The following is a 144,179-nucleotide window of genomic DNA, read 5'->3' as shown; positions in this document are numbered from 1 at the left end:
TAAAAATTGAGTACTTACGTGAACACTTAATCTTCAACACCGACCATCGACAACCTGCAAACATCAGCCTTCCAGATGACCAGGCTGCCGAATGCCATAGTGTTTAGCTCCTCTGTTTTGTCATAGCCTTTGTTGCGTCTTTGTGGGCGACAGAGACGTGCAAAAACTACTTGTGTGCAGTAACGTAACAATGATTTAATGGAATGTTACACACGTGTTGGCAATGACAACACGCATATATATGTGTATCAAATACTATTTGGTCAAAATAGTTGGTGAGTCAAAATAGGAACGGTTGAGCTTTACATTCGTCTTTGCTGCACTCTCTCTATCTGTCTTTAGTTTACACGTCTAGGTCTTTTATTAGGCCACTTGGCCATTGGGTAGTGTCTTTCTTAGTAAGTTTTTCAGCTTATGTTGGTCGTCGATATGGGCTATACCACTTACTTAGGCATTTAAATTCGAGGTTACATACTACTTTTGTATAAACTATTTCGTATTTTTTTCCAGGAGCGATGGGAGCGGGAGTGTGAACTGTCTGGTTCCCCGATCAACAAGTTCTATAGTACGTGGAGGAAACTGAGAGACCGGGAACTAATGCACCAGATTGCCGCCAGGGACCAGGTTACACTCTACCATCATATATTATCAATATATCGGCATAGGGGTTATTCGGAGTATATTTATATCTCTTTTGCGATTTCTTCCATTGAGTTGCATTCGTATTCCGCTGATGTAAGATCTTTGGAATTTCTCTATGATGATCGTAATAAAGTTTTATACGCAAGACGTCGCTACGGGGGTGTATAGATTCGCTACAAACATGATGACGATGGTGAATAACCATTCAATAAATCAGTCTTCAATTAAATATACGCAGATGTACTTTATGGTGTTTTTTTTATTAAACCTTATATCCTAATCTTAGAGATTAACCCTAGACAATACCGCAGCATCTCACCGTAGATTCGCCTTTTCCCACAGGTTGTTGACGTGGAACTTCCGGCCATCAAGCGCCGACAGAAGGCTTCCGGTGAGGAGCGGCAGGAGTTCGGTGCCTTGTTTGACACCGACAGCGAGGACAATGATGAAGACTTGACCGATAGGTGAGTAGTGTAAAACTATGGTGCGCCATTCAGGTCAAATGTATATTATGCGACGACACAGTGCCAGTTTGGTTCAACTGTCTACGTAAGTTGTAGAAACAATACGACCACCACAAACATGCCTTAATGAAGACCAATGTGTGTCAGTTTCGTCTTCCAAGGTTGCGGTAAGATCGGTGGCGCACCGTGCATGACACTAACACACATGGAGGAGAACGGTTCTGGTACGAGAAAAAGCAAACCATTGCTTACGCTTTAGGATGATATAATTATGATGTTGTTATATGCACGAAAGAAACGTATTATGTTATGTTTAACTCAATTGACTTTAATTATAATATATATATATATATATATATATATATATATATATATATATATATATATATATATATATATATATATATATGTATATATATATATATATATATATACACATGATTTGTGTACAGACAAAACAGATTAGCCTTTATAAATTGGGTTTTTATTTAATAGCTACGTGGCCACAACGTATCTAAACTATTTATACTTTTTTCAGATTTTTGCCTCCGGAGGAAAAGAAGAAATTACAGAAAGCGAAGAAAGAACAGGCAGGGAAACAGAAGAAAGCGTCTGCTGACGATGATGAGGATGATGACGACTACAGGTAAATATCTTCAGATAGAAAACACTCACATATTCTTTCATTGGGGTCTGGGTTGGTTGTAGATTTCTAGAGATGTTAGAGGACTATTTTAATCAAATAGATAAAGATTTAAATAATATTGAAAACGTCATCGCCTTGATGTTGTTTATTATTACGTTTACTATTTCAAAATGAAAAAAACAGGGGGCATTTGTTCAATTCTGTGACAAATTTTGTTTCTTTTCAAAATGGAAAAGCGCATACATTTTGGTAAAACTCTTGTTATTTTGTCTCTTGTGTTGATATACAAGATAGATAAACTTCAACAATGTAATTTGCGGTACGATACATGAATACTGAAATTATGAAACTTAGTCGGTAAGACATAAATCTAGCTCGTCTGCTTCGTCAGGATATTGTAATAGTCGCGTAGACGTCATCGTCTGCGGCGTCATGCAAAAACTTAAGCTTTGGCCGAAACCAAACAAATCGTTCAGGATATTCAAATGAAACTTGGTACTTATGTTGCCTATGTTGGCTTTAATAGTTATTGCATTATGTCTGTTGTTCGAGTGAGTAAAAAGAACAGACAAGCGTTGACGATCGCTTCACGGTGCACTTGTTTGAACTGATTATTGGTGCATAGGGTTTTTCCAAGATGGGAGTGAATTTATCATTCTATTTTTCAGATTGTCAGATAGTTTTAATTTGTACACTAAACGAATGACAGGCAATCAAAGGGTTGTTCTTATAAATTTTACTTCACAAAATGCACCATCATTCAATTATGTAGGTTTATTTTTAGCTCTTATCAATCTTTGATATACAACGATTTCATAATGAACTCTCTGACGCACTGTTACATTTGAGTCCACGTATTTCCATTTATCTAGGACGGAAATTTACAGCTTCTAAATTATGCTCCAGACACATGTGATATTCAGTCAACGAAATTCGCAAATTTAATGTAAAATAGAGTGTGTTTAAATAAAAAAAGGTGAATGTTTTTTTTCTACTAATTAATGACACTTATATAATTATATTGAAAGCTATTAATGCCTAAAACTTAATGATGTATATAAAATTACATTAATTTTATGCTCATTTTATCGGGCATAAAATGAAAAAGTACATTTAAGATGAGTTTTAAAATCATACGGTGATGACACAAAATTATTCATGTGTTTTATTGATAGGCCATCTTGTATTTGATGAAAGTCGTCATAAATTAAACCGCAACATTAACGGGGTATTTTTAGATATTTTGCTAGGACTATTATGAAACAAAATATAGTTTAATAGTATGCGTTGAACCAGTCCCATAGTTAAACTATGGCAAAAGTCACACCGAGAGGACAAAACCAAGTCAAGCATGATTAGAATTTAACCTTATAGTACTTTTACTGAAGTATTGCCTACGCAAAAGATCTATATAAAATAATTTTGAAATAAAATATTTTGACGATATTTCAAAACTGTGTTAAAATTTATAACGTCATTTAACTAGAACGTGAATATTTTAAGAACAAGCTCATATATTTACTTTATCAAGCTTTTTTCAGCTCAAACAGTTGTCTAAATCTTGTTAGAAATAATCTTGATCACAAGTGTATCCATATAACATCCGTGTTTGTAAAGATTTAAACGTTAACAACATTGACGTTAACAAAAATGACGTCAACAATGACGTCAACAACAATGACGTTAACAACAATGACTTTAACAACAATGACGTAAAAAACAATAACGTGAACAACAATGACGTTAACAATAATGACGTGACGTTAACAACAATGACGTTAACAACAATGACGTTAACAACAATGACGTCAACAACAATGACGTTAACAAAAATGACGTTAACAACTTTGTTAACCTTAACAAAGTTTCTTAACAATCGGACCATTGTTTAAAAAGTGTATTTGTATCGTTCACGAGACTGTTCCGTTCCTGATTTCAGTGACTTTGACAGCGATGAGCTTGAACAACTGGCAGGCTCAGGAGATGATGACGAGGACGAGGAGGAAGAGGAGGACATTGCTATGAAAAATGGTTCTAAGCGCAAGCAACAAACTGGTAATCGTGGCGACGTCGAAGAAGAAGATGATGATGATGATGACGATGATAACGACAACGACGATGATGATGATCTTGAAGATGATATTGTTAAAGACTTCACAATGTCTTCTGATGAAGACGATTAAGCCCTAATAAACCATTGTTTAAAAAACGCATTTAATGTTACCATGATAAATGACAATTTCATTTTTTTGCAGATCTTCCTATTCAGAATGTTTATTTCATAATTTCACCTTGAACGTTCGTTCAACTTGACAAGTCAGCGTTGTTGTGAGTTATAACAGATGCATGTATTTTAATTAAGATGGTTTCTTGAACTATTGTTTTATTAATGCAACTTAATAAATAAATGAATTTTACAAAACAACATTTGAATTTGTTTTCTTAGATTCATGTGCCAAATGAAAAGTAACAAAAGATATCGTAAAATCATTGCCCTACTTTTTCCAAAGAAATATGCCCTACTTTTTCCAAGAAAAGTTTCCCTACTTTTTTAAGTAAATACTTATGCCCAACTTTTTCAAACAAAATATACCCTAATTTTTCCTAACAATTATGCCCTACCTTTTCAAAAGAACACTGCGCTTCTTTTTTCAAGAATATAAGCCCTACCTTTTCCAAGGAAATACGCCCTAATTTTCTAAGGAAGTATGCCCAATGTTTTCCCAGGAAATATACCCTTCTTTCCCAAGGAAATATGACCAACTTCCCAAGAAAATATGCCCTACTTTTTTAAGCAAAATGCCCAACTTTTCCAAGAAAATATTACCTACTTTTTCCATGGAAATATGCCCCACTTTTTCGAAAGAAATATGTCCAACCTCTCTAAGGAATTATGCCCAACCTTTTCCAAGAATATATGCCCTACTTTTTCAAAAAAAAATACGATGTGTACAACCTTTCTAAGGAGAAATATCCAACTTTTTCCAAGGATATATGCCCAACTTTTCCAAGAAGATATGACCAGCTTTTTCTAAGAAAATATGCTCTCCTTTTACCAAGAAAAGCTTGATTGTTTTCGGAATTGAGGTTTTAGTGTTAGGGCACATTGTCCCTGGTTAAAGTTTAAAGGCAAGTCGGGATTTACACTAAATTAATTACTCCTATACCCTTCATTCAATTGATTGAATACTTCACACAGTTGTTTACGGACATCGCACAATTAAGTTACATCAATTTACATTTACTCTTGATACAAATGCTTGTTCCTTGATTGACTTTAAAAAAACATGCTTTTGACAGGCTTATTTTGATAGCTTTAATCAAAGTAAAACCTGGTTATTAGACAGATACACGGACAGGCCGGCATGATGCGTCAAATTCGCCTATGTTATAGAATAAATTTAACTAGGGTTGAACAATGGTGACCAAACTTGATAAAAAGGAAGAGTTTATGGAGAACAGTCATAGGATTGCGTTTCGCGCCCCAAGGTCAAGGTCACTGTTACTACAAATAGATAACTATGGGTACCTACCGGCGTATATGAAAATAACCAAAATACTACAAATAATGTTTATTGTGCAAGAAGTTACAAAATCAGCCTTAACTTGAAAATCACTTTTTACTCTGAGGTTTGAATGTTTTGTCTTCCAAGTACGTTAAGGGCTTTTTAACCTTGTGTACGTGAGTATTGTATTGTAATTGTAATTGTTGATCCAGGCATAGGTTTTACTCAATTAAAGAAATGCGCTTCATGTTTCATAGATGTAATAAAGACGTGATATAATTGTATTGCAAGCTAATAATGCCTAAAAAATAATGACAAATGTATTATTACGGTGAACTTTTATGCGCATTTTATCTTGCTTAAAAATTGAAACGTTTATTTAAAGGCCTAGTTTAAGGAATGTCTGGCATGATAATCCCCTGCTGTGCATCTCCTGCTAATCGCACTGGTGTCACAGTAGGGGGCAATTTCCCGTGTATTCGTTTATTGGCTCAGGGCCATTTAGGGTCCATTTTTACAATGAAACATCCAAAATGCACAGCAGGATACTCAGATTGGAGATCTGATAAGATAATAAGGCAATAAAATTAAGATCAATCAAACAGAGGTTGTGTGCAAATACACGGGTTTGGGGAGTCACTTAAAGAAGGCTTAAACTAGGCCTTTAAGATGAGTTATAAAATCATACCGTGTAGAATCAAAATTATTCATGTGTTTTATTGAAAGGCAATTTAGCCTGTGATGAAAGTGGTCATGACGCAACATAACATGACCTACATCAATTAACGGGGTATTTTTAGATATTTTGCTAAGACTATTCTGAGAAGAAATGTACGTGTTGATCCAGACATATGTTGTACTAAATTACAGAAATGCGCTGCATGTTTCATAGGTGTAATAAAAATTGCTTTCGTGGCAATTTTTAAAACAGAAAATGTCCCTTTTCTACTAATTAATGACATTGATATAATTATAGATATAATTATATTGCAAGCTATTAATGCTTAAACATTTATGACAAATATATCATTACGTTGAACTTATATGCGCATTTTATCGTGCATTGAACTGAAACGTTTATTTAAGATAAATTTTAGAATCATACCATGATGAATCAAAATTATTCATGTGTTTTATTGAATGGCAACCTTGTCTGTAATGTGGTCATGAATTAAGACGCAGCATAAATTAAGACGCAGCATAACCTACATGAATTACGGGGTATTTTTAGATATTTTGCTAGGACTATTCTGTGACGAAATATGGTGACAGTATATGCGTTGAACAAGTCCTATTTAAAGATAAACTATGGCAAAAGTCACACTGAATGACGAAACCAAGTCGGGCTGGAATTTAACCTCATAGTACTTTCACTAAAGTATTGCCAAATGTTTCAGTTTAAATGTTTATTTTGTATGATTTACAACCAAGCCCCAAAACATTGGACCGCTAGTTCAAAGCTGTGTTAAAGTTAACAAAGATATATAATTAGATTGTTGTTAACTTTTAAACGTGAACTATTTAATAGAAGCTCATATATCTAATTAAATCAGCTTAAGTGCAGCTTAAACAGATGTCTCAAATCTTGTTAGTAATAATCTTGATCACAAGTGTATCCATTTTAGTCCAAAAGCAGTTTTAGAATTTAGAAGATTTCAAAGATTTAAAGTTAACAACAATAAGATAAATGTTACTTCATAATCCGCGCATTGTGCAAAAACTGTATTTGTATCGTTCACGAGACTGTGCAGTGACTTTGACAGCGATGAGTTTGAACAACTGGTAGGCTCTGGAGATGATGATGACGATGACGAGGAGGAAGAATAGGACACTGATATGAAACATGGACCAAAATGCAAGCAACAGACTGGATTCATGGCGACATCGAAGAGGACGATGATGATAACGAATACGACGATGATGATAACGAATACGACGATGATGATCTTGGAGATGACTTTGTTATAGAATTCACAATGCCCTAATAAACCGTTGTTGAAAAACATAAATAAATAAATGATAACACAGCTAATGTTACCATGATAAGTTTACTTTACAATTGCATTTTTTGCACTTTTTCATATTCAGACTTTATTTTACAAACTCACCTTGAACGTTCGTTCAACTTGATAAATCAGTGCTATTAGCAGTTATAAAGGATGTATGCATTTCAATTTAGATGATTTATTGAACTTTCCTTTATTCGTGCAACACAAAAGAAATGCATTTTAGAAAACAACATTTGCATTTTTTGTAACATATTTTCATGTTCCCAATGAACAGAAAAGGGTAAAGAAAATCTCAAAAGCGTTGCCCTACTTTTTGACAGTGAAATATGTCCTACTATTTCCAAGGCAATATGACCTACTTTTATAAGAAAAAATCCCCTACTTTTCACAAGGAAATATGCCCTACTTTTTCCAAGGCAATATGACCTACTTTTATAAGAAAAAATGCCTTACTTTTCACAAGGAAATATGCCCTACTTTTTCCAAGGAAAGATGTTCTACTTAGAAATTTGGAAATATGCCCAGCACTCCCTTATTTGTGCTCGCCGTCTTTTCATGGCAAATTCAAGTTACAAATTAACATGTTTAAACCAATCAAACGGAACTAAATATACAAAGAGAATAATAGTTTTATTGCGTACATCAAGACGAGTGAATACGAATGTCCAGCTGTTGCAGTTTATGTATGTTTTGTTCATAATTTGTAGCATTTTTTAATTGATCATGTCGGGGGCCATCTTGGTAATGATCGTTTTTTACTGAATATCATTCATTCTTTGGAGTTAATGAACTATCCTTTTGAAGCACATACATGTTGCTATAAAAGAACTGTAAGACAAGGTATATATGAATAACTAGTAATAAGTTATAATGCTAATTTGTTGCCCGGTACCCTTTTGGTGCTAAAGAGTGCTCGGGGACACCCGAACAGTTTCGCGCAGATACTCTACGATACATATTGGTCTAACAATATTTCACTAAAATGCATTTGACGCCAAAATCGCAGTTGCGTCTGGCAATTTATGATCTGTATCCGTACGTTCTCCATTAAACCAGGCCCCTGACACTCGCTTTTTTGTCGTTGATAACATGACCCCGTCGTGACAAGAGGTTACCTCAAGTTGTATGCAAAGAACGAACTCAACTCATGACTTCAAAGTGACAATTTACAATTACATGTTTAGCTCGACGATTCGCAGAATAATGAGGCTACTCGCCCCGGCGTCGGCGTTGGCGTCAACGTCGGCGTCCGATTAACGGTTTAGGGCAGGTTGACATTTGAACTAATAACTCCAAAACCCTTCATTCAATTCACTTAATACTTCACACAGTGAATCAGGACCATCACATAATGAGGTTAAATAACTCCATATATTATCCTTAATTTAAATTATGTCCCCTGATTGACTTAGGAACTTAGGTTAAAATTTAGGGCACGTTGTGTCTTGTTAAAGTTTAAGGGCAAGTTGGGATTTTCACCAATTACTTCTGTACATTCAATTGACTGAGTACTTCACACAGTTGTTTACGGCCATCACCCAATTAAGTAACGTAACTCCATATTTACTCTTAATACACATTATGTTCCTTGATCAACTTTTTTAATAGTTCAGCGGCGCTGTTTTTTTCATTGCTTCTGACAGGCACATTTTTGTGTTTTTAACAAACGTGAAACCTGGTTATTAGATTGATGTACGGGTAGGCCGGCGTCAAAATCACCGATGGTATAGAATAATTTCAATTAGGTTTGACAAATCGTGACCAAACTTATAGAGTTTATGGAGACCTTTCATTGGATAGTGTTTTGGGCCACGAATGTTAAGGTCAAGGTCACTGTTACTAAAATAAGAAAATTATCGGCACCTACCGGCGTATATGAAAATTACCAATATAGTACGAATACATGTTAGTTTTGCAAAAAGAATCAGTCTTGATTTGAAAATGGCTGATTTCTTTAAGGTTAAAATGTTTTGTCTTTAAGCGTGTTAAGGGCATTCTAACTTTGTCTACGTGAGTATTGTATTGTAATTGTAGATCCAGACATATGTTGTCCTCAATTAAAGAATTGCGCTTCATGTTTCATAGGTGTTATAAATTTGCTTTCATGACAATTTTTATATTTTATTTGTTCTTTTTTACAAATAAATGAGATTAATATAATTGTTTTGCAAGCTTTTAATACCTAAAAATTAATGACAAATTGACACATGGCTTCAAAGTGCTTGGATGGTAAAGCATGAAACATATATTTGATATAACCCTGACGGTATATAGCAGTGCCAGTGGTAATTTCAAAATATTAATGACATTTTATACGCTGACCTACGGTGTAAAATCCGACTGCTGTTATCGGCACCTACCGGCGTATATGAAATTGACCAACATAAAAAGAATATAATTATGTTTGTTGTGCAAGAAGTTACAAAATCAGTCTTGATTTGAAAATCTCTGTTTACTGAAAGGTTTGAATAGTTTGTCTTTAAGTACGTTCGGGGCATTCTAACTGAGACCGCCTGTTATATTATTAATATATAAGTAATACTATTTTAGTGCTAAGCCAGGGTTATACAAATAATTATACTGTCACAAAAGCAATACATATTACATTTTCAGATTTTCTAGCTCCAGGGATGGTTAATGCACAGATTCTGATTACATTGATAATAAAATCCGCTGGACTGACATATTAATAACATTCTTGATAATAATTTTAATATGAAATATCAGTAGAAAAAGGTCGTGTTTGTCAACAAGTCGCAATTCTTTGGTCGCGATAAATATCTTTAAATTTTAAATTATCATTATAATAACTTAACTTCATGAACTGATTGTTCTCATTGAATTTAACGATGACGAATTGTCAACTCTTCTGAGGCTGATAATTGAACGGGATTTGAAATTAAGATAAATAATTTATTATAGATGATGTTTGTTGTACGAGTTAGAATGCTCCTTTTTCAACGGTAATTTTAAGTTTCGCCTTATACTTTGATATGTTAACCTTCTGTATCATCATCATCATCGTCGTCGTCGTCATCGTCATCATCATCATCACCACCAGCACCACCACTAGCAGCAGCACCACCACTAGCAGCAACAACAACAACGAAAGTGTGGAGTAATTTTTGTAATTTTCAAAGAAAAACTTCTCTCAGGTTAAACCCAGGGATACTCAAGTTCACTTACATTCCCGAAATCACAGCTGTAGATATTGTATTAAACGCGGATGTTTGCCTCAAAAAAGGAAATATCTTGAAATTATATGAATGACTTTGGAAACAATTCGAATGGGGTCTAAACCCCTTTACCCTGCTTTGGGCATGAATCCCCCATTCTAAAAGCCCCAGCATTTTTCTGGGTTGACAAAATTCAGCTGTAATCAGTAGTGTTATAAAAGTAGATATATAGTTATGTTTGTTTCTTTTGTAGTAAAAGTCGTAGTAGTTCAAGATAGTATAGCAGTAGTAACGGTTTCTGCTACAGTAGCAGAATAAACATTAACAACAGCAGTAGTAGTAGGCGTGGTTGTGGTGGTGGTGGGGTGGTGGTAGCCATGTAGCCAGCAGTAAGACTTGTATGTATGGACGAAGAAATGTTCTGAGTCGGACAGACAAAACACGGTGGTCAAACAGGCAGAAATATATATACGATAAAGGCTGTGAAAATGTTCCCTGATACGCTACTCCCTTATTTGACCATACTCATTTTTCACAAACATTTGTGAAAATCGTGATCACAGTTTTCAAAAATTAACAAAAATTGTGATTTTGTGAATTGACTGGTCCAACAGAGCAGCGCATCTTCCTGATCAATAACGTGAAGGCCGTGGGCTCGAGTCATAACCATTCTTGGTTGTAAGAAGTTATATCACTTAGTCAATTATTTGTTTGTATAACAGTTTTTAACAGCATCAAACAACCCTATAGGCTATAGTATGATTTTTATACAAACGATTGGTCAAGAATATGCCGGGAATGATAATGAAACATCGAAACCGGACGAAAAGCACCTAACTGTATGGTGTGTTGAACAATTAAAATCTAATTTCAGCAAAATGACCCATAAATAAACCAGTTTTCTGATAGCTCCATTAACCTTTATTCAAATGTGATGCCTGGGGACTCTTTATCATTTTGGTATCATTTGATTGCTGATAACTTATATGTAAAATATATTACCTAATGTGCATTGTACATACAATTAATACAGTTTGTATTTCATCTGAAAACGGGGGTAAAATGCACTGCCCGGCGGTCACGGCCCCTACCCCTCCTCCGTAAAATCGTCCAAGTTCACTTTTTATTTTAATGTAGGAGAACAAGGTATTAAAATACGCCCAAAATGCACCATTTCGTCATATAAATTGTTGACAAATTTTCTTGGGAGAATATCCCAAAAAAACCATGCCAACACTTTAACCCAAATAAATTTCGGTTCAGGGGGAGGAGCGCAAGTCAAATCATAACGCCCATTAGATACGCCCCTCTAACGTTAAACCCTTGTTTACGCCCCTGAAATACCTTTTTTCTTACATTTTCTTTTACCGCTCATCTTTCCCACTGGTACCCACACGTCACTTGGGTGTCGCTTACTTTGAACGTTTATTGTTAATATCATTAAACAATTATTTGCAAAAATATTTAAAATTTACATGTATATGTTTTTCAACAATAACTTTTTCCATGATAACAACAAAAACAATAAAGATATTTTGAGATTTTGTATTTTGTTTATGTAAGGAATAACCTGTAGCATGATATTGTTCTTACATTTAAATGTCATATCGACAGAAAATTTACAAAAGAAAATATATGTGCAATAATAAGTCAATTTACACTTACACCAGATCACTTTAAAACTAGCATTCAATGTATCTAATTATTGGCTTGTGTTATATCTACTACGCCTGCGGAACAATTAATAAAATAATGAAGAAAAAAAACTGGTTCCGCTGGGGCTCGAACCCAGGACCTCTCGCGTGTGAAGCGAGCGTGATAACCACTACACTACGGAACCCGCTGTATGATTAGTTGAAAAGATAATTTATAAACTTTTTTTGCGGTTATACACCATTACTAGTCTTAACATAATCATATTTTTTTCTTTAAACGAAGAAATAAAATTAAAGTGTACATACAATAATTTTATATTTTACACTTTCAAGTTTTCAATGATGATACATATATTAAGATCAATACTTATAATTGTATTAAATTGTCGTATTGATGATGCAACTTCATGATGTAAGGGAGGAAACCGCTTCAATATAAAATACCGAACATCACACAATTGTTAGTTCCCTTTACACTGTCGTCAATCCCTGACAATGAAAAATAATGTGAAAACTTTCTAAATATACAAATATCTTTTTATTTCAAATGATTAAAAAATTGCAGTACCATTGTACCATACTGATATAAAGTAATGTTATTTTCACCTTTCATTATTTAAACTGTTTTTAGATGTCTTATAACTGACCAGGCACATGTCTACATGTGTGTCTTCTCTTGTGTGTGCTTACATGTGTGTCTTCTCTTGTGTGTGCTAAAGATAGAACACTGAGTTTAACAGACAGGTACATAGCTGAGGGAATTTACAATAAGCCACTCCCCATTTACTGGCTGCCGAGGCAGCGATTGTTGCCCATTTAACTGGCCAGTGTGTGTGTGCATACCACGTGATAAATTGCTTATTATTTGGCTACTTTGTACATTTCATTTGATTGGGTAAGGTGGTAACTCAAGCATTACATTTTACTTATAACGATATTTCTATATCTTGTGACGTTGTTTGTCTCGCGAATATATGACGTTGTATGTACAGGCACTTGCACACGAGGGTAGCTCCCTGCACATCATTTTCAGAAAAAAGACGTGTCGATTCGTCGACAGCCGGAAGCTGAGTGTTGGCTAAAATTCAGGCTAATCCTTAAACAAGTAAATGGTGATCTATAATTGACTGTGTACTGTAGGTAAAATGGCGAACAGAAAATGCCCCGATCAGCGAGAAGAAAATGTCTTATTCTTATATGAAATCTTACTTGGTCAAATCGAATTCAATGTGTATGAATGGAAAATATGTTAAATGTGGTGGAACGCAGGATGATAATTGTACATATTTTCAGAAAAAAACTATTATTGTGTTAAACCTTTTATTTTAAGACAAAGTAAATGACCATGACCCTTACAGATTTTCTGTTTAAGTTTCTGTTTCTGTCACAAGTTTTATTAGTTTATTCAATAGCATTGTAACGGTCCGCTATAGGCGGCGGATGTGCGTTACGCTTCTATGCGCTTGCTAGAAAGCTCAACTGTTCTGTGAGGCATAGTAAGTTGGAACCTCAACAATATTAGAGAAAGCTCTGCTTTCCTGATGGTTAATATTCCGTATAAAACGTAAGTACGTTCATGCATTTGGCAGCTCCAATTCATGGAGAAAAGAAAGAAGAGAAAGAAAATAATGCCCTGCAAGCATGTTCATGCCTAAGCCGCCATATACTTCCTAGCGGACCACTCGTCGACCATGATGTCGCACGTGGTTTTTGCTTGTAGATTTTGTGATGACCTTTTTTTTAACTACTTCCGCTTGACATTCCAAGAATTCACAAATTGTCGCCTGACTGGTGTATGTGTCATATTAAGCTTTCTTCCGTGTTGGTAAGTTGGTAGAAATAAGTACAATACACAAGTCTATAGGAGGCCTAAACAGGGTAGTATGGGGAGTCATAAGCAAGAACAACACTTTCTTGCCATCTTTCAGCGTTATTGCTTCGTCTGAGGTCATATTTCCTGTTAGAGTTTCATGACTGCCGCTAGTGTCGTCTCTAGTGTTTTCGGCTATTTGTGTTGAAAAAGTAGCTGAGTGGCTCGTGATAGAGTTCAAACGGATGGAGGTTAAGCCGGTATTCACCTATACTTTGCGTAGAAGACACTACCTAGAGCCCACTAAACAGTACATAGCCCAATGGGTCTGTATCGAACATAATTATGTATATCTGATAAACTCAGTATATCAGACTAATATGCTTAGTGTATGTGTCTTATATGCTCAGTATGTAAGTCTCATATGCTTAGTGTATTTGTCTTATATGCTCAATATATCCGTCCAATATGCTCAGTATGTAAGTCTTATATGCTTAGTGTATGTGTCTTATATGCTCAGTATGTAAGTCTCATATTCTTAGTGTATTTGTCGTTTATGCTCAGTATATCAGTCCAATATGCTCAGTATATCAGTTTTTATGCTTAGTGTACGTGTCTTATATGCTCAGTATATAATTCTTATATGCTTAGTATTTTAGTCTTCTAAACTTAGTATTTCCATCTTAAATGTTTAGTTTATCAGTCTTATATGCTTAAGTATATTTGTCTTAAATGTCCAGTATATCAGAAGTATATGCTTTGTGTATCAGTGTTAAATGCTTAGTGTTTAAGTCGTTTATGCTGAGCATATCAGTCGTATAATTAGTCGTATGTATGCTTAGTGTATCTGTCTTATATGCTTAGTGTATGGGTTGTTTATGTCTAGTGTCTTTGTCCGATATATTTAATTCCTATAGGTCTTTAAGAATCAGATTTGTGAAATTAATTCACAAAAACAAACTGCCATTTTCCTGTTTTCTTTATTCAGTACTCATTTTTTACCAGATACCTAAATCACAAACAGATTAAGTATTACATTATTCCGTTACATAATGAGCAATATATTCACAGAACTGTAACAAAATGGGCAACATTCACTTCGTTAATGGTACATTTTGCTTTGGAGTAAACTGGCTAGGCTAAACTTGAACATTCTAATTAACATACACCATTTTTCTATTGATCAAGTGAAATACACTAATGGCAATAAATGAATGGGATTTAGTATAGAATTCAATACTACACCAATTCTCACATGTTAAAAATATGATAAAAATACAAAATTAAGGAAAGCAGATGTGTAAAACCAATGCACACAACAATTTACCCTAGTTCAGCTTACATATATATAGGAATATAGCGGTAAGTGAGGGCTTTCCCGACCCCAGCTCCTAGGTTTTTACACACAGAAATTATATATGACCCGAAATTGATTCATCATAAATTTTAGTATGTGTCAGTTTTGACCCGGAAAAAATTCAGTGCAAGAGTCGGTATCATCTGAAAAGAGCCCCAAGGCATGATCTGAATGTTTAACCATAAATTATTGACAATATAAACATGTAAAATACTTAAATTCCTTAAATAGCCTCTGATTTATAACTTTCGAAAAGTGTTTTCTTAGTCAAACAACATGATCCCACATTAAAGGTGTGCAATGTAAACTCACCAGATCTTACACAATCTGTTTTGTTTTTGTTTTCTTTCCTGTTCAGGAAATATGAAAAACAAATCATTTCAGAAAATGTGTAAGTATTATCCAGTAAATGTATGTAAACTTTTGAGATATTATCAAGTAAATTTAAGAAGTTTGACCAAATAAAGCCTCAGCCTAATGTGTGTACATGTATATACCTGTAACCTACATGTAGCTCTAACACAAAGTTAGATCTTTCATAATAATCATAAGACACTCATCAGCGATCTGATTCAACAACAAAGTAAGCCTGCTTAAACCAAAGTAAAACAATGCGAGTTCTGTAATATACATGATGTTGAACAGGATGATCACTACTTGCACCACAACTCAATTGAACAATAATTATGACAAAATATCCAACATGTAATAAAAATCAAAGTTAAAACTTCCTTTTATATACTTTTCTATAATTCTGTAACAACACAATAACCACTGATGTAACAAACATGTAATTATACGAATATTCTATGATAGTATTTACACCTTCATATAAGCACATTATACTGATTTACAATAAAAACAATACAACACTCAAAATATTTCGAATCCATATCTACTTCAATAAAGCAATCATTACCATTTATACAAACAGATTATACATTATACAGCACTTAAAAATATCTATATTTTAATTAAGTTTATGCTTTTGTAACAACAATAATAACATTATTAAACACACTATACCATTGTCATGTAAACCATTAACGTATTAAATTTTGTACTTGGCAATTATGGAACAAATTTATTGTTAGCACTCAGAAATACATGAATCTTATAGTTCTAGAATATTTATTTAATGCCTCAGGGTTATTTTATTCCTTGGTATTTTCCCATTTGATGACAGCTTTGCCCTTAATGGCGAATAGGTTAAAATAACTGTTTAGGGTAAGCCATCCATCATAAAGATGTCTGTTTAAGGTAAGCTATCCTTCATAAGGATGTAAAGAGCATTTTAGATGCTAATATGGAGATTATTTCTTGAAACTTCTTAAACTTAACAGACTTTAGTAGCTTATTTTGTTTAGCACAATTTAATGAGCTAAGCTTAATTTGGGTCGTAATAGACTTAAGTGGTTTTGAGAAGTTGGCCCATGGAGATTAATTCTATTTTTAATTTACATTGATTAACCATCATATTTTTATGCATGGATTACATTTTCAAAATAACACCATAATGATGCTACTATTGTGATATGATATATTAAACGGTGGTAATAAAACTCTTTTTTTTCAATAACATAATGTATACAGTGGTTGATATTGACACAAGCCTGCAAGCCCTGCACTGGTAAAATGTCATCTGGGCTTGCTCAAATTCTGCATTTTATATTGCAGGGCTCATTAAAAAAAGTTGTTGCCAAGCAAAAGTATATTAATTTGAGCTTGTTCATCCAAAGTTTGATTTCAATGACTGTGTATTATTCAAAAAACCTCTCTGTGACAACTTTAAATATAACCAAACTTAACATAATGTAACTTTAAAATGAAACTTAACCAGCAGTATTTTTTTTCATAAATGATGGATTGATTACCTTAAATAAATTTTAAGCATAAGTTTAAACCTGCTCTCTCACAGATTGATCATTTTGACAACTTTTCAATTTTTTGTCTTAGAATGAGCCAAATTTTGTGTAAATGGCTGAAAAACTGTGATATAAGACTGCTGATAAAAGATCAAATCCCATTTTTTTAAACATGATGTTTTATGGCTAAAAGAGTTACTAAAGCTTTAAGAACAAGAGCTGTCACAGAGACAGCGCGCTTGACTATTCCACCGCTTTTCAATGTAAGGATTGAAAAGTTTTGGCGAAACATGCATGGATCACTGTTAGATTAGATTTCAATGCAATACATGGTGTGCTGAGATATAAACATAAATGTAGTTTCATGCAAAATATTTGCACAGAGTTTCTAAGTCTAATAATAAAGGGCCATTATTTGCAAAATACAGTTATCTAACTTGGTTATTCAAGTAAGTTGGGTGGTTGAATACCATTGTATAAAGTCTCAATGCAATACATCAAATAGTTGCTGAGATATTATCCTATGTGTGCTAACATGCAAGACCTTAACCAGAATTTCTAAGTCGCATAATAAAGGGGCAAAAATTATATATTATAAAAGATATAGTTATCTTACTTGATTAAATAAGAAGGTTAAATAGATGGGAGCCTGTGTGTAAAGTTTCAATGCAATACATGATGTATTCGCTGAGGTATTGACTTTAAAGTGGTTACATGCAAAACCTTAACCAGAATTTCTATGTCGAATAAAAAAGGGGCCATTATTTTAATTTAATGCAAACTGGAGTTATCTTACTTGGTTATTTAAGTAGATGGTTGAGTACCATTGAATAAAGTCTCAATGCAATCCATCAAGTAATTGCTGAGATATTAACCTATGTGTGCTTACATGTAAAACCTTAACCCGAATTTCTAAGTCAAATAATAAAGGCCCATAATTTGCATTAAATTAAAAAAAGTGTTATCTGGGAATACATATCTAATGTTTCAATGCAATACATGATATATTTGCTGAGATATTGACTTAAATGTGGCTACATGCAAAACCTTAACCAGAATTTCTAAGTCGAATAATAAAGGGCAATTATTTTGCATTAAATGCAAACTAGAGTTATCTAACTTGGTTAATTTAGTAGGTTGGATGGTTGAGTAACATTGTATCAAGTATCAATGCAATACCTCAAGTAGTTGCTGAGACATTAACCTATGTGTGCTTACACGCAAAACCTTATCCAGAATTTCTAAGTCAAATAATAAAGGCCTATTATTTGCATTATATTCAAATAATTGTTATCTAACTTCATTAATTTAGTATGTAAGATAGTTGGGAATACATATTTAAAGTTTCAATGCAATAACTGATGTATTTACTGAGATAATGACTTAAAGGTGCTTACATGCAAAACCTTTACCAAGGTGTGACGCCACCTCCGACGCCGACGCCAGGGTGAGTAGTATAGCTCTCCTTATTCTTCGAATAGTCGAGCTAAAAATGAAAATTTCGGCAGTTTTCTGAACAATTGGGATCTGTTCTATTGTGGGTTATCCTATATGACTGATACTGATGCCAAAATTAGATGATTTTGAAACAAAAACTGAAAGAAAATGTCAAAACTGTCAATCTGTGAGAGTGCAGTTTTAACATTAAAGACTTTGGCAAATGCTACACGTGTATGCTAGGAAAAAGAAATTCTGGTCATCAGAACCATTTTTTCACTAATATACCAGTTTGTCGAACAAATTTTAAGCACAGCTTTCAAAATTTAAAAATATCATTACAATAATACATCAATGATTTAACTATATACAATTATCAAATACTGAATCATATCTGCATTAAACAAAATCATGCTTGTAATACAAACAAATTCTTTAAATAATCGAAGACATAATTGCACAAACTAATGAGTAGTGATCACATAAAATCAGATTAAACGAACAAGAAAGGAAGAGCAAACCACAAACCAAGTGCGCGACCAGGGAATGCCATCGCTCCTCTGTTTTTCAGTCAAAGAGGGGCATAAATGAACAAATACTGAAGCTAGAGTTATGGCTCTTGCTTACACCTGTGCGTAGTGTCTCTCGCAACATTATTACTAAGCTCTATTTGAATATAAATCAGGACTTCCATTAAAGAAGTTGAAAGTGAAAGTATGAACTTTCTTGTCATCAGTTTTGGAAGTTTTTCCGCCAAACATGGAAGTTCAAGACTAAGAAAGTCTCAATTTTTCGTACAGTAATTTTGACAAAATATGGAATTATTTACAACTAAAATATGCCTACTCCACAAAAGTGTATTGAAAATGGGATTTAATGTATAATGGACACCAGGTCATGATTCTTTGAACTTCTAAGATTCTCCTTTTGGAAGTCTTATCTGAAGTGCTAGAAGTTTCTGTACTTCCAAGGACTCAATTTAGGAAGATTAAGCCTACTTTTTTGGAGTACAGTAATATACTTCCAAACTTCCTTTAATGGAAGCCCTATTAAATGTTTTAACATTTGAGTTTTTGCCAAGGTTTACAATAGCCAACAATGACATCAAAGCTATCACAATAACTCAACTTTTCTTCTCCCAAAACATATATATCTAATAACACAGGTACAAAATCTTCAAAAAAATGTCACAAATGATTTTGAATCCCAGTTACAAAAATGCATCTGCTGCTCAATTGAAGAACAAAAGAAAAATAAGACCTTTCCAAAAATATGAATATTGCCCATGAGAGTAATGAGTTTTACCATTTCCTAATGCGATGAAATGATGATGCCAGTAATGAAATAAGTTTATGAAGTATAAATGCAACTGCAGTTAAATTGCAGATAAAATAAACAAAATGGCACATTCCTTGATAACAATAATACTAGAATAGAGATAGTGACTACAAAGCAATGTTCTCAGAATAAATTTATGTACAATTATTAAAATACAATTACTACTAATTGTGACGTACATATATCATATATGATCTTCATCTTTTTTCGATACCACACTAAATTCCAGTCTCTGTCGAGTTGTAATTTATTCATTAAGAATATGTAGCCTTTTTAAGGAGGAGAGGAGGATAGTTGTCATTATTAGTTTATTTTTTTAAAGTGGTCAGTTTGACCAATAATGATACAATTAAAACCATTAAGTACCGGGTAAGGCATTTATTTGGGCAATTGATGCTATTTTTTCTTGTTAATGACCACTTGAAAACAATTACATGCTTTCTTCCACTATGCATTTTATTTTCAATTGAAGACAATGCCAATAAAAGAGAGACCTTTAATATTCATACAAATTCAATTCTTCTAAACTTGATATTGTGAAACTGATTGTGATAAGAAAAATTAACCAAGATGGCCGAAAAGAACTACATATCAAAATTAGAGAGCAAAGCATTGGGATCATCTTTATCTTTTAATCCCTCCTGTGAACTGAACAAGAACCCGGGGTGGTCCGAGTGGTCAATCGTTCCTGCAAATCCGCTCACAATAGGTGACACGCTGCTCTTCGCTGCGGAACGTTGATTCGACGATTTCGCCATACTTGTACTGTATCCAGCTTGGGGTCCGTGTCTCCCAAGGTAAGACTGAGCGAAGTGGGAGAGGTCCCCTTTTCCCAACAAAGGGCCTTTTAACTGGGAGCCTGAAGGAAGGCCAGCAGTTTGTGACAGCAATTCTGAGTGGCTTAAACTTTGGGATGTGTCTGTTCTTAATGTCTGTGAGCTGGATTTTGAAGGAAAGAAGTTTGCACTTTGATTTGAGCTTGAATTGTTTCTTGATGAACCACTGCTGTCTCTTTCATTGAGAGGTTTCACGCCCCCCGATTTTGAGTCTCGAGGTAATAAAGAACCCAAGAAGTCCTGCATCTGAAATGTCCCTTGCCAAGCAGTGTTAGACTTTAAGCCTGGCTGTGCTTTTGAACCACTGACATCACTCTGTAATCCAGTTCTGAATACATGTGGCACATTACCAGTGCTTAATGAAACATTTGTAGGTATTGAGGTCGAATCCTGTCCACTTACTAAGTAATCAGAAAGTGAAATCGTTGATAAACTAGTCACAGGCTTCACTGATGATTTGGCTTTTAAAGCTGAAAAACTAGTACCAGTCATAGCTCCTTGTTTGACCCTAAATGCATCCTTTCTTTCATTCGTCTTCGGTATATTTCTTGATTCTTGAGATTTACCCTCAAAGAATGGACCCATTTTGCTAGAAGTGCTAAAAGGGTCGAGTTCTAAATTGTCATCTTCAGTAAGGGAGGAAAAATCCGGAGAGCTTGTAAATTCACTGGTGTCAAAAAAGCGATCACTAGTGATAATACTTGGAGAGAAATTGTTTGAGTTTTTGGAAGAGACAGCAGTTTTTAGTTGTTCCTGTTTTAAAAGTGTGGGGTTCGATCTCTCTGGGGAATTTTCATCATTTACATTAAACATTCCCGATATCACACTAGCTCTAATCCGATTACCAAAAGCCGTGTCTAACGATGGCTGGCTGTGTGGAGAGAGAGTTTCTGTCTTTATCTGAGTGGACATGAATCCTGTATTCACTGTTTTACTCATACCAGATTCTAACATCGCAGCTAAAGTCTTTTGACCAGTAGAAGTTTCAAGAACATTTGTGTCACTGGAATTATCCCCAAATCCAACTCTTACACTAGGCCTTTTATCCCTAAGGTTCCTTTTCTGACTGTTCTCCAAAACTGTTGACTGCTCCTTGTTGACACCACTTCCCACTATTGCCTCCTGTTGACCTCGCTCATGAACGCTTGAGTGCTGCTTGAGCCTTTTACGTACAGTAAATATTTCTGAACAGAGATCACACATGAAGGATCCCTTGTCATTGTCGTGTGATGGCAGGTGCAGGCTCAGCTGGTCTGGAATTAAGTTGAAAAATATTCATGTTGACAATCATTCGACACTAGAAGCATTTTTAACCTTAAACAGTACTATTCTTACAGAAAAAAATTAAATACCAAGAATTCTTGTCCCATGACACTCTTTTTCCAAATTCAAAATTCTGTTATAAAAAATAGACGAAACATAGAATCTTACATATGTTTCCATTCTACAGATATTATGAACAAAGTTAAGTAATATTAAAAAGCCAGTCTTTGCATTATAACTTATTCATGAGGAGTATCATAACGTTTTTATATTAAATAACAATGAATGTACATTTCTTTATCACAAGACAAATAACGCCAAATATATTTTATACAAATTTTTCTGTAAAAAGTTTGACGCTAAATTAGTATGGCGGAATGATGTCATGGTCAAGTTGTATTACACTTGTAAAATATGAAAAAAACATGATCTGTCACTGTAAGAAACAAATGCCCCCGAAGTGAGTCTCGCTCAAGACAACCATCTTCCTATGTAAAAATAAAAAAAACATGTGGAAAGTTATACTAAAATCTGTTAATACAAGAGAAAGTTACAGCCCGGACACAACCACCAAAACTCTGTGAAAGTTACAGCCCGGACACAACCACCAAAACTCTGTATGTGTGTGTAATCATGTGTAGCTTAAAATTATAGTTATCAAATACTTATAAATATGTTTGTATGTTGATCATTTTCTCTTTCCTTTTTCTTTTTTTTTGGCCATCTTTGTGAAATTTGATGTTAATTTTGGCCAAAAGCATGTATTTGCTGATTTTGCCAATAAACTTAAACTGAAACTCTTATGTCCTTATATGCAGCATTCCAAGCATAAACAAGCACTAGGTGTGACCGTGACCTTAAAGATAGGGACAGGGGAAGTGCATGTGAAACATTGTCTTGAAATGTCAAACACATATGGCAGGTTATTTAACAAATGTGTCCAACTCTCCTAACATGAACACCTATACCCTAAGTCTCTTTGTCCATATATCCAGCATTCCATATAGTAAACAAACACAATTACACTAGTTGTGACCTTAGAGGTAGGGACACGGGTCGTGCACACGACGTGTTGTCTTGTTATGTCAAACACATGTGGCATGTGGCTACAGGCTGGACACGAGTTTTGAGCCGGATGTGCAAAGAAAAGGTTTGGGCAAATTCAGCAAGTGCTATATAAGAATTTAGGTGGAGCAAAACACCAAAACACTAGAGTGTGACCATGACCTTAAACGTACAGTCATGAGTGTTGATAGGACCACAGTCTTGTCATGCTGAAAAATGTGCATTTTGAATTTCCCAAATGCTTAACTAAGTAACACTCTTGGCAACAAAAAAGACAAGGAATCTTGAGCCATTATGTGTGAACTTGACCTTGATTTGTATGTGTAGTCATGGTAGGTATTTGTAACAAGTTACTTACAAATACAAGATGTTTGTCCAAGGGCTGTCTTATGACAAATTTCGGGGCTGATAGGTCCCATTCATCAGGCAAAGGAATATACCCCCCCCATGCCTGACATACCCCAACCCAATTTAATAACCAAGGTTTTCCTTCGGCTTACATGCAACTTCCTGTGATAATAGCCTTTATCAATATATGATTTATTTTGTACATTGAGTGGACTAAAATGATAAAAGAATCATCTATCAATTCTGTTATTTTGAACAAAAAATGTTACATTATAATGTGGGCCCCTAATTAATTTCTGTATTTTTAGGCTGTATCACAAACAAGTGACTGACCTTGGTCGTTGAACTCAAGGTCACAGATCTCACAAAGGACCTGTACAGGCTTGTCATCCTCCCGGTTGGGTGGAGTCTTGTCAGAGTCACTACTCCCTCTGTCCACTCCGAGCGTACATAGGTGGGTCTCAAGGCTGTGTTTGTCCGAGAATATTAAGGTGCAAACGTTACATGCTATCACTCCAAGGTCATGGGTCTTAATGTGTTCAGCATACAGAGTCTCGTCGATAAATTCCTCATAGCACTCACTGCAGATGTAAATGTTCTTTGAGGGGTCAATACATTTGTGAATATCCAGCAATACTTTAGTGTCAAAACCAAGAGCACATTTGTCACACTTATATGGCCTTGACCGACTTAAATAATGCAGTTTCATATGCATTCCCAAACATTCCTCCTTTTTGAACACTTTCTTACAGTCAGAACATGACAACGTCTTGACCGCACAATGCGCTGCCCTGTGTCGTGACAGTTCTGAGCTTGTAATGCAGCGTTTTCCACAATTTTCACATCGATATGGGCGGTCGCCTGTATGAAGCCTCATATGCACAATGAGTTGTGATTTGTCTGACACTCTTTTATCACAAAACTCACAAGCATATGGCTTCTCGCCTGTGTGAGTTCTTACATGTTTCACAAGATCTGTCTTACGCTGAAATTTTTTATCACAGATTTCACATGGCCAAGGTCTTTCACCTGTGTGTATCATTACATGCCTCCTTAAGTCACATTTCTGACTAAATCCTAAGTTACAAAACTCACAAATATGTTTCTTCTCCTTCAGCTTTGATGGCTTTTTATTCTGCTTATCACTAGTGCCATTTTCATCGTCCCCATCATTAGAGACTGATTCCATGCCAACACTTTCAACACTTTTCACATTGTCAAGTTTGACTGGCTTTATGTCACTGTTGTCAGAATTTTCAGGAACAATATTACTTCCTTCAGAGTTTTCACCAAGGTCACTTTTATAATCTTCTCTTACACAGTCCTTTCTATCTCTGTCTTTCTTCTTTTTCTTCTTTTTGTGTTTATGTCTCTTTTCCTTAAAAGGCTTGATTTTTGATAATTTAATTTTCAACGGTTCCACAGTTTTTGCAATATCATATGTTGCTGATTCACCCTTATCATCATTGACATTTTGCACATCTTCACACTCATCTTTAGGAAGTTCTTCTGACACTTGCTGTTCATCAGTCTGATTTTGTGACAAAGGCGTTGAGACAAATGGCAGTTTCTTTGCACCAATTGGACTTTTCTGTATGTTTGAGACATATTTTGGTTTGAATCCAGATGGATCTTCATGGTCACTCATTTCTGTGTCTGTAAAGTCATACACATCAACGTCTTTCTTTAGCTCCTTCTTTGCAGTATCTGGTGTAACTACACCTTGATTGGCAGTTTTAATTCCACTTTTTGGGGTTTTAGCAATTCCTTTCCCTTGCCTGACTTTCTGAGCCTTTGGAGTACCTGCTTCTGAGACAAAACTCAGTGGCTGTTTATCTAATTCATCTTCAGAGTCATCCAGATTGTATCTAACCGTTTCATTAAGTCGCTTGCGCAGATTCACATATCTTTCCTGCTTCCCTGAATCACCTTCTTTTTTAGCTTTTTTAACCTCCTCCATGGCTTCATTGACCAATCTTTGAAATTCATTTTCAACACTATCTTTTTTCCTGTCAGACATAGTGGGGTCTTCAGATTCATTGTCTGTCTTTGCAATGACGGTGTTTAACTTTTCTTGATTATTTTCTTCATCATCTGACTTGTCTTTACTTTCAGTTTCCTTCACTACAGTTTCTTTACTTTCAGTTTCCTTAACTTCAGCTTCCTTAGCTACAGTGTCTTTACTTTTAGTTTCCTTAACTACAGTTTCCTTAACTATTTCAATTTTTCTCTTCTTAGGTGCACTACTCATATATTCTCTTATAGATTTATGAAAGTCTGGTCCAAGTTTAAATTTCATTGTTACTTTTTTATCTGAAGAAGAAGATATACTAACAACTGTTCCTGTATTCTCCGTTGGCCTGTAAGCAGCTTTTTCTACATGCACTTTTTCAAATATATTTTCTCTAACTTTCTCCTTCATATTAACATCATCTGCATTATCATTGTCTTCTTCAACTACTTCTTCTAATTCAGTTTGTTTGGCAGTAGTGTTACTTTCATCAGCAATTTCTTTATAATCCTCATCAGGTTTTCCATCTACAGTTTCAATATCAATATCTTTGTTTGTCTCAATATCTACACTTACTTCCTTTGGAGTCTCTTCTTTTCCTTGCTCTAGTATAGTGTTCTCTGTTCTTCCTTTTATTACCCTAGATTTATCCAGTTTTCCTTTACTTTTAGCTTCTGAGGTGTTAAGCTTTTCACCAAGATTAACTGAACATTTCTTTATTTCAGTTTTGTCTCCTTTCTGTTTGCCTTTACTTCTAGTTTCTTTTTCTGGAGCATCATCAGGATCAGTCTTCTTCACTTTATGCTTAATACCTGAATCAGGCGACACTTTGATATTTCTTTTTCGCAAATTCTTAGTTTCAACATTCTCTGTCTCAGTTTTTACATGTCTACTTCTTAATTTTGGCTTTCCATTATCAACTACTGTCTCATTTTCATTGTTTTTAGCAATATCAGCACTTTTGTCCTCAACTTTCACCAATTTCTTTTTCTCATCACTACTTTTATCTTTCATCTTTTCTTTCTCTTTATTTCTTGTCAGAATCTTACCAGACAGCTCATTTGCAGTGTCAATTTCTCCTTCCACAGTTTCATTAACTATTTCCATGACTTCAACAATATCCTTACTATCAATGTCTTTTTCATCTTTATCCACCTTTTCTGTTTTATCTTTTGATTTTTCTTCTGATTTTTTACCATCACTGTTTCTGGGATGAGTCCCAGCTAACGTTGCAAAGTCTGGCTTATTTCTTCGTTCTCTAAGATTAAAAGTTCTTCTCACTGGAGTCTGAGGCTTTGGCTTGGGTCTAAAAGGCTTTGGAGGAGATGCTTCAGCGGGCATGTTTTTAGGTTTGCCTTCTAAAAGAGATTGTTTATTAATGTATGGACCATACTCTATTTTCTTTCGTTTAGAAACCTGGACAATAATTGTCTGAAGCTGAGGTTTTTCCTCAACTGGTGGCTCTTTCTTTTCATGAACCTTCACCGCAACCTGTTTTACAGCAGTCTGTTCCTTTTGTTTTTGAATCTCAACATATTTTCTGATCTTCATTAACTTCCCAACTTTTGGAATGTCAAAGTCAACATGGTCTTCATCTTTCTTAGGTTCAGAATCTGGTGGTTTAGCATCAGATCCACTAGCAGCTGATACTGTTGAAACAACAGATGTGGGAGTAGTTGATGTAGCGGTCGTTGTTAATGTTGGAAAGGAAGAAGTTGTATCATCCACAGAGTCTGAAGTTGTTGAGGATGAAGGTCCTGAGCTACTTATAGCACTAAGTCTGGACTTCTCTACCTCTTTTGTCTCCATATCAATCTTTTCCATTTCTGCATCAAGCAGTTCAGCAATAGCACTTTGATTAAACTCTATGGCTTCTGGGGGCATAAAACTTTCTTCTGTTTTAGAAGGCTTGGCCTCAGCTTTAGCTTTAGAAGGTTCACCTATAACATCTTTCAGAAAATCATCAAGATGACCAGAGTTATTTTTCATATCCTCTTGCTTTTCATTAAACTCATTCAACAGCTCTTCAATTTCAAAATCCTTTGAGCTATCAATCTTGTCAGTTTTCGCATCTATTGTATCCAGGTCAAGTATCCTGTCTAAATCATCATCATCATTAGAGTCACTTATCTTGTCATACTCATTATTAATCAAAGCTCCATTCTCAAAATAGATTTTCCCCTTCTGCCCATGAGCCCCAGAGCCTCCACCCGAGGATCCTGGCTTACTAAAGTCATTATTGATAGAAAAGCTAGGATTAATCAGTTTCTGAGTGAGAGCATTGAAGTATCCTGTGCCCAGTGGATTTACAGCCATATCAATTGCTGGACCTGGGGCAGTGGAGGTTTGAGCACTCCCGTACGGCTTAGGTAGAGCAGCTTCCGATACATATGTGTAGGCCTTTGTAGGAAGAGCTGCAATGTCTGAATCTAGGAAGCCTGGAAATATAGAAATACCGTTGTAATACTTACAGTAGATTGTTTAAATTTCGCATATATTTTCTTAACCAATCAGGTAGCAATTTTAAAAACAAGTGAAATATTAAATTACTGATGTGAAAATATTTGTGTGGAATATTTGATGATGTGCGCACATATTTATATATACATTATAAACAAGAACAGCTGAAGCAGTTGTCTCAAATGTTGACATTCGAAACACAGAAGATCACAAGGGTTTTCATTAAATTTCCAGGCCCCAATTTCTCGAAACTTCTTAAGATTAACAGGCTTAAGTCACTTATTTCAATTAGCCAAAGTACATACTAAAAATAGATTTTGATAAATGAAAAATGGTTTATTCTGATAATCATACCGATTATTCCTACATAATTTCTAAAAATTCTTGAAAAAGTAAAAATAACACATTTTATAGAACAACAAAAATAGTGAGATTAGCTTAATCCTGTTATATATAAGGGACTTAAGAAGTTTTGAGAAATTGGGGCCAGAGCTTTTAACAATTTGAAATTTAACAACAATGACATTAACAACATTGTTAACTACAAACAAGTTCTGAACAATTGAAATTATGATTTTTTAAATAACTACGGTATTCGATTGTATACAGAACCAAAACGCAAATATTAATAGTATAGAAAGTACATTTTCCTTCTTAACACAACCATATAGTTAATGCATAAATAAGAAACAGGGATGTGCGTGCGTGCATGCGTGAATGTGTGTGTGTGTGGGGGGGGGGGGGGTTAACAATCACTCATTTTTAATTTATTTTATTTTTTATTTTTTTGTGTGCTAGCTTTTATTGTCCCCCATACATTTATGGTATGTGTGGTTCAGGGCACACCACAGGAACATACCTCACAAAACATTTCATAAATATAGGGAATTTTGTACATACAAGTGTATTAAATTTCACTCATTTCTAATATTGACATATTGAATTTTAATCCTCACAAAATTGTCCGAAACCTAAAATATCATGAGTTCAGCATCTCGCAAAATTAAAATAATCTACAGCAATTAACCCAGTAGTAATTATACACAGTCATTAAATCTAGACTCTTGAATGAATAAGCACATACATTATGTATGCTGACACTTGCCCATGGCATCAAAAATTAATTAAGCCCAGCTATATGATACCCAGAATTTAAGTAAGTCCAGAAGGCATTTACCAGTGCAAGGATCGTGGGCTTGTACTTATTTCTAGCACCAAACAGAGTGTGCTTCGGCTGTAATGTTTCAACGAAAGCCAACAGAAATTTTAGTGTGTACCAAAAATGATTTAAATCTGACAACCCGTCACAAGTAATTGTACGGATACTGTATTTATGCCCAACACAAAGTTGAAAAGGGGTTACAACTTCGGCAAATATTAGTAGTTTGTAATTTTTTCAAAACCAACCTGTATTAATGGTGCCAACTACAAAGTTTAAAACGGTATATAACTCAAAAATGTATAATATGTAACTTCAGTCAAACTCTAAGTTTATTTTATATTCATAGAGTTCTATACTGTCAAGATCTTGTTTGTTTAAAAACTAATGCTTTATTATTCATTCACAGTAACTATGTTTTACAACTGGGAATATCTAGTAAGTTTTTTTGGAAAAAGGACACTATTTCAGAGGAAACAGCCTTTAGAAGGCATTCTATTGTTTGACTTTTTCTTAAATTTGAACTTCTCATCTAACTTTTAAACTATTAAAATTATTTACATGTTGGGTAAAAGTCAATGTCATGAAACTTCCTGAAAAATGTCTGCAAAATGTCATCAAAGTTGATAAACCAGTCTCAGAGGAGATGTTGTTTAAATGTTTTACTTTATTTTAAACAACTGCCATAATGCATTAAATCATTCAAAGGTTTCTTAGGATGTCTGTTGGCTGTAAAGTGCTGTTTTTAGTTAAAATCAAACACACTGAGTAGTTGAGATACAGACTTTATGGTATCTGCACGCAAAAATTCAACTGAATTTCTTAGTCGAAAAAGGGTCAGTATTTTCATTTAGTCATGCGAGAGTTACCCAACTTGCTTATTTAGTAGGTCTGAGGATGTAAAGACTTGATTTAAGATAAAGTGGTTGTTGAGTTAAGGACTTAATGGTTCTGCATTCAAAACAAGAATTTCGAAGCCTTGTATAACCTCAATCTTATATAACAAGTGGTAACTGACATATGGTCTTGACAGTAACTTGCATGCAAAATTTTAACCAAGGTGTCGCGCTTTCGCCAGGGTAAGTAGAATATCTCTCCTTGTTCTTCAAATAGGCAAGCTTAAAACACAGAATCTTTTGCAGAAATAATTACTTTCATAAAAGTAATACCTGTAGGAAGAGCAGGTGAAATCTTTGGAGAGGATACACGAGAAGAGATAAAGTCTGTCCCAAGTCCACCTTGCGGCTTCGCCTCGGGACTCGTACCAGCCGTGTCCAGGCTTGAGCTGGTCTCTGGCTTGCGGCCCAGCTGTGTACTTTTGGGGGAAATGTGTAGGGGGTCCAGGATGCCGGGGAAAAACTGAGAATTTGACATGGAGCTGGAAGTTTCATTGTGAAGGGGAAGAGATCTCTGGGAAGACATTTCCATTTTTCTGTCCATGCTTGAATGAGAAGTTATTCCTTCGTGATTTAATCCCCCAAATAATCTGAGCTCGCTAGAGGAACTATGTGCCACAGATGTGAATAGGCTGTCATTGCTATCATGAAATATCTTCTGTGGAGTAGAGAGAGCATCAGATTCACTTGTTTTCACATTTGATTTCACAGGTGACATGAAACTACTGTCCCCACCAAAGGAATTCACTAATCCGTGACTTTCCCTGCTATTGTCCATAAATGGCTGGAAAAGTTTTTCCTTACTGCCCAGCATGTCTAATGGCACTTGGTCAGAAATTGAACCCGACCTATCCAAACTGTGACTAACAGTTTTTACAGGAGAGGTAAATATCAAAGCCTCGAGAGGATCTATATGTGAAGAAGGAGAAGAAAAACTGTCCTTGAATGATCCTGCTGAGGCCACAGAGGGCGACTGCTGTGTGATAATGGGAGCAATCGAATACTTTGGAGGAGTTGTCTCCAATTTCGGCAGATCCATTGCAAATGTGGAGAGGTATGTGCCAGCCATACTCGTGTCTTGAGACATTTGAGACATAGACGACATCTTGGCTCGTGTGCTCGTAGCGGACGTAACAGTGGCAGTGGAAGAGATTCCGGCCGAGGCTTTCCCAGCTTTGGAGCGAGATTTCTTCTCGGGCTTTGGCTTAAGAGGAGCAGGCTGCTGCAGGCTCACTATACCTCCAGTAGCCAGACCTGAAGAAAAAAAAAATCAGTAAAACCTATTTTCTTACACTAGAATTCTGCAATACCAATGTGCCATTTGTCCCAGTGTTCATAATGTTTCTTATTAGGTCATTTAATTTGACCTTTGACCCAAAAATATATAAGGGTCATTTACTGTCCATGGCTAATGCAGCAAGTTTGAAGACTCTATTCAAACTTGTTCAAAAGACCTTTGGTCTTTCAACTCTAAAATAAATAGGGGTTATCTACTGACCATGACCAAAGTGCAAACCAGTTTGAATATTGTACATCATAGCGATAAAAAATGAACTGCTTAGTAATGAAATTGTGAAGCCGTTTAAGGTTTATTAAGCATTTATGGGAAAAGGACACTACTCAAAATTGTGAAAAATTACATGGTTTTGCATAATTTTGGCATTTCCAAGCAATCATTTTCATAAAAAATCTATATAATTAGGTGAAATTTAGAAAAACAACAATTGAGTTCTGAGTACCGTATTTCCCCCGAGTATAAGATGGGGAAATTGGGTCCCGATTTTAACCAGAAAGTAAGGAGCCCATCATACTGTTAAAATACAAGCATTTAAAGCAAGAGCTGTCACAGAGACAATTCTGCCACTTATAAGTTTTAGGATTGCAAAGAAACAAGCAAAACCATAAGCAGAATTTCTAAGTTGAATAGTAAAGGCCCATATATGCATTTTATTCAAAACAGTGTTTTCTGACATAATTAATTTAGTAGGATGGATAGTTATCTCTAAACTAAAGCTTCATTGCAACACATTATGTAATTGCTGAGATAATGACTTAACAGTGAGTAGAATAGCTCTAATAGTACTTTTTCTTTGAATAGTCGAGCTAAAAATGATAGGGACTTTTTCTGCTGATTGGGATAAATTATTGACTAAATTGCTAAAGGAAATTGGGCCAATATCTGGCCCATTTTCCATTTGACATTGGAGCATATCTCATAAACTAGAACTCCGCGAGCCGGATGTGTCGCCTGACGAATTATTTACTGTCGACATTATAGCTGTTAGATTGGCATTTTATTCATTTATAGACAATGATGTTGCCATTTAACGTTCAAGTGTAGGTGGCATTTGAACCCTCAATCAGATATACCTACGGAATAAGTTTCAGGTTGAAACCTCCTCTAGTTTACGAGATATGCCACGGACAAAACCTAAGCAAGAAAATTAACAAAGGGCAATAACTCTAAAAATATGGCAGCAAGAGTAACGGTTCTTGTGCACTGCACTTGCCCTCAATAAGATCTATCTAGCTATGAAGTTTCAAGTTGATACCTCTTATATTCTTCAAGATATGCCCCGGACAAAACTTTAAGCATGAAAATTAACAAAGGGCAATAACTTTAAAACTAAGAAAGCAAGAGTTACTGTTCTTGTGCACTGCACTTGCCGTCAATGAGATCTATCTAGCTATGAAGTTTCAAGTTGATACCTCTTATATTCTTCAAGATATGCCCCGGACAAAACTTTAAGCATGAAAATTAACAAAGGGCAATAATTTTAAAACTAAGAAAGCAAGAGTTACTGTTATTGTGCACTGCACTTGCCCTCTATGAGATCTATCTACATATGAAGTTTCAAGTTGATAACTCTTATATTTTACAAGATATGCCCCGCACAAAACTTAAAGCATGAAAAATAACAAAGGGAAATAACTCTAAAAATATGGAAGCACGAGTAACAGTTCTTGTGCACTGCACTTGCCCTCAATTAGATCTATGTACATATGAAGTTTCAAGTTGATACCACTAATAGTTTAGGAGATATACCCCGGACAAGCGAAAATGGGACGCGGACGACGCCGCCGACGCCGCCACTGTCGACGCCGCCGACAAAAGTAACACCTATATGTCGTCCTTTCAGGCAACACAAAAAGTGATAGCTCTTGCAAATTGTCATAGATACCAACAATGAAGCTGAAAAGCTAACCAGATGGAGATTTCCCAGGTGATCACCTTGGCGAAGTTGGGAACAAAACAACATCCATACCCGCATAAAGGGGGGTTAACCCTGGCAGAAACAGGAGGCGAATCCCTGCCACACTTGCCATCCCCAGTATGCATACTTGTATAGCAAACTGCTGAAAACAAACCTGTATACGTACCTGTATTATGGAGATAGTGGGGAAGTGAGGTAGGGGCCACCCCTGGTAGAGACAAAAGTGGATTCCCCGCCACGCTTGCCATGCCGTGCTGGCTCACCATTAATTCCAGTATGTTACTTCCTGTTGGTATCACAATCCCTGAAATAGATGCATATGATTTAAGCCTTTATTATAAGCTTTCGTACACTTCCAGTGTTTTCCATCTTTTTATAAATGGGGCACGGGCCCTTACAATTGTGAAAATAGCAAAAAAACGCCTCAAGTGTGAATTTACCATAGTATATTTCAAACTAAGAAACAAAGCAATGTCGCCTTTAACATCATGGATAAGAAGAATTTTAAGAGAATAAGACCGCTTTAATCACATCTGAACTAGTTTTACCGGTACTTGTAAAGCGTTTGTTTACTATTGCGAATTTGGAAAGTATACTTTTTTGGATTGTGAATTGAGCAGATTTCGGCATAAGAATGACCACTGACTTCAATCCTTTTATTGGTAAAGAGGCAGTCTATGACAAATCATAGAATGTAATATTGGTTGTCAAAAATAGATATTTGATTCATCTCTGCGAATATACTTTTCATCGGTTTATAAAATAGAGTCTACACGTCATCAGACAATAACTGTAATTCATTATTTGTCCAGATAAACACCATCATTTATGCTTTTTTTAAAAACTGAATGGGTTCCTAAAATTTTAGATCACAATATTTATTCATTTCAGCATTTTAAAACAAGTGTTACGTCTCCTGAATCAAAATACATGTGCAATATAAGGGGAAAAACCATCTATATTCTCATCCCGTGAGTACCTGGGTCAGGTGGAGGCTGGGACCCCATGAGCTGGGCGTTGGCCAACATGTGGAGCTGCATGTGGTGTTGATGGGCGAGACTGTTGTTGAAGACCAGTCCACATAACGTACACACCTATGGAGAAAGAAGATGATTTTATAGGCTGGATTCATATGCCAATTATCTCGCTATACAAAATGTAAAACAAGCTATCTTGTGATGATTATAAGTAAACCTAAGTAACATCATGTGTGGTGCTTAGGGGAAAGACTATCATTAAACACTAGATCACATAGTGTACAAACCTGTGGAAAGAGAAGATGGATTTATTTGCAAGATGTTTCGCTATGAACTGCATTATAACTAGCTATACAATGTCAATTTAGATGAAATTATGTGTGGTGTTGTCAGCAGAGACTATGGTAAAACACCAGAACACAATGTCATAGCATACACACACGTGGAGAACTAGATAAATTTATTTGCAAGATGTCTCCCAATACATAACATTATATCAAGCTATCCATAGTCAATTCAATTGTCAAGATCCTCTCATGGAACAAAAGTGGAGATCTCGGCTCTGTTGACAAAACAAAATCAATTGAATGACACATGTATAAATTATGATAGATCATCAAATCTAAGTATTAACAGCAGACTGTAATCATTTTACTTACGAGATAATCATGCATTAGTACTTCAATGTCTCTCCCTTACCAAACAGTATTTTATCACCAAGTATGGTGTGCAAGTTGTCTACTGGTATGGGTGTTTATCTCTCACTCAAGAAGTTGTTGGTTCAATTGCCACCACGGTGACAGTGGTCTAGTGATAGCGATGTCTGCCTTTCACTTAAGACATTGTGGGTTCAATCCGCAGCAGGGTAAGATTGTTCAAGTGGTATATACATGTATGTAGGGTGATGGTCTATCAAAAACAACAAACTACTGGTTCTTGTCCAGGAAATGGATTTGAGAGTGGATAATACCAGCTTTCAGCTGTCAGCACAATCAAAATACAATTAACCAAAGTTTGGGTTACCTGTGGCATGTCATCAAGGAATGGCCCTCCTGTAAACAGTTGATTGTCCATGACGCAAGATTGTTTCTGAAGGAAGGTGTATTTATCCCCAGCAGTAAAATGGCTGAGTCACAGGTTTATCTGTCCATAACCCTTTCTTCAGTCTAGACATCTTCTGAACTTGTCATGACGCCAGATGGTCATAAAACCTTTCTTTCTGAAAGATAAACAAGAACTCTTAGAACACCATTAGTAACAAAACAGAACTTAAACATAATAAGTTATATTTAATTACCTTGGCTTCACTGTTTGATTAATATTTTTGACTATGACGGTGATGAGAGCAATAAATCTGATGACCCTGTTGCTGTAGCTGCTACTGATAATGTTATTATCACTAAGAATCATCTACATGTTCTGCTAAGACATAGAGCTTACCAATTATTGTTAGGACCACAGGCATGTATACGCATATGTGTCAATAATGGAAAAGAGCAGACAAGACCCATCACCAATAATCACTACACAATACATAACAGCAGACAATACGGCCTAGATTGAAATATGGTACAGCCAAGGCTGGTAGATATGGTCAAGACTTTTGGATCTAACGACGCAGATGTGGGGGTCCAATACCCTCAAAATCAGATCAGAACTGATGTGTAAAGAATGTACCCTATTAATTAGATGAGGCACCAAATCCGTGGTCTCGTGTTAAGGAACTTGAATGTCAATCCAGGGTTCACAGGTTTGATCCCCTGCCTCATCAATGACTAAAGCATCTGGGAGGGATGTTAAACATTGGTCGCGTGTGACAGCGCTTTACGCAGTGACTGGTGCATACACACTAGACTAAATAGACTAATACTCTCACCTAGTCTGACACTAATGGACAAATTTCCTGGTGGCGTCATAAAATAAACCTATATTTTACAGTCGGACAAGCCATTAATAAAATGATATACTTTGGCTGAATTCATCAGGGTTTTATTTGTTTACCAAATCGTAGTCTTATTAAAACTTAAAATCTGAAATGTATGTCCCTTCTGAGACAAATCTATCAAGTGTGAGTGACAGTCTAATATGATATGATAATAATTGCTAAGTGTGCTGTTATATCACCAAGCAAATCATGATTTTCACATCATTTTCTAAAAATTAAGGAGTGTCATACACTTCTGATTTGTAATTACAACACTATGTACCATTTTCGGTGAAACCGGTAAAATAATTTATGAATTTCTATTGAGCATCACCTGTTAAAATTCCCTGCTAAGCCAAAATATTTAGATCGGTCATAAATCAATGAGAAAACAATATTTTGTTAATGCGATCGTCGACAAGTGATTGTCGCGAAAATATATGACAAATTCTTTGTTGACAAATTGACAGGTTATGAAACCATTTTCCACCCCAATTTAATGTTTGTTGAAAGAAGTACAGTATTTAAACTACTCAACACTTACCATAAAGGCATTTTAACGTTGAATGGACGTTTTGTTGACTAACAAATGGAATTTTTCTAGGTTCTCGTTGAAAAGCCAGGCGAGACGAAGTTTTGCAGGCGAGACACTGACCTCGTTAAATTATGAAGTGAAAAAGTGATCTAGGGAGAAATAATGGCCGATTTTGGTTCTATTTGCGAGTGTTCGAATAAATATCAAGTTTGTCATATATTTTGGATGTAAGGTATGTGGCTAAGGCTTAGATTTTCAATGTTTATTGATCAAAATTTCAACAAAACAAAAATGGCGTCATTATTCAGGGGACGTAATTGGAACTGCCATGTTGAAGATTGCGTTACCCCTCTTAGACCATTAGTCCAGTGTCAAGGTCACAAACATCAATCTTTTCACTTACGGTCCACCAGGGGGGCGCATCCTGCTTGCACAACCCCCATTAAATCTTCCAAGTATTGTTTTATTTCAATGTTGGAAAAAATTAATCTAACGCCCAAAATGCATCATTTCGGACCAGAAATAGCCACCATTAAACCAAATAAGTTTCGGTTCTGAATGAGGAAGGCAATTAAAGTCAAAAGGATCACCCCTAATAAACGCCTATTCTATTAACGTCCAAATATGGACTCATCCCTGCTTTTGACAACGTTTTCTGTACACTTGTTGTTTTAAGGGGTAGGGGAGGTTGCGTTGGTGGACCGATCCCTCAATTTATCCAAGCGAACTTTTGTACATTTATGTCAATATGTTACCCTTACTTTGAAAACGTTAAATATACAGTACAGATTTTTTTCTTCGAAATATATATATTTTCAGTATATTTATATAACGTTTTCAAAGATAAGGAAAAGATATATTGACAATTATTTGCACTATGGACGAGGGATGTGGCTTGGCTGAAAACCGGGGGGGGGGCGATTTAAAGATTTACAGAAAAAGCTACACCACTGGTTGCTATTTGTTAATAACATACATGTACAAATTGTATGCAGCCTCATTGTAATCAATTAGTCCTAGGTTGGAGTTCCTAGCATGGATATAACCTAGCAAATGATTAAAAGACGGGTGTACCCTGTATTTCTTTGGTCCGAGGTCGGGGTTAAAGGCCGCGCTTCTTCAGTACAGTGGTTATTGTATTTCTTCAGTCGAAGGTTTGAGTTATAAGCCTTTAAACATACAGGCGTTAAAAACTAAGCAAATGGTACAATATGAAGACGATGATTATATTTCGTCGGTCTTAGGTTGGAGCTATGTTTTAAGGGTTTAAAACAAATGTTTACAATAAAGAGGTCATTTTTTTAGTCCTAGGTCAGCTGTTTATATAACATGGCACACATTTACAATAAAGACGTTCTTTGTATTATTCGGTCAAATATCGTAATGATATAAAAAAAAATATGTTAGCGTTATTGAAGGCATTTTTATATCTATTTTATCTAAATGCTGTCTAATGGCGCTGGGTGTCTCGTTGGGTGTATGTGTATGTTGTCTTATGGCGCTGGGTGTCTCGTTGGGTGTATGTGTATGTTGTCTAATGGCGCTGGGTGTCTCGTTGGGTGTATGTGTATGTAAAGTCTTATGGCGCTGGGTGTCTCGTTGGGTGTATGTGTATGTTGTCTTATGGCGCTGGGTGTCTCGTTGGGTGTATGTGTATGTTGTCTAATGGCGCTCGGTGTCTCGTTGGGTGTATGTGTATGTTGTCTTATGGCGCTGGGTGTCTCGTTGGGTGTATGTGTATGTTGTCTAATGGCGCTGGGTGTCTCGTTGGGTGTATGTGTATGTTGTCTAATGGCGCTGGGTGTCTCGTTGGGTGTATGTGTATGTTGTCTAATGGCGCTGGGTGTCTCGTTGGGTGTATGTGTATGTTGTCTAATGGCGCTCGGTGTCTCGTTGGGTGTATGTGTATGTTGTCTTATGGCGCTGGGTGTCTCGTTGGGTGTATGTGTATGTTGTCTAATGGCGCTAGGTGTCTCGTTGGGTGTATGTGTATGTTGTCTTATGGCGCTCGGTGTCTCGTTGGGTGTATGTGTATGTTGTCTTATGGCGCTGGGTGTCTCGTTGGGTGTATGTGTATGTAAAGTCTTATGGCGCTGGGTGTCTCGTTGGGTGTATGTGTATGTTGTCTTATGGCGCTGGGTGTCTCGTTGGGTGTATGTGTATGTTGTCTAATGGCGCTCGGTGTCTCGTTGGGTGTATGTGTATGTTGTCTAATGGCGCTGGGTGTCTCGTTGGGTGTATGTGTATGTAAAGTCTTATGGCGCTGGGTGTCTCGTTGGGTGTATGTTGTCTTATGGCGCTGGGTGTCTCGTGGGGTGTCTGTGTATGTTGTCTAATGGCGCTGGGTGTCTCGTTGGGTGTATGTGTATGTTGTCTTATGGCGCTGGGTGTCTCGTTGGGTGTATGTGTATGTAAAGTCTTATGGCGCTGGGTGTCTCGTGGGGTGTCTGTGTATGTTGTCTTATGGCGCTGGGTGTCTCTTTGAGTGTCTGTGTATGTTGTCTTATGGCGCTCGGTGTCTCTTTGAGTGTCTGTGTATCCTGTGTTATGGCGCTGTGTGTCTCTTTGAGTGTCTGTGTATGTTGTCTTATGGCGATGTGTGTCTCGTTGTCTGTGTATGTTGTCTTATGACGCTGTGTGTCTCGTTGAGTGTCTGTGTATGTTGTCTTATGGCGCTGTGTGTCTCGTTGAGTGTCTGTGTATGTTGTATGCCGTCTTATGGCGCTTAAAATTGTTACTTGGCAAACTAAGCCTACCACGGATAACCCAGCATGGAATGCGAGCCTAGGCGAGAGGACCAACAGCGCCCTTGGCCTTCTTTGGAGGAACCATGACATACTCCACATGGATACTAAAGCTAAGTGCTACATCAGCCCGGTGAATCCAAACACTGAGTACGCCTCCACCGACTGGGAAGCCGTCCAGCGTAGAGCTACCATGTTTGTCAACGGCGACTACAAGATCACCAGCAGCATCATTCGCCAGATGGTATCCAACGTCGGCAAAGGCAACAAACTGGTTGTGATGTATACGATCACCCACAGCATCATTGCCATCCCGAGTGCCATTTTTTCCCAACCAGCTACACCATACGTTGATGCACCGTGCGGTACATGTTCCCTTTCTGTATGACAGATGCATATCACCACCCCTTCCCCATTGGCAATTGTCTATAGAACCAACTACCACCCTGAGTCCGTCGCTACAGCCCCAGCCCTGGTCGTTTTCAAGGCTGATCTGGCGGACCCCTGGCCACACTAGCTTTATACAGGGAATTTTAACTGATTTTATCAACTTTTATCTCCGTGTTACACGCTTCACAACGCCACTGTAAAAGTGAATTTGACCAACTTTTGACAATCCGAATGCCATAACTGTCAGCGTTCAAATTATTGATCGAACCCAGTCGAAATATTATACCAACCAACATTGTAACCAAGTTTGGTACAGCTTGTCTAAGAAATATATAAGTTCTGGAGTGGACTAAGTGAAATAGGAAACATTCTGCCTAAATAAAGGCCAAAACTCAGGTATTAATTATGCAATCCCACGGTTGATCAAAAGCAATCGAGATATTACACCCATAAACCAAGCTTGGTAAAAATTAATACCATGAAGGCATTAGTATTGTTATAATTCATAGGATCATATTAGTTTTAATCAACATAACATTCTAGCACATGACTTGTGCATATGTCATTGTAGTCGTGAAAATCATGACAAAAATACATGTAGCTTACTTTTTTATACGCCAATGTGTCATGAGAAGTGTGATGTCAATTCTTTACATAAGGCTGTTACTAAACAAGATGGGGTGTGATTGAAATGCCACGGTTTGGTTAAACATATGTTTAATTTGCATTTCGAAAAAACAAAATTGTGAATACATTAAGTTAATATTTCGTGCTGTTCATTAGATTGTTCAGCATGCCCAGACCCTAATATTACAAACATAATCAAAATATCAATCTCAACTCATTTAACTTCATAACAGTAAAGCAAGATTTTAAGTCTCGCATGTTTTCCCAATAACTCAATTATTTTTTTTGATCAAATTTAGTTTACCTTAGAATATTGATGAAATATATTTATAAATATATGGTTACAGGGAATGCACTTTTAACAAAAATGCCAACTGTTCAAAATACACCTGTCATAATAAAAGGACATCAGGTTTGGTGATAAGTGGTTGTAAATAAAATCAAATTTATAGAGCAAACACTGTAAAGACTGGTTTTTTTTGCCATTTCAAGGGTCATGACTCAGGAGTGTACCAGGTGACATGGCTTGTTATCGAACCTGACCAAGAAATTTTGACCAAATTTGCTGATGATAGAAAAAGGCTTGGTAAGTAATTGATCGGACAAGACCTACATGTATTTTAGGTCATTTGAATAATTAAAGGGCGATTACGCTTAAGTGACGCAAGCGGTATATGGCTGGTTATCGAATTGTATCGAGATACTATGCCAGCACCTACTCTAATTTTTGGTGTTGATTGGACAAAGGCTTCTTAGGTTTTGAGCGAAGTCTGTGCTGTTGTGTTGTTAAATGAGTTGATATTGACTTGAGTGTATCAGTGAGAGGCCAGAATTTGAGCAGAAATGTGTTTAGTTTCAAAGGGTATAAGTTTAACCTCAACAAGACTCTATTGAGTGAAGGAGAGTATCAATGCTTGAACTAATGACATGAAAACTGTTTTGATTGATTGTTTATACAATTTATAACTTATACATTATAATGATGGTAATGGTAAATGAAAAACTGAACCAAAATTATGATGATGCAAGATCAAAATTGAATTTAAAAGAGTTGTCACTTTTCTTGAATGTAGAAACCCCTAATGTCTGAATGCTTTCCTTGTCCTTCTTTTCTTGTGGTTTATTACTATCTGGATCATTGTCATCACTGATAGTGAAATTGAATTTGAAGTTGGCATCAAGACCATTTGTTGCATCCACATCACCACTTCCTTCTTTTCCAACGCTTGATTGGTTTGAATTGTCACATGATTGCATTATGGAAGACTGGTTGTTACTCTCACAGGAATGTGTGCATTTAGACTGGTTACCAACACTGGCAGGACTTGATGTGTCTGGTTCATTTTGCAAATGATCACCAACATAAGAATTAGTTGATTTAGATGTTTTTGCTAAGCTTCTCTTGAAGAAAAGTGATTTTTGGCCCTTTCCTTCGCCCACTTCCCCACTAGACAGCTTTGCTCTCTTGGCAACTGAAATATTAACAAATAAGTTGGATGTTTATTTACATGTATACCGTATATTTATAATTGACAAAATATTTGTTTACTAGCAACATCACTCAAAAGTATTAATTTTCTATACACACAATATATTCGACAAAATTTTAATTTCTCCTTTCATTTGTCTAACATTACAGGATATCTAACTGCTGACAATTGTCAATCCAGAAACACAGATAGGTTCTGTTTGAGAAGGAGAGATTCATGTTCAAAGCAGGGTTAAAGGGCTAAAACCCTTTTGAAACTGTAAGGACATTAATGTAACATAATGCACAAATTGCTATGTGCATATGTTGGGTTTAAACTCACAACCTCTCTCTCTGTATGCAGACACTCTTCCGCATCACAGCAAAACTGCCAAAAGCTAGCTCAATAGTGTGACATATGTATATATATTGTATACATTTTTCGTCATTTTAAAGTACTTAAGTTTTGATGCAAATATCAAAGCAAAAAACAGTCTAACAGTTTAACTTTACATTTGGAATAAATGTAAATGTACTCAATCCGGATTTTCAGATTAATCGTTAGAACCCCAAGCAGATAACAGTGTACTGATACATGTTAAAAAGAAATGAAACTGATCGGAAAAAAATCTGTAACTTTGCCATTTTTTTAGAATGCACATACATGTATATGAAAAATAAATTTTTCAATTGGTATTAAAATACCACAACTCTAAACTACTTAAACTTCAGTTACCAGCTGTAGATTTCCTTTCCATTTCTTGCATCTTCTTTCTGTAATCACCAAAGGCATTTCTCATGGCCTGTCTCTTCTTGATCAGGGGAGCTTTAGCACTCAACAACACTTTCAGGTACCTGCTGGCATCCTCAGCTGCAATGGTCATTGAAATATAAAGATAGATAAGACAGTCTGATGAGGTTCATATAACTCTTTACTATATGACTAAAATGGGAAATTCATTCAAATCTACCTCTTGATAAGCAATTCACATATAATTTGATATTAAATACCAATGTTTATGGGTCTTCAATAGTGTTGAAAACATATCATGTATCAATCAGGTAAACAAAGTTCCACATACAAATAGAGGATAAATGTTTTCTTTGTTCTATAAATTTCTGCACTACTAAAGAAAGCATATAATAAATTGGATTTTTTTAAAATTAAACAAGAGCTGTGTGCCTGACTATTCCACCACTTTTAAGTTAAAGGTTTGCAAAGTTTTGGTGAAACATGTATGGACCACTGCAAAATTGAATTATTATTATTATTATTATTATTATTATTATTATTATACCACATTTATATAGCACTCTTTTTATATGGCACATACGTTCAAAAGTGCTTTACATTTCTATACATTTTATACATACAGGCATACAGCTTAAAATCAGCATCAAGTGTACTACACAAGTTGAGCATAAAATAATCATTTAAAGAAAATAAAAAATAGATATTCATATAAGACATAAAATCAAACATATTTAAAAAAAACAAGTAAAATATCCTTATATAAAAACAACAATGACAAGCTTTGGCATAGATATGTCAGATATATGAAATCATCAGTTACCATATATTTTTTAAAAGAAATGAGTTTTCAGAGATCTTTTAAAAGAGTCTAAAGTGGTTGAGTTCCGTAGTCCCAGTGGAAGCGCATTCCACAACTTTGGAGCCTCATTTTTATGAGATTACATAGAAAACCAATAACCAGAATTTTTAAGTTATATAATAATTTGCCTCATATGCAGAATAAAGTTATCTAACCACATTAATTTAGTATGATGGGTGGTTGAAAACCCTTGTAAAAAGTTTCAATGCAATACATGAAGTAGTTACTGAGATATTGACTAATGTGTGCTCCATAATCTTAATTTTAATAATCAAATGAGCTAATTGCTGAATAACCAACTTCATTTAACAGAATCAATGATCAATCTGATAGTAAAACATAAGTGGTCATTGCCTTCTTTTTAATATCAAAATATGTCAGAAAACATGATAACAAACACATATATTTACAACATAAATAACAACTAACAATTACTTTTACCTGGAAGTAGAATTTGTAATTTGTCCCAGCTTTTACACAGCGAGACAAAGCTGCTTAGACTACCCTTTATTTTGGATAGCCTGTAATTTGGACTCACCTAGTCTAAAATAATAGACGTGTTATACGGGATTCTTCCAATCCCTAACGTCTAAACGGGAATGTGCAAAAAACGGGGGTGTTTTAAAAATATTGAAATTGTTTTAAATGAAGTATTTTATGGTTGAAATTGATCATAAAGAGTTATATTCATATTTCACCATGTAAGTGAAATGTTATTTTGCACTAAACAAGCATTTAATGCGTTAAAACAAGTTGTTTACCTCTCCAATAAAACGAAAGTTGACTGACACAGACAACAATTATACGAAGGGGAACAACTCGATACAATCGTAATAACTCGGCCTCCTCCGACAAAGCTTCGAGATAGACCTCGTTATACAATCGTAACAACTCGGCCATTGCCGAAATGTTCCGAGCGATTTAAAACTGTGCCCTAGAGCCTTGCAGGTGCCCTTCATGTATATATCGTTATGTTTTGACAGAATGAAATGAAGAAAAGCCGTCAATCTCATAATTATAAGTTGAATATTTATTTTTTGTGTACGGAACTAATATAAAATAACATTATCTGGTAATATTTCTTGTTTTTATGATATTTTATAGACGCTATATGCTTTAACCCGGAATCCTGATCGGAACAACTACCCACTTTTGATACTTAACAATTTGTACGTGAAGGATTTGCCATATCAAAAATCTAAAAAAAATCTGTCAAGGTACAATTATTTGGACTAGTCAACATACAATTATTTGGACTAGACTAGGACTCACCTTGTTTTGAGCTTGGCTTTAATATGTCTAGTGATTGCTGAAGTTGTTCGATGCACCAAAACAACTCTTGTTCAAAGGAATCTTCTGCTGGCTGAAAGAAAAAAGGACACATTAAAAAAATCTACTTAAGAATATTGCACAACATAGAAACTGTATTCTGCTACCCAAATGTTAGAAACTGTTCACTGCTGCCAAATAAAAAACACTAAAATACATGCATATTCTAACATAACAGTCCAATTTGTTATGTATTGTTATACCGTTTATGACCCTTTTCAAGCAAAACTCGACATAAAACATATTCAATCTGAATGTACATTACCTGACTCATTTTTATGCCTCCGTCAGACATCAAGTTTTTCTGTGGCTACAGTCAACTATAACTGTGCCTGTAGATGTGTTTAGCACCATTGTTACACAGTGACCTCCCCTAGCCAAATATTAATATTTTTTAATCTTAATATGCATTTTCCTCAATTTTTGCCATTTCATGCTTTTAATTAACAAAAACATAAAATGTGTTATGGTGGGAACGAAAAAAATATCACCATTTATTTGCACATGTATAACATTGGTAATTAACTGTGTAAACGTATGGGTATAGGTTTTACCTAGGGTGGTTCAGCGACATAATAACTGTCTATGGCTGGTTCAAACAATGCTAAACACTTTTGTGTAGTTAAGTTAGGTATGTAATCACTAGTAATACTACAGCAACTTTATGTTTATAGTCATATCTATTAACAGACTACTAACATTCAAATCATATATCATATATTTAACTTTAAATCACTGAATGTTGGTCCTATTTATATGTCTGTATGCTTTATTTTTTCTGTATAGGTGATCACTATTCCATACGAATGGTGGGTTGTTCTTTGTTATGGGTCCTTTTTCTATACAGAGCTGTCCTTTTTCTGTAAAGGAAAATGACCCTGTCCGAGACCATTTTTGTTAAACCTGTTCAAAGGAATCCTCTGCTATAAATCCTCTATAAAGTGGATAAATCGCATTTTACGTACACGTATTACAGAGTTGCGTGTGTTATGCCTGTTATATACAAACTATACACCACACCAACCATTTGACTAAAATGTTAACGAAAAATTACGCCAAACAGTGTTTCAATGTCAAATTGATTTTTACCAATTTCATTATCGCGAAAATTTTATTGAATACAACACTCGGACACTCGTAGTGCAACGTTATTGATGTATCGGTGTTCTTTTTGATCGGTAAAGGGAAGATAACTCTGGTGTAGCTCAAAGTTACAAGTCTGATTTAACGATATGTTACCTTTCCATTGCAAAGCATTTAATTTAATATAACGTTTGTGGACTTATATGGTTCGGAAGCTTAACACAATGGTTGAGTGTTGCGAAGTAATGCATCGGTTATTTCTCTTAGATTGCTTGTATTAATTATGAGCATTTAGGACTCCTCGACTATTTTCCATCGATTTCAATCTCGGATAAAAAGTAGAAGTAGTTCGTAAACTTTGAAACAAAAGTATGAATTAATTGTAGTGTTTAAACATGTATTTTGTTTAAATTGATTGCCGGTGAAGTGAATGAATGATAAAGATTCCCAAGAGTGAAGTCATTAAGTTAAACTGCTAAATCAAAAAAAAATACGCGATCTACTTGCAGCGTAGTTAAATATAAGTTTTCTGACATTGTAAACCGTCCATATGTATCCGAGGCTGTTTACCATGGACAATTACCGTGGTGTTCCGAAAGACACTAAGAGGTTGTAGTGCTCCATATTTTAGATTTACGTGTACAGCGCGGATACTTCTCCTGATCATTCGGGGTATTTCTAAACTTGGTATTAAATCGCTTAAACCGGTTTTAATGAACCGTTGACAATGTGAAATGTCCATTTCACAATGTTTCCCTCGAATGCATTACGTGCGACTTATCTATTCACTACAATAATAAGTGAAGAACTAAATTAAGGGGTATGAAACCAAAAAAGTCGTATAAACTAGTGAGCTATAAGTTCTAAATTATAAAACTACTACCGTATGGTTATGGAAAGAATCCAACGAACAGCATATTTTCAAACCTTTTAAACACCTTGAGATTATTTGTTGACACAATACACTATCATAGGGAATAGAAATAACGAAGCGCAGAATACATGCATTTACAGACATTATTTCGATTTATGGTCGGTCATCCTTGTGCCGTAAATCAGTGCTTGTATCCTGTTGGTTTCCTTCGCTTTGCTTATATATGAATGCAAAACAATTCAATTCTACTATTTAACGTGATATTAAGAGTACAAATTCTAGTCATTAAATAAAAAAAGCAAATTACAAGAACTCCTAATAAGTATTTCAAATACATTTTTTCTTGTGTTATTTTTTTTGTATACATTCTCACCATTGAATAATGTTAAAGGAACTACAATTAAGTCCGTCACGTTATAATATGTGTCACTTGTTAAATGCCGTGTCATGTATAGGTATTCATTCATATTGTCTGGGGTATTGGAATATAACGGTAATTTTAGGCATATACATAGTTAATTGTTCGTAAATTAGGAGGTTTCCTCTTATACTATTTGTACATTTATTGCTCTGATAAACTTAACATTTATTCAAAATTTGCATTTTATTTCTTTAGCTCTGGATTTCTATACATGGAACTGTTTTTGTAAACATCTTTTTTGAACCCAGTCTTATGCATATTTATCTCTGAGTCTAAAAGCGGTTGCAGCAGTGGTTCCGGAGATTTTACGACTATCTTTATATAATCTTTTTATTTGGGATATGTACAGAACAGTGGAGCCGTGTGCTTTAGCTGGCACATTTTTCGGAACAATTTCTCTCCAACCTCAGATAAGTAGATCCAAAAATTTAACCATGCTAGAAAATCTTATCTTGCCCACGGGCAAAGATAAAACAAGTACCCGTATGGGACTCCTTTTTAATTGTCATCACATTGTAATTACCTCCCTTGTTGAAGACTGTCGTCTTTAGCATCATAGAAACCATGTCTTGTGGCAATATTTAGAATGCTAATTAATTATTCATCCCCTCAAATGTCACCATAAAAAAGTTTTCTTGCATCGTTCAAGAAATAATGCTTCACTCTCCTCAGAACTATTTAAAGACCGATTTGACTATTAACATAATCTGTATCACTGCGCGCATATCCATGACAACCACGATTTATCACATATCTATACGCATTTATTTTCACTACGCACAAAAGAGTTCGAGCAAAAAGTACAATTTTACTTAATTTTGTTTAACTGAGGTGGGAGAAAAAGCATCTACCATAGCCGCTCGTGTAAGATAGGTTCACCCCAACCCACGCGCAGGGTGTTTTGCGGAAACTCGGTAAACCTCGTTTCCGTTAAACACCCTACGCCCGATTCAAATCTTTCAATACATAACATATTTGGTCTTTGTTTGATAATATTGTTAAAAATTTATTAAACGATTGTGTGGATTTAAACACTTGTATCGATGATTTTTCAACCTTGATATATGATATATCATTTGCTGTACATGGTAAAACCATTCGTTTTACAGGTAACAGAAATAGTTCACCACACAGAAAACAGTCGCTTTGGTTTGATAACACGTGTAAGCAACGTAAAAAGGATTTTACATTTGTGAAAGGCTGTATACTGAAAATCCTACACATGATAACAGATTATTATTTTTGAATGCTAGGGCTTTGTATTGTAAAGCCAAGCGTAAAGCTAAACAAAGGTATTCGTATATTGAAAAATGTACATAAGCTTCACTTAGCAAGACAAATGCTAGATCCTTTTGGAAATATATTAATAAGTATAAAGGTAAAAAAAATACAAATTCTAATGACATAAGTATTGATGAATTTGTTCAGCATTTCAAAAATATGTCAAATACACCCCATCCCAGCAATTTCGATGTTAACGATTATCCTGATTCTGTGAATACTATTGAAACCAATGAATTGGATTGCGACTTCACTGTTGATGAGATATGTAAAACCATTTCAAGTCTGAAACGTTATAAGAGCTGTGACACATCTAATGTTGTTGCTGATTTTTTTCATAGATTCCAAAGAATTTATTGCTCCATATTTGACCAAATTATTTAATTACATATTTCTGAAGGGTGACTATCCAGAAGCGTGGAGTAAAGGGGCTATTGTCCCAATCTTTGTTGTACAGCCTATTCAGATCTTAGAAAAAAATATCATATTAAATTTAATTGGCCAAATATGGCTAAATTTAAATTCTTGATGTCAGTAAAGAGGGATTTATTTTTACTAAACTTAGCTTAGTTTATATATAGTGCTATGAAATTAAGACAAGAAAAGCTAGAAGTTTAGCTGCTTTTATTGGTTATATTTTCGTATATATTATTAGGATATTGCTTTTGTAAATATATATGTAATGTTATCACATAATTGCTTTATAAATCAATATACTTTTGTGCCTTGGCCATAAGTAGATAGTTTGTAAATGGCCAAAGGCAAACATGCCGATTCGCCAATAAACTCTTGAAACTCTTGTTAACTTTGATTATGCGCAAAAATTGTCGAACTGAATGAATTGTACAATTTTATATCGAAAACAATATTTAAACCAATATTCAAGGTTACACTAAGGTATTGTTTTGGCGTCCGAAAATATGTTTTATGACGTTTTTATGACAGCTCATGTTCATTAAAATACTTGTTTTAAAACGACCAACACATATAGCATATTATGACCTGATAACTCGACCCTTCTAGTTATTCAGCCTTACACGAAACGGTGTTTAAGGCTATATATTACGCAGCAGCTTAATTGTTAACAAAATATTATACGCTACTAGAATGTTGGTCGGGTGATCAGGGTTTGTATTTTTGGGATCTCGCTGTGCGATTATGTTGGATATTTAATCAGATTCGGTCAGGTTTTCGAAAGATAATCATTCGGAATAACTAATGCTGATAATTGCAGGATGAGAGTAAAATGAGATATTTAAAAGAATTTATATAAGCATATTAGGAATAAACCAGTAAGAAAACGTGTATAAACAAGGCGACTCGCGTGCCGTTTTAGAACGGTGTGGTGTTTAAATGTGTACATACCACAGTTAATATTTATAAAATTGACCATACAAAGCACAACACACTTTGGTACACCATTTGATCAGATTTACACAAACGTTTCAGTGAACAGGTCCGGTATCATGACTCAAATCATATTAGAGCTGTAATATGAATACAACCATACACACTTTAACAGTAATAACCATTATATAATATGTGAAATTTCCTAATGAACATGCATGCCTTTAAAATGAACCAGGGTCAGTGTTCAGTATCATCTTTGGTCTGAGCTTTCGACTCAGACTTGGGAAACGGAATTTAAGTACGAATGTTAGAATAACATCTTAAATATAATGAGCTTGACATCATAACCGTGTGTTATTGTTGAATAAGATTTTAAATAAGTTCTTAAATTTCGCTCAACAAACAACGAATTACATTGAAATTGAAATTTGCAATTTATAAAAGTGTTTATAATCTGAATAAGCATTCTGCTTTGTAAAAAAAAATCAATCAATCAATCAATCAATCAATCAATCAATCAATCAATCAATCAATCAATCAATCAATCAATCAATCAATCAATCAAACAAACAATCAGTCAATCAATCAATCCTAACACTCCTAAAATTATGGTAAAAAAGATTCTGTCAAAACTGAACTTATCAGTTTGCATGCACATTCTTTTTTATTACCAATAATCATTGTGTCATTCGTTTGTTTATATTTGTACCTATTGATGATTAAGGGGCATATATGAGACTAAATAATAGCCTGGTTGCTTCATTTGTATTATCCTTTTGAATTATCTTGGCTTAGCTATAAAACTCATATTATTGTGACCAGTCTAACAAAAAGATATGAATGGCTTATGCAGTATGTTTAAATATGTTATCAGATAGGATTAGTGAATTAAAAAGGTATCTACTACGTTTGATTAAGGGATATACAAACAAACTACAGTGGATAACAAGTGTCTTATAATCAAAGTAAGTTGCATTTTTGATATGATTATACTTGATAAGTAATGGATAGCAGGCACCACTGGTCCCTCGCTTATTCAGGGTGGTGAGGAATCATGTGACTTGAAGGGGCTCCCACATGGGTCACCACAGGTCACAACCGATCTAACCACATAAGTAAGTGGCGTTAGTATCTGAAATACTTATATCTTTTTACAGAAAGATATGAACACATTTTTGTGCCTATAAAAGACTATGATATTTTCTGTTTATACACGTGTGAAGTATTTAAGATTTGTTTGTATTTTAATGATGCAATCCTTGCCCGAAAAAACATCGTTCTATTAATCCGTCAAGTTAAAATTTTGACCAAGGATTGCATCAATTAGTTATTAACGTCACTTTCTTGTTTGTTTACATCGGCAGGAACCCGTGGTGACCCATATGGGAACCCCTTTATGTCACGTGATTCCTCACCCTGTTATTTAAGTTACGCAATAAGCCAAATTCTGTCGTCCTGGTCGTGGCTGTAACAGGGTCTCAGATATCTTAATTCAGTATCAGTTGGATGTGTTTTAAAAGGATATAGCAAAAGGATATTAATTATCCAGATCCTCAAGTTCGAGATAAAACCTAAACCAGTGTTTTCCATGTCGTGTGAAGCGATATACGATAGTTGTATCCAAACTGCATAAAGCATAACCGATAGACACCAAGCAGTGCATTCCCCGAATGGAAAAAAATCATTATGCTCTGCTTTGGTATCCAAATACCATGTTGTCCTGATGTTATTGCTGTATTCTTCTGGAAGTCTATTGAAACATTGTTTATATATTCTCGCGCAATGTTTTCACGCGAACAATTTGAATACTGGCAGATATTTACGACTTTTGTTCTAAGAAATATTTTAGCCTTACTAACTTTGTTTGTTTATATAAGATTCGGTATCTCTTATGGAATTCAGTTATTCCATTTGATGGCTGGCCCTGACGATGTGTTTCACTATTATCTTTTTCATCCAGTCACGAGAGAGCTTCTTATATTTTGAAACATGCAATATTGCTGTTGTTTTCGTACCGTTACTATAATTATTTGTATGGCTGTTAAGTTCAATCAGGCTTTTCTAAGGCCGTGGTATTGTCAACTCTTTGATGTCGTCTTTCTCGGTTGTCATTTTTTATCTTGGTAATTATGTTCACATAAGCAAAATACTAGGGTTTTAATGCTGAGTTTAAATCGAAGAGGTTGTATTCGATTCGAGTATGGTTTTGCAGATTTGGATTACACGAGTCGCAAGCCAAAGATCGCGCAAAGATACTTGTTATGACGTGACGTCAGTAGAGTGTAAAACGACCGAATTGCTGGAGGGGAAAAATTTATTTCCGTATTTGGCGATATGTATTGTTTGTGGATTTATGATGCGTATATAATATACATTGAGAGATGTATCAGGTCCCAGTTGCCGCGTGAATTCCTGAAATCCTGGGCAGACACCAGTACTGTGTCCATTTTGAGAGGTCATGAGAAAGTACCCCTGGTGGGGATAGAACCAATAACGTCTTTGGGTGGGAAGTGGATACCTTTACCACTAGACCACTCTTATATGTAAGTTCTTTGACAGACAGTATCCACATTATCGACCCTAGATTAGCTTCGGTCCAGGGATTATTGTTAGAAACTGCTGATGCTTGTGTAGTCTGTTTTTTGTTTCTACGCTGTGGTTTATTAATTGTAATACACGTACATAGAGAATATATTTTGAACCCAAGAACGCATCAAGCAATTTTTTTATTTGTAGCATCAGCTTGAGGTTTTCTACCGAGTTTGTTCAACTTGTGCCTTAAATTTGGACTCAAATGGCAAATATTTTATTTGTTTTGTATTAGATAGTGAAGACTTAAAGCTGCACTCTCACAGATGTACCGTTTTTACATTATTTTATATTTTTTGTCTTTGAAAGAGCATTTGTTTCGTAAATATCCGCAAACCAATGATATAAGATTGCTGACAAAAGATCAGATCGCAGATTGTCATATTTCCGTTCGAAAATTAATGTTTTATGGCTTAAACCGTTACTAACGGTTAAAGAAAAATGCATAAAACATCGATTTATTTAACTTCAATATAAAAATCTGCAATCTAATTTTTGTCAGCAGTCTTATTTAACTTGTTTCCATGGATTTTCACAAACATCGGCCCGTTCCAAGATAAAAAGTAAAAAAAGTTCTCATAACGTTCAATTTATGAGAGTGTAGCTTTAAACCGTATACTAGCGATGATATTTTTACTTGATATTCAATAGTTGTGACATTTCTATGGACATACAATGTTCATAGACAGTTGCTGTTGAGAGACTGCTCAACATGCAACAATGGTTTACAAATTCACTCTATTGATTTGTATTTAACAAATCCCCACATCCCACACGCATAGTTTAGTATCGAAGAAGTAAAACCATCAAACAGTTGCTTGATTGTTCAAGGTTTTAAATAAAGGGTTATATTACACATTAACACAATTAAAGCTTTTAAGCTATTCCCAGAGATTGTAGAATGATTTAAAAAAAAACTGCCAGTATCATTTTGAACAATACCAAATGCCCATTGTTAAAGTGGAACATCAATATAAAACCACTCCTCATTGCGATTGGAACAACGTTTACTAAATACAACAATTTAAAATTTAGCTAGATTGACTTCTATCACCATTTTGCACAATATTCACAACATAAATTCAAACAAAAACTTCAAAAAGTAATCGAAAGAATTCCGGGACCATCACCTCCCCTTGTTTTAAACCAATCAAACATAATAAACATCCAGAAAATGAGTTACAACCTCTGATAAGGGAGCTTTAATTTTTTACACGTTTATATGTTTGGTTTTCCTTGAGACAGAAGTTAGTATCACAATGGAGTGCTTAGCCAATTAAGGTTTTGTTCTTATTGTAAAGTTATAATAGAGATAGGGATATAATATCATTTTCTTTTCATTTGTATGATTATATTAAGTCAATTATTTATAGGAAGAAAATATTATGAGAACCCAAATATAATTGAGTTTAATGTTTTGATATCTTGTGAAATTGAAAATGATGTTCAAAACACTATTAGTAATAGTGCCTTTTTACTTTAGAATGAACATTATAGTCTTGTTACAATTTGTGGTTGTTAGTACATTTTTGTACTGTTTGTATATAATAAATCAATTTAAGTGTATTATAGTGGTCTTTTATTTCAAACTAAGTATTGACAATTCCTATTATTAATTTTGATACTTTCAATTTATTGGCACTATCGGCAATTCAGAAGCATTTTGCCATGAACAATACACATACAATAAGATGTACACAAATTGAAAAGGTGACAAATACAAAAGAACTTATAAAATTCTTCACACGTACATATTTTACAAAGCAGAATAATTATATAAAGGAGTGCATTATCTAACAAGCAACTGCATCAATGCTGACAGAACGTCGGTACAAAAGGATTGTTAATATATTTATATACAAATCTTATAGTGCGTTTTGAAGACATTAAAACCCTAATTTATTCAAGGTATTCCATGAACAGGAAATATTGTGATGTAAACATAATCCATATTAAAAAGGACAAGCAACCATCAAATGGAAATCAGAATTAACAATATTAGAATTGCACAGTTAAATTTTCGTTCTATACGTGCACCATTATTGTACCTTCCAACTTCTATTGTGTTATGTTTGTGGGCTCATGGTTGTTTAGCAAATGCACTGTTTGTTTGTTTAATTGCTTTCTTATCATTCAAATATGTTTAAAGCTACCGCGACCCAATCAGTAGATGCTAACAAGGTTTGAAAATATACTTTCTTTTTAGATTGTTCTAATTATAACAGTTCTAATCCTTGTCTTATGTGATTCAATTCAGTCCATTGGCCGGTTATTATTTACAGTCTAATCAAAACACTTGAAGTTTATTTTTAAGTGCAATCTTAGGTGCATTAAAGTGATAAACCCTCTTAAAAACAACATAAGCAACATCATCATCATTACAATCATGACTATTACGATATTATGCAGCCTCAACATTTTAACTGTACCTTATTTCACTTGTTTGTCTGTGCTGGTTCTATAATGCATATTTGATCTTAATTGATAAAGAAGTGGTAAAGTGAATAATACGCTAGGCAATTCACGATGGTAGTAATTGTTCTACTATTAAATTACCTCGAAATGAAATTAGAATACAATCAATTGTATAGTGATTTCAATTTAAACTGCATGTTTTGCACTTCTAAATGCGTTCACAGTTAGTTTTCTGTATCTTTCTAAGGTTTTGTTTTTGTGTGCGGTTTTTATTTAAAGCTGATGTTGCCGTTGATATATAAGACATTGCTTATGTCGGGGTGTGTGTTGGTATCCGGACCAATGACCGATCCAAGGCGGGAATCACAGGTTAATTGGACCAATTATATTTCACACAAGGCTCAAAATCATATCAATATAAGTGGTCCCTGTAAATAATTGTGTTTAAGTACATAGACGCAGCGGATTTCAAGATTAGTAGTGTACATGGCGTGTCGCTAAATCCCGTAAAGTTTGGGACAGGGTTGTGATGTTTGACAGGCACATGACCTCAACGTGTATCAGATCAGGTCATATACGACTTAACTAATACTTAAAAATATATTTAGCTCTCTTTGTTACATATAACGCCAAAACCAAAGTAGATTTAGTCCTTTAAACTTTCCGCAACCTGTTGTTTAACAATCACGAGGATTAAAACATTATACATATATCCTATAATCGCAACAAAGTACTCCATCAGTTAAGACATATATTGTTTGCAAAGATGCCATTCTCTTGTCCCATTTGCGGCCAACCGAGAACATCTATTCAATTTTCACAGGCGAGCATGGTGCTTTATTAGACCCGAGGGAGTAATATCCTGGTGAGACAATTTCTCTTAATGGTCCTGATTCTTTCTGCTTGATGATAAAAGATCGCTCAAAACCCAATATCGCTCGTACTACAGTATCATTGAAAGAAGCCTGTATATTTCACACCGGCAAAAAATCTGTTTATATCCATCTGGTGGTTGAACAATTGCAGAGGATGATTTTTATGTGACCGCATTGTTTATGAGGTGGTAATTCCGCTGGTGTTTCAATAGTTTGACAATTTAATACTGACAAATGAGCTACTTATGTAATTTCATGCTGAGATAATAAATCGTTTTTATAATATTTCCAAGTAGGGGATATCTAGCACTTTGTTCAGTTGATGTGAAAAAAATATGTGACAAAAATATAGGTAGTTTATACAGGGTACATTTATTGACATTGTTCAGGGAAGAAATTACGTGCATGACATACATTGCATCTGGATTTTTGGAACTCGAGAAACACTTAGGAAAGGAATACATTCATCATTCTGTAAGTATTTTATCTTGTATCATTTAATGGTATTTGATGTCATAGATTTAAGTGAACCTTTCGTTTTGCTTGCTGTTGTTTTTTTTTGTTTGCTTTAGCAAAGTCTTCAATCGCAATGTGTTACAATACACAATGGATCCTTACTTTATTGAGAAAAAAGTTGACTTCTGATAATTTTACTCGTGAATCTGTTCGCATGTGAAGAAGTTCAAACTGAATTTCTGTGAATATTCCACGATTATTAAATATCTCTTTGTATACGTTCAAGTGAGTGAAAAAATGTTCAACACTATCTAGCAAATGTATCAAGAACCTTTGCGTGTTCATATTTTAAGCCTCTAAACTCTTCAAAAAGAGAATAGTACACAATTTTCAAGATGTTCTGAGCTTTAGTGACTTAAGATGTTTCGAAATGGGTGCCAAGGGGGAGCCTGACGACCAAAAATATACATAAAAAGTTGAGTTTAAGGATCGAAGCCCAACATGCACTAATGAGAAAAACACAACAGACAAAGATACAATAAATATCAAAATATCGTTATCAATAATTGGTGCGCAGATCACTAGCATCCGCAGGTGGTTCTCTTGTTATTCCTTTCTTAAACATATGCTTGTTATACGATGCTCTTTAGCAAGTGTAATACGACACACTAAACTATGCCCCAGAATGAACCGGAAACGGGCGTTCCAAACGATATCCCTCGAAAAAGGCATTCTCGATTCGATTTAGACTATCCATTGACAAAATTGTCAGATTCAACTGGGACAGACTCAGCAGTGTTTCAATTATGATATTAATCTAGCTGTTTTCAAATATCGGCCGAACAACAAGAGATTAAAGTTCAGTGAATATTTTTCACAAACATCGTGTGTTTCGCTCACGCTTTTCATTTAAGCCATTCTTCGAACATTAATCAATGATTTATATACACAGTATAAGTGGTCTTTTATACTTAAGTGACAAAAATTATATGTGAATTAAAGGTACACTGTCTAGATAAATGCACAACACAAACATATTTATTTTTAATACACTGTAACGTTTAACTCGTTTGCCAGTAATACTAAAACCAAAACAAGAAACATTCGCTTCACCTTTTTGTTTTGATCATTATTAAAGTAAAATAAGTTATATAATGCTTAAAAATTAATACGCTCCTTCTCTGCATCTATCTAAACTGTGTTTCTTTAATTTGATTAAATTAGACGAATACTTTTATATTTCGATGCGATTTTTTGTCAGGCGCATTTATTATTTGAGTCGTCTGTTTTCGCCTCTGTGGCGAAAACAAGATCTAGGTTGGCGTGTTAACGTGTACTTGATGTTTGGAACATTTTCTTACACATTTTTTAAATGTTCTGCACGATAAAAATAAGCTACCATTACTTGCAAGGCAAATATCTGGAAAAAGCATTACATCTGAAGTGTTCAACACGTTATGCAATTTTCTGATAACTATGAAATGTTATTTTAGATATGAATCGTAACACTTAACATAATAAGCCCAATTGTTTGATAGCCGAAGTTATGAGGCACCTGCTCATGTGTTTTATGATTTAATTGCCTATCGATTATATCATAAATACTCCATTATGTTTATGGGTTCACCTAACGCAGTATATATAGATATAACAGTAAGCAGTTTTACTATATGAACTTTTTTAAAACTAAGTCTTTAGATAAATTAACATTCCATGCATTCTTTTCAAATTCTTATTGAGTAACCGATATTTTGAATCTTACATGTTTGACGCAATGTTTGAGATGTTTCCTCAACGTAAGTATTGCTTTATGACAAATAAATAAAAGTATAACAGAAACGTTTCGATCGAATTAAGGAATCAATTGCGGGCTCGTCACACTTTGACCAGCCCAATTGCGTTCATATCCCCGATAATGACATCAATCCACAATTCATTTCTTATATTTACACCAATATTTCATTATTTAATTCAAGAATTGTAAAAAAATACTTCATTTCATTTAAGAAAATATTTAGTAATCCTTTCTTTTTTTTTCTTTTTGGAATCACTAAGAGGTGATCCTTTTATTCATAAAAACATATACAAATCATAAACATGACAAATAATGAACAAGAAAATCATGATATACAACTATTTCATCTTAAAAATCTTAGTAATCCTTTCTTACCCATTCTGTAAGTAGAACGACCTGACTGTAACCGGAACCATTTTAAGAAATTACGTCACAATAACGCGGGAGAGAATCAACCACTTGCAATCACTTTAAAACGTAGAATTGAAACACTTTTGGCAACAATACATTTACGATACCATAAATTAATACTTTCTTAAATGTTGATTTATATTTTACGGACCTGCTGACACGATACCAACAATAAAAAGGTCAACAATTTCATGTATATTGTAATGCGATGAATTGCGGTCCGAACATATCCGAATATATTGCGTTCACCGGATGATGACCGCAATTGCCGAAAGGCAGTTCATTTATGGAATGGAAGTTTAGGTGTAAATATTTGTTATTGAAATAGTCTGCAAGTGGTCGTTTCAATAAATATTTTAGTCGATTGTTGTCGTAAATGAAATTATCTTACTATCATAGCTTCACTATTTTGCAACTTATTGTGAATTGAACTTTAGCCAGCATTAAAATGAACACAAATTTGAGGTAATTTGAACAACAGTGTATTGCTACATCTGACGTTTATATAGATATAAGTTAGTGAAAGCAACCGATTTGTACGGCGTTCTCGAAGAACGAGTCGAGTATAGTGCAATCAGATCATCGATTATTAAATTGTGTAATACATGATAAAAAATTTAGTTCTTTGAAACAGACCTATTAAATTATTCAATATTGTGTCGCGTATTGTGAGAAAAGGTAATTAAAGAATTCCTTTGAAGACGAAATATTTGTCTGAGAGTTGAATGAACTGAATAAAAGGGAATCTCCATTTTGTTACCGAAAAAAGGACATCATAAGGTGCATTTTCCCAATCACTGCTTTCCATATTTAAGGCAGTGTTAATTAGTTGTTTCATTTCGATTTATACACCTTAGTCTATGGACCAATATAAATACTAAAGACTTTAAAAATCACTTGAGAGAAATAGAGAAATAGAGAGATAAGTAGACAGAGAAAGAGCAAGAGAGAGAGGTAGATGGGAGGCGACAGGAAGACAAATAGGCAGACAGGCAGGCAAAGCAACGGTCTTATATAATTATTTACAACATGCAATGCTGACAAAAATGTTTTATTAAACAATTATGGAATGTTTAAAAATACATCAGTAATTTTCATGCAATTATAAGACTTGTTCTCTAAAACAGTATGAATTATTGTTATGATTAAGAACGACATTTTCCCCCGGAACCTGGCCAATACAACAATACCATGCATTGTATGTGTTAGACGTCAGTCTGGTCGCCTGTTGCTTGTTGAAAAATTTTTGAAAGAGTTGATTTTGTGATTGAGCTCAAATGATTGACAATCGATAACAAAACTTTCCAAACCGTATGTGGTTTTATTTCAGACGTTATTGTTACTTAACTGTGCTTTTAAACAGGAAAGAAACCGTTTTTGCCGTGTGTATTTTGCGGTGTAAACTTAGCATATATAATAAGGCACTTGCGGGTAATTGACATGATAGTACTCGGGGCCATTACTTCATTTAGAAACAGTGTCAAAGTCAGGAACCTTTCATGCTTGTCAGAATGGTGTGCAATTAATACCTGATTTGAAGAAAACATATTCCAATAATCCACTCCATGTCCTCAACGACTACTTAAGAATAGCAAACAAGACAATATCATTTAAAAAAAATCAATTATTTCAAATATTAAAATGCAGTAGAGCACTTGGACATTGACTGATGTACATCATGACATACAACAATTCTTATACAATTAAATATAACATATTTTATCAACTTACTCGATAATATCGTTAGCTAACAATGTAAGTACGAAAATGGTTAACATTTTTACACACATATCAGATCCATCCTTGATAATCCTCGTAATACTTTCAGTATTATTATGAAATTTCAACTTAAACAAAACGCTGTTACTCAGTCAAATGTCTAAAGCTGAATGACTTTCAGCGCCAAAAACTTCTCGTGCAACTTGAAACTATCAACGCCACCTATCTGACATTACTTTTAATAAAGGGAAATTAATTTTCTTCTTATTCATTGCATTCAAACTAAGAAATTTATATTACCACTTTCCTGTTAACATGTTTAGGTTTCTAATGTTACTATTTTCGCCCATGAGTTCCTCAATCCCATAAATGTCTTTTAATGTTTATGATCAGGTTCAAATAATGTACGATGTATAAGAGGTCATCGGGTTATTCGATATAAATTTTATGTTGAGTTATGCTTCATATGAAGATTGTATCATGCATATTTTGTACAAATTATTTTACGACCCAAAACATTTTCAAAGTGCTCCGTGTTTCATACACTTTGTTTCCTTAGCAGCGTGTACAAAATATATGGCCATATCATCTTATATGATCCGAAAAAGGTGATTTTTTTTTAAAATGAAAGAAGACATTACTTAACTATAATGATAACTAAAATACGGAGCATATCCACAAACGAATAGCCCTTGTTTATACCCAATCAATCAAAACTGCCCCATGATATCTGACTAACTCTTATGACTTGGTTTCATGGCCATTACACAGTATTAAATCACCTTTATTGTCAAGCATACGTTTGTAGCTCAAGATAATGTAGTCTGTCCTCGATGAAGAGAAAAATTGCTTTCAATTAACCACTTGCTGGACCCAAATATCTTGCCTGAAATAACCCACACAAAAATGTGGACTGAAATCTGATTTCGCCTTATGCAGTGTGTGTATACCACGTGATAAATTGCGTCATAAATGCAACGTCGGAAGGAAATATTTTGCTCCGAATGAAGACTTTATGAAGAGATTATGTATATGAATAGATTGTTTCATGTTGTGTAGGTATGTTGGTATGGGCAAAACCACTCCACCGACTCCCGAACCATAAATTTCGATACAATATCTAATGATATACAGTGTCGAAAGCCTTTTGCAGATCCAACATGGTCATGAAATATCGCCTTATTTTAATACTCGTTAAGTCATTACGTACGCTTTATTAAGCGATATAGCTATGTATTCAAAATTTGAATTTCAAATGCAACATGGAATTAAATAAAGGGAGAACTTTACGGGGTAGCACTAAGCTATTGTTTTGCGTCCGAACATATGTCTCGTAACGTTATTATGACAGCTCATTGTCAATTAAATACATTTTTTAAAACGACCAACACAGATAGCATACTATGACCTGATTAGTCGACCCTTCTCATTATTTAGCCTTACAAGACTAACTCAGGCTAATTCGGCTATATTACGTAGCAGCTTAATTGTTAACACAATATTATACGCTACTAGAACGTCGGTAGGGTGATCAGAGTTTGTTATTTTGGGATCTCGCTGTGCGATTATGTCGGATATTTAATCAGATTCGGTCAGATTTTCGAAAGATAATCTTTCGGAATAACTAATGCTAATAATTCCCGAATGAGAGTGAAATGAGATATTTAAAAAGATTTATATAACCATCTCTGGAATAAACAATTATATATGTTTACATACCACGGCCTATTCGTTGCTACTTATAAAATATATTCGTAAACTTGATATGACAATGACACAATTTCATTGATTCTACATTCAGTGATGTCGGCTTGTAAAAAGTTTAACCATTGTAAAATGCCAAACACGAACAGGTAGAATATATTGACATTAGACTAAGTATGAATGTTGTAGCGTTACTAAACACACAATATACTTAACTAGAGTAATTTTCAGCTACATTTCTTTTTCATAAAAGTAAAGATAAAGGCTGATACTTTTCCCCAACTTAACTTGACTTAAATCAATCAATCAATCAATCAATCAATCAATCAATCAATCAATCAATCAATCAATCAATCAATCAATCAATCAATCAATCAATCAATCAATCAACAATCAATCAATGAAGGAATGAATCAATCAAATAATCAAATAATCAATGAATGAATGAATAAATGAATCAATGAATCATGAATGAATGAATGAATGAATGAATGAATGAATGAATGAATGAATGAATGAATGAATGAATGAATGAATCAATGAATGAATGAATGAATCAATGAATCAATCTATGAATGAATGAATGAATGAATGAACGAACGAACGAACGAACGAACGAACGAACGAACGAACGAACGAACGAACGAACGAACGAACGAACCAATCAATCAATCAATCCCTCACTCACTCACTCACTCACTCACTCACTCACTCACTCACTCACTCACTCACTCACTCACTCACTCACTCACTCACTCACTCACTCACTCACTCACTCACTCACTCACTCACTCACTCACTCACTCACTCACTCACTCACTCACTCACTCACTCACTCACTCACTCACTCACTCACTCACTCACTCACTCACTCACACTCACTCACTCACTCACTCACTCACTCACTCACTCACTCACTCACTCACTCACTCACTCACTCACTCACTCACTCACTCACTCACTCACTCACTCATTGTGAATTAAAAAGGTATCTACTACGTTTGATTAAGGGATATACAAACAATGTACAGTGGATAACAAGTGTCTCATATCAAAGTAAGTTGCATTTTGGATATGATTATCAAATATATTCCTCCCTTTCATATGCTTGTATACTTGATACAGATTTAATAGCAGGCACCACTGGTCCATCGCTTATTCAGGGTGGTGAGGAATCATGTGACTCGAAGGGGTTCCCACATGGGTGACCACGAGTCACAACCGATCTAAACACAAAAGTAATTGGCGTTAGTATCTGAAATACTATCTTTTAACAGAAAGATATGAATACATTTCTGAGCCTATAAAAGACTATGACATTTTCTGCTTATACACGTGTGAACTATTTTAGATTTGTTTGTATTTTAATCATGCATCAATTAGTTATTTACGTCACTTACTTGTTTGTTTACATCGGTTGTGACCCGTGGTGACACATATGGAAACCCTTTTATGTCTCGTGACTCCTCACCACGTTATTTAAAGTACGCAATATGCCGAATTCTGTCGTCATGGTCGTGGCTGTAACAGGGTCTCAGATATCTTGATTCAATATCAGTTGGATGTGTTTTAAAAGGATATAGCAAAAGGATATTAATTATCCAAATACTCAAGTTCGATATAAAACCTGAACCAGTGTTTTTCATGTTGTTCAAAGCTCGTGTGAAGCGATATACGATCGAGTTTCGCGAACAATATGATTGCATCCAAAGTGCATTAAGCCTTACCGAAAGGCACCAAGCAGTGCATTCCCCGAATGAGTAAAATCAGTATGTTCTGTTTTGGTATCCAAATACCATGTTGTTCTGTCGTTATTGCTTTATTCGTCTGGAAGGCTATTGAAACATTGTTTAGATATACTCGCATAAAGTTTTCACGCGAACAATTTAAATAATGGCACATATTTACGAACTTCGTTCTAAGAAATATTTTAGCCATACTAACTTTAATTGTTTATGTAAGATTCGATATCTTGGTGTGATCTGTCTTTTGTTTCTACGTTATTGATTGTAATATACGTACAAAGAGAATATATTTTGAAACCCTAGGACGCATAAAGCTTTTTGTTATTTTGTAGTATCAGCTAGAGGACTTCTACCAAATTTGTTCAACTTGTGCCTTAAATATCGACTCAAATAGCAAGTATTTTTTTGTATTTACTAGTGAAGCCTTGAACCGAATACTAGCGATGATATTTTTCGTTGATATTCAATAATTGTAACATTTCTATGATATCAAAAATAGCAGCTGTAGAGATAGACTGCTGAACATCCAACAATGGTTTACTAATCCACTCTATTGATTTGCATTTTACCTATCCCCACACCCTACACGCATAGTTTAGTATCTAAGAAATAAAACAGTTGCTTGATTGTTCAAGGTTTTAAATAAAGGGTTATATTACACATTAACACAATTAAAGCTTTTAAGCTATTCCCAGAGATTGTAGAATGATTTAAAACAAAACTACCCGTATCGTTTTGAACAATACCAAATGTCCATAGTTAAAGTGGAACATCAATTTAAAACCACTCCTCATTGCGATTGGAACAGCGTTTACGAAACACAATTATTTAAAATTAAGCTAGATTGACTTTTTCACCATATTGCACAATATTTACAAAATGAATTTAAAAATCTACAACAAAGTATCGAAATAATACCGGGGACATCACCTCCCCTTGTTTCAAACCAATGAAACATTAAAAAAAACCCAAAAAATGAGTGGCAACCTCTTATAACGCAGCTTTCCATTTTTTCCACGTTTATCTATTTGGTTTTCATTGAGACAAAAGTAAGTATCACAATGGAGTGCCTAGACAATTAAGGTTTTGTTCTTATTGTAACGATGTATTAGAGATAGAATATCATTTTTCTTTTCATTTGTATGATAATATTAAACAATAATATATAAGAAAATTTTATGAGGACCCAAATATATTTGAGTTTAATATTTTGATATCTTGTGAAATTGAAAATATTGTTAAAAAACTATTAATGATACTTTTCTACTAAAGAGTAAACATTATATTCTTGTTACAATTTCTGATTGTTAGTAAATTTTTGTGGTATTTAATTTCACATCAACTGAACAGAGTGTTAAATATCCCCTACTTGGAAATATTATAAGAACGATTTATTATCTCAGCATGAAATTACATAAGTAGCTCATTTGTCAGTATTAAATTGTCAAACTATTGAAACATCAGCGGAATTACCAACAGTTTTCTCTGCATTGACAATTCCTAATATTAATTTTGATAGTTCAATTTATTGGCTATATCGGCAATAAATCAGCATTTGGCCATGGACAATACATTTAAAATAAGATGTACACAAATTGAAAAGATGACAAAAACAAAATAAAACATTTAACACGTTCATATTTTACAAAACAGAAACTGCATCAATGCTGACAGAAAGTCGAAGAAAAATAATGTTCATATATTTAGATACATATCTTATAGTGTTTGTGTTTTTGAAGACATTAAAATCCTCATTTTATTCAAGGTATTCCATGAACTGGAATATTAAATTGACGTAAATCATAATGGAAAGGACACGCAACCATAAAAGGGAATTCAGATTCAACCATATTAGTATTGCAAAGTTTACTTTTTCGTTCTATACATGCAATATTATTGTACCTTCCAACTTCTATTGAAACATGAAACTATTTATTTGATTTATGCTCACTGGTGTGTACTAGTAGTCTTCAAATGTATGTATTGTGTTATGTTGGTATAGGGCGGTGGTCTTTTAGCAAATAAACTGTTTGTTTGTTTTTTTCCTTGTTTAATTTTCAAATTTTATTATTCTTATTTTCTCTTTAGATTAATCTAATTATAACAGTTTTTATCCTTGCTCTCAGTGATTCCATTCATTTATCAAGCTAATCAAAATACTGGAAATTTTAATTTAAGTGCAATCTTAGGTGCAGTAATGTGATAAAATCCCTTAAAATCAATTAAAGCAACATCATCATTACAATCATGACTCTTACGAAATTATGCAGCCTCAACATTTTTAATTGTACATTAATTTTCCTTGTTTGTCTGTGCTGTTTTTTTAACGCATATTAATTTGATCTTAATTGATATAGAAGTGGTAAAGTAAGTTATAAGCTAGGTAATTTACGATGGTAGTAATTCTTCTTCTATTAAGTTACCTCGAAAATGAAATTAGAATACAATTAATTGTATAGTGATTTCATTTTACACTGCATGTTTTGCTCTTGTATATGCGTTTACAGTTAGTTTTCTGTATCTTTCTAAGATTTTGTTTTTGTGTGCGGTTTTTATTTAAAGCTGATGTTGCCGTTGATAATAAAGACATTGCTTGTGTCGGGGTGTGTGTTGGTATCCGGACCGATCCAAGGCGGAAATTACAGGTTAATTGGGCCAATTATATAGCTCAATTAGCTCAAAATCATATCAATATAAGTGGTCCCTGTATTTAATAGTGTTTAAGTACATAGACGCAGCGGATTTCAAGATTAGTAGTGTACATGGCGTGTCGGTAAATCCCATTTGGGACAGGGATGTGATGTTTGACAGGCACATGGCCTTAATGTGTATCAGTTCAGGTCATATACGATTTAATTAATACTTATATATTATATATTTAGCTCTCTTTGTAACATAAAACGTCATAACCTAAGTAGATTTAGTCCTTTCATTTTTTTCACAACCAGTTCTTTAAACAGGATACGAGGATTAAAACATTATACATATATCCTACAATCGTAACAAAGTACTCCATCAGTTAAGACATATATTGTTTGCAAAGATGCCATTCTCTTGTCCCATTTGCGGCCAACCGAGAACATCCATTCAATTTTCACAGGCGAGTATGGTGCTTCATTAGTCCCGAGGGAGTAATATCCTGGTGAGACAATTTCTCTCAATGGTCCTGATTCTTTCTGCTTGATGATAAAAGATCGCTCAAAACCCAATATCGCTCGTACTACTGTATCATTGAAAGAAGCCTGTATATTTCGCACCGCCAAAAAATCTGTTTATATTCATCTGGTGGTTGAACAATTGCAGAGGATGATTTTTATGTGACTGTTTTGTTTATGAGGTTGGTAATTCCGCTGGTGTTTCAATAGTTTGACAATTTAATACTGACAAATGAGCTACTTATGTAATTTCATGCTGAGATAATAAATCGTTTTTATAATATTTCCAAGTAGGGGATATTTAGCACTTTGTTCAGTGGATGTGAAACAAATATGTGACAAAAATATAGGTAGTTTATACAGGGCACATATATTGACATTGTTCAGGGAAGAAATTACGTGCATGACATACATTGCATCTGGATTTTTGGAACTCGAGAAACACTTAGGAAAGGAATACATTCATCATTTTGTAAGTATTTTATCTTGTATCATTTAATGGTATTTGATGCCATAGATTTAAGGGAACCTTCCGTTTTGCTTGCTAGTTTTTTTGTTTGCTTTAGCAAAGTCTTCAATCGCAATGTGTTACAATACACAATGGATCCTTACTTTATTGAGAAAAAAGTTGACTTCTGATAATTTTACTCGTCAAACTGTCCGCATTTCAAGAAGTTCAAACATAATTTCTGTGAATATTTCACGACTATTAAATATTTCTTTGTATACGTACACGTGAGTGAAAAAATGTTGAAATATATCTAGCAAATGTGTCAAGAACCTTTGCGTGTTATTATTATAAGCCTCTAAACTCTTCAAAAAGAGAATCGTACACAATTTTCAATATGTTCTGAGCTTTAGTGACTTAAGATGTTTTGAAATAAGGGTCAATATAGAGCCTGACGACCAAAAATATACCTAAAAAGTTGAAGTCAAGGATCGAAGCCCAACATGCACTAATGAGAAAAACACAACAGACAAAGATACAATAAGTATCAAAATATCGTTATCAATAATTGGTGCGCAGATCACTAGCATCCGCTGGTGGTTCTCTTGTTATTTCTTTCTTCAACACAGGTTTCTTATACGATGATCCCTAGAAAAAAGGCAATCTCGACTCGATTAAGACTGTCCATTGACAAAATTGTCAGTTTCACCTGGGACAGACTCAGCAGTGTTTCAATTATGATATTAATCTAGCTGTTTTCAAACATCGGCCGAACAACAGGACTTGGTTTCTTTAATTTGATTTAATTAGACGAATACTTTTATATTTTGATGCGATTTTTTGTTAGGCGCATTTGAGTCGTCTGTTTTCGTATAGGTGGTGAAAACAAGATCTAGATAGGCATGTTAACCTGGATTTGATGTTTGGAACATTTTTTTACACATTTTTTAAATGTTCTGCACGATAAAACAAGCATCCATTACTTGCAAGGCGAATATCTGCAAAAAACATTGCATCTGAAGTGTTCAACAAGTTATGCAATTTTCTGATAACTATGAAATGTTATTTTAGATATTAATCGTAACACTTAACATAATAAGCCCAATTGTTTGATAGTCGATGTTATGAGGCACCTGCTCATGTGATTTTTGATTTAATTGCCTATTGATTATATCATAAATACTCCATTATGTTTATGGGTTCACCTAACGCAGTATATATAAATATACTGATAAGCAGTTTTACTATATGAACTATTTTTTTAACTAATTCCTTTAGATCAATTAACATTCCATGTATTCTTTTCAAATTCTTACTGAGTGACCCATATTTTGAGGCTTACATGTTTGACGGCTTTATTTACGAACTAAGAAACTGTTATCCATGACCCGATTGTAGTCGTAAATGAAAATTATCTTAATGTCATAGCTTCACTATTTTGCTACTATTTGTGTGAATAGAACTTTAGCCAGTATTAAAATGAACGCAAATATTAGGAAATGTGAACAAACAGTGTATTGTATAAGTTAATTGAAACGACTAAAATCCTTGATTCCGGCCCCAAATCGTTAAATTTAAGAGAGAACAACCAATGAGTACGGTGTTCACGAAGAGAGACACGAGTGTATTGCTATCAGATCATCGATTATAAAATTGTGTAATACAGGAACAAACATTTAGTTCTTTGAAAGCAAAGCAGCCCTATTAAATTATTCACTATGCCGACAAATTATTTCGCGTTGTGTGAGAAAAGGTAATAAGAGAATTCCTTTGAAGACGAATTGTTTGTCTGAGAGTTATGAACTGAATAAAAAGGAATCTCCATGTTGTTACCGAAAAAAGGACATCATCAACAGTTTTTTTTCCGAGTCATTGCTTTCCATATTTTAGTCCGTGCAAGTTGTTTCGTTTCGATTTATACACTGTACTGTAACAAAACACTTGAGCGAAAGAGAGAAATAGAGAGGTAAGTAAACAGAGAGAGCATGACAGAAAGGTAGATGGAAAGCGACATGAAGGCAAAAAGGCAGACAGGCAGGCATAACAACGGTGTACTATCATTATTTACAACATGCAATGCTGACAAAAATGTTTTATTAAAACAATTATGGACTGTTTAAAATACATCTGTAATTTACATGAAATTATACGACTTGTTCTCTAAAACAGTATGAATTATTGCTATGATTAAGAACGACAGTTTTTTCCCGGTACGTAGCCAATACAACAATACCATGCATTATATGTGTTAGACGTCAGCCTTGTCGCCTGTTGCCTGTTGAAAAGAACGAAAGGTGTGATTTTGTTATTGCGCTCACATGATTGACAAACGATAAAACTATTTCCAGTTTCAAAGTTTTATTTTACTCTCATCACATAATACAAATATGTGTTTTGAGGTCATCAACATGAATAATACAAAATGTTATATATAAACATGTAAAAGAACAATAATATATATTAACCAGGCTGTATGGTTAGTAATGTAGTACTAAGTAGGTACAAATATAAAAGTTTGAGTACATCAACAGATAGAACTATTTATAAGGACAGTGGATGCTATAATTAGTGAAATAAAGTAATTTTTGTTAAGGGTTGCCAGGTGGAGTTTTGAAAGCTTGACATATAATTTTTACAAATTTGCTCAGGTTATTCAGCTTCAAAAGATCTTTTCACACATAACATTTTTGAAAGTAAATATATTAGTATTATGCATGTTTATATAAGGTAAGTATCTTTTCATATCATTAACAAAATATGGGCACAGTAAAAGATAGTGGAATTCATCACCAATTTCATTTAAAGTACACAATTGATATTTTCTATCATTTCTGTCTATGCCGAGTCATCTTCCTTTTTAAATTGGTAAACGATTATTACAAAGTCTAAAATGTATTAGAGACTGGACAAGGTTCTCATTTACATTAAGATAACATTTTTCAAGTTCCAAGGAGGAGTTAAAAACATCACTATTCCAGGCCTGTTTGAACTAGTCTTTTAACAATTTTCGACTAGATTCAATAAACTGTATTTGTTTTTGTTTCAGACGATATTGTTACTTTTTTCCGTGTGTATATTGCGTTGTAAAACTTTGCATATATAATAAGATATTCGCGGGTAATGATGGTGTCCGGGGCCATGACTTCTATCCGACTATGACCTTCATTGTATTGATGCGTAAAAAAGAGTTTTATTTCAATATTTTCTTTGTTTATTTAAGGAAGTTATTCTAGAGTAAACCGACATTACAATACTGTCGGCAATATTCGAGGGCTGTTCCTAACGTTTGTGTCCAGGTGTACTCAATGATGACTGTAAGCAAATTAGCATATACAACATTTCCTGCAATATATTGTAAGTAAGTGAAAATTGCATTACAAATACTGATTGGAAACCTTTCTATGTGCAGTTTTCAAAAACCACGCCAATCGACATGGAGCACCTTAACACGTCATTCCGTCGGGAAATAAAAAATGCAATTATTTTCATAGATACTTATCTGCACATATCTTTAATATTCTGTATCTTCGTGTGTGTTTTTTCGTCATTTATTTGTTATGAAAATATAAAAATCATTTTATTGATATTCAAACCGCCTCTTTTGATTTTTTTTCTGCTTTATTCCTTATGTCTTATTACGTAAGGTTAATTGTGGCGCATTAAGAAACATTTTCAAGGTCAGAAACCTTTCATGCATGCCAGAATTGGGTGCCATTAATACCTAATTTGACGAACACATATGCCACTTTCCAAATAAATGTAAAATTGTTTAACATGAATTTTAAAGTTTGAAATGTTAATGTTTTCGCCCATGAGTTTCTCGATAAGTTCTATTTACGTCGTTTTCAGTGTGTTCCGTGTTTCATACACTTAGTTTCCTAAACAACGTTTACTTAAGTATATGGTCACATCATCTTAATGATCCGAAAAAGGTGATTCTTTAAAATATAAGAAGACATAACTATACTATAATGCTATTTAAAAATAAGGAGTCTATCCACAAAGTTTACAAACAACCTTGTTTGTACCCGATCAATCAAAACTGCCCCATGATATCTGAATAACTCTTGAGACTTGGTTTCATGGCCATTACAAAGTGTTAAATCACCTATATTGTCAAGCGTACGTTTGTAGCTCAAGATAATGCAGTCTTTCCAAGATGAAGAGAACATTTGTTATCAATTAATCACTTGCTGCACTTTTCATATTATTGACCACAACTTTTTCTTATGACATCAGGGTGTTTATGAAAAAATAGAATCGCTCCCCCATTAACATAAAGTATTAGCATGGACCTAAAATGATACCCTGAAGTACCCCACAAATAAGTGGACTTAGATTTAATTTCACATTTTTTATAAAAATATATATTGATGTTGGTTAGGTATAAGCAAAACCACATCACCGACTCCAGACCCTTACATTTTGATACCATATCTTATGATATACAATATCAAAAGCTTTCTGCAGAACAAACATAGATCCAACATATCGTTTTTATCTTAATACTCGCTAAGTCATTGCGTACGCTTAAATACGCGATATAGCTACTTATTAATTTTTTTCCCTTTTATTAAATAAAAGGAGAACCTAGCGGGAATTTCATTAAGCCCAATGCTTTTTTAACTTTTTATTTTGGACAATGACTTCAATACAAATTTCTCTGACACAGTATGCATTTTATATGATTAAGACACAGGATTTATTTGCTTATAGACGTATTTGAAACCATCAGATGTAAGATAAAACAAATTTGGTGCCGCAAACATTTTGTCTACTAATAATGTACATTTGTAAAAACGAGAAAAATAATTTGCTTTTCTTATCCGTGTGTTGTGTGACTGGGTATTGACTATATAGCGATATTTTTACTATCCTGCTTAACAGTTTGGTAATATAAATACCTTGTTCATCTAGCGATACACTGATTAAATACCATACATAAAGGGAACACATTATTTCAGTGACATTTCCGTTTAATTGTAATTCTTTTAGTTTAGCACGATGCTCGAAATTATGTAGACTGTATTTGCATGTTTGTTTTCCGCCGTTGAAAAGATTCATGGAACCACTTTGGAATACACTAGCATATACTAAATTATATGTTTAAAACAATGGTAATTAATTTCGAACTCATTAACTTATAAAATGCACGTTGTAAAAGAATGGGTAACCACCTTCAAACGGTAAGTGAAACATTTACTCTACTGTTTGCTAGATTACTTCCTTGCACTTGTCCCACTGACCTCGCACTAATTATAATTGATATGACCTTAAAATTCTTTTTACTGAACATTGGCTTAAACTTAAGAGTTAATTAGTAATTGCATGTAAAGAAAATTGCGGAAGTAATTGTAGAATGATACTTCTTAACTTAACAACAGCTTGATGTTTGCGAATAGCAATACTACAATGAAAACTAAAGGACATTCCTAGTTGTCAAACATTCAAAAATAAAACCTGTTTAAGGCACAAGGCAAGGGACCATATGACAATGAACTAGATACACAAACGTATTATTAACACCACATCCACAAAAACAAACACCAAGAAAAGACCACATATGCATCAAAATAGCTTTTCCGATACACCATTTTGTAAACAAATATCTGATAATTATTCTAATAGAAATAGAAAATCAAACATTTTTGTCGAGGGGACCATGGCGTTATAAGTAAAATGCCACAGCAAACTATACACGGTTACAAACACATTCCTAATCCAAAGAAGTAATACGTAAAACAGAACGCAAAAGACAAGAGACACAAATGACATCAATTTGAATAAATCACCTCGGATGGTTTTCCCATTTGGTTGTCCAGTCTGATCGCCATGAATCAAACAATATCAGATAAAATGTGTTACGTGCGTCATACGATGTGGAAATATGCCTTTAGTTCATGCCTTTTGGGACCATATGATTAACAATTTGTGTCTGCAATCGGTTTCGTGAATTGTCAGATATTGCTGATTCATTGTGAATAAAAGCAGTACAACAGAAAAACAGTTTTGAAAAAAGTACAATATAATGTGTTTAAAATAAATTTATCTCATACAATTGGACAAGTTAAAGCATGCTAACATTTATAAAAAATACACCATTGAAATAATATATACATTTTATAACAATACTCTTAGTTGTGTATAAGATTGTTTTGCTTTTCGAAGATGAATGGTAGTCGTCGCCGTGCAAACAATCGACGTTTGCAATATCTCGACAACTGCTCTAGAATGTTACTTAAAACGTCGTACACATTTTGCCTGGGTTTACACGCACATTTATACCAATGGCCATACTTCTTGCTTAATATTTGTTAAGTAAGGTCTCTTGTTGACTGAAAAATAACAGACGAGCGTTGGCGTTAGCTCCCTTATGTAATCAAATGTCATTCGATATTCTACTTCTAAAAGATCCCCCTGAAATATGCTATTGTTGCATTCATACATGCTTTCAAAATGTATTAAAGTGTAAATGTGCAATTTGTACTCCATTTTTATACCTAATTTTGTATATGGATAAGAATTTAATCAGAAAATGTATATGAACCAATTTGCTATGGTTTGAGTTACGATGTAAACATTTTACGGTATGAAAAGTTTGTTTAGATAAAGAAAATCAAATGATACAATCAAAACAAACATTTAATTCCGCACTAGATACTAGATAGTAAACAAAAACGTGTCAACGTACATAGAATATTATAATTTTTACAGCGACTTTGCATTATACCCTATCACAGCGTGGAGCGCTTTAACGTAAAAGATTATTTGAAGGTCATCATCCATCAAATGGCTGCCGTATGACCTAATCCTTTGTACGTTTGTGCTCGATAGACATTAAATTTGCCATATAAAAAGTTGGTTAGCTTTGTTAATAACGTTTTTGGCAAAAACAAACATTTTTTTAACATATTTTTAAATAATTGTGATCAATATAACTCCAATTCAAACTTTTGATGATGTCTTATCATTGTTATAAACGTTTTGTTTACAGTTCACACACACGTAATTGCTTTGATGTCAGTTCCTATACACGTGAACGAGTCCCTGTAACTCTGCGGTAATTAAACTTACTTGTCTAAACCTGAATGAAGATTCAGCGACCGCCCTAAGGATTCTTTGGCGGACATTTTACCTAATGAGTATGTCTGGTAAAAGATTCCCAGCGGCAAATTATACATAATTTACCAAATATTTACGTTTTGTATGAATGAGATGTATCAGATGTTACCATCTTACTCCAAGAAGGGCACATATGGATGTACTTATTTTTTATCTAGGCTATTGAAAGATATTTTTCACCTTCCTATAAAGTACGCTAACGTACAAAGTTGCAATTGTAAATGTTTTCGTTGTATTGATATGTTTTAGGTGAAGCAAATGCATTTGTTTTTATAAATAAAAAAAACTACTTCTAATACTTCAGATGTAAATTGCATATTCCAGAAACACAGCGGGTGCTGAGAGGGAAAATTGAAAACGTTTCAAATATTCACTTTTCGTTTGGTGTTGAGGTTTAATATTTTGCCTTGGTACGTCATACGTATATTCCTTTCGACTGATGGAGTTGAGATTTTTTATGATGAAATATTTTATGACATTGTATGTGTTGAATAACTGAAAAGTCTTTCGACAATATGAATAGTGTTGTGCCAAAATTTCCAAATTGTTTTTCAACAAAGTCATTTGGCTTCATGTTGCTATCATCCCAAATAAGAAAGATACTAAAAATAGTGGCATAAATCCTGTTTACAGTATGCAAATATCTTTCTTAAATTAGAAGCAACCACCCCAAAGCCATAATGTCTAATGTGTTGGCACCTTTTTCTATTGTTATACAACCTCAGCATACAAAGTCAGATGCTTCCTCGGCTAAATTATATTAAAATCTTTCGTATTCAATAAATCGGAAATTATTTAGAACACATGCACGTGTATGGAAGGATGTATTTATAATGCTTGCTGAGATGTCAACTTCTTTTCGTTAGCCGTAAAAAGTAAACGATGAATTGTTTTTTATTCATAGGAAATGCTCATGTATCCGAGGTTTGTTAGAGTGTAAAATAATTGGCACACGTTAGCCATTTTGTTCACTAAAATTTCTCTCCACAATTAAAAACATTATTGTTTGGGCTCTACACCCAAATTTTGAAAGGTAGGTATTTTTTAATATATTTTCCAGTATTAGGCTCCTCTGTAGAAAATAGACGGAATCTTTCTTTTGAAAGAGTCTAAACTTGTTCGAGTCGAGTCCATTTTACTGAGTAGGCTAACCGCAAACATAATTTATATTGTGTTTATATCGTGGCTTGAAGACAATGTTTTCGACAGAGCTATACGTTTCCATGCAAACTAGACACTCGAGTATTGCGTTTACTTGGTATGCTTCGCTTGGTATGAACGTATTATTGTTGTTGGTATAATCAAGTACATATATTCCTTTTTCAACTGTAAAGTGATCAAATGTAACACATTTCCTTTTAACTTTTTTCTGATGCGTACAATGCGGAACAATTTCCTACCTTTGTCTTTGAAAAGTTTAAAAGATTCCTATAACTATTAGACCTATCATCTTTACATGTCAATCATTATGTTATAGCAATTTTAATTACGATAATGCTATTTATTATATATCTTCTCATTTAATCAAAGAAATCGATGTGTTGTCGTCTGCAGCCTCAGTATGCAAATACTTTACCACCATTAGAAACATAAATTAATAATGAACCGCGTCACACATCTTTAGAGTGAAAATACGCCCGTGTACAGCAAGGCCCATAACTCTGGTTTTCGTATTGTCCAGTAGTATCCCGTTGTCGACTAAATATCAATAGACGGATATTGAAGCTGGCTCTGTGGTGCCTTTACCGAGCTTATTATCGAAACAGACAGGAATTGCAGGAAATATGACATTTTTTTTCATAACTAATAAAAAGACAGTCTCTATGCAACGGATTTCACTTGATAATTAGCTTGAACGGCTTTTTCTCTGACCAACTTACATATTTCTTTGACAGAGTGAACCCATACTAGATTCCATTGGTCATTCTTTATTGCCATTATTGAAGCCTCTTTATGGCCATTGCACATTGCAACTAAAGTTTTGATAAGTGTAACGTTACAATGGTTCCGAATCCAAGCGTATATGAAATTCAAAATCGAGTATGTTGAGTGTTTCGTTATGTATTTGTCTGAAATTTCTTTGGTCACCATAGGATTACATTAAATTGTAAACGAATAGGTTATAACATTTGCGTGTTATGAAATTGTAGTCAATTGAAAGGCGTATAGTTTATTACTTGAATACGTGCTAAAAGCATAAGCTATTTACAAAGTTGGTCTAGCTCTCATGTGCCTAATAGATACACTAGTGACGTCAACGGTACACAATTGTATCTTTAAAAAATTATTTATCAAAACTATATAGGAATCTTCTGTTTAAAAATAATTAATAAATGGTTCCCTGAACAAAGATTAATGCCATTGCAACTGAATACATTTTTAATATTGCCTCATCAGGAACAGCCCGCTCAATTTTGAGAATAGCTTTACATAAAGGTAACCCTACAATACTGTCTTGCAACCTATGGAGATTGCAAATCGATGGCTGTCCTGGTGGGACAGGTTCACCGTTTATGGCGATAGTGAATAGTATAAACTTAAAACCTAGATTTATAACCCAATGTCCGATATTAATTGTTTTATATAACTGTTCATTAGGTGAGTGTAAATACATTACTATGAAATCGTGTTTGTATATATTTCTATATTTCACACAAACTAAACTGTACCATTTATTTCAGTTTATTTTACAAAAAGAAACATATTTTACAATGAGTAAAAATTAGGTCATAATCATTACTTAAACTGTATAGTTTAAAATGCGGTATTACTACTTTAAATATACAATATTATCTGCATTATACGGTGTAACATATTGAATTATTAGATAGTCCTCTTTTGTACTTTTAAGATATTGAACACTGTTTGTTGATAATTGTTTAAGATCTTTTATGAATTGAATGGCAGCCTGGCGGTAGTGAGAAAAATTAATCATCAATTCTTTTTGTATGAAGATGAACGTGAGGGCTTTTTGTTTATCATGTTACATACGAAACTTCAAAAATGTTTTTTTCCAGAAATTGCTGACCAAATGCAGACTGTTTTCATGGTTGCATATGTATGAAATGTATTCAAACCATGCTTATTATTGTGACAAAACATGCTAATAGAGGTTGGCGGATCTTTTAATGTAGATACCGTTTTCCCAATTTACAAAAAAAATATAAATTGGATCCTTAGGTGACATTAAAGTTTTTTCCCAAATCAATTTTGGATCTTGGAAGAATGCAATTTGCATAACATACAATGGAGTTACAGATGATAAGTAGTATACGGGAAACTCGGGAATACATAAGGAAATAAGGTATGAAATAAGGTCAACACCGATGCATGTTTGCGTTTTTAAAATGTCAGTCGAATCTAAAAAAGTGCTTACCTAACTTCAATGAAATAACAAGTATAAGCGGAGCTTATATTTCTAATTAAGCGACAAAGGAAAACACATCTAATATTTCCAATGAAATGACAAGGATAAGCCCAGCTATTATTCCCAATGAAGTAACAAGAAAATCGCAGGCATTGTTTCTACTAAGGAAGCAAGGAGCAAGTCAGCTATTTTTTATCATTTAAATAACACAACGAAAAGTGAATCTTATTTTTCCAGTGACTAGTTTGAACGAAATTATAAAAAAGCCCCGGTGATATTTTCTATAACAAAACAAGGAAAGGCCCAGCTTGTTCTTTTACTGAGATAACAAGGAAAACACAACTAATTTTTCAGCGAAATAACAAGGAATTGTGAAGCTGTTGTTTTCAATAAAATAACGAGGAAAAAAACAAGCCATTCTTGCACTGCTTATTTATCATCAATAAAATACTACTTATTTTCAGCGATACGACAAATACGGCAAATGGAATATGGATACATAAACAACACTATACAATCGTATTAAAGCTAACTTACATAGATAAAATAGATAACACCAATTTATATCCCAATTCAACACCTTTATTATGTTCATAACGAAACTGTTGAATAACTTCTTAATCACCCGTTAGTATTTGATGAATAAGTTTATGCATTCAGATCATGTACAAAATACAATATGTATTTTAACACAGCAGCCTCGTTTTAATACAGACAATGCATCTATTATAAATTAGAATGAACAAGGACCAGTCCATCAGCCAATAGTAAGACTATTTACTTGTTTAAAGGAACAAGGACGCAAAGTCTAAGAAACACTTAAACAGCATAAAACATCGGTCATAGAGTACATGCTTTATAAATTCATTTGGCTCACCACCGTAGAACGGTCAGTAAAAAGAGTTCACTGCAGATGTAAACCAGTATATGAAAACCCAACCTCACATCAGTATCTACGAATATGAGCAAACGTAAGCTTGAAAACCTCATGGAAGCCGACATCAGCTTAAAAAAAATAATAATTTACAGGCAAAATTATCAAGTTAATAATTAACTTTAAGACCAGATGCATATATTGTCTGTAAAATTTTAATCATTCCATAGAAACATAACTGTCTCCTCGATATTACAATGCAACGACATACACAAACATCAATTTGAATGCTTGATTTTGCAAAAATAGCTTCATTTTAAAGAACTGGAGGAAAGCAAGTTGAGGAAGAATAAAACAAGTCTATATATCATGGTGACGGCTATCCTCACGAATAAAACACAAAACAAAACGAAAAAAACAAAACAAAACATACATATTACTTTATTTGCCGGGTCATGTCTCACTGATGTTCCTGTCAATTACCACACCGATATCATCATACATACTGCTTCATTGTCTCGAGTTCCGGCAGACATGAGATTGATGGGCAAATCATCGCCTCTAATGACGTTCGTTACATGTTTCAATTTGCATTGCTTTCATTCATGCCGATCAGACTTGACATCAATATAACATACAGAGGTGTCTTTAAAGAGAATAATTCACATATGTTATGTTTGCAAATATTTTTTAATATATTTTTGAAGTGTTTTTCTGACTTTTATGAACACACACCAAATACTATTAATTGGCAAATACTAATTTGAACATAAATTTGTAAAACCAATAATACAATGAAAACCACAGGTCCAGTAGTGAACAGACTCAAATATGAACTATGTTTAGAAGCCAAATGCCAGAGCCCAAACGACACTGAACTAGTACTACTAGGGACAAACATACGTACACAACAAACAGTCCACACACCCCTTCAATAATTCAATTTTATTTCCATGCACTAACGCTTTTCGGCGAAAATCAATGAGCTTATATTTTTTTATAAATCAAGCACGTCATGTTCTGCCGTTTGGGAATTTTAAACGATTCATTACATGGACAGGTACTTTGAACAATAAGCTGTGTTTGAAGCCCAAAACTTTTCTAAAAGGCAAATTGTATGCCTAGGTGCAAACATTTATGACATAAATAAACAATGTACTTTGTAGCCAAGAAGTTGATATAAGTCGCTTTTTTACTCTTACTATATTCAACATATTTCTTATTTCTTAACAGATATCATCGAAAAGCCACAATACATTGTTGATAGGATAGACTGTATAGTTTAACACAAAAGCAACAACATTTGTATATTTTTAAAATACTTTTCCATAAAAATGCAAATATAATTTTCAAATCTTTGATAAAAAATCATCCATAATATTTTCTCAGCTTGTTAGTTCACCAAATCGACATTCTTAGAATGCACGTTTTACTCTTGCAAGATATTTTATCTAAAAATCAGATAAAAATGGATGTTAGAAAGGTTCTTTTTACAAGCATTAATTTGTATCGCTGAAGATGTTTAGGTTAGTGTCGTAATCATGTTAATAACAGTTTCGTGACAAAACATGATAAGCATCAGAAAATAATTAATATGGTCTTAATGAAACAAGGCATATCACATGGATTGTTTTTAAAGACATTTTGAAACATAACAGAGAAGAAAAAATGTTTCAAATATACAAATGATAATACCTTAATCAACACGTAAATGATGCATGTCTAAAATAACAGGATAATTGGAATTTGAGAGGCTAATATCATATATTATTTTATAGTCTAAATCATATTATTTATCATAGAATTTCTTCGAAGAAATGCTTGGTTTATAAATTGACTTAGATTTCTTGTTATAACTTGTACATACTTCTGTTTCTAATATAGAATGGTTTGATAAACTCCTTTCTGATATTGTTATACACAGGGCTTATTATGACAAGATGATATTCACCTTCTATATCGTTAGAGTTACACAGAGTACAATGACTATCAGCTCTCTGAAGAGTTTATAAACCACTACTTGTACAATCTCACTTTCTGTGAAAAAATCCCACCATGCTCCTTTTATGATAACGGAACAACTATCAAATGGTTACGTCGCAACAGGCAAATAATCTAGATTGCAGACAAACATTTCAACAGTGAATATTCAGTAATTTGATAAATTGTAAATTACTTCATCCGTAAGATATTAGGCTAAAGTGATAAAAAGCGTAATTACCAATAATTTACATACACTTTTTACATCTTTTTTATAGCAATATTGACATGATTAGGCCATAGAATAGCGTTGAAGGTGCAGCGATTGTGTGCAGCAGCCAGTTTTATTTGGCATTAAATCACGATTGTAAAATTTGTCCTGGACTGTTTAATCACAGCATGAAGAACCTTCCGGCGCATTGATAACCCGGGAAATTAGCTGATTGCTGCTTCTGACTGCTTTATTGTCCGATTTGCGATCGTAATTAGACCTGGGGAGTCTATCATTGACATAGGCCAATTATAAGGTTAACGTATTTCTAGCATGTTCTGAAAACTTTTCGTACGATAAGATTACTATATTAGCTTGTTTTCATTGTCATTAGTTGTCTAGTGATAAAAAATAATGTTACTCACATTAACCATGTAACAAGATACACTATATGTTTACGTTGACGAATAACTATGTTGGAATCTTGAAAAAATAAAAGTCTAAAACCTGAACTGGCCTGGCCCGGCCCGGCATGTCTAAGCCTTTTCTCATGACTCAGCATTTTCTGTCGGGCTAGGCTAGGCTAGATTTAATTCATGATTAGTGACCTTATTTAGATTCGAACCATAATATGGAATGTCTACATAATAAAGACAAAACATAAAAATCTTCGTATTTTTTAATTGACCCTGTACACGATTTGTAAACCCAGATCTGTGCACTTAAATATAAATTTATCCGATTATTGTTTACAATATTCCCATGCATTTAAACATGCAGTTAAATTTCTAAATAAAGGTTTATCATTTTGTCCCAGTATATTCAGAGCTAGTACTCTTAATTTGTATACAATTTGACCTGGTTCGGCCTGGCCCGTCACAAAATGCTTAATCAGCAAGCCAGGCAAAGTCATGTTTTAAAATATGCCCGTATTTCTTGGTTGAAAGAGATAACTTAGCTGGACATCGGTCAATCATTTTAATGCTTATATAGTAAAATACGAACTTAAATTTGGGAATATACTGATGGGCGTTTTGTTCTGAAGCGCATGGCTGTGTAAATATCCATGTATCCCTAGTAATATCAATATATTGACGTGTTCTTCCGTCTCGACAAAATTCGTACGACGTAAAGCAAAAATGATAATATCGGTGTTAAATTGATGAGTAACTCTTGAATAATACTCATGTAAAATCATGCACTACACATAACGTTTGTTACAGTAGATTTATCCAAAAGTCGCAGCACAAGGGTCAAAATCCGACAATACCTCAGATTTGCAGTCACAGAGCTCCTGTATGCCAATTTCGTTTTGTGTGGTGTTACTTTTTACTTTTCAAGTGTTATTAGCACTAATGGGGAACTAGCTTTTAAAGACCACACATGATCATGAAGTCCTGTTTACGATTTTATTTTGTTGTTCTTTCCTTAACAAATACTTGCAAGAGCACAATATATGCGGTCCGAAATATAAGCATCAAATAGTTTGTATGACAGAGATAAAGCTAACTGTTGCTGGACTGTTATAAAAACACTATCGAGCTCAGGCAAATTGCAAGTGTCCATAAAATGCATCATTTGTGCGACCTTGTTATGCATAATATTTTACAAATAGAAGAAAAAAGATTAACATCTTTAAAAGACCCAGTTGCATATTCCAAAATAGCATATGTAAGAACTCCTAATATATCAATTATTTTTTAATAAAGACACGCTGAAATTATGAAACTGGTATCAATAAATAAAACACTTTTTTAACAAAACTATGGCATAAAACATATCATAACACATCCCCTCCTATAAAAAACACTACTCTGTAAAAGTTCATGTCAATGATAAAAGTATGACCGATTACATCATAAACACTGTCAGCAGTAATCCAGTACCAAATCATAGACTCATCATGAATAACAAGCACCAAGGTCGCCATCAAAGCGTAAACACCATTTCACTCATGCATTTGAATCATTTGCTACTGTATACAATATTATGTGCATCAGATGAGCTGTAATCACGATTGTACTGACCGGCACGTCTCGAGTTTTCATAAAACTGACCTCGTCTCCGTGTTTGGTGCCATGTTTGGTGCTCAGTAGCTTGTGTGTCCACCATTTGCAGCGATAACTTCATGGCACCTTAACCTCATTGAAACCACATATCTGTGCACGTAGTTCTGTGGGATAATGTCCCACATCCGACGAATATCACGCCTGAGTTCGTCGGCATTGTGTTGTTTGGGGCAATGCCCAAAATTTACTCTTTAACATTTTCTATTGGATTCAGATCTGGGCTTTTTGCCAGAATATCTATTACACGAATGTTGTTTGTTGCCAAGCATGTTCTGAGTTCCCCGTGTAACATGACAAGGCGCGTTGTATTTCAAAAACATCATGCCTCGATTAGCTTGAATGTGCGGTATCAATAAGTGATGAATAATGTCGTTCTGATACCTCAGTGCGTTTAAATTACCATGGATAGGGACAATTGGAGTCTTTGTGTGCATGGTAATTCCTGCCCAGACCATCACAGAACCGGCGCCGAACTTGTCTGCGTCAATCAAACAACATTCCATGTTTCGCTCTCCCCTCCGTCGGTAAATTCGGACGAACGAAAGTTTATTTCAATGAAAGGCCTCCAGCCCATAATACATGTTACAATGCAAATCAAATATAACAAAATGCATATATGTACTAAATAAGAGTTGTGTCTCTTGGTTAACAAGTTAAGTGTTATCTATAGCTAACATGAGTTTATGAATGTAAAGAGCAATGGATTTAATATGGGTAACATTTTCCGATGTCATCATATTATAGAAATGAAAAATGTCAGTATTTCCACGATACCAAGAGAACAAATAATTTTCCCGGATGTCATTAAATCTTGAACACTTAAAAAACACATGATATTCATCTTCAATAACAAGTATGTCTTTATCCAATAAACAATAAGTACAAAAGCGATCATTTCTATCAATTCAAAAAAATCGACCAATTTCAATATGAAGTTTATGACTAGATGTTCTAAATCTTGCCAATGATTTTTGTACAGGAAACGGTAAACTGATATTAAGGTATCTTTCAACATTCAATAAAGACTTAAAGCATTTATAAGTATCACAACGTGAGGAATTATTTACATCACCAAGCCATGTTTGTCTACAACAATCAGAAATTCTTATTTTAAAATGACACATAAATATATTTATATCTCCCACATCCTGGGCAATCCAAGCATACCCAAAGCCATATGTAAACAATATTTCTTTTATATAAGTTGCCCAAGTACGCCTACCTAAACTATCCAGATTTTTTATCATAATATATGAATTTCTAGGGAATCTATTTTCAGGTATTTGTAATACTTTGCACCAATATTTTGCACATTTCGAGACATAAATAGTGAACATTGGTAATCTACCACATTCACCTAAAGCCACACAATTATTTACAGAACTCTTAACTCCGAGAAAATATTTACAAAAGAAAAGCTGTACCTTTTCAATCTCATTACATTCCTTGAATCCCCAAATTTCTGAGCCAAATGTCAGTATCGGGGAGACCATTGTATCAAAAAGTTTAAAAAATTCGTTATGATTAAACGTACCAAATGACAACTGATAGTTTTTAATTGAAAAAATGGCTTTCCTTGCCTGAGCTGCTAATTTGGATTTCGCTGCAGACCAAGATAATGTTGGAGTAAACAATAAACCCATATATTTGTACATCGATGTAATTCTGACGATGTTACCATTAAGTGTCCAATTTTCATACTGGCGTAATGGGCCTTCGTTTCTAAATACAATAATTTCAGTTTTTTTCAGATTAATCTGCATCCCATATTCATTACAAAAGTTGGAGATAGCGTTTAATTGTCGTTGAAGGTTTATGGCAGTATCAGCACAATTTGCCACATCATCTGCGTACAGTAAACAGTGTATATCAGGAATATTGTCCGTGATAAAAACACCCTGGTTACAACTATCTTTAAGATATTGACATAGATCATTGATAAAAAGATTAAATAAAATTGGAGAATATAAATCTCCCTGACTTGTCCCAATATTACACTTAAAACCCTCAGTAGCATAAACTTTTTTTGTATTTACGTTTTCATTTGTTATGACGTCATTAAAAAGACCACCAGAATTATCTAATTTTATATGAGCTTTGAGTTTAGAATACATCGACAGTATTACGTTTATGAGTTTACCTTTTATTCCTTTGTTTATCATATTAGTAAAATGTTTGTAATGACCCAAGGAATCAAAGGCCTTTTGAAAATCAACATACAACACGTAAAAGCTGCCGCCTGGTTTTGACGAATATTTTTGTATTAGGCATTGTAATGTAAACAAATTATCAACAACAGAATAACCTGCCCTAAAACAAGCTTGCGATTCATCTAAAACATTGTATTGCTCTGACCATTCTGTGATTCTTTTTGTAACAATACTTGAAAATATCTTATATATAACATTAATTAAAGAAATACCACGATAGTTGGCTGGGTCATTTTTAGCACCAGACTTATAGATAGGTGTAATTAGACTAGTACTCCAACTGTTCGGAAATTCACCCGATGAAAGGATTTTATTAAATATTATAATCAATATAGACGTTATCAATGTAATGGTATTTTTATAGAATTCAGCGCCTATGCCATCAATACCATGTGCCTTTCCAGCTTTTAATTTCCTTATACTTTTCTCGATTTCCTCATTTGTGATAGGTGCGTTTAATAAAGTTTCAATTCCGATATGTTCAGCCGTATTAGAAATATCCAAGCCAGGAACAGACACTTGATTGTCTTTAAAAAGTAAAGATTTAAAATATTCAACCCACTCATTAGGCTTAATTGAGCTCACTGCCTCAGGCTGTTTATATGTACATCGCTTTAATGTTGACCAAAATAACTTTGGGTTTCTACTGTTTTCTATTAACATCTGACGTGCATGCTTTTGATATTCTAATTGTTTCTTTCTACATACGTTCTTAAAGGATGACCGTGCTTCTTTATACATATTAAAATCAAAATCATCATTAGTTTGCCTAAAATGGCGCAATAAAACTGTTTTAGTATGTTTCAACTGGATGCAAGTTCGGTCCCACCATTTTGGTTGATCAGACTTATTAAGCGATATCCTTTTCTTACACTGCATTACACCCGCCGCTCGTTTATAAATATCCAGTAGCATAGAAATAGCACTATCTATATTAATTTCAACTAAATCTGAAATTGAACGACTGTGTAAATCAATCATAGAACAAAAATTAGATAGAAACTTATCTGCCATGCGTTCACTCCATTTAAAACTATCAAACGTTTGTATATTAGGTTCGCGGTCCCCTTGTATATTATTAGTACCGTTATTGCTCTGCCTAGGAATAGAGAGTTGAGTTACAATAGGAAAGTGATCAGAGCTATCTATATCATCAACATTAAAGTAGCTTATGTAATGAAACAACTCTGATGAAGCTATATGATAATCTACTACACTTCGACCCCCATTAGCACAACATGTGATATTCCCCTCTATATCATTATGTAGTCTACCATTTATAATATGCACATCCAAAGTGCAACATAATTCAGTTAATGCTTTACCAAAGGCATTGCATCGTTCAGAATCCTTATTGTGTCTATGCATACTAAAGTTATTCGAGTTATAATCTACCTCTGCATTATATACATAATTTAGATTGTCATTTGGTATATAATCTAAAAGATTTTTGGTTCGAGCATTAAAATCACCAGCCATATATATGAGACAATTGTTATATGTATTCTTAATCATTGAAATATTATTCTCTATCAGAAAAATGCCGTTACTGTCATCTTGGTATATAGTGGAACCTTCTGGGGATACATATGCTACATAAAGTATAATATCATGTGCAAAATCATACAAAGATGACTTAATGTAAAGTACAACACAATTTACATAATCTTGACATATGCGGCTTATAAATCCTGATTGAATAAATTCACATTTTACAAAAACACTTACACCGCCGCTATTTCTAATTGCATTTACAGGTTTCTTTCTAATATATCCGAAATGTTTATATGATGATAAAAATGAATCAAATTCGCTTTCGTTATCACCCCAAGTTTCCACTACGCCGAATATATCAAACTGTTGCATATAACGTTTAATCTCTTGATCATTGTAGTATTTGCGTAGACCAGCTACATTCCACGTGGCAATATCAAGTTTATAAACAAGGTCACATGTATTCACGCCTCGGCCGCTTCCCTAGTCGATCCTCGGAGTGTCTTCGGTTTCAGTCGGAGTGTCATCATCGTCCAATGGAATTTCATCCCGTTGAGCTCGTCTATTGTCGTCCCGCATCTCGCGATCACGTGCTCGTCTTTGGCGCCATTTGGTTCCCGGCTTACCGCGTGCTGGTCCAATTTCATAAATAGATTGATCTCGATCATTGTAACCGTAAATAGTGTCCTCGATTACCAACTTGTCATAGTTCATTGAGGCATAATTGCCTTGTTCACGCTCGGATATTAACCGTTTGCCTAATTCTCTGCGGATGGCTCTTGTCCTCTCTGTAAAATCCTCGTGAACGATATATGACGTGTTACGTAAAAAACGCTTTGCTTTATTCAGAATTTCATCTCTATCCTTGAACTTTGTAAATTTAACAATGATAGTGCATTTATCGGCACTAGCATTCGATTTCATACGATGTGCCCGCTCTATGTCAACATTTTCGAGATGTGGCAAATTTAAGTCATTTTTGATGAATGAGCGCACCTTATTTTCTGTTACATTCCATGGTTCATTGATTTTACCTTGTATACCATTGAATTTTAAGTTGTTGCGCTTCATTTGAGCTTCATAATTGTCTGTCTTGGATTGAGAAAATCAATCTCTTTCCATAGGGATGCATTTTCTGATTTTAATTGATCATTTTCGATTTTCAAGTCCGCAACTGTAGTATGAATGTCATCAATTTTGGTATTTAAAGACAATAAATCATCTCTGATGTCCTTATTAAAGTCTCTCAAGTAGGCTAATACCTCAGCATTACTATTGTCATTACTGACACTTACACTATCCTTCCGAGCACCCGCGCGCTGTGTTTTGGGCCTGGCACCCTGATCCTGATTCATGGGAGGTGAATTAGCAACCTGGGCAAAAGAAAGCTTCTGTTGTCGGGTGGTTCTCTTAGGGGTGGGGTTCTCCAACAATTGCTCTGATCCAGGGCCGGGATTTCGCTCCACATCGCCGCACGTCGTCACGAGTAAAGCTCACGCTAATATCACTATTCTAAGAGTTAACTTTGCATTGTCCACATTCACTTTTATTCCAAAAATCCGACATTTAAATTTCCCTGGCATAAAGAATGAACCGATTCTAACACGGTAGGTCATTAAATCCACTCCCATTGTCGAAATACTTAATATTTATCAAACATTTGCACAGGTAAAAAATACTGCCGCCATTTTACAAAGGACGCGCCCGTTTGACCCACTGAGCTTCAATCTCGTTTCATCCACAAAAATGACATTAGCCCATTCAGCTCTAGTCAACGGTAGATTCCGTCTCGCCCATGCTAGCCGTGCTGCTCTATGCCCCGCAGTAAGGACATGAACCTTCCGTGGTCGACGGGGGCGAATACCGACGGCCCGGAGCCGGTTGCGGACGGTCTGTGGGCAAATTGGCTGGTTGGCCGGTTGTGCGTGCCAACGGTCTACCGTGCCGTTGACGAAGCCGGAGTGAAGCGGTTGCGTAGGCTTGGTGGCGAGTTGTTACTCTGCATTTGGGACTCCGGTGTATGCCAGCAACACTTCCAGTTCTTCTAAATTTCTCCCATAGCTGACGTATACTCGAGTGTCGCCTATTAAACAGCCGCGCAACCTGAAATTCATTGATTATTATGCGTTTTGGGTTTAAACAGAACATTTTTGTTATTATTTCGCACATTTAATCGGTTAATTGATTTATTAATTTACAAAATTGCTTAATCCTGCCGAATCGAGGTACCTGCATCAATCATGCCGATGGCCCTTGCCCGTTCTTCAATGGTCATTCTAGCCAATGTTTTCTGTTTCTCGAGTTGAAAATTCAACATGTATTGCGTTAACATGAAAATTAGCGATAACTTCATAATCCTCGTGATTGTCGTGCCAATAAAACGGAAATTGCACCTACCGTCTCGCATGGCTAACCTCGACCGAAAGGTGTGATTTTATTTATAAAAATCGAAAGAGTTCAAGGCATAACGATGTAGTTTCAATTTTCAAGTCGATATATTGAGTAGTTTTCATATAAATGAATTTCATAAAGTGGACGTTTAGAAATTTTGTTCAGTGTATATAAAAGTATCCAACTGTTGTTGTTGTTGTTTTTCCTTTTTCTTTTTTCATTATTATTATTTTTTATTTTTGTTTTGGACTTATTGAACCTGGGGCTACCCATGGGGTTTGTACACCGGTGCTTACTAAATTTGGATTCAATTTGGGTGCTTGTATGTAGCAATGTAAAAAGGTGATTTCACGAAGCCCAGTGTAAATCAACCACAGGGGCCGCCCCAGGTTTATTGAGGCATGATATTATATGACAAGTTAATATTTAGTAGATCTTGTATCGCTGTGTGACCAGGCAAAGCAGGATGGAGAATGTAACCAGTCCCAGCATACGACTCCACCCTATGGTGTTACAATATGTGATAGGCTTGCCAAGGATTTATTTAGTAAAGAAATAAAATAGAAATTGGTTGATCCTCCAGGGTGAATTTAAAATATAAACTAAAACCGTTTCCGGATGGTAGTTAAATGCTGGCATAAACAAAGACTGTACTAATTCTTAGATAGAAAACGATCCTTTTCAGGGCCAGTGTTAAAATTGTATATAGTATTTTAAAATGTTATATACATTATTTACATAAAAAAAAAGATTCTCACCCGGGAGGAACGATAAATAGATAATATGCAACGGCTGGTGAATTATTAAAACAACATAGAAACAAAATCCCAAAGCCCTTTGGCATTGCTAATACCGTATCAATCCAGTAAAATAGTATGTTACAAAATGTTGAGCAATAATTAGCCAATGAAGTTGAATATTAATCTGGACACAGAAGCTGCGGAGTTCTTAGCCCTTTCAAGGTGTTAAAAACGCCTATTGTTTGGCTTTCGCAAAAGTATAACCTAAGCCGACAGTTATTGTATACTACAATTAACAGTTTGCCAGCTATTTATAATAGAGTGATAAATTGTCATGAAAAACAAAAAAAAATCCATATTGTAACTCATACTCAACCTTGTCTAACATAAAATTATACATAGACATTCATATTGCTAGAAAACGTGCAAAAATGGGAAAAGGATTTTTGCATAGGATACTTTTTCAGAGAAAAGGTGATGTAGGGTTGATTTCTTACTAGCTAAATCATTTCAGATGAAATACATTGCTACGTGTAAATATTGTTTTCAAAAATCGATCGATAGGTAAAAAGAGAGATATTGTCACATATTAAGTGCATGAACCCAATATCTGCTTGTTTACTTTATGCACCAATGTGAAAATACATGTGTAGGTGTATAAGGTTTTTTTTATAATTGACGAGTAAAAGAATAGTACTGTTCATACCGAAGCTGAACATAAAATCAAACTGAAAACTAATAATAGTTGATAATACAGCAAGTTCAGAAAACTGTTATTTATGTTTTATTTAGGAATACATTTTTCTCAAGCAACACAGCTATTTACTTTATTGAATATGCCTTCATAATTCTTGAAAATAAAATACCGCTTAAGCAGTTCTCTTATTATACCTGTCGATCTAAGGAAAAAAGTTAGTCTTGCTTACGTCATTCACAATACTTAGGTAATGTCTAAAACTAGAAAAGATAACATATATTATATAACTTGGCGGATTTTTATGAGTATTTTGTATTGTTTGTGAATGAAATAAATTCACTTAAATATTCTTGCATGAAGCAATGCAAATATTTATAGAAAATAACACCAGCATATACCATAACCTATCTAGTTATTTAATAATGGATTTGAGGGAGTTAGAAAAGGTTTATGTAGCTTTTTCAGAATTGAATATATGTAAGTGACGTGTGGTTTTGTACATTTGCGCCATATTGTACAACAATAGTTAATCGTAGATGAAATATTAGCATTATAGTATAGCTGTTTCATGCTACAGTTTCAAAGAACCCCGTCCATCGAAAAGTGCTATTTTATAATTCATTTTAAGGCATAGCTTATAAATGGATGATTCCAATTGAATAACCATCTCATTACACTGAGAACCGTATGACTAGTTACTTGCTCAAATGTCGTAGTGTTCATTCCCAACGACAAATAATTGACTATTTTCTAGATGTATTACAATGAAAACAAAATAATAACTACACACCGAGATTTAACATAATATCAACATAAATATAACCTAAATTCTTTAATTGTTTTTTTTAAAACAGGAAATAAACGCTTTATCTGGTAGCATCGACAAAAGAAATAGGGATTGAGAAAGTTTTAATTCAAAGTTTACATGACAACCAGACCTTCCAGAGTATTAATTCCTTCTAATGAATATTTTGGGCACAATTATTATCATGCACAGTTACATTTAATGCCAGTATATATTGACTCGTATATGTGTTATGTTATTTTATTAGAAAAAATAAATATAATAATATATTATTGATGTATATAATATTTTTGAAATACAGGGTCAGGTACTATTGCAAAAAAAATGAAAAAAATGAATACCTTGATGTCACCAGTACAAAGCAAAGGTAGTTAAAACTTGAAAAATTGATGTAAATACTGCTTTTAACATTTATTTAAACATCAAATAAATTAATCATTCGTCTAGAACTATAAGTTTAAAAAAATAGATTTCGCAAATATTTCGAATGCAAGCGTGTCTGAAAATCAGAAACGAGGCATTGATTTGTCTTGGACTCCCTTGGGTATCATTTTATTAAATTAAATTGGAAATGTTATTATGGCATTTGCGTGATGTCTAATTGTTCTGAGTTTGAAAGTAAATATATTATATTATAACTTTAATACGTGCCACAAAAGCGTTTGTGTTTAAGTTGTTATAAGTAAAGCAACACTTTGCGTATTACGTCAGCCGACCATTATTCGTCGTCTACAATATCATTGTTGTCTTCGTTATATTAACTATTGGGCTAAACGTAACAGGAATGTTATTTGGGATTATTCTAAAAGTAAAGTGATATTCTGGACAACAACTGTCGCTGTTGAAACCCAGGAACAGTCGATATCCAGGCGCGGCTTTTCAATTTCCCTCCATGCGTCACGAAGATTGTACAACAGGTTAACCTGAAAACTGACCTTTAAGTAAATTCATTCAGGTCTTGTTAATTCTTTACTTTGAACATTGCCGCTTGGAGCTTTTCTTAAAGTTTCATTTTTGAATCTTTAAATATGTTTGTTCCTTAAGTCGTACACCCAATAAAGACAAATTCCTTTGTTGGCCCTAAACTAAATTCCTTCAAGTCATGTTGCATATTGTTTAAAAAATTGCCGCCAGGGGTTGAAGTTGTTCAACAGCACGCACTGGTATTTTGACGTTTTTGAACATTAACGTTCACGTCATTTATTACACAAATAAATAATTTCTCACTACCAAGTTTATAAGTTAATTTTAAAACTATTATGTAATTGATTTGCAAGTCAAACATCATAACCGCGTACACAATTGATGCTCAAACAACAGTGATGACTCTTAACTCCGCATAGACTGTAGAAAGTTATCTTTGTTTTATGTTTTCATTTTAAGTGAAATATTGTCTTCCGACATAGCATATATGACGTAATTTATGACGTGGTATACACACACTGTATAAGAGGCATACCAGATAAGACTCATGCTGTATACAAAAACATAAAAATGAGTGGTTATTGTTACAAAGTCAGTGAAATGGAAAATTAAGCATTCAATAAGCAACTTAGATTTAACTTAAATTTAAGATTAGAATCTTAGTGTTCTGATTGGCCAGTATATTTAGCTGACCAATAGGCTAAATGGAAACATTGAGGCATGTCTAAGGATAAGGTTAAGATCTATACTGAATACTGGCCCGATTCAAAATGTTTTCGCTGTCGTTCTTTGTATTGTTTGTGTAGGGATTTCATGCACATGACCACTTAATTTTAATTAAAAACATTATGGCCCACTCAATTTATTATGTATCCCAGCATATTTCAGAGAGATAACACGATTGATACCATAATGGAACATCCATAAATTATCAGGATTAACGAATTGTATAACGTCTTTATCATGTCTTAATATCCCACAAGCACATCCTTGAAAACAGATGAACAACATTCATAATACATAGAAATATGATTTAATGTATGAATCAAGTCACAGCAACAGTTCTGACTCCTCCAAGGTACGAACTCATTCACAGAACAGGAGAAAAAACAAACACAGTCTAAACTTGATATCTTGAACTTGTTTTCGACTGTGATGGGCTCGGTCACACATCTTTTGTATTTCCCTAGTTCCTAACGACTTCGACAAAGCGATGTTTAACTGTAAATGGAGAGACGGGCACATGGTGAGCCTTAATTCTTCGAGCCCTTCACACGCATTGAAAAAAGCTTGATTTAACATTTGCAATGATTTTGAACGCTCGTTTCCTCAATTGACTTTCTACTTTTAGGGCACGACTTTGTATTGATAAATACACACATAAACATCTAAAAAGATATGTCTCTTTCTGCCGAGTCATGGCTCATCAATAGTCCTGTCAATTACCAAAACCGATATTAGACATACTACTACATTGTCTCAAGTCCCGGTAGACATGAGATTTATGAGCAAATCGTAACCTCTAGTGACGTACGTTACATCTCAGATTTTGTAAATGCTTTCATTCACGCCGATCAGCATTGACATCAACACGACAGACATTGTGTTTTTAGACTTACTGGCTACGGTAAATTTAATAACTCTATGCCAAAACTGGTTATTTTGGCTTAGAGTTTTTTTAAAGTGTGGCATTTTATATCTGAGCCTTACGGTCATTTTCTTTACGAGTGCAGCAGTTGCAGGATATCTTTTCAAATATACACCTAGTTCTGGTCTAGGCCTCTTGTTTGGCGCTTCAAGTTTTGTTTAAAGATAAAGCAGGCGTTAAAGTGATTGAAGTTCCTAAAATATATAGGCGAGGGAGCAGTCACTGTATCATTTGAAGTTATACATTGAATGCGAATGCATCCCTCTCCTTCATAATCCGCTAGTGGTATAAGGAATAAGTAATTAAAATTCTGGATTTTAGATTTACCTCCTACCACTGCTCTTTTCAAAAAACGCAAGGACATTCAACAGCACACAAGTGAGTTAGATGGAGCATCACACATAATCTGCACAAATACAACTTGTATGCCTTTTAAGTTTTATTCTTAGCAAGACATGTGTTCCCCTACATAGGTAAAAGCGTTTTGTGAGCTAAGCAATTGAACGAAAGAATGTTTAATCAGATTTTGGTTGTTAAAACGCAAAAGTTAAACAAGATAAGTAAGGTTTTCATTGGCCAAAATTTTAAATTGTCCAATCATAAAAGTCTGGTGGTTTGTATTTGCGTTTTTATAACCTGGAAGTGGATTTACGTCACTATTTGTAATCTTTTTTTCGATATATATATACTAATATCATTTATTATTATTAGCTGAATTTTATTTTATCACCAAAAAACGATAATACAATGTTGATTGGATGGAATAGATAGTTTGACACAAAAGCTACAGTATATTGTCATTTTTTTTTGTAAAAATGCAAACGGAATTTTTGTACAATTCAAATATTTGTACAATTTTCACCAAATCATGATGCAAAGAATGCATGATTTATTGCAAAAGAGTGTTCCTCAAATCTTAATAAAGTGATAAACTCTGGAATCGTTTTGATCTTTTACCTACCCCACCTACTTTGTATTGTGAAAAGCACTAAGATAGCCAGATTTTAACGCAATCAGGTCACTTTCTAGTGAAATATACGTTAATGGTTCTTTTATGATAACGGACCAAGAATTGAATGATAACTTTACCACAAGCATCGCATCAAGCTTGCAGATATAAACATTTTAACAGTTAATATTCAGAATTTGATGTTGGGCTATACTTATAAAACGGATACTTACTGATAACTTACAAACACGTTTAACAACTTGATATAGCAATATTGACATGATTAAGCCATACAATTGCGTTGAAGGTGCAGCGATTGTGTGCAGAAGCCAGTTTTATTTGGCAATAAATCACTACTGTAAAATTTGTCCTGGACTGTTTAATTACAGCATGAAGAACCTTCCGGCCCATTGATAACTCGGGAAATTAGCTGATCGCTGCTACTGACGGCTTTATTGTCTGATTTGCGACCCTTATTAAACCCGGGGAGCCATACGTTGACATAAGCTCCAACAAAAAAAAAACAAGACCAACGCATCACTTGTTTTGGCAGGACATTAACTATTCGTTTAAATGTTGAAATAATACAATACGAAAGTTTATATCATCTCTTTTGATTTTTCTTTAACTCAACAACATTATTCACTTCTTACGATTATTGTTCCTTGTTTGAGACTCTCTCCTTTCTTATCGTCTACATTTCAACTAATAGAACGACAACGAGTAAAATGGGAGAAACCGTTCTGTACCGTGCGAATAAGTTACACATGCATTCACTTATATCTCACCTCCTACATGAATGACGCTATCCGATTGGCCTAGAGCGGTCACGTGCACGACGTGTATAATCAATACCCCCCCCCGTAATTTCCAGTATGTTTCATACCACCCCAGTAACTTTCATACTTCGCAAAAGTCATAACAAAATGGCGGCCGAAAAATTTGTAACTTCTCTCTCGGCTTATCTTTTTACTGGAGGGGAGCTAACTCATGCACGTTATTGAATATCCATTTTATTCAAGCAATTTGTTGTGTGTAACCGACTGTTTACATGAGTCAATGGTTACAATATGGCGACGAAAAACGGTTTACAAGCACAACAAGTGACGAATCTCTCAAAAAAGGTTAAAATTAAATTCAGAAGAGACGCTTCGATGCAACAAGTAATCTGCAAATGTGCTGAGGAGTTACCTTCAAGAAATTGTTAAAAAATAAGTGTTAAAAACAGTTAACTGTTGTTGTTTTTCTTATTATTACATTTATTGACTGTGATACATCTTTTTTGTACAGTTATAATTTAATGTAACCTTACTGAGAAAATATATATGCTGTCAAACAATGTTATTACTATATTAACATTGTTATTGTATTTATTCCAAATAAACTTGATTACATAAACTTTTTGTATTTCTTAAAATATAATTTTGAGACAATATTTAAGCGTCACTGAATATTTTCATAACAAATACATTATATCTTAATATAATCTTATTATTAAAGGTTCTCGGTGAGATATATTCGTTACACTGTTAGTAGCTGGGGGGGGGGTATGTGATATTAATACCGCACGCTATGTATTGAACGTTGTCCTTGACAACACAGTACAAAACAATAACATCATCCGCAAAAAGCGGTAATTTATAATCTCAATAATTCGTGTTATGGACAAATATTTAACCACTTTAGTTCGATATCCATGCATCTTAATAGTTACGAACGTACAGTTAAAACACTGACTTCACAGACAACCCAAGATTTGATAATGGCAGAGCTCCGATTTGTCAAGCTGCTTGTCATATTAATCATATTGTATGATTTATGAACAGCATATTCACAAATATATTATAAATATAACCTCAAATATAATTAGCATAAAAAAGTACTGTGATAACATTGCTTGCAATTTTATTCTAAAGACACTAGGATGAATCTCAGTCATAAAAATACCTTCTTCATATGGTAGGCATATTCAAAGTTACAGTTAATGCAATTTTGGCTCCTGTCCATATTTTTCACTACCATATACTCTAAATATCTGGATACGAGTACCTTTAGTTGTAATTGTATGTTCTCTACAATACATGTCTTTTGATAAATATTGGGAATAACGTAGTTCATGCTTAGAACAAATATACCGGTGTTCTGGTTGCCCTAAATCATACTTATCTTAGCAATGATCGGTAAAAAGACATCATTTGTAATTGGAATCAAATAACACCACATGCATGGTATTACGGCATAGAAACCATGTGTCCTTAAGAAGGAGACAACCAAATATACGCACACAGGCCATAACATTTACATCAAATACCCACATCCATCAGTTATTGAAAACACGTCCATCATATTAGAGACATATGCATCTTCAAAGGGACTCGCTCATATTTTCTTTTCGGTTATGCATCTTAAAAGACTTATAATATAACTGATTTACTTTTTGATACCGAAATTGCAGAAGAAATAGCTTCAATGTAAAAAATATTTTGGTTTTTGTGGGGAGCGAGTGGGGAACAGTCAAAGAAAAAATAGAAAACTGGCAGCAAAACTTCATGGACAGTATTTTAGCATATGTAAACATTTGCTCAGCCGTCGCTATTTCAGTTTTAATACTTCTAATGATTTGCCAAACTTAAATATTGATATTTACAGCAGTTTTGTGAGTGTCGTGTAGAACCTTTAAAAAGTCGCCCCGCACTTACATTTAATGTTGTCATAATTTCCAGTTTTACAGAGACTGAGAACGGTAGTCTTTAGTTTACATAATCTTAGACCCAGTACCATTAAACCGGGTTTATGTTTTAACTTTTTGCTACTGAGCTTTTTTCTGTAGCTTTTCGCATAAATATTGATTTTGTCATACAAAAAAGTGTATTTTACAAAATCTATGAGCGAGTTCCTTAAATGCAAAGTCAGTACCTCAAAGTTTATTATGATTTGCGATGGTTATAATGACATCGAGTTGTCACAAAACCAACGATTCTGTCTGTAGATAGATTTAACATCTGGTAAATCTCAAACACTCGAAAAATACTCGAAAAAGTATTCTTAATAATTTTAATTTAAATCGAACGGATTTTACCGAATGCTGGAAAGACTATCAATTATGCAAAATATGCAGAAATCTTGTTTTGATTCTACCAGAATCGTGCTCTGGGAAGATATTCATCGCGCATTGTGTGACTGGGGAAGTTATAGCATTGCCATTTCGGTCGGTTTATTGCACAATATCTTCCCATATTGGAGACAAGAAACGTCTTAATAAAACAAGACAAGAATAAAACTAGCAGCCGACCCACAAATGGCAAAACTTCTTGGAACGTACACGTTCTAGAAAAATAAACAATAAGGAAATAGTGTAGAAATGGGAAAAGGAATTTTGCATAGGATACTTTTTAAGGCAAAAGGTAGTGTGAAGATTTGCTTTTATTTCACGTTTTCTTAGATGAGTTTCAACCTAGTTACATTAATTTGTTTGATATATTTAGACATATGCTGTTACCGATTAAGTATAAAGACAGATATTGTAACCTTACTGCGAGAAATCAAAAAGTGCTTCTATTTTTATGAAGTCGATATATCGGTATAAGTAATTGGGTTTAACTGTTGACTTGTTAGAGAGTACTAAAGTTTAACATTTATAAAATATTGAGAAGCTTTGTTTGAAAGTGTAACATATTTTAGTTAACTGTTAGTAAGTTAAAGAGGACGTGCTTATTCAACAGTGTGGTAATTTATTTTCTGGTTTCTTCGGGATCATCGAATATTTCTTCACAATTCCTGAAAATTGATAGTGTAACTTATCGTTACTCTCAATGAATGGTTTTAATTAAATCTAGACTGGTGTTTTCCTACTTCAAATGTAATCTGGTGCAACAAGGATATATTTTCACGGATGTATTAGATGAACAAAACCGTATATAAAAAAAATAACACAAAGTTTTTTTATTACAGTTTTGTGATTTAGTTCCACGATGTGTTTAAAACAGATCAAAAGGCATTAATCTCTGATAATTTCTTTTTTACAGACCAATTCAGAACTGATTATAGCATATTTGTTTTCCATTATTTCGCCTTACCATACCAGGAAAGCTTACTAGAAAAGCCACAAAGCATTTGTTACAATAGTTACGAATTACAATGTTTGCAAAGCGCAACTAGAAATTGTCTAATCAAGGCAATCACATGTTTAAGACACGTTTCCCTCTTACATAATTTCAATAGCTTGTTTTGCCGCAAAATATTAAGCAATAGACAAAACATTTTCTTTTTAATTATCAGTATATCAAGATTAGTAAACTTTTACCTGGTTGACACGAACAACGGAGGTTTAAATTAAGGATCAACCAAATTTTTTAGCGGAATGCCGTCTACAGTCGCTTGTATTGTTTGCTAATAAAGGTATCAATATTTTATATATTGATTGGATAAATCTAAACGTCAACCAAACCGTTTCACTACTCATATTTCAGAGTTAAAGCCGCTGCAAGGTGGCGATGAGGACGCAGATGAGACCAAAATGAACGGTAACGGAAAACACTACATGCTGGCGGATGGCGAAACGGTTATCACATTCGAGTAAGTAAATGACGATGTTTTTGTTAAAAACGGTAACCGAAACTGACGTCATGTTGTCTATTGGCAAAACGGCTTTCACATTCGAGTACGTGCATGGTCATGTTCTCGTTCCAAGATAGTGAATCCAAATCGCTTATCCCCTTGTCGAACAGAGATCTCTGCCACAACGTACGGTTTTGTATCACAAATTTAGGCAAAATCATATGACATATTTAACTTCTTGAATGACATTACGTGATATTGATCACCATACCGTGATATGCGTGAAGCCATCATTTGATGAACGGCAAGGGAAGTAACCGCTGTGTACATTTTGGGTAAACCCAAACAGTTTTAAATGCTTTTGAAGTCCGTGTTTGATCCTATAACGTTGTGTCTCTCTAGTATACGGTATTTTAAACCTTAAGCATATTGTGCCTTAAATAAGTTCAACGCTAAAGTCTTGTCGAATTATGTCCTTTGAAAGACTAAGAAAAATGGGCAGAGTCGGCTTCAGCTTACTGTGCTCTTGACTGCATTCAACTGTGAGAGGTTGTCCGTAGGTATATGACTGGCTAGTTTGCATGTTAGAACGTTTTGATTGGTTAATAGTAAATTTTTAATAACTATTAACCAATCAACGCATTTTTGACTGACTTTAAACTTACCAAAGAATTAACTAGTTTTTTTTTATAATTGGCTGCGGTTGTTTACGGTATCCCTGTACAATTATGCAAATTGCCGATGCTTGGTGACCCCATACTATTTTGATATCATTTAAAATGGTTTTAAGAGTAGGAAAAGAAAGTGTAAAACATTTCCCGAAAACAATATTGGAAACACGTTTATTTGGCATTGGCAGTTTACAGTTATATAAATAAGAAACAGAAATTCAAAATAAGTTTATCAATAATGTTAAAGGACTGTTATTATCAGCATCGAATACTCTTTAAAATAATACCAAACTTAATCAGGCACCAACATAATATAACAGTAATGCCAATGTTGGGGTGAAATTGCAAACTTATTTATACGCCGGACACTGTAATATGTTGCAACATACAATGAAATTTTGTTTAAAACTAGGCCACATTCTCACAGAATGGTATATCGTTTAATTGCTGATATATGAGATACATATTAACCCCCATTTTTTCCTATTAAAATGTCATAAATTTTAATGAATAGCTGTGCAAACGTTTTGAGAAACATATCAAATTTGAAAATAATTTTACCCTAGGACCTAAAAAACAAAGAAATTGTTGGAAATTTTAATCAAATAATAGTTGTAAAAGTAGATTACATTCTAACACTCTCAATTTTTACTGTTCCGGGAGAAAAGGCGTCTTAAGAATCTGATAACAAGGTTTATTTGAAGCTTTTAATATTTTTATTGTTGTTAAAGCTGCACTCTCATAGATACTAGTATACCGTTTTTACAACTTTTTTATTTTTTGTCTTTGAAAGAGCAAATTTTTGCGTAAATATCTTCAAACCAATGATAAAAGATTGATGACAAAAGATCAGATCGCAAATATTCATATTGCCGTTCGAAAATTAATGTTTTATGGTTTAAACCGTTAAAAACGGTTTAAGAAAAATGAATAAAACATTAATTTTTGAACTTAAATACAAAAATCTACGATCTAATTTTTTGTCAGCAGTTTTATATAACTGGTTTCCATGCATTTTCGCAAAAAGTGGCTCGTTCCGATACAAAAATTAAAAAAGTTGTCATAACGTTCAATCTGTGAGAGTGCAGCTTGAATGTAGATTAAAATAATCAACTAGCATTATATTGGCATTTCTGTAAGATTTAAACCTTGATTACACTTGTTCTGTCTGTGTGTTTTTCTCTACCACAACTGGGACCGAAATTAGGCCGCATTCACAACTAAGAATATAATGTTTTGTTTTATTTTTTTGTTAATCACAAAGCTAAAAAATATGATAAAGTATAAACTTAATAGCTACCATATATTAAGTTAACATATGATAGGCTATCAAAAGTGCTACAATACCCATATCTGGTATTCTTTTGTTTTAAGTTATAGTATACGAACAATTATGCCTTAATGTAGAAACTAACCGAAAAGGATGTTTGGTATTTGTTAAAAATACAAAAGTAAATCTACACTGACAACATGCATCTTGAATGTAATGGCAATATGCTTCGGAGGAATGTGAATGTTGCACCTACCATTTCTGGCTTCAAGTCTGCTATTTCTCATTCTTGATGTACACTTATCGTATTTTGTTCGTACAAAGAATCACTCTTTCAAGATATTATAACCCTTTATGTATGTTTAAAATTGTAAAACAATATAATTATATGCTTTCCAATGATTTTTAGAGATTTATCACTGAAATAAAAATGATATCTCAGTGTTTCAAACGCATATAATTTGGCGCGTTTTTTTTAAAAGACTACAAATACAATAATTCTCTATTTTTTATAATGCCCTTTGTGATAAACTTTCAGAACCTCATACGTTTTATTCCCTGTTGGCACTACATGTGATATTTACTTAGAGTGTGGTCGTTGTGTTGTTACCAAAGGCCAGAGAAGGCTTAACGTTAAACTTCTTACCGATTATAAGCTATATCATGCCAGATCGTCGAGCATCACCAACATTGCTGCTTGCACAAGAGGCAAATCATATAGTTTCTTCGCCGTATCTCTGAAGACGTCCGGTCTTAAAGGTGTATAGAATCGATGTAGCGTATTTTTTTTATAGAGTTTATGTTAAATATGTTTTTGACGTTCTTCAGACCAGATAGTCGCGCAAAGCGTCCATCGTATGTTTGCTGGGGACGGACGGCACTGGGGGCTTATCTCCTAGTTAATCAAATGTACCTCTGTAGGCTTCCGTTCTTCCTTGGTGTATGAATCGATGTAGGGGATTGTTATTCACATGTTTATATGTTTTGAAGCTCTTCAGACCCGACAGTCGGGTCACACAGTCATCTCCTGCTTGCTGCGCACGGACGCCATGGAACGCTACTCTCCTACGTTACCCGCTGTTATACTGTAATTTTCGATTTTGTCTTTGGGTAGAGAGCGATGTACCGTCCATAATTACATATGGTTTGTTTGTGTAGTATGTGTTTGACTATCTTCAGACCCGATGGTCGCGCCACCCGGTCATCATCTGCTTGCTGTGGACGGACGCCACTGGAAGTTGCATTGCTTCTCATCAGCTTCATCTCTGTGGGTGTGTCAATCGCTCTTGTTATTATCTTAGCTACGAGGCCTGCTCAGGAGACAAGTGAGTAAAACATTGGAATATTGTTGTCTAGGGGAATATTCAATACACAACTTTATATATACATATATATATACTTGAGTCAACATAAATGATTAAATTTACCAAATCATTTTATTTTCAGAAATATAAGTATGTTGGAAATTAAAGCATACACATGCACTCACTTAGTATCTGTAGATTGTTGAAAAGTACAAAAACAGCAAATTGGAAAAGGGTATTAAAAATCAGAAAATAAGAAAGCCTTGCTTACTATTAACTACGGGATAAAGTTGACCTTGCGTTTATTGGCACTAGAAATGTTTATAACAGCAGTCCCAGACAAGCTTCATTGTAACACAAACATTGCCATCATACGCAGTGCGATATTAATCGAAAACACATAACTGATTTGTGTCGCAACTGTTGTAAATGTCTGGGTCAGGTTGTTTTTATTTTTGGTAATGACAAAATAATCGAAAACCAAGGTAGTATGTGGAATAGAGAATGGCATAATGTTGTGTTGTTCTGTCTATTATTTAGTACGGGAAATCACCATAACTGAGACTGACATCTTAAGCAGCCATTACGACGGCACTGAGACAGGAAACGTGCAGAACTTGTGCCTTACTGAAGACTGCGTGAAAGCCGGTAATCTTTTTCTTTACCAGACTAGTACTCGTTCTTTACCTCGTCTGGTGTTGTTGTATTTTTCTCTCTCGAACATACGCGCCATCGGAATGTCCATGAACCAGTCGTCCGTGTTGTCGTGGAAACTGTTTGAGACATTCACATAAAACATGATCCACACATTAACACAAACAATGTGCGTATGTATAGCGTATAATATCCCATCACTCTGGCTTAGCTGGCTGTTTTATTTACTTGAGGTCTTGGGGCTCCAACAAACAATTTTCTTAGCCGTTGCTTTAAACAAATCTAAAAACATACTAGTAACACTAGTAAAAAAAATGCACCATTTTCGATATAGCACGAGCACATGACATACCTTTTCACAAATCAGTGTTACAAATTATGGCAACCGTTTGACAAAAGTCTTCGAACCTTTACCTGCTATATTATATATAAGATTTGGAAGCAAAACGTTAAACAGCCTTCGATGTATTTACCATTTTAAATAATCTATTTCAGATCTTAACGTTCCTCTTTGTTTAAAGATTTGTTTTATTAATGGGGACTTGCGTCTTGTTTTGACTAGATAGTTAAATATAGTGACAATTTAACGAACTCATTTCGGTTGCTGTAAGAATAAATTCAAAACTATCTTTGCAATTACATGCTACTCAATGCTGACAAAGCATTTTTTATTATCTAAAATGTTTTAAACAGTTCTCAAAGGAAACTTGTGGCGCCTCTCCCACAAAATTTAGAACATCAATTTAGTTTCTGACATTCCAATCATTATGTTTATTCAAAATCTTTGTATTACCATTTAATTCCTCTCTTTAAATTAAATAATTCCATGTTATGGTTAGATGAAAAGATCTAAAAAAAATATCTTGCGATACATTCTGATAAACATTTTGAATGATAAAAATGAAAAAAAATGAAAAACAATATTTTTTTGATAAATGGTCGACAAAATGTCTTAAATCGTTCAGGAAATCTTAGTTAAAGCAGTTGCCAATAAATGAATGCATTTCTGTTGAAAAGAAATCAGTTTCAATTTTGACTTTGCGTTGGAAAACATCAAACGAAACATTTTACTTGAAAATCTTTTAAGCATGTTTATGACGTATTCATGTGAGTTTGGTGCTTCCGAAAAATGTATGCCCTCCTAATGTTATGACAAAATATTCAATAATAACTAATAATTTATAAAAAAAAAACTTGGCTCAACGGTAAAAAAAGGATGCCAACGACTAAGACAATGCAAAGGGCAATTCTGTAGCTTTCACTTATTACAGATTCGTTCATTTAAGGGCTAGACACCAGATTGTCCAAAAATCGGCAAATACAGTATGTCCTCAAAACAAGCCAAGAATTGTCAATGCCATCTAGTAGGAGGCCGATAATACATACTTTTACATGGCAAAAATAATAAACGCAACGCTCATGTTGCTGTCTCATCTGTGTTTCCCCGTTAAAAAATGGTGCCTAATGGTTTCCCAGTTTAAATAATATCTGTTAAATACATCAACGATATTTTTAAACTTATTGGATTTATGTAGTGACCACCCGTGTAAATTTCGAATGCGCCAAATCTGCAAAAGATACATGTGTCTTAAGCGATTTTATACACTAGTAAGTAAGATTCAATACGTTTCACAACAATGTCCTTTGTAACAATTGACAATTTTCTTTTTCTCTTGCATTTGTATCATCTGGTGTCTAGTCCCTATACAAATATTTAAAGATACCCATTTGATCTCCAATAAAGAGCCATTAGTCGTATGCTAAAGTGAATTGGACATTAGTATTTTCGTCATCTATTTAGATCTGCCGTCTGTGCCCTCCAACAACTTACATGACGCTGGTGTTGTTATAAAACATACAAGTGGCCAAAATAGGAATAACTTTTTGGCAATAAATAATAGCACATGGTTGAACAATCATCGACATATGACAGGGTTGAGTAAGTGTCACATTGCATCATTTAAAGCGTACTGGTTTAGTGTTTGTTATTGGCGCCGCACTGTAGCGAGCGCCTCTTTTGAACAATAAATTGTTTTGTCCATGTAAGGAGCAGTTATTATGTAGTTGCTACTAGGTGATTTTTCTATACTGAGTCTTGTGAACAATGCGTTTTACTCCCGGAGGATCTGCTTAAATGTTCACAGATCGCCAAACAACATTTGCAGATGGTTTTAAAGCAGTTTATGCTGCGTCCTTGTGGACCTTACTTATGGCCCGTTGTTATTTGTTAAATTTAATGCTATATTAGTTATATTTTGTTCTAAAACTTCATACAAATTATTGAAATAATATTAGGTAGTTTTTGTCGTAGGTTTTGAGAGTGATGCCTACTTCTTAGCTACGTCCACTATTAAACAACACTCACCTTTTGTTATACTAGTATTGGACTATGTGGCTCTACCTTCTTCTACATTTTAATTCGTATTGCTCTGATCTACCAGAGTAACAATACCAATTATCATAATAGCTGCCCGTCTGATGGAATCCATGGATGCGACTGTAAATCCGTGTGACGACTTCTTTGAGTACGCCTGCGGATCGTGGAACAAGGTATATAATTATGTTTGATCGATAACGATATGCTTCATCAATTTATATACTATGTTGATGTCGCTTATTTTGGGCGCCATTTTATATGATAAGATACAGATGCAATACCCGTAATTGGGCCGAGTTGACCCGACACCCAATATTTTATATACCCTATTCTCTCAAACTCTACTTGACTATTCTGTATAAGACTTCTCTCTACTCCTTCAATTATACGGTGCACTGTACTGCATCCTTTTGTCATCTGTACGTGCCTCTATTGTACACCATACTACCTTCTACTATTATAACACAATACTTTCTAATATAAAACTATAAATCACATTTCTTTCTACTGCTATGCATTACATCACACTACACTACCATATTTTACTTTACGCCGCACTGCTTTCTTATACTTCTATTTTACACAACATCATTTTCTGCTTTCAAGCAATACAGGAAATTACTTTCAACTGTCTTAAACTACACTACGTTTTGCAGTTATACTGTTCACCACACTACATTCTACTATAAAACATTACATCACCCTGCTTTCTTTTATTATTCCTTGCTCAACATTACTTTCTACTATAAATAACACAACACTATTTTCCCGTAGTACACCTCATGAATTTCTAAATACCACATTTCTTTCTCATAACACTTCCTTCCTACTATACGACACTGCTTTCTGCTATTATTATCACCTTACACTCATTTATACCTTTTCTACTTTTCACCACACTACTTTCTATTATTATACTTAACACCAAACTAATTCATACTATTTCTTCGTTGCACTGCACTACTTAACACATACGTCTTACTTTACACTACTCTTCACTTGCTTACCTTACACCAGATGTTATGCACGTCACTAGGCTATAGTTAACTACTTTCACGTTACTATTTTCATCTACACTACACATAAAATAACCCTTCTCCTTTTTCTCCATTCCCGTTAGTGCAAATTTATTTCTTTGACGATAAGACATATAATGGTAGCGCTTTATAAATCCTTGTGCTTTATGAATCGTATCAATCGTAGCACTTGATGAACAGTAACTCTTTATTCATCTAGGTGAATGAGATACCAGAGGATAAAACCAGTCACGACACCTTCACCAAACTCCGCGATAACATACAGCTCCAAATCAAAGGTAACATGCTATTAAATTATATTGTTTAAGTAATGTGAATTCTTGAAAAAGTGAAAGCAATAAATAAATTCAATTCGAAAATATGTTAGAAACGTTAGTATAGTATATTGGCACTGTGTTGTTTGTGGAGTTTTGTGCTGTTGTTCCATGTTTCTTGTTTGTGATTTTTTGTTTTTGTGTTCTATGTCTTTGGCGTTTACCCTGTGCCATTAAACGGGTTTATGTTTAAACTTTTGGCTACTGAGCTTGTTCCGCTTTGTGAGACTTCCTATTTACGTGTAATAGTGTTGTGAAAAGTGTGAATACTTATTTCAGATTTATTTCAGATTTATTAGAACAACCGATTTCGAAAGAAGACAATGAGGGTACAATCAAGTCCAAGCGACTGTATGTTTCCTGTACAAATGAGAGTAAGTAGTAATTGCCATTTAAAAGATTCAAGATTCCTTCACATTTATTTACGAGTAACGTAAACATATAATGTTCCTCATTACATGATTTACTAGTATATGATTAACATTTTTGTTGATCACTAAACAACCAATGGTAAAAATGTTAAGTACATGAATGTTAATGGAAACAAAGGTAATAAAGTAACCTTATCATACAAAATAACACGTTGTTCTTTCACGTAAGTAAAGCGTAAACACAAGTAATGTGAAGTTGGACTTGTAATAATTACATCACACAAAAATATGCTCGTTATCGTTTATAGTTACAATACAGTATTAACAATTTTGAACGTATATAAAAAGTTTTATGTACATATTTGTATTTACATTATGATTTTATTACTTCGTGAATTTAAAATATCCCCGGGAGGTTATAGTACACTCTCTATCACCACTCCTATTCCATTACCAACAAATGTGGTCGTTAACGCACTTGTGGCATTAATCTACATCGTTGTTTAAAGGTAAGCGTTATTAAGACCATTTCGACCAAATGGCTCTACCATTAAGTGTAAAACACGAGCAAATTTTTATTTTTTTAATATTCTTATCCTAGCTCTAATCGATTAGCGTAACTTTGATATCAAGTAGAATATCGATTCAACCGAAAACAGTTCTTGTGTATATCAAATATGTCCATCCCAGCTTTAATTGATGAGCGTGACCTCAACCCGGCGCTTGATTTCCTGGATGAGCTGGGGGGTTGGCCCGTGGCGGAAGGGGAAGATTGGAGAGAGGACGAGTTTGATCTCATCGAGCTTCTCGCCAAACTGAGACTGTACAACAATAAGATACTGTTAGACCAGTGGGTTGGGTCTGATGATAAAAACTCTGAAAGATACATCATTCAGGTAGGAAAGACGGGTATAAGTATCATTTTCAGAACATAATAAGCATATTGATGGTTTCATCACTGATATATGGTTGATTTGCGATCATTTGCCTAACAACATTTATTCTTGAATGTAACAACATTTATTCTTGAATGTTAAAAGATACTTAAGGACATCAGTTCTGCACGAGTTTATTTCTTTTCTTCATACCAATGTTTATATCAATATAAAGTATACTTGTATTTATGTTTGTGCAAAACAAAGTATGGAGTATCATCTCCGGGATATAAAAATACATTCGTTTCAATAGATTCATGTAAAAAAGAAGACATATTGATCACGGAATTACTCAGAAGAAGACGATATTTATTTAATGGGAATATGTTAAAAAAGAACAATTTCAAACACACATATGTAGGTAATTTGACAGTTCTAAGCGGTATTATGAGCTGTACAATTATCAATGTCCTTGAAATTTTGATGCATTCATGTTTGAAACATTGACCGTTCTAGACAACACGCCAGGCATTTCGTACACATTAAGCAAGAACGTGGTATAACTCGTAAGCTTGACGCTACGAATATTTTTAAATCTATTGACTGGATATTTCCTTTAAAAAGTGGAAGATTTTCTTCCGTGTTCCTTATTCAGACTTTTTTTTTAACTTTTGAGCATGGTAAAAATAAAAATAAAACCATTAGGTCCCGTCAAAATCTATACAGCGTATGGAAATGGTTTGTTTTTCGTTGTTACAAAGTTTCATTTTAAATGACATTATTTGTTGTTAACAAATTATACCGAATTAAAACAAACCGTGCAGAAAATTTGCAACTAGGTTTACCTATTAAGCCGGTGTTGTGGGCATTGATAGCGTTCGTTCCTCCGGTATGACCGTGATGGGAAGTAATACCTGACGTATGTTGCATGACAAATAGCCATTTCTTCTAAGAGTTACGTGACCTTTAATATGACGCTTTAGGAGCGAAGAGCTTCATTATCATCATACTGCGAGGTATCCATTATTGGCTCTATTAAAGTTCATGGAGCGAACACAGATTGAGATGTACCACTCTAATAGCTGGTATACATTGGCACCATAATGTTAAGTAGTGCATTGCACATATTCTGTTGACCACGGTCTACTTGTCACCTGGTGCCCTAGCAGAGGATTTCTGTTAGACTCTGTGGAGAGAACATTCTTGTTAACATATTACCATCACAGTAAATAGTAGAAACTGGCATACGTTTTGTTATTTATATGTTTTACATTGACCTGGTAGGCAATAAGGGAATTACTTTCCTCGGAAAAAAATAGCTATTTTAATATTTGCCTTAATCAATGAAACATCCTGTCATTAGCTAGCGTGCGGGTGTGACATCTGTAGTTTAATCAGAGCCTTAGTATTTAAAATAACATCATTGTATTGCTTTTCTTCCAAGTCTTTGTTGATTCAATCCGATCTTTCAAATCAAGCTGCATCATTGTGAATTGATTTAAACGTCATTTTAAATTTAACCTGACATTGCCTCCTTTCACAGGTTGACCAACCAGAACTCGGTATGTCTTCACGTGATTATTACACGAAGGGTGTGGATGATCCACACATCAAGGCGTACATGCAATACGCCACGGACGTCGCCATTTTGTTCGGCGCAAACTCCACGATAGCGAAAAAGGAGATGCTCGATATGATACGACTTGAGATGAAAATTGCGAATGTAAGTTTAAAGTAAAGGTAATTTACCAACATGGTACATGACGCTGATGTTGTCATTGGCACCTTCAAGTGACAAATAAAGGAGTTAAAATTTTGGAACAAAATAATAACACCTGGTTGTGTAATCCAATGGATAACTTTGACCACGTCTGACAAACAATCTTCGAAAAGTGACAAGGCAGAGCTAATTTCAAATTTGCGTCATCTTAAAGTAGCTGAAAAAACCCACATACTATTAAGCCGAACACTTAGATAAAAGAAACATTTTTGCTAGATTGTATATATTTTTTCATGTGTTTTTTTTATATACCTTATAAAGTAACTGTACTAAAATAAAGTATTTTGTTTTGCAGTACATTTCGAGTTAATGCAGCAAATAACTAAATATAATGCGGAGGAATTACATATTCTATAAGTTACTTATCTTTATATACAGTAAATATAGCCAAATACAGTTGTTTTCTTAGTACATTAAAGTTCGGGGGCCCGTTCCAATGAAGGATGTTGTCATTACTAATTTTAATTTTGTACAAACGTCAAAAATGGCAATACATTTATTTGTTTTATTTTACAGCTTTGTGCTCCATTTTAAGATTTGCTCAATTTAAATTCACTCAAATACTTAACAATGAAACTTTGACACTAAGATAATTTCAGTTTACGCCTAAATCGATTTAGATCTTTAATGAAACTCAGTGTAAAACAAAACAACATACAGCGGATTAATATATTCTTATAGTTACTCTTAACTTAAATATTTATGGTACACTCTTGTGTACATTGTTTGTCTTGTCAACCCAAAAATATCCGTATCTTGTCCATTTTTACTTTTTATACTTGATCATTCCGTTCTTTTAGTTTACCATTCCCCAAGAGGACCGACGAGACAGTGAGGCACTTTACAATAAAATGACCATCGCCGAGTTACAACAAATGATTCCGAACGTAAGTGGTTATTTCGTTGCATCCTAGCTGATCCCAGTATTCTACCGTGCATATACCACGAGTGCATAACGGACAAATGTATTTTGTAATGTGTAGTAACAAGGAACAGTTATATAAAACTTTGATAAGTTGTCCAATTCACCCAATTGCATAGAACTTGTAAGTTTTCGCATGATATATGTTGGCAGGTTTTAATATTGAATTGATGGTTAATAGTAGTTATTCGATGAAGTATTAAATATTAAATATACTAAACAGTTCGGCCAACTTTATCCAAAACAAAACGTCAAACAAGTTGTATACAATTAGTTGTCGATATTTTCGGTTACTTGACTCATTAAAACGTTTTCGTTGATAATTAGATATTATTCAATAAATATTGACCGATGAATAAACATTTTACACAACTTTAACCAAACCAAAAACTTAACCATTTTTATGCAATCGGTTGCAGCGAATTATGACTGGTATTTTATTTCACAAGATATTTACATATCGGCGTAACCGTAACGCATTTTGAATTGAAATATTCTGCACATATACTTCGCAAGCACACCAGAAAGACTGACGCTGTCTTGAAATACATTCATTTAATTTGAAATACATAGACAACTATAACCTATACATTCAATGAGCATGAACAGTTTTCAAGAAATATAAGTGAACCTGGTATGTTCCTTTTCAGTTTGAGTGGGTCCGATATTTACAAGGCATATTTTCAAGGGTGGGTCTGAATATCGCCGAAAGTGAAGAAATTGTTGTTTATGCACCCGAGTATCTGGCAAACATGGCCACCTTGGTTCAAGAAACCGATAAACGGTAAGTGTGTCTTCGTTGTGTTTGATTATTAACATATTGATATTCAATTAGTTTTGTTAAGGATACAAATACAACTTTCTTAACTAATGTCGCCATGGTTTTAATATCATCTCTAGTAATACTGACATAATCAACTGTTATATAAGTTTATACTAATTCCCTGGAGCTCGATTTGGACGAAAGGTGGTAGGTTATAGAATCACTCTCGAGTCGTTTTTTGGGGGTAGATACCAGTACTGGTGTATGTTTTGAGTTGCAATGAGGAAATATCCCTAGAGGTGGATACCTATACCACTAGAACACTCTCACCCTGGTGGGGATGGAATTTTATACGCTGCAATATTCAAGATATGTTAAATATATGTCACTGGCCCTTCTAGATATTGTAAATAATTCAGATTCCTAACATTGGTTTGTAATGCTTATAATTTTAGAACTTTGGCAAACTACCTGATATGGCGAATAATGATGAACAGGATCGAGAATCTGCCAAATAAGTACAGAGACCTAGACAGCGAATACCACAAGGTTTGTTTTATGGAAGGTTAATGTCTCAGTTTATTACCTCTGTAAATTTGCAGACATCTTAATGTATGGAATATAATTACAATTAACCCGGTGTTTCCTATGAAATTACAAGACGCCACATTTACTTTTGAAAGTTTATCTTATGATAGGCACATCTCGGAATATTTTCAAGTTTGACCTAGTTCATCTTGAAGCATCAGCGTTTATGGGCTGACTGCCACACTGATCATCTTTGATATGTAACCAGCTTTTCGGATATGTTAGCCGTTAATTAATATCTTGGTCATATATCTAAAGATACGTCGGCCCTACTGTTATGGTTACTCGAACAATAAAAGTGACTTTATAAGAACTAAATGCATTTTTCATTTTCTTATGTATAAACAAAATATATTAAATAATATATGTATACAAAATTACCGAGCACACGGACGAAAGAAAGAAAGAATGAACGGAGTGATGAATACATCGTTTGTGTTTATAAAAGTTCAATGTACATTTTGTTTTAACAGATTCTGTACGGGTCACGTAGCGAGACGTCGAGATGGCGGTACTGCGTTACGTACGTTAATAACAACCTGGGAAATGCTGTTGGCCGCCTCTTCATCAACAAGCATTTCGACGAAACCGCGAAACAGAGTGTAAGTGTTCCAGTATCACCATAGCAATACTTGGTAAAACAAGCATAATATACAATCATAGTACATGTTTAATGATACTACTTTTATAAAGAAGGACTAAATTTGTCTTTAATAAAAAAATACTACTAATGATAACAAAAACAAAAACAACAACAATAACAAACAACTGCAGCAACTGCAACAACAACTACAACAACAACAACAACTACACAGCAGCAACAATACCACCACCACCAACAACTTTACCATAAACAATAACAACACCATCACCAATATTAATGTGCTAACCTTTTAAATCAACTGTTGGTGGAAATCGTTCCACGTATCAATTCTGTTTTTTTGGTAAACATTGAAATAAATTTTCAATTTCCATTTACAGGCTTTAGAGATGATTAAGGATATTCGAATTGCTTTTAACGAGCTGCTGTCGGAGGTTGATTGGATGGACGAAAAGACGCGAGAACTCGCGAAGGAAAAGGTAACAAATCTTTGGCAAAGTAACTTACAATTGTTCATGATAATAGATTGTTTTCGCCAAAAGAACTGGCATGAGATAGATGGGTGAAATAGTATGCAAAGACTATTATTTAACATTTCTTGTATAAAGGGAAGACCCCAAACCGCTCAAAATCACGTTTTAGTTTTAAGTTTTAGGTTGCGCCCCCTGGTTACGCCCGTCTTAAGTTAAATTTCCTTTTAGAATGTATTTAATCCGTAATGTTGTAGCGTTATTTTTTTAAACGAAACGAAATAGTTAGTATTCCATATTAATCTGTAGTGCTGATATTCTTGCAGGCAGATGCCATGGCAGTCCAGATCGGTTACCCTTCCTATATTTTAAACGACACGGTCCTCAACGAGGAGTATAAACATGTAAGGGAATGTCTTTAAAAACAATCATTTTTTGACATACATACATGCAAAAAGAGTAAAACTGGAATGAAAAAGAGTTTACAAAGTTTTTAATATTTTATCAAACCGTTGGTGTGTAAACTATTGTTCTTTTTGTAGGTGGACTTTCGGCCAGACACGTACTTTGAAAATATTCTGGAGAATATTCATGGAATAGCAATAAGTAACCTGGAAATGATCCATAAACCAGTGGATAGAAACCTGTAAGTCACCAACTCCTATATATACATCATGTATAATAAGTATGGGAATGCTGTGAGTCTGGTATAGTTCAAATTATTAGCTTTTATACTCATCTTTCTTTATGGTCACTAAAATGAAGGATGTATGTTGTGCCCACGAAGGATCGGCTATACAGGGATCCATTTCAAAATAACGTTTCTTCAGGTGGTCTACATATCCAGCAGTTGTCAACGCCTTCTACAGCTCTGCAAAGAATCAAATCAGTGAGTACTAACGATAGCATTATCTTTATTTGATCAGGAATCAATTCATATGTTTGTACAAGAGGTGACATTTCCATTTAAATAGTTTCTTGAATGCGTTACCTCCATTTCATCAGGAAAAGAACTTTGATGCAGATCCTGTACAACGGGTGACATTTCCTATAATTAGCGTCTTTATGGCGTTGCGTTAATTTTATTTTATCAGGAAAAAACTTAATATGCGGTTATTGTACAACGGGTAATATTTTTCTAATAATAGATTATTAAATGGCATGTCTCCATTTTATCAGGAAATAATTGAATATGCATTTCTCTAACAAGGGATGCCATTTTTTTTTATAATTAGCGTCGCGAATGCGTTGCTTTTTTATTTTATCAGGACTAAGTTTATATGAATGAACTTCTTGTACAAAGGGGATATATTCATAGTAATAGTAAATTTGTTCCTATAAAATAACCAGCTGGTATATAACATAAATGCCGTAAACGAATGTAAAGCTAATCAAAGAGAGGTAATATATACTTTCTGAAACTTTGAAAATCAGTTTGAAATAAACGAACTTTGTCTACATTATATATTAACGGATTTGGACACACTGAACAAGAAATAGGCCTGCTGAAAATTATTTCACTTATAACAGGTTAATGTCTTAATTATGCCATTTGAACATTGGCGACCATTTAGGTGAGCATTAATGGGGTCCGTTTGATGTCTTTGTCTTTTAAGTTTTTTTTATCAAGGTAAGTGGTTTGTACCTTTAGGAAAGAATGGTGAATATGCACATTTTAAGTAGGACTAGATTATATAAAAGTAAGATCGATCTTGTGCCCGCCCCTGGCCGTGTTCCAGTAAATAAACTTAATTTCTTTAAACTGTGTTAATCGAATACATATCTATAAGTATCTGAACATGTTATCGTTACCATTGCGTTTTTGTTTCTTTGAATAGTCGGTTTTATATTTGGCAGAGCCAGCGCAAACGTACATTATTATGAGTATTTTATACACTATCATTGTCAGGTTTTTAACAAGTCAAAAAATATTTTGATTAATAGATACCAAAAGGATATTCTTTGATGTACATAACTTACGTAGTTGCTTTATATGCTTCTGAAAACATTGTATTGTATATTCATTTGTCCACATGTGATATGGTCTTTTGAATATTTTGTGAATAAATCTTGAATCTTTGTGTTATTGTCTGCCCAGCAACTACAAATGGTAGGTTGATTATATTTTTATTAATTACGAGGAATATATTCTGAAAAGCAGGACTTAAAGTGTATAGGTGACAACACTTTCCTTTCAATTGTTGTTTGGTGGAGACATGTGTTTTGTTAAGATACTTGCAGAACTATTCCTGATGTTATAAGTTAACCTGACTTGCCTCCCGTGTTTCAGTTTTTCCAGCGGGAATTCTGCAGCCCCCTTTCTACAGTAAAGGCTACCCAAAGTAAAGTCTTTGTGTTTCTTAGAGTACAGATAATATATCTATTACTGCCAAGAATACAATAACACTTGATAATATTATCATGATTATATACATGTTGTCTATCAGACGGTTTTATTTAAATAATAAATAACGAATATGTATCATGCTGGCCAAACTGTTTTGATTTCATAAATAGGTATAATACATCATAACCATGTTCTCTTTAGATCCATTAACTACGGAGGCATTGGAATGGTGATAGGCCATGAGATAACCCACGGATTTGACGACAGAGGTTTGTTGAATCATTTTCCATCATCATCATCATCATCATCATCATCATCATCACCATCATCATCATCATCATCATCAATAACAAACTTGCATTATCTTTTTTTTCAATTTACTATTGGTTGATGAATTAGTTGGTAATTGGTACCCGCCCCTTATTCCAGAAAACCCGTTTCAAATCCGGCTAGGGCGTATGTATTATTACCATAAAATAAACAGTTCTAGCCTATTCTTAGACCAACGAACCCGAATGTGATCTTGATGTGTGACCTTTCTGTATATCCGATAAAATTATTTTTTTTTTATTTTTTTTTTTTTTTTTGGGGGGGGGGGGGTCTCTTTGTTTATCCTTTAATACCCTTCGTCCAACATTTAGGACGTCAGTACGACAAGAATGGCAACCTGAAGCAGTGGTGGGATGACCACGTGATCGCAGAGTTTAAGGAGCGGGCCCAGTGTATTGTTGATCAATATGGGAACTACACCATAGAAGATGACCTTCAGGTACAAACACAAATAAAGTTATGAGGTATACAAACATCTTTTTTAAGATAAATCCAAAAATAAGGGTTATGTTTTAAAGGTAAACAATCGACCGGAAGTGTGATTGTCAAAGAAAATCATGTCTGATGCAGTTTTAGTCTTTATAAAAAAGTTATAACGGATCAGACGAAATGTTTGTTAAATTTTGAAGCTATGGTACTGTCACACGGCCCGACGCCCATGGATAGGCCAGTGACGTCGTAAAAAGTACACCCTACTCTGCCCTAGGAATGCCAAACAAGTCTCTCAAATAATTGTTACAAGTGTATTTGGACTTACATAAATAACAAATTATGTTATGGGGTCCAGTGATTGAGCACATATGATACCAGTTATTAATTCAAATTATTTTACAAATTAGGTGAATGGAATACAGACCCAAGGCGAAAATATTGCAGACAACGGAGGCCTTAAAGAGTCGTACAAGGTACAGTTGATGTTAGCTGTCTGGATTTTGCGGTTCAAAACTAAATGATTTATATCCCCTAATACTTCTTTATTAAGAAAAACGCCTGAAATTTAGTTTAATGACATCATGCCGGAAAACCTTCCCAGCACTGTGTTACGTTAGTTTATCGTAGTAAGTATGGGCTAAGATGTGAAAAAGTGAAATTATAACTTATAGTTTATGACGGTGCGTTTATCAGTATAAATTATACTATGATATTTTAAATACATTCTCGGAATGCATTAAATAATAAATTTTATTTAACTGCACACTTTGTGCAAGTTATTTTTTTTTTAAACTGTGCATTAATCTGTATGTGTCCACCATAAATATGTGCAACCAATTGTATGAAACGGGTTATTTCTTTGGTTTGGTTGATGATAGCCAAAATCTTTATTGATTTGTGAATAATTACCCAACAGTAACTGTTGACCAATCAAATTACTTTTATGTGCAAATTATTCAAAGGATAACATGTGGATAATTTATCCAGTTTTAAACAATTGGCTGCTGGTCTTACTAGGTTTGAAACAAGGTTAACCTTTTCGATGACCAAAAATAAACACATGCGAGTGCGAGTATCCTTTCGGTAATTGAACACTCAAACACAGGCTCGCAATCTGTATTTTATGAATATATTGATCTATATTTTTTCTGTTTGTTAATGGACTAATCTTACTCTAGGCCTACCAGAAGTGGAAGAAGGATCATGGAGGGTCGGAACCCAAACTGCCTGGCCTCACCAACCTCAACAATGACCAACTGTTTTTCCTTAACTTTGCTCAGGTTTGCCTTTACACTATTTTTTTGTTATTATGACGTTAAGCGTTTCAATAGCGATATATCTGTTTGCTGTAAACTTTGTGTAGGGAGACCCTTTCATAAGTATTTTTTTTTTTTTTTGGGGGGGGGGGGGCGTTAAAAGTTTCAATAGTGAAACACTTGTCTTCCCTAAGTTTTGCTCAGGTAGGCCACTTCACTATTTTTGTTTTGTTTTAGGGTTTAAGCGTTTCAAAAAAGATCAAACGCTTTCAGCAAACATTAAAAGCAATTATAAGGTAAATTTATGTCCGAAAAACCTAAACACGTTCCTTTTCATCTCAAAATATCTGAGTGTTCGCATTTGGAGGAAATGGTGGTCTATCCAGGCGTTAGATTTTAACTTTTGGCAATCACCATACATATATCAAAATAATAGTAAAACAATTCAAAATACGATACTCGGTTGGTTAACTTAGTGTTCAGTTATAAGATAGCTTTCTTATTGTTTTCAGGTGTGGTGCGGATCAACCCGACCAGAGTCGATGATGAACAGAATACTGACAGGAGTACACAGTCCAAGAAAATATCGGTAATGTATAATGTCACTTATTAGAGAAGTTGCCAACCACTTGTGCATGTACCTAGATGACGTTGCAATCAAATGTAAATCAAGCGTACACGTACAATTAACGGTCCGCAACTTCTTTATTACAATGAAAACTATGGAGACAGTCCCAGCAACAAACATATTTACCATGAACTTGCGTATGCTTAAGCAAAGCCTATGACTCGGTTCGCCGAAGCACGTCGTTCTTTCGCCAAGAAAACTATGTCTTATCTCCTTCGCATCGTTATTTACATTTATACGTATTTATGTTGATGTTTACATCACCCTGGAGATTGAATCATATCTTTGATAGATAAAAACATACTACATTTTTTTCGGAAATATTCCGAAATTGATATATGAATGACCACCATATTATGTTTTAGCACGTAGCATAGGATACCAACTTTCTATAAAAGGATATGTATATGTAAGATAGCAAACAAATCGTTCTATTAATGCAATCTAAACTAGATGGGCTTTTCCAGTTGCAAAAATCTCATAACTCTTTTGTTAAATGAGATAAAGATCGAAATGAATAAACGAACGATAAACACAAATGTTTAGATCGCTAAAGAATGTGATATTAAAAATAATAATCGTACTGTTTTTCTATATAGTATTAAAAATAGAATGTCTCATTGACTTGTTTTTTACAAAAACAAAAAGTGTTCGAAAATCTAGCCCGCCATGCGGATTATTTTATCAACAAATGTAGATTGATTATGTGGTTTATTATGCTTAAATTACTCGGCCCTTATAATGCACGTAACATTATCTAGCTAAACACACTATTTTCGGAGAAGTTTAATATATGTATTTTTTTCATTTTAAAGGTTTTTAAAGATAATTATCTTCATGGTAATAACCATATTTAAAATATGTAAAATGAACTGCAAATACTCGTAAGTGATTTGGCAAAGTGAAACTTAAGGTTTCTCAGAAATTCGGGGCTAGTATTTTATCAACTTGTATCATTTTTCAGGGTGATTGGCACCTTGCAGAATTCGATGGACTTTAGGGACGTATTTCAGTGCCCTGTCGGGTCTCACATGGCCCCCAAGAACACATGCAAGGTGTGGTAACATTTTCTGTGCCAAGAGAGTCAAATAGAAGGAACAGTTTGAAGAATGGTACACGCGAACTGTTTTGTATTACCGAAATCAGTGGTTGTTTTCGGTGTAAAGCGGTTATGAACTGTGTTAAAGTGATTGTTTTACTTAAAAGTATGATCATATAAACTATTCAGCAATGTTGTTAAAACGGCGAGTGTTAGTGTTATTAAACTCGGAATTCACATTGAGTTCAACAGAATACTTACGATCTATATTTAGAAAGAGGGAAGATTATTGATATATCACTGTTATTTTTTTCATTGTAAACGATGTGTTGATGGTGATGTGGAGCCGAAATGCTTACTTTTAGTGGTAGAACGGCATTGGTTTTGGGTTCGGAATAGAGTATGACCCGGGCTACAATGTTGTAATTATTTTCACACTTATTGATGATACATGTAACAACTGTTACATTTTTTAATATATTGTGTTGGTTTATTTAACGTCACATAAAAGCGTTCGCCCCTCAAAATATACAGGAAATATACTATGGTATAAACAGCATTTGTATTCATAGCTCATTCGTATGAGAATAATTTTTCTTTCTTTTTCATCAGGAAGAAGCATTTTTGTGCTGAAATCTCACTATACGAGCATAGCATTGTGTTCACTTATTCTTGCCTTTTTGTCGAAAAACATTATGAAAGTAAGTTCCAGGATCCAGAATTTACAAATACAAATGCACACTGAATCTTAAAGTCTGAGGTATTTTGTTGTATTGTTGTTTGATGAAGATAAATTTGTGTGAGTATTCTTGTCATTTTCTTGCTGAAATATCGGGCACTCCAACGAACCCCGTTACTAAAGGCGTTAAAGCTATCAAGAAGTCATATAGGTATGACACCTTATTCTGTATATATTGTAAAACAAGAACACTTCCGATGAATTTAGATTTGTGTTTTCAATGCAATGCCAAAAGATTATATTCTACTTTTTGGATCCTTGTACAAATTTGATTTATATCAACCGAGTTTTATATGATACAGCTATAGATAATAAAAAATCAATTGTTCAAAATGTGAATAGCACATTATCATTCTTTTTTAAACTGGTGTATATATCTTATGTTTTAACCATATTTAATATTATATGTATTGTCAATTATATCTTATTATTTCATATGTTGTACTGTGCGTAATGTTAGTTGTTACTCATATATAGGGGTTTAATTCCTGAATTATCAAAACAGATAATAAAATAACACTGGGAACATCTTACCAATGCGTCTATCTTTATAAGCTTTTTTCGAATAGATACTTCTCAGTAGTTTAAATATATATGTTTATGCAGACATAAGTTAAAAAAGTAAGCCCTGGTGGTAAAATAGACATACTGAACTATACTCTATGGACCTCTTTTGGGTGAATCGTCCGCATCGATCGAAGTAAAATTAATAGTAAACTCATCAATTGATTTTTTTTTTCGTTTACCCATACAAAAATGCAAACACCAAAAACTACCGGTCAGTAGAAGCGAAGTTTATTTGATTTTGCAATTAAAGTTTAAAATTCGAATTCAGTGACACTCGCTTAATACGCAATAAAATTTTTGATGTAACAATATTTTGTCAGGTTTTGTCAGGTTTGTTGGTAAGATGGTCATAGTGTCTCTGCGACTATTGTCTGCACCAATATTCATTCATACGGGTTTTAGCATAACATTATTAATTCAGCGTTTCATTATTTTAATCTACAGTCGTTTAGCTTAGTCATATTTGTAATGTACACATTTTGAGTAAACAGCAAACCAGTATTTTTGAATTACGATTAGGCTTTTGAACTGTTACAATTAACTAAAAGTAAAGGTTTCATAGTGATTTCAAACTGTGATGCTATTGATTCAACCCTAATTATAGATAGTTTAATTCCTGGAACCTTCTACCAATAGTTATGCACATAGCAGAGTTAAAGAAAGGGTCAATAATCAATAAATTGTACTACTGTTGTTGTCGTTAGTTTTATTAAAGTTTGATATAAAAAGCATGCAAAAATATACAAACAAATGAATTGTAATAAAATAATATTGTAAATAAAGTATAAAAGTTACATCGCTTGTTGAATAGAAATTAAGCACTGGTTATCTGCCAACCTTTTGATTGAGCGCACAACAAATTATACAGTTGAACACCGTTAATCCGAAATCGTAAGGACCCAAATTTCGGAATAGCGCGACTTCGGATTAACAATTTTCAGAAAATGACAGCGTTCGCGAATTATAGATGACGTGAAATACTATGTCGTGAAGAATTCAATGTCGGTTACACGTTACCAATACGATGCATTCGGTTTGAGTTATCGTTCGTATACAAAACTATGTGTCGAGTTATAGTTTAACATTGCGAAATAGCGATAATTTCGGATACACGGTGTTTAACAGTGTTTAACTGTTTATCACTATGAACAGGTTCTATGTTTGTTACCTTCACAAAATGGAAACGAGCTTAATTTTCGAAAATTCTGTTTACCGGTTTCACCGGTTTCATGAAAACGATCAGTGTGAAAACGACGGATACACGCATAGTATATCAAACTGGAATTTCTCGAATTGAGTTTGTCTCTTGATTTAAGAAACCCCATGTGAATAATGCAAAATGGATGGTATTCGTTCACCCTAAACATTGTCACCATATTTAATAAGGAACGTTTCCGATTTAGTGGTAAAAATATGACAATACAACAACCATATAATTCGTGAATAGTTTCATTGGGCTGTTAATCGATTTGATCGAAATATTTTGCCACAAGTATTGTCACCATATTGATACAAGATGAGTAAGCAATTTCTTAGTCAGAGAGAGGAGAACGTGAATTTGACAAATCAAGGGAAATAACCCATAGTGAGGAACGCGACATGGCTGGTTATTAAACTTGTTCGATAAATTACGTCTGAACTTATCTATTATGCAACGGTTAAAACGAGATATAAAGTCCACAAACATTGTTTCAACTTGAGTAATAGTTAGAATTAGAAATACTCAAGTGACTTTGCAACGATTTTGAATATTCAAGGGCCATAACTCTGGTGTGAGTATTGCGATAGAACTGTTTATGGGAAATCAGTCGAGATATTATGACATATACATTGTTTGGTACGGATTCAATGCGAACTACTTATGGACATGAAAATTAGGTGCGTACGCGGAGCGTTATAAAATCGAGTGTAAGGAAATAATTACTACAATACTGATTTACAATAAAAACAAAAGGTTATCAAATCGTCTCGTTTTTCCTATGTGTATCGCTATCGATAATCTCAATTACATTTTCCGATGCATTTGTGTTCTTTTTATAAATAGGCGTATAAACATAGGAATACAACTTTATGAAATGGTTTGCGAACAAGGGTACGGTCAGCGCAAATAACAAAAGGCCCGAAACAGAACAAATACACGCAATCAGCCGTCCAACAGGTGTTTGCGGAGTAATATCGCCATATCCTACTGTCGTCATGGTTACAACAGCCCAGTACCAACCAACTGGAATACTTTCTACTATTTCCCGCCCTTCCGACAGGTAAAGAATACTAGCAAATGTGCACATGCCACATGCTATGAACAATACTAAAATGAATAGATCGTGTATGTTAGCGCGCATGGTATACCACAAGACACGGCCCGCTTTCACCCTGCTCGCTATTCTGAACAGTCGTAATGCTCGAATGATTTGTATATACTCTAACACTTTAAACCAGTCGTTTTCATACTGTTCGTGCGCGTTGTGCAATATAATAATACCATTCACATAGCTTGCAATAAGAGCCACCGCATCGGAAATATTGATGAAACACGTAAAGTAGCGCAAGAGGCATGGGCAGGAAAACATTCGAAGTATGAAGTCAATTGTAAAGAAAACAATTGTTATACTCTCTAACACTACTAATGTCGCCATTCTCACTCTCATATTCGGTATCTTCACCCTTTTCTTCGTCACGCCAGGATCTAGCGTCGGCGTCGGTTTTGGTGAGTCGGGTTCGTCGTACGTATTCTTAAAGGACAGTGGCGTTGAGACCCTTTCTAAAGGAAACACTTTATTCCTCTTTAGTGTAGAGTTACTGTTGATTAATATGTCAATAAAAATGTAGTCTCCATTTTCGTTGCTCTCTGCATCATCGATTTCTTTTCCGCTTTCATAACCCAAACTTCTCCGACTGCGCGAACGTTTAAAGGGGAGTTCAGATGAATTGCAATGATTGCTCAGTGTTTCTGCAATAAAAGAACATTCACCTATTTGTGACGGAGACATGAGGATTGAGGATATGTGCAAGAATTAAAGCGTTTGAGACGTTGTTGTTTTTCGGCCGTTGTCCGACTGAATTCACCATGCGCTTCCTGTGAAATGAACATATATAACCTGAATATAATTAACATTTTCATTGGTCATTGTAAAAAGAAACTAAAAATCCTGTTGGCAAATATAGATATAAAGATTGTAAAGATAAACTAGAAATCTTATTTGCCATTGTAAAGAAAGTCGAATAAAATAGAGGAGTATCGAGTAAGATTCAGAACTCTTCGGCCATTTTCAGTTGAGAACAACCGCGGATGTATACCGGTACATCAGTAGAAGTAGTTCGTAAATTTAATATTAATTAATTGTAGTGTTGTAACGTGTATTGTGCATTCACTAAGTTTAAATTGATTGGCATCGAAGTATTTTATTGCATAAATAATTAAGATTCCTAAGCATGAAGTCATTATGATCAACTAATAAATTGAAATTACTACGCGATCTACTTGGACCGTGGTTAAATGTAAATATTTCTGGCATTGTAAACCATCCATATCCATTCTAGGTTGTCTTCGATGAAAAAAGACTGAGGAACGATCGAATAAGAATCGGATATGATCTTTTTTCAGCTCTGATGTTGTTAAAAGTTGAAGATATTTATTTTCGCGAACGTTTCCCACAAAAATAAGATAATACATTAAGGCTTAACACAACGAGAAGAAGGCTAAACTATTATAGAATTTCGAAATTGATCTAGCTGACCATCAATCAAGGGTCAAGATCACCCTTCGCCGTATTGAACAAAGTTTAGTCAAAGCGTTTCCACTTGAAACAGAATCCGGGATCTGATAAAGTGTAAAAGTTAATGTATTCCGCATTTGTCAAGAACTGTACTGCATTGTTCTCATAGTCCCTGAGTAATCAACGCGTAAATATTCATAACCTGGCAAAAATTTAATAATTTTAAACCAGAAACACGCATTAGTGTGGTCAAATATTCAAACCACCTTCGAACACCAGTCAACAGTATTTTTCTAGTATGACATTTCTTGGTTACAGTTTGGTCAGGTCAATCCCAAACAAAATTAAGTGCTGCAAACATCACATCATCATAACACCGAGATCCCTTTCAAACATAGATCATACTACATAACATAAAAAATGCATACAATCAATTAAACTCGGGTGATAAATATGCTACAGTAAATTGCTTGCCAGTATATTAATGGGACTCCCAGATAAGTGCAATAATGATATAACATAATGAGGCACTCAGAGAGCAGCCACAAAGTCCTTTTATCAGTCAATCAATCTCATTAACCATTATGTTGCATCTTTCATCTATTTTAATGTGCAAATTTATGGCCATACGTTACCAAGCCCAATCACACTCTACATTTATAACACCCGTTAAACATTGACTCGGATACTTGGCAAGACAACTCCACAAAGATGGTGATATGAAACATTTACCAGTAGACGATCATCAATGACAATGCCTGAGTCACAGTAAACACAAACAAAATCCACAGGTAAGTACCATGTTGTACGAAACTCTAACAATTTATTTACTTATTTGTGTGTTTCTTTGTCTGTCTGTCTGTCTGTCTGTCTGTCTGTCTGTCTATCTATCTATTTATTTATTTTTTATGTTTTCATTTTTATTTGTTTTTTTTTTTTGGGGGGGGGGAGGAAGGCGAATGTGCGTGGCAATAGGGTAGGTCCTATTAACGTAACTGCAACATGCCATCTTTTTTCAACTGAAGAAGTTGTTTAACCTCAAACGAACCAACATGTTAAAAGGCTGATAATCGAACACGAGACGGGTTAAATGAAAAGTGAGCAGGTAAAATTCTGCACTAACCGTAATTGAAAAAAAACACCCACCTTCTACAACGTCCGTCCCTTCCATATTTCTTACTTTCATGAAATCAAGCCGCTCACAATTAGTCATAGGCCGCAGGAAGCTTGAATCTGTCCCGTAGGCAACCACAAAAATAGACGTAACAACCATCAGCGTGGACAGCAGGAAGTACAACTGCAAAGGCATTGCATTGTACATAATCATTTGGAGCTCCTCAGCCATTTTTTTTAACGAAAACAACCTCGGATGTATGCCGGCACATCAGTAAAAGCAGTTTTATTTTTTTTAATTATATCATTAATTAAATGTAGTGCTTTAGACTTTATTAATTGATCTATGTTTAAATTGATTGCCAGTGAAGTGTATAATTGCAAACATAATTAAGATTCCCAAGAGTTAAGTCTCATTAAGTTTTACTGCTAAATTGAATTACAACGCAATCTACTTGCAGCAGACTTTAATATATCGTTTTCTGAATATGTAAACCGTCTATATACATCCGCGGTTTTTTTTCGATAAAAATGGCAGAGGAGTTCCAAATGGTACATAATATGTAACATATAAACGTATTCTGTAAAAAGAAAATGCGCCTTAAAACAAGTGAGCGGAGAAAACTGACATTTCTGCTCACCTGATTCAAGTAGGAGGAGATCATTGTGCAAAACAGATCAAAACAGAACAGCCTATTCATCGTATGATCAATGAACATTTGTGTTTTAGCATAAACAAACATAAACAATTTAAAATTTAATAAATAATACAAAATCATCGCATTGTTCTAGTGAAACAAAAATCGCATAATGATATTTCAATGATAACTGTTTCGTGCAAGGCAGCGGAAACAGTGTGAACTTTAAAATAATATCTCTTGCGTGAAGTTTGATGATATCAAGTCTCGTGGCCTTAATAACATAAATGGCCATGCGGTGTATGTGAAGTGTGATACAGATGGGCAATGCCAAGTTCATTATACCAAACAATACACTCAAACAGCTTATTAGGCAAACGTATACGGTTTAAAGGAACTAGATTCCAGATGGTCCCAAAATTGGCCAGTACAGTATTTTCTTAAAATAAGTTTAGACTTATGAAGGCGAGGCAGTTTAAAAATAGGGCATAATGGTTTCTCAGTTTAAAATGTGTATATTTAGAATGAGAAAGTCACCTGATAAGTACAGTTACATATACCAAAGCTTTTAAAAAAAAATACTGAATGTACGTGGTAGACAAACCCAGTAAGTTTCAAATTGAAAAAAATACGCAAAAACTGCAAAAGATACATGTGTTGTGAGCGATGAGATACATCACTATTTACGGTTTATAACGTTGTACACAGCGATATCAATGTAATGTAAGTTAATGACAATTTTCTTTCTTTTTCATACAGTTGTATCAACTGGTGTCTAGTCCCTTTAAGAACATTATTAGCATTTTACAGTGTTTTGTATATACATTTAACCAACGTAAACATAATCAATTACCCGAAACGAGTATTTTTTTCCGGTTGTAAAGCCGCACTTAAAATTCCAGGTTCTCAATTCTAATTCCTTTAAGAACATTATTAGCATTTTACAGTATTTTGTATATACATTTAACCAACGTAAACATAATCAATTACCCGAAACGATGAGTAATTCTTTTCCGGTTGTAAAGCCGCACTTAAAATTCCAGGTTCTCAATAAATCTTACCCTTGTCAGTAGAAATGAATTGTTGGAGCCTGTTACAGACCAAATGTTCGCACGGAATGATCTTAGCTTTGTGCAGAATCCAAAAGAAATCTTTGACGGTGTTATGTTGTCTAGACGACGTTGACTCTCCCGAAATGACTCCAGAGTCTCTTGTTCGTCCAAAAATGCTTGGAGTCTGGAAATTGTCAAAAGTGTGAGTGTAAAATCGGTTGTTGTGTACGAGAACTATTAACATGATTAACATAATAACAGACAGTTGATCTGGTGTATTAACAGGGGCAGATACAGGAAGTGACCTTAGAGGGGACGTAATATAGGGGTGCAACATTTTGACGTGCGCCCCTCCATCACAACCGAAAAGTTGTTACTCCCCCATTTTATAAAATAATTTCTAATGCAAAATGGCCCATTTTGATCATATTTTTTACTCTTTTCTTATCCCATATTGACACAACAAGTAGTTTTTCGCTGGTAATTAATGTTAAAAAAAATATAATGAGGTACAATACCATGCCCATGACTTAATTAAAATAACCACAGAGCTATCATGCAGAAGACAAACTAGGTATATTTCATTTTAACTGCACTTGTATGAACATAGACTGTTTGTTTTTAACCGTCTTCAGTTGAATTTATATTAGCCATTCTACAACCAAGAGGTTCAGGGTTCGATCCCCCACTAGCGGTTCCTTTCTCATGGCCTCTTATCATGAACACCCGAATTGGTTTCTACCCAGGAAATCACAGTCATTTCATAGGAATGAAATCCTGCATTGGTGTGAATGTCAGAAAATCTCGAAAGGCCTAAATAGCTTATTTAGGTCTTTCGAGAATTACTGACTTTTTAAACTGCAGTATTAAATGCAAAGTTAGTTTATGCTAGATCGCTGGAAGGAGTGACCCCTTTGATGAATCTAAAGAATTAAATGAATTTATTTAAGTGAAATGCAACTGAATGTATTTCAGGTCATAATGACACCAAAGCATGAGTTTATTCCTATCAAATGACTGCGCATGAAACGGCATCGAGAGTGATAATATAAACAATCAACAGTCGTCACCATTGAGCTAAATGAAATAAGTATATAAACTAAAGCGTGCTTGTCTATGTGATCTTGCTGTCGCAAAGGTGGATTAAACTGATAGTGCATAATGTCTTTCTGAGTGTATTTTCATCTGATCTAGGGTTTACTATCAGTAAATCAAACAGAAATAACAGGGTAAAGGCTGTAAAATAACAAACTAACTGCTTCGATTTTGTTTAATATTCCATGGAAATGAAATATTGAAGATATAACTAAAAGGCAAAACTCTTAATAGCCATGAAGCAATATTGTATACGCTTTCAACCTACAGGGACTACATTATCTAAGCCCGGTAATAGAAATTACAATAAGCGTAATGACAAATAATGACTATAAGGCCATAGGGCAACAAAACAGACTCACAGACGACACATTTGAGAATAATGCACGGAAACACATTCATAGTTAACATTAATGAAATAGTAAAAATATAAGGATTAGTTCACTGATAAAAATGAAGGTGAATTCGTTTTCGAGTTCATATATTCTTGGACTTAAATTTTATTTTAACATTCCTTGTTTGACAAAAAGGGGTTGTGTGTTTTTGCTAATTCTTTAAAGTTATTAGAGTCCTAGACAGTTTAGCAAAGATCATCCCTAAGATGTTATTTTAAATCATACATTAAAAGTATTGATATCTCAATGTATGAAAGCCTAATGCAACAAAGGGGTTTAGCTAGAGGGGTTTTGGAAAATGCTGTATCTCGTTCTTGTTTGGAGGCACCAATCTGCCCCCTCATTGAGACCAGAATATGCAGCCTCCTGCCTTCAAAGAATAAAATGCTTAAGATATTCAAATATTTATATTTTTATTAAAACTCGGAATATGATTATGAATTCAAACACACTTTACATATGTGGAAGTTGAAACCTGATATTAATAAATTTCTACGCTTTAATTATTCACTGCCCGATACAGTGTACCCTTTTGTCCCTCAGCACCCTGTCCCTTTTCTGTAGCATATGTATTTTCTTAAAACCTGGCTAATACCCTAACAACGCACATGTAATTGAAAAAAAATCATGTCCATTTTAAGGGATTCGCTCACGTTTTGGTAAAATGCACTTTTTTGTATGACAGAATATAGTGTGGAAAATCAGGAGTGTTAAAACTAAAACACTGACGGCTGGAACCCTTCAAAAATGTTGATATATGCTCAAATATTGTCTTTGAAGTCCACGATTTTTGAATAGCGTAAGTAAGGTTTTTCAAGATATGCTTAAAGTTGCACTATAACTCAAAAATAAGATTGAACACATTTTTTTGTAATATACCAAAAATGATGAACAAATGTCAAAACAATAAATCCTATGAAGGATACCAAGTTTAATTTTAAAGAAATGTGCAGAAAAAACGGTATTGTTACATTATGAGACCAGTAGATCGCAGTAAATCTTTTAGCATTCACCAATCATTTAATTATTTTTTTGCGTTTTCAGCTATTAAATACACAGTTATTTTATTGTTAATAGTAATTAATAATTTCCATAAGTGCATTATTTAGTACGTATTTGAGGATGTATCACTCAAAATGTGTGTTTGTTTTGCATGTGTATGTATTGATTTTGAATAAGAGTATCACTTTAAATGTTAAGTGATCCTTATTTTTGTGTATGAGTCCTTGTGGGCGTGTGGTTTTCTTATCGGTTTTCCAATATGTCCTTGACTGTACCGTCATAGGTTTGGTCCCCACTTAAACCAGAAAATGTTTTATACTTTCTTTTTTTTCTGCAATTTCGAAATCAAGGAGTAAAATAGTTATAGAAGATGTGTGTTCGGATGCATTACCAGAAAAAAACAACAACATTTTTATGCCAAAACATGAGCCTGTCCCTTTAAAAGCACAAAAAAGGCATAGGAGAGGTCGCTTTACCGGAATAATGGTAACAAGCACACTTGTTTGCCCAAAGTATAAAATTTGGACGTACAACACGTCAGTCATTAAAATTGACGAATTACATCTTACCTATTTTTGCAGCACTGTGATAGTAAATCGGGACTTATTTCCCAAAACGTCAGTTCCTCCAGAAATGCAGCCGGACAGGCCGACACAGGCATGTGCAGCTGACCAGTTTGGTAAAACGCCAAAATTGATAAAAACATTTCGGCTGGCCTGGTGATATTTACCGAATCTTTCTCGCAGATTTGAGATAGTTTAGATTCTGGACCATCTTCAATCATCTGTCGATCAACCGTGATTGTATTTCCACTTACAGTGAGGCTAATTGATGATGAAGTCATGTTTGTAGGTAACTGAAGACAATTTCCACAAGTGTGGGCCCTCTGTATCTGCGATGCGCCTGTGGCTAGAATATAAAACTACAACTGCAAAAAGGTAAAAGTAGAAGAGACCGCAGGAAAACAAGGGTCACCAGGTCTTCATTAGAATATCGCATGCTTGTGCACTCTTGTTTAAATGTAACATGATAATCACGAACAACATAGGTTTTATTTATTGATACAGCTAATTTGATGTGTATGTAATAGTTAAATGACATAAAGTAAAATCTCAATAATTCTAAATGGGTGTTATGAGCGTGGCGAACGAGCCATTCTAGAAATACACCGAGGCCAAAGGAGGACAAATTTACCCTTTGACTGTTTTGAGGCGCCTTTTAAAACTGAGTATTTTTAATATAACCCAATAGTCTTTAATCCATATTGATATTAAGCTATAATAAGTGACTTGTGATCGAAAGATTGATATTTCTTCCACCTCAGATAAGTAGATCCATTAATTTAACCATGCTAGAAATTCTTATCATGCCCACGGGCGAAGATAAAATGCCCGTATGGAACTTCTTTTAATGGTCACCATATTGCAATTACCTCCCTTGTTGAAGACTGTCGTCTGTAGTGCATCATGGAAACCTTGTCTTATGGCAATATTTAGAAAGCTAGTTAATTATTTCTCGCTTCAAATGTCACCAGAAAAAAAGTTTTCACGCACCTTTCAAGAAATAATGTTTCACTCTTCTTAGAACTATTTAAAGACCGATCAGACCATTTACATACTCTGAATCACTCCGCGAATATCCATGACAACCACGAATTATCGCATATCCGTACGCAATTATTTTCACTAAGCACAAAAGAATCCCAGCAAACAAATACATTTTTACTTAATTTTGTTTAACTGAGGTGGGAGAAAAAGTATCTTCCATGACCGAGAGTGTAAGATAGGTTCATCCCGACCCTCGCGCAGGGTGTTTTACGGAAACTCGGTAAACCTCCTTTCCGCAAAACACCCTACGCTCGGGTCGGAATGAACCTATCTTACACTCTTGGTCATGGAAGATACTTATAATCTTAGCTTACATCAACCAGAAGAACATTGAGATAAAATCCCAAATCAACATAATAGTCCTGTGTCGTTTCATTCAATTATTGTAAGCCTTTTAGAAAATTGAATTTAAATAAAATTAATTTAAAGATGTTCATAATTGTTTGACTGTTAGTTATTTTAACAAAATAAGAATAATATTATTTTGTTGTTGTTGTTGACTGGAGTGCGTTAGTTATTATCTTATTGCCTATTGAAAGATAAGCACTCCATTTTGATACTTGTATACGAACGCTAAAATATAACAAACAGATAATCAAAACGCAACAAATTAAATAGACCAACATAGGTAAACATTTACTGAAACACGTCAGTCGATTCTTTAGAAATATTTTGCCGAGTAATTTATTCGAAATTACCGCAGTGGTTATATGCGTTTATATGCACGTATGCCCGAGAGTAAATCTCGTCATGTAAATGGGGTATATGACCAGTGTGCTTAACAACTGAAGCATTTATTGAATGATTTTCATTTGATGTATTCCGCCGTTTCACTAGGTGTATATAGATATCAACTTCAAAAAAATCATAAATTAAATCTTGCTCGTACATTTAGCTTGTATGGTTAAAGTTAAAGTAATTGTGTTCGATAGTCTGTTACAAGTTATAAACTATATGCTTTCTTGATTGTGAATGAATGCGTGCAGGAGCGCGTGTGTCCGTGTGTATGTTGTGTGTGTGTGTGTGTGTGTGTGTGTGTGTGTGTGTGTGTGCGTGCGTGCGTGCGTGCGTGCGTGCTTGCGTGCGTATGAGAGTGTATGAGTGCGCGTGTGCAAGCGTGTGTGTGTGTGTTTATGTTTTTGTTGTCAAACATCGTCGCCATTTGAATTATATGGTTTGGTTATAATTATAAGATAAAACTGTTCTTATGAAAAAATATAATAAAGTACCGTTCCATGTCAATCCGTCAATTGCTCTGTATAATCCCACATGAAATATCACTACTTTGTTAATTTCAGGTACTATGCACATACGAAAGAAAATGTCAACTTGTTAAATTATGATAAAATGAATTGCAATAAGACATATTTAAAAGTAAAATCATAAGCAAACGAATTCTTCTTTTTTTTGAGAAAATAAAATAATATCTGAAAAAAATGTACTTACAAGATACAAGATCCTAGGAATTCTCAATCCTCTTTTTCTTTCAAATGCGTACTTGAAGGAAGTCCTACTTTTCCGATCTTCGTGAACGTAAAAATATCAACAGCATAAACACAGAACGCACTAAATGCCAGACATGAAACTAGTTCGCTATGTTCTCAGAAATTGCTTGCTAGAAGTATGGCATTTTGTTTTGTCGGTATCGGAACTTCAAAGCAAAAAACAGACATATTTTTTATATAAATCTGTTATTGAGACTTATGTGCATCAATCCGATATGTTTCATCGTTGTTGAATTATTAATCATTAATTGGGAGCCTCTACTCAGCGACCAATTAGGATAATTGCAGTATTGTGTACACTCTATGAGTATTGTATGTTATCATGTTTCGTAGCATTAATTTTCCCACAAAGGTTGCGTTGAAAGTGAACGAGTAGGTACATTTATGTTTCCTTTTTACATTTGCACTCTCACAGATTGTCTCTGATTTTGGCATCAATGCGTTCAATTCAGTAATGTTAGATAACTTACAATAGAACAGATCTCGATTGCTTGGTAATATGCTGAGAAATTTACGTTAGTAACGCAAAATGCCAAAAATACCAGTACAAAGAATACAGCATGTTATTATTTTTTTCTGTAGTCGAAATTATAGAAAAAGTAATTTAAAATATTCGGCCAGATCGTTTATCATATAAATTGTATAAAACCTATCCACATGCGGCCGCTAAACATAGACACCATTTGGTATGGCCTTAAAAAGTATGGCAATTTAGGCCGAAATGCATTCTGGTGTAATCTTTACAAAAAATCCCGATATTGACTTCATCAACGTTCACTAAGCCAGCTAATGGCAATAGCTTATGCCTTTTTTGATTTCTTGATTCGAAAATAGTTTTCATTGACTTTCATCGATGTATTTGTATTTGCAATAAGTACATCAAGTATAGGAAGTACTTCGGGAGCACACGATGGACGCCAAACGCATGACACTAGCAGTCTCGGTTTGATTGGGGGCCTTTGTAAACCTGCAGCACTGTCTATCATCCTATTATCAAATTACCCTTTAGCGAATAACAGAGAAAAACCACAAATCCATGTTGCCTTGACAGTCTAGAGCATTAAAGAAATCAAAATATGTTCTTGTTTTGACGGAGATTGCGTTCAAGCGGAAGTTTGGCATAGTCGTCTATTCAATACAATTTGTAAAAATCCTCAGCACACAAAAATATGTATAAAATAACATATGTGTCAACCTTTAGCACACACAACGTATATCAAATAACATATTTGCCAGCTCTTTCGTACACAAAACTTAAAGCTTAAAACAAATTATTATGGTTTTAGTGGGGAGCGAACCTATGCCGGTATAGTCAAGGAACAATTAGAAAAATGACATCGAAAGATCGCGCCCACAAGGATTCATACACACACATACATATACCATAAGTTGAATCGCGTTACTAACAATTCTTAAAAGCATGGACCTCAAAGACCCCATTTGAACATATATTAACATTTGTTGAAGGGTTCAAAAGGTCAGTATCTTGGTTTTAACACACCTTATAATTTTCCACACTTTATTTTGTCAAACATAAAATGTGCATTTTAATAAAGAACATGAGCTCGTCCCTTTAATAACACGTTGAACTTCACAAAAAATGAAGACATTATCCTCTTCCGCCGAATTACACTTTAATGCAATTGCCGTGTGTTTCTTGAGAGATATAATCACTGGTAGGCAAAAAGTGTTTACGTAAACAAGACATGCTCAGGTTTTTGCTCAACATTGCAATGAATGCAAAACGGTGAGTCTCGAATGTTACTGCTAAAGCTGCTCTCTCACCGATTGACAGTTTTGACATTTCTGTTGTCTCATAATCAGCTGATTTTGGCACCAAAGCCTTCAATGCAGTCATATAAGATATCTTACAAACGAATAGATCTCAATTGTTTGGAAAACTGCCAAAGTGCACATTTTTCTTAAAGCGTTAGTAACGCTTTTAGCCACATAACTTCAATTTTCTAGCGTAGAAAGAAAAACTGCGATCTGATGTTTGGTCAGCAGTCATATTTACGCAAAAAATCAAAATATAAAAAAACAACAACAAAAGTTGTCAAAACGGTCAATATGTGAGATATCAGCTTTAAGCAAGTCGTTGAGATCACTACAATAGCTTCTAAGCTTAGCATGATGTACCGTGATGCGACGTTCTCCAAAAAGGTGTCAAAGATAAGATTGGTTTATTTAAATTGATCTTTAAATTTACGTTTGAAAATGGAAAGAGTTGATCAGTATATTATATTTCAAATTATATCTAGTGAATTCCACATATTTAAGGAAAACGGTATTGCTAAATTATTGTATAATAAGAACATCTATTCGTTCGTTGTTTCTCAGATTATATGAATGACAACCATCGGCTGTTGGTGGACAATAATCTGATACATTATACGAAGGCATTTCAACGTTAATATTTTCGTCAACTAAACTTTAAAGGGACTATACACCAGATTTACACCAACAAAAATTCTTCTGTAACGAATCTCAGGACAATTATTTAATAAAATATTTTACTCTTTGATATCATAATTGTAATAAAAAAATGTTTTAAAGAGTCGAGTCGGAGACCGGGTTCGCACCGATGTCGCCAAAATTGCAATCCAGTGTAATATCCACTTTGCTAGAAGGTTTACCCTAACAATTGGAATATTTAATCTTTATACCTAACTTGATAATATAACGTGATAACATCGACTAGCCAATCACGCATAAGAATGAATTCTACTAAATATGCATACCTAGTATTTTTTTAATGGAAAAATACGAAAGATAAACTAATTGTTAATTATATGGTACTTCAGTTAGTAAGTTTCAATGCATTGTACATCGATTCCAAGTTTATGCCAGTTTTCGACAATGTTCTCTTTTTTCATCATGTACGGTGTATAGCACCTTTAATTAATGTTTCATAATCGTACATTGTACAATTATCCAAGAATTTTGAAGCGTATTAAAGAATTGGTATTTAGTAGGATACATAGATTCAGCGATTTTTACGATTACGTTGTACTGTATATAAAAATAACTCTGTCTTCGAATTGAAGAAGTACCGTCGGTATTTAGATTTCACACGTACAGTCCAAAAAATCAAATAATATGATAGAAAAAATACTCTTGAGTTAGTGTTAAAACTTATATAGCATGCCATTTAAAGCTGCACTCTCACAAATTGTCAGATTTGACACTTTTTAAAAACATGTCCCAGAATCGGCTCATTTTGGCATCAATGTCTAATTCAGTCATAGCTGATAACTTACAGCAGAACTGATCTTAATTGTTTGGTAAACTGCCGAAAATTTCATCATATTTCTTAAAGCGTTATTGACAATTTAAGCCATAAAACATCATTTTTTGAACGTAGATATGATAAATAGAGATTTAATCTTTTGTCAGCAGTCTTATTTCACTGGTTTTCAGACATTCACGCAACAATTGTCCCATTCAAAGACAAAATTAAAAATGATAAATCTGTGAGAGTGCAGCTTTAATATACAAAAGCCAGTGTTGCACTTCAATGCAAACAAGACTATTGTGTTGTTGTTGTTGTTTTTCTTATCGTTTTGGCTTTTTTTCCTTTCGAACGATCTCTCGTTCACAATGTATTGCTCCAAACGCCGTTAAATAAATAAGCCAGCGTTACTTTGACAACGTCAATGGCAAAACAGTCAGACTGCATAATAGCGTACAAACATGATATATTGCATGCTAACTATCCTTTTATCTTGGAGAACGTTAAATCAGAACACAGAATGCGCATTGAAACCCCATGGGCATTGCTATTCTGATAACATTCACGATTGTGATGAATATATATAAAGCCATTCCAATTCCAATGCACCTAGATGGGCAATCCCAAACGGGACAAACATAACTGAGATAGTAGTTACTATTGTACTTTTTACATAAAGAACATTGCAGTGTATTTCTAAAATAAGGTACACATTAATGAATTACAAAAAAACCTTGATGTTGTTGCATGTGAAACATTCACGAAAGAAGCTTGTCTGTGCACGAGTATTTAGTGTAGACTCCGCCCGTACTTAAACCACCCCAGCTGCGTTCACATCCCCTATTATGACATAAATCACTCAATTTATTACTTATATTTACACCAATAGTAGCTTATTTCTTTCCAGAATCGTTAAATAAAACTTAATTTTATTTTAGAACACTTTACAGTATTTTTCTCACCCATGTTGTAGGGCAAAATACACACCAAATCGGAAGCGTCTACTCATTGTTAGTTCTTTTAATTTGACGAATCAAATCATGGTTATTCAATCTCAGACCATTGGCTACTGTCCATATGATAAGTTTTGAGGCTAAATGGTTTGTGATTTCAAAAACAGACTGAACATGCTGTTTTCTAGTTTGTTGTTTACATTTTCACCGCAATGTTTGTACACCGTCACCAGATTTGATCACTTTACCGAACACATAGTAGATATGTTCAACTAATTTTCTTATTCTTTTAAGAAACGTAACTGTTTTTTTAACGCCGTTTAATGTTTAGTACAAATGTGGAACTTTCTCCCCAAGTATGGTGTTGGGGGTCGTGAAGCACTACAAATCAGTGATATATTGCGTGCAAATTGATCATTGTCAGTGGAATATATATGGAACTTATTAAGTATTCTGTGACCTTTAATGGTCACCCCGCGGTTACCTTAAACTACCTAAATACATGTGGATTTTATAATTTTGCCTTCAAACAATAGATATGTGGCATTTAAAACCGCTGCCACCTTTTACATAATGGAAATTTGAGAATATTCGGCAAGGTTTTAGTAGAAACTGTGGAAGGGCATGGGGATCATCATGACTTTCTTGCATGATTTAATGAAACATCGTGTGTTCTGCTGACAGTTTTTTTTTATTTCAATTATTAAATTGCTGAGTTCTGTTAAGAAAGACAAGTAAAAGTGACTTCGAGTACAAATATGTTTAGAATAACATTTCTACTTTTTTCCGCAAAATCAAGATTTTGACTGTTGGGTGGCTATTTCAAAAATCTTTGAAATCTTTAATTTTTGAAAATATAATAATACCTGCCCCCGCCCCTCTTTTAGATGGGTCATAAAAAATATCTACTTTAATTGGCGAACGAAAAAGCGGTAGAATTCAAAAGACTATTTCACAGGGCGTTCACCCCTTATGTGTAAACCTTTTTACGTCAGTTAGTTTGTATACACAAGTTGTTCCACCAACACTCTTGTATGGGACTGTGTTAATGAATGACATGTCTAAATCCGATTAAAATAAAATTGATGCCCTACAACATGGTTTATCAAAGAAAATTCAGAGTATATCAACGCGTTCATGCTCAGATGTGGTCCAGTCTATGTCAGGGAATATGTTCTGAAATTGATAGTAGAAAGCTTATGTTCTTACATAAAATATTAACCCTTCCTGAGCATTATAGTACGAAGCAAATATTTACTTGCAAGTATACTATGTATGAAGGAGTCCCCGAGGTATAAACACAGTTATGTTATGATTTATTCCAGATATCTGCTATATTCTACAAAAATATAATATTGTTCATATGATAAATGATTACATTGTTGAATCTGTTCTGCCGTCAAAATACGCCTGGAAAGCATACGTCAAAAGAACAATCAATGCTTCTGAAAATGGCATGTGGAACACTAAAATAGCAAATGATAATAGAATTATGTTATTTCGTATATTGCGTCCGTGCATCCAACCATTTAGATGTCATTTACGTCGTAAGTAAACTACCATTTCCAAACACGACGCTAGTTATTGCTAAACTCTGGTGTAAACCTATTGTCTTAAGGAACATAATTGTACTGTGTAAAATGTTATTGTATTTGCCATGAAAAATTGTCGCATGTAATTGCGCGGACTGCGCCAACATTGTCCAAATACTTATGAGTTTTTATTGCATGTATTGCTGATTTGTTCAAATGACTTTGTAACTGAACTGGTTAGCCTTGGTCTTGATCCATTCGTCTCAGTCTCCGTCTTCTATGCGCTCCTTTGCCGCCATTACTAGATAGCTCTGAGGAAAATGCTTTCCTTAACGTTTCGTACTCTTTCATTGTTAAATGCATGAAAGCTTACTTCTCTTAGTAGTGTATTATCGATGTTAAGGTATATGCATGATTAGTCAACTAACTCTAGCATATGTTGCTGTTTCCGATACACCATTGTAATATTGTTTCAAATCGTGAAGCAACGTATGATTACGTGACTTCATTACGTACATTGTATATTGAATATACATAGAAATCGTACACCATCTGCATATTGCACAATTGTTATATAGTGGGTTTTTCCTACTATTAACATCATTTATCCTCTTCTGTTCCGTTTCGATAAAGTATTTATCACATCAATCACCTTGTCTATTTGCTTCATATTAAATATTTTTGTCATATTTAATCATTTTATAATAGTTTGTATACATCCTATCTATATGTGTTTGTTTGTTCATCAATTACTTTTGTGTGTTTTTCCCTGATAATCCGTCTTTTCCTATTCATATATCTCCACCACTGGAGGCAATTAAGTATTAAATTGACCAATAATGTCGAGTGTACCACCATTTCACCCTAGCGATCAACACTTGTTCCAAGTTATAGAACCGGGCAGGCGAACGCACGCTTAACTCGAAAAATAAAAAATAAAATAAGTTGGCAATTTTAACAATATTCCACTACAGGCGGTCAATGTAAGCAAATTAACAAACAAATACAATTATAACAATTTATTCATCACTTAACCACATAATATTGAAAGTCAGAAACAGTCACAAAATTAAATAGTTTGATTCAACAGTTCAAGTGAAATAACAGTGGCAGCAGTACCTGTTCAATTAAATATTGAGGTCTACACAATTATCTTGATTCATTAATGTTCGCAAATGCAATACCAACTAACTATCGACTTGAATATGAAAATACATCTACCTTGTAACTATTGATTCTTTGAAAATATATAACATATATCTATATGTAGTGTTATAAACAGAATCGAAGGCATATACAGTAAAGATTATGAAAATGGTGAGCTGTCTTATCAATATTTTGAGGGTATTAATTGGGTTTAAGCCAGGTTTTAAAGGGCAGGGTGTTTCGCAGAAAGGGGGCAGGGTGTTTCGCAGAAAGGGGGCAGGGTGTTATAAGGTTAAGGGTAAAGGACACATTAACTTGGGCTGTGAAGAACTTACATATAATACATGTGATTAATTACATTTGTTTTAAGTTTCGACTGCCAGATAATATTTTAAATAAGACATAGGACATGTGTATTATATTAAGCGTTCAAATCTAAAATGGCAGAAGGGTGTCCTTGTTGGTCTCCCTGAGGGCAGAGCAGTGATATAAAAAAGAGCAGGGTGCAACACCATCCTATAACTCATTAGCTACAACACTTGTATTATTTGGGCAATACATAGGATGCAATTAACAAAGGCGACATTACAACATCTTGTTTGGTGTTTGTTTTGCCTTGATTACCGGTATTGTGCATTTATACAGGATTGTCGGCAATTCCCTGTTGTTTTCCATGTTTTATTTATACATGTACTTGATGGATTTTTCACCATTTTGCCATATGATAAGGCAGCTCACCTATTTAAACTATATTGGTTTCCATAAACAGTGAATGTAACAATGAAATAACAATATATAACAATATAGAAACAAAACATGATCATAGGTTATAAATGCTAAATGAATGTTGTTGTTTTTCTTTGAGAAAATAGAATTACATGAAGTCTCAATATGGGAGAATGAGGGATAAAATTCTTACCGGTAAGTTTATAATCACTGAAATCATAAAGCAAGCAGTGATACATGGAGTCATCCAGTACACTTCGGTGTAAGAAACTAAATTTGGAAGGAATTGTCTGAGCCACATTGCACAATTTGGGCCTTCGGACATGTTTGCTTTTATTTTTGTATTTTGTGATTCAGTTAAAGGAGTTTCAGGAAGAATTCTGAAATGGATTCAGATTTGTGTTTAAAAAGTAAGGCCATGCAATGAGCATTTTGTACAATTATTCAGATGTCAAATACAAAACATGCTATTAAACAAAAGGACAAGATTAAAATTTCACACACAATTAATCTATTCATATTGAAATAGAATATAAAAGACAGAAGTTTTTATCCTTACACGGAACCTTGAAAGCAAAGTATGATCATTCATTTAATATATTAAACATCGGGCCGTTCAAAAAAAGATACCGGGTGCTATGAATGCACTTGAATAAAACCATGAAGAAGGGCATGGTTTCTATGTAAACATGGGTAAATTAATTGTCATTAAAAAGATACCGGGTGCTATGAATGCACTTGAATAAAACCATGAAGAAGGGCATGGTTTCTATGTAAACATGGGTAAATTAATTGTCATTAAGAAAATGATGTGCCATTAACTATTCATAGAAATAAGTTTGAAAGAAATTAAAACAAAAAGACAAAATCTTCTTTTTTTCATTTGTAATAATTATGTCCTAAGGCCCAAATTAACATGATGTGGCTCATCTCATAAATAATCAAAATATTGTGTGCTGGTTGTAGTCAGTAGCTCAAGAAATAAACCAATATATACAGTAAATATTAAGCTGGCAACAATATCAATACATATCTCATAATAAGGTATCACAATACAATTTCCGTCATATCCATATATATATATATATATATATATATATCGCAACATTTTTTTAAAGACGTTCATGAATGCAGAAATCCTCACACAACAATCCTCTCAATGTGAAAAACAAAACATTAACTAAATTTTTACTTGTCTAGTAATAATTTACGAACAATAAGTATAAATATTTTGTTCACTTAGTCATTTTGCACATTTTTTATGTCAACCTTTATTAATTTTTTAAAATAATGTTCCCTTATGATATGCTTAACAAGGTTGGTTAACAATAATAAGTCTTATAAAAACTCTTTACAGAAATTTCTCCTCAATTATCGAAGAACAATATAATTGCAATAAATTTCAATACTGGCTCCACATAATGCAATATGTATTTTGAGAAATTGTAGCCACCCTATTATAAAAAGTGCATTATGTTATATAAAGGTAACTTGATACTGCCATGTACTGGGATTGAAGTTAGCGAGGGCCACTGCGACTTTGGTCTTTCAAATATTATATCCCTTGAAATTTTATGTTAGGACTATTCCACTTAACCCCTGGGGGGAAGGCACATTTAAATTATACCACCCCCTACAGAAGCAAATTTACCCTTTTGGGTCAAAATTAGTGAGAAAAGACATCCACCCATTTACTAAGAAAATGATTGGACAGGCGAAAGAACACGCATGCTGACTTCCTCTCGTGGGTTTTGTGTTTTTACTGCAATAACCCATAACATTAATGGCATTTACAAACATTACAATTTGTCTGCAAAAGGCCTTCTTTGTGGAAAAACAACAACAACCTATCAACAAATTATATATATGCTATTTTAGGACAGCCCTCATTAACAGTTTCTTACAGTTACATCATTTCAAGGCATATTATATAATTTTCAAATTAAAAATAACTTTAACTAATAAAATGACTAACAAAACTATAACAACAAACATTATAATACACAAAAAAATATCAAGCAAATTTTAAAACAAGATTTATCAAAGGTAATGTTAGCGGAAATAATAATTGCACTAAAACTATATTGAACCTATAGATTCTTAGTGAAAGAGATTTCAACCAGGGTTACATATACACATAATCATATTTATCATGTATATACATGCCCGTATATGGTAAGTAAGAATTTTCCATGAATAAGGAAGAAAAACATCTTCGAAGTACAAGTACTGAGTAAGCATAATGTCTATCACACTATCACAAATATTGTGTACCTTCTGTTCACAGACCAAGAAGAATGATAAACCACTTACATAAAAATAAATATCTAGAAATAGAAAACGAAAGTGCCACAGAGTGATTGCCATTGCTCGTCTTTTGTTTTTCAGTAAAAAATGGACATAACAATTATTAAATCCAGAGATATGTGCCTGGGGCTGTATTCAAACAAGTTCTTAAGTCATTTCCTAACTTAAGTCACTTTCCTTATTTGAGTATCTCTTCAGTTATATGTAATAAAAAATAAAGAATTTCCAAAATACATTATTTTCATTGGTTACTGAAAAAACATAGTTACTGTAATGTTAAAAACACTTATACATTTCTTTTAATATGACTATGGAGATTTTCAGAAATTGACTTAAGTTAGGAAATGACTTAATATGCTTTATGAATAAGGCCCCATGTTGTTTTATCTTGGGTAACAAGTGTTGAATATCTTGACCATTCTTTTTAGTTATGACCAGGGTTAAAGTTTCTTCATGACACAAAACCAAGGATATGACAACACCTCAACATTTTCTTAAAACCCTCCAGACAAGCTATAGTCCCCTACATCACTCCACAATTGTTCTTAACACATATTTCACTGTGTAGGCAAAGGCTGCAAATCCAATGATAACGAGAATGTTTGATAGCGCTGTACCAAGGAGGCCATTATTCCCAACGTTTTCTGGGTCCCCGCCCTGGAGACTCGACTGTCTGTTGTTTTGTAGGGACTGACTCGTCGACTCACGAATTTCTTCCTCCCGCTTTCGTATATCTTCACGAATTTTCTGCAGGAAAGAAAGCAGCTTTTTAACGACAAAATATAACATGCAGTCAGAAAGTTAGGTCTTTATATTTCAGGTTCTTTTCTCTGAAATTCTGAATTAAGTAGATTCTGGCTGAACCAAAATTTAGAATACAACCTACATTTTCAGCTAATGAAAATGCAGATAGGCAATCATTTAGTACTAAGCTTACTCATTTAGAATTTCAACTTTAGCGGGTGATTAAGGCTCCGCCTACTTTTACTCGTCCAATATACATTCCCTGTGTCAGATTTTGCTTTGAGAATGTGTCGGCAAATGAGGCTGTATTCTTAGTCAGTTTGATGATTTGAAGCAATATCTTTATGATAAAAAGGGCTCATATGCTATGCTCACTCTGCCCATTCTTAATCATGTAGATTTTAGGACATCTACATGTAACTATTTCTTATTTTTAACATCGATTCTCTCAAAGTTAACAGTTCAAGTCTGATTTCACAAAAACACAAGTTTTTCCCAATCTGATATGGTTTCTTCAGAAAACATTTTTTTTTACTCTTTCAATGTAAAATTTGCAAACCATTCACAAACCAATGCATCATTCTTCTGACTGGGCTTGTGTTGGTCCCATAATAAAGTATGAACTTGTTTATTTTATGCTTTTTCTCTATTGTTAGTAAAATTTGCTCGAAAGTATTGACCTATATGTTGTGTTATGTCAGAAAGCGCACTTCTGATGCACATTGAATGAGCCTCAATGGGGCACTTTCAAGGGTCAATGTTCAATTTTTATTGTTTTTGTGTTTTAACTACGTTCAATACTCAAAGTTTGTTAGAAAACCCTAGCTGTTATCTTTACTTAATTGTCAAAATTATGTATATTAATTATTTTTGTCATATGTTTGAAATTTGACATGAGAATATGTCCAATAAATATGAAATATAGTTCATATTCATAGGGCACAGCTGGGCATAGGA

At 34.2% G+C, this 144,179-nt stretch overlaps 5 protein-coding genes, 1 long non-coding RNA gene and 1 other non-coding gene across 7 annotated transcripts in view; 2 read left to right on the top strand and 5 right to left on the bottom strand.

The window, feature by feature from the left end:
- LOC128246721 (nucleolar complex protein 2 homolog) overlaps nt 1-4,177 on the top strand; it is a 106,652-nt gene extending 102,475 nt beyond the window's left edge. Inside the window, exons 16-19 of the mRNA XM_052965103.1 lie at nt 511-624; nt 985-1,106; nt 1,645-1,752; nt 3,692-4,177. Of these exons, the coding sequence (XP_052821063.1) occupies nt 511-624; nt 985-1,106; nt 1,645-1,752; nt 3,692-3,935 (588 nt within the window). The 3' untranslated portion in view covers nt 3,936-4,177. The remainder of the gene's footprint in view (nt 1-510; nt 625-984; nt 1,107-1,644; nt 1,753-3,691) is intronic.
- An 8,033-nt stretch (nt 4,178-12,210) lies between these two features.
- On the bottom strand, nt 12,211-12,283 carry Trnav-cac (transfer RNA valine (anticodon CAC)). Its single transcript has one exon. It is a non-coding gene; the product is annotated as a tRNA-Val (tRNA).
- A 2,586-nt stretch (nt 12,284-14,869) lies between these two features.
- LOC128246876 (uncharacterized) lies at nt 14,870-36,885 on the bottom strand. Its single transcript, XM_052965401.1, has 7 exons — nt 36,604-36,885; nt 35,159-35,354; nt 34,138-34,252; nt 33,325-33,462; nt 30,217-31,197; nt 23,751-27,866; nt 14,870-21,994 (listed from the first exon to the last, which is right to left on the bottom strand). The coding sequence occupies exons 2-7, from the start codon at nt 35,207-35,209 to the stop codon at nt 20,490-20,492; spliced, it is 6,906 nt and encodes a 2,301-aa protein (XP_052821361.1). The 5' UTR covers nt 35,210-35,354; nt 36,604-36,885; the 3' UTR covers nt 14,870-20,489.
- A 3,543-nt stretch (nt 36,886-40,428) lies between these two features.
- On the bottom strand, nt 40,429-45,096 carry LOC128202971 (UPF0488 protein CG14286-like). Its single transcript, XM_052904185.1, has 4 exons — nt 45,031-45,096; nt 44,709-44,799; nt 42,560-42,694; nt 40,429-41,827 (listed from the first exon to the last, which is right to left on the bottom strand). Exons 1-4 carry the CDS (start codon nt 45,058-45,060, stop codon nt 41,370-41,372), a joined length of 714 nt encoding a protein of 237 aa, XP_052760145.1. The 5' UTR covers nt 45,061-45,096; the 3' UTR covers nt 40,429-41,369.
- A 21,677-nt stretch (nt 45,097-66,773) lies between these two features.
- Nucleotides 66,774-121,253, top strand: LOC128203339 (neprilysin-1-like). Its single transcript, XM_052904720.1, has 24 exons — nt 66,774-67,110; nt 99,037-99,142; nt 102,245-102,390; nt 102,910-103,017; nt 105,491-105,573; nt 106,637-106,715; nt 107,042-107,125; nt 107,813-108,018; nt 109,541-109,720; nt 110,578-110,664; nt 111,350-111,483; nt 111,918-112,011; nt 112,524-112,652; nt 113,032-113,130; nt 113,448-113,525; nt 113,664-113,767; nt 113,952-114,010; nt 115,412-115,463; nt 115,670-115,737; nt 116,110-116,237; nt 116,638-116,703; nt 117,409-117,510; nt 117,999-118,075; nt 119,079-121,253. Exons 2-24 carry the CDS (start codon nt 99,084-99,086, stop codon nt 119,176-119,178), a joined length of 2,322 nt encoding a protein of 773 aa, XP_052760680.1. The 5' UTR covers nt 66,774-67,110; nt 99,037-99,083; the 3' UTR covers nt 119,179-121,253.
- A 108-nt stretch (nt 121,254-121,361) lies between these two features.
- Nucleotides 121,362-132,704, bottom strand: LOC128203340 (potassium voltage-gated channel protein Shab-like). The gene is made up of 5 exons (XM_052904721.1): nt 132,524-132,704; nt 130,040-130,379; nt 126,988-127,162; nt 125,322-125,472; nt 121,362-123,409 (listed from the first exon to the last, which is right to left on the bottom strand). The coding sequence occupies exons 2-5, from the start codon at nt 130,312-130,314 to the stop codon at nt 122,418-122,420; spliced, it is 1,593 nt and encodes a 530-aa protein (XP_052760681.1). The 5' UTR covers nt 130,315-130,379; nt 132,524-132,704; the 3' UTR covers nt 121,362-122,417.
- Nucleotides 132,705-139,303: 6,599 nt separating this feature from the next.
- LOC128203164 (uncharacterized) overlaps nt 139,304-144,179 on the bottom strand; it is a 5,071-nt gene continuing 195 nt past the window's right edge. The window contains exon 2 of the long non-coding RNA XR_008255880.1: nt 139,304-143,225. This is a non-coding gene — a long non-coding RNA (uncharacterized LOC128203164). The remainder of the gene's footprint in view (nt 143,226-144,179) is intronic.

The sequence above is a fragment of the Mya arenaria genome, chromosome 9, assembly GCF_026914265.1.
Source record: "Mya arenaria isolate MELC-2E11 chromosome 9, ASM2691426v1".
Classification (NCBI taxonomy): Eukaryota; Metazoa; Mollusca; class Bivalvia; order Myida; family Myidae; genus Mya; species Mya arenaria.
Note: the sequence above shows the minus strand (reverse complement) of the source record. Positions and strands in the feature narration are given on the sequence as shown.

Coding starts and splice junctions, on each gene's coding strand:
- LOC128203339 (XM_052904720.1), top strand. CDS start 99,084: ATGAACGGTAACGGAAAACACTACATGCTGGCGGATGGCGAAACGGTT. Junction 105,574..106,636: donor CCTGCGGATCGTGGAACAAG/GTATATAATTAT, acceptor TTATTCATCTAG/GTGAATGAGATACCAGAGGA. Junction 109,721..110,577: donor TTGAGATGAAAATTGCGAAT/GTAAGTTTAAAG, acceptor CCGTTCTTTTAG/TTTACCATTCCCCAAGAGGA.
- LOC128202971 (XM_052904185.1), bottom strand. CDS start 45,060: ATGTCTGACGGAGGCATAAAAATGAGTCAG. Junction 44,800..45,030: donor GAGGCATAAAAATGAGTCAG/GTAATGTACATT, acceptor TTTTTCTTTCAG/CCAGCAGAAGATTCCTTTGA. Junction 42,695..44,708: donor AAAGCCAAGCTCAAAACAAG/GTGAGTCCTAGT, acceptor TGACCATTGCAG/CTGAGGATGCCAGCAGGTAC.
- LOC128203340 (XM_052904721.1), bottom strand. CDS start 130,314: ATGACTTCATCATCAATTAGCCTCACTGTAAGTGGAAATACAATCACG. Junction 127,163..130,039: donor TCACAGTGCTGCAAAAATAG/GTAAGATGTAAT, acceptor GACAATTTCCAG/ACTCCAAGCATTTTTGGACG. Junction 125,473..126,987: donor ATTCATTTCTACTGACAAGG/GTAAGATTTATT, acceptor ATGCCTTTGCAG/TTGTACTTCCTGCTGTCCAC.
- LOC128246876 (XM_052965401.1), bottom strand. CDS start 35,209: ATGGACAATCAACTGTTTACAGGAGGGCCATTCCTTGATGACATGCCA. Junction 31,198..33,324: donor CCACTATCTCCATAATACAG/GTACGTATACAG, acceptor TTTTTTCTTCAG/GTCTGGCTACTGGAGGTATA. Junction 21,995..23,750: donor CCTTGAGTTCAACGACCAAG/GTCAGTCACTTG, acceptor ACTTAATTCCAG/ACCAGCTGAGCCTGCACCTG.